General features: G+C 41.5%; 15 protein-coding genes and 1 long non-coding RNA gene across 18 annotated transcripts; 8 read left to right on the plus strand and 8 right to left on the minus strand.

Annotated features, from left to right (window-relative positions):
* Nucleotides 1–291: 291 nt before the first annotated feature.
* LOC112565875 lies at nt 292–6307 on the plus strand. Its single transcript, XM_025241731.1, has 7 exons — nt 292–446; nt 1143–1889; nt 2361–2566; nt 2727–3212; nt 3418–3773; nt 4575–4923; nt 5098–6307. The coding sequence occupies exons 1-7, from the start codon at nt 414–416 to the stop codon at nt 5159–5161; spliced, it is 2241 nt and encodes a 746-aa protein (XP_025097516.1). The 5' UTR covers nt 292–413; the 3' UTR covers nt 5162–6307.
* A 3951-nt stretch (nt 6308–10258) lies between these two features.
* On the plus strand, nt 10259–23568 carry LOC112566159. Its single transcript, XM_025242152.1, has 6 exons — nt 10259–10294; nt 13566–14309; nt 14652–14857; nt 15174–15653; nt 22156–22505; nt 22646–23568. The coding sequence occupies exons 1-6, from the start codon at nt 10259–10261 to the stop codon at nt 22975–22977; spliced, it is 2148 nt and encodes a 715-aa protein (XP_025097937.1). The 3' UTR covers nt 22978–23568.
* LOC112565881 lies at nt 16557–20179 on the plus strand. The gene is made up of 5 exons (XM_025241737.1): nt 16557–16869; nt 17990–18118; nt 18323–18373; nt 18667–18780; nt 19201–20179. Exons 1-5 carry the CDS (start codon nt 16590–16592, stop codon nt 19608–19610), a joined length of 984 nt encoding a protein of 327 aa, XP_025097522.1. The 5' UTR covers nt 16557–16589; the 3' UTR covers nt 19611–20179.
* A 14613-nt stretch (nt 23569–38181) lies between the features above and the next one.
* Nucleotides 38182–39455, plus strand: LOC112566160. The gene is made up of 3 exons (XM_025242153.1): nt 38182–38544; nt 38722–39185; nt 39431–39455. The coding sequence occupies exons 1-3, from the start codon at nt 38182–38184 to the stop codon at nt 39453–39455; spliced, it is 852 nt and encodes a 283-aa protein (XP_025097938.1).
* A 3430-nt stretch (nt 39456–42885) lies between these two features.
* Nucleotides 42886–43692, minus strand: LOC112566161. Its single transcript, XM_025242154.1, has one exon. It carries the CDS (start codon nt 43690–43692, stop codon nt 42886–42888), a length of 807 nt encoding a protein of 268 aa, XP_025097939.1.
* A 5789-nt stretch (nt 43693–49481) lies between these two features.
* LOC112565880 (probable G-protein coupled receptor B0563.6) lies at nt 49482–50783 on the minus strand. Its single transcript, XM_025241736.1, has one exon. The coding sequence runs from the start codon at nt 50762–50764 to the stop codon at nt 49676–49678; it is 1089 nt and encodes a 362-aa protein (XP_025097521.1). The 5' UTR covers nt 50765–50783; the 3' UTR covers nt 49482–49675.
* Nucleotides 50784–52345: 1562 nt separating this feature from the next.
* LOC112565878 (zinc metalloproteinase nas-33-like) lies at nt 52346–59145 on the minus strand. Its single transcript, XM_025241735.1, is given in 11 exon segments — nt 52346–52482; nt 52662–52856; nt 53350–53584; nt 54384–54507; nt 54690–54854; nt 54856–54873; nt 55266–55386; nt 55568–55688; nt 55919–56086; nt 56498–56572; nt 57976–59145. Coding segments are annotated over 10 exon segments (1311 nt in total). The 5' UTR covers nt 58079–59145; the 3' UTR covers nt 52346–52482; nt 52662–52675.
* A 2045-nt stretch (nt 59146–61190) lies between these two features.
* Nucleotides 61191–65286, minus strand: LOC112565882 (complement C1q tumor necrosis factor-related protein 3-like). Of its 2 annotated transcripts, XM_025241740.1 has the most exons (4): nt 64413–65286; nt 63711–63841; nt 62244–63328; nt 61191–62087 (listed from the first exon to the last, which is right to left on the minus strand). In XM_025241740.1, exons 3-4 carry the CDS (start codon nt 62530–62532, stop codon nt 61669–61671), a joined length of 708 nt encoding a protein of 235 aa, XP_025097525.1. In that variant the 5' UTR covers nt 62533–63328; nt 63711–63841; nt 64413–65286; the 3' UTR covers nt 61191–61668. The 2 variants fall into 2 exon arrangements, with proteins under 2 accessions (XP_025097525.1, XP_025097523.1); XM_025241738.1 differs by lacking the exon at nt 61191–62087 and having other exon boundaries at nt 62546–63328; nt 64413–65284.
* Nucleotides 65287–65373: 87 nt separating this feature from the next.
* Nucleotides 65374–68463, minus strand: LOC112565883. The gene is made up of 3 exons (XR_003099511.1): nt 68040–68463; nt 67037–67170; nt 65374–65932 (listed from the first exon to the last, which is right to left on the minus strand). It is a non-coding gene; the product is annotated as an uncharacterized LOC112565883 (long non-coding RNA).
* A 567-nt stretch (nt 68464–69030) lies between these two features.
* Nucleotides 69031–74061, minus strand: LOC112565876 (major antigen-like). 2 transcript variants are annotated; one of them, XM_025241732.1, is made up of 4 exons: nt 73830–74061; nt 72812–72940; nt 70519–72645; nt 69031–70279 (listed from the first exon to the last, which is right to left on the minus strand). In XM_025241732.1, the coding sequence occupies exons 3-4, from the start codon at nt 72179–72181 to the stop codon at nt 69873–69875; spliced, it is 2070 nt and encodes a 689-aa protein (XP_025097517.1). In that variant the 5' UTR covers nt 72182–72645; nt 72812–72940; nt 73830–74061; the 3' UTR covers nt 69031–69872. The 2 variants fall into 2 exon arrangements, with proteins under 2 accessions (XP_025097517.1, XP_025097518.1); XM_025241733.1 differs by having other exon boundaries at nt 73896–74059.
* A 711-nt stretch (nt 74062–74772) lies between these two features.
* LOC112565877 lies at nt 74773–78916 on the minus strand. Its single transcript, XM_025241734.1, has 3 exons — nt 78602–78916; nt 76158–78398; nt 74773–75719 (listed from the first exon to the last, which is right to left on the minus strand). Exons 2-3 carry the CDS (start codon nt 77092–77094, stop codon nt 75322–75324), a joined length of 1335 nt encoding a protein of 444 aa, XP_025097519.1. The 5' UTR covers nt 77095–78398; nt 78602–78916; the 3' UTR covers nt 74773–75321.
* Nucleotides 78917–80828: 1912 nt separating this feature from the next.
* Nucleotides 80829–88335, plus strand: LOC112566162. The gene is made up of 3 exons (XM_025242155.1): nt 80829–81095; nt 81255–81512; nt 87820–88335. The coding sequence occupies exons 1-3, from the start codon at nt 80829–80831 to the stop codon at nt 88333–88335; spliced, it is 1041 nt and encodes a 346-aa protein (XP_025097940.1).
* A 4396-nt stretch (nt 88336–92731) lies between these two features.
* LOC112566163 lies at nt 92732–99437 on the plus strand. The gene is made up of 2 exons (XM_025242156.1): nt 92732–92998; nt 98610–99437. Exons 1-2 carry the CDS (start codon nt 92732–92734, stop codon nt 99435–99437), a joined length of 1095 nt encoding a protein of 364 aa, XP_025097941.1.
* Nucleotides 99438–103690: 4253 nt separating this feature from the next.
* LOC112566164 lies at nt 103691–104779 on the plus strand. The gene has a single exon (XM_025242157.1). The coding sequence runs from the start codon at nt 103691–103693 to the stop codon at nt 104777–104779; it is 1089 nt and encodes a 362-aa protein (XP_025097942.1).
* Nucleotides 104780–109372: 4593 nt separating this feature from the next.
* On the plus strand, nt 109373–110137 carry LOC112566165. Its single transcript, XM_025242159.1, has one exon. The coding sequence runs from the start codon at nt 109373–109375 to the stop codon at nt 110135–110137; it is 765 nt and encodes a 254-aa protein (XP_025097944.1).
* A 29025-nt stretch (nt 110138–139162) lies between these two features.
* On the minus strand, nt 139163–140263 carry LOC112566166. Its single transcript, XM_025242160.1, has one exon. It carries the CDS (start codon nt 140261–140263, stop codon nt 139163–139165), a length of 1101 nt encoding a protein of 366 aa, XP_025097945.1.
* Between the last annotated feature and the right edge of the window lie 2547 nt (nt 140264–142810).

Raw genomic sequence — 142810 nt, forward strand, 5'->3', positions numbered from 1 at the left:
AGTACACCATCAAAACAGACTCGACAGACCTAATCACAAACAGGAAAAGAGCACAAACAAAATAGACAACACCGACGTCACAAGACAGCTACCCCCTCCCTACTCCCACGTCCCCAATCCTCACACCCTCCCAATGATCCCCCACCTCACCCACAGTGAGAAAAGGCGCAAGGCTAAGCCCGTTCCCTCCAAACAAGGCTCGTTGTGTATCGACAAGCGAGGGAAAAACAAGACAGGTCTGTGCGTCGTATCGACATGTCTGCACCCGTCACACCACACTGTAGTAAACATCGGCCGATACTTTGAAAGGACTGGTGTACCTGATGCGACATTTGATACAAGAAGACTGAGCACTGGCAGACATTGGTGGTCATGGAAAGAGAAATGTCACCAAAATAATTGCATCTTCCGCTATGTCTGGTCCTCCGCCTTCTGCTTCACAGCAGGTAAGAGCGAGGGCTACGATTGACGACGAATATGATCGTGTTAATAAGAGAAGGATACTTGTGTGTTTGTGTGTGTGTGATACAAAAAACAGACTCTAGGTTTAGTTGTAACAATGGAAACTTTATATAAGTCAGAAAATGATATGATGTGTCGATCTATCTCGCACATTTTCTTCGTGGGCCTAGAATGTTATCTGAATCAAAGTTTTTTTTTTAGGTGAAAAGGTTATTATCATGCAAAAGGTGTTAGCATGTTGTGCAATTCTTGCTCAGCTGAGTTTATAGAAACGCCACATACAACAGTTGCAGTAATCGAAGAATTAGATGGCAAATGTTATAATCCTAGAACAAAGCACTGAACACGTTGTAACAGTGAGATTAAAGACGAGAACTTTCTATGGAGAAAGCAGAGAGAACAGTGATTGTCTGCAGGAATAAATTTTTTTCTTCAGCCGTCCGTCTGGCGAATCTGTTGTGTACTTGTGGCGCCGTCAATAACAGTCTGCACTGTCTACAATACTAGTCACAAGGCACTAGTCACGGAGAAATAAACAAAATGTATATTAGTAACAATAACATCGAAGTTGTCTAAGAGTGAAAGAAGCTTTGTGAAGGCTAAGAAGCTAAAATTAGTTAAATGTTTGAGTGGCAATGAGTGTTTAGTGGAGCTTTATATGCTTTATGGTTTTTTCACAGAAAAAAATCTCAGATGAAGCTCAGACATTTTGGAAACAGTGGGTTGAGGCCGCGTTCCCTGATCTCGACTCTCGCGCCTTCTTCCTGCCTCCTGTCTACATCAACCGCGTGCCGATGAGTAGACAGCAGGTGGCTGGTCAAGATGTTTTCGTCCTTCAGCCAGCAACTGGACAATCTTGTCAGTCCAACCAACCGACAGTGACTTCCTCTGCTGCTCCTCAAGCAACGAAGACTTCGCCTACATGCGTCCAGGATAGCGATGTCAGAGATGATGCTGCCATGCAGAGGTTGTTCTTCTGTCTACAGACAATGTTTGAGGAGAACAAAGAGGTTTTGTTTGGATTGTGTCAGCTACAGTTTGGAAATTACCTGGGGGAACCTTGTTACGCTGCTGCGGCTGCCCAGTTACCCCGGTCTTGCAATGTTCCTCCAACTCTGCCACGGAACTGGAAACAGGGAGACTTTGACCTCCTCCTTATTCACCGGCAGTACGGGCTGATAGTTTGTGAAGTCAAGGCCTTTGGTGACAACATACACGAACTAAAGATGTCCCAGCACGATGTAGACAAAAACATTAGGAAGAAACTAAAAGAGGCAATCTCACAGCTGGACAAGGCGGAGGCCATGTTGTCTCACCTGGTGTCCGACGTCACGTCCGGTCTACGCATCACTAAGACGATTGTACTCCCTAACCTCACGAGTCATCAAGTGCAGCAAGCTATGTCTTGCGACACACAATTGACCCAGGTATTAATCCTCTATCCAGTATCACAAAACTGAGAACCTTTTAGCAGAAATAGTTTATTTCCAATTTCAAGCGGGACAGCAGATGATTTGGTATGTAACATGTTCTATAATTTAAAAAAATACTAAAGACGGATCGAATAGGCTTACTGTAAGTGTCAGACAGGCGAGCACTGTAAGGAGACATAGAGAGGGTGAGAGGGTGGGTGGGACTTGTTTGCAGAGGGTTACTTGCACTCAGTAAAGAAAACTTGTACTTAGCTCGTGCCTCCGTCAATTACACTATCAAAAGCAAATTACGATGCTGTTGTCTTCTATTTCTTAAATAGTTTAAACATTGTTTGATTTGATTTTGATTTTGATTTATTGCTTTAATGAAATGATTGTCCTATGTGCAGGTCACAACCAAGAGAATTGTTGAGCTGTTTTTTTCTTTAGATCAGATGTGTGTATGCATGTGTGTGTATGTGACAGGACCTGTGTCGGTGTCTGGGAACAACAGACCCCGCAGACATCCCTGGTCTGTATCTGTGCTGTGATCAGTTGTCTGACCCCAAGACACCGTGTGACGTCAGTAGTCACGTGCTGAAGGAACTCGGACACTGGTGGCAGCGACGTGTGGCTGGGGCTGGGCCTGACAGTCACATGACACCTGAATTGTACAGGACACTGACAGCCAGGTGAATACTAGAAGTATAGAGAGAAGATTGGTAAAAGTCTAGCACAAGCTAAGGTAGAACTGAGTATGTAGATATGTGTGTGTGTACAAACATCTGTTATACAAAACACTGAGGCATATCACACGCCTTACAGCATGTGTTATTAATATGTTCATTTTAGATTCTGTGGTCCGGCGACGACAGTAACTGTACCATGTACATCTCCCCCACGGTTGTCTGTCAAAACCCTGTGTCAGGCCGTGTGTTGTACAGGAGAGTGCTATACTTCTCTGATAACACTCTTCCCGGAGCAAGTTCACCTGCTGAACATGGCCCCTTCCAGAGTTTTTGTGGCCGGACCGCCAGGTACAGGTAAAAGCGTGGTGCTGCTGCTGATAGGTATACAATGGCTGTTGTGTGGCCACGACATCTACATCGTGAGTACCTGGAATGGAAGTTATGCAGCGTGCTACATGCTGTACCAGCTAATGCTACAGACTGTAAACACACGACAGACAAGTGTACCAATCGGTCGACCTCACTTCTTACAGTATGATCTTTATGGCGATGATGATACTGAAGTGGACAAGGCCCTGAACGACTTATGTAAGGCTGCGTCTGAAGGGTCATTGTACATCATCACTGATGAAGCCGGGTCTGCTTATAGGTAAGTTGTACTGCAATGATCTTGGTGATAGATAAGTAGATAGATGAAGGAGGCGCCGTCTCATCAGCGCTACACATGTTTAACAGGTAAAAGATTTGTGTACACATCCTCATTCGAATAAAAACAGATTTATTCTGAGGCAACAGTTGCTGCACAATCAGAAACACACATATCAATGGCTGTGTAACACTCATGTCTGTGATAGTGATAACTTCAAGACTTTATGCAAGAAGTTGAAGGAACAAGTTCCTCGCCTCCATCTTTGGTGTGCAAGTTTTTACAATGGACACTCGCCCGACGGCTGGCAGCTGGAAATTTTCACCAGACCCCTCCGCTCTCCGCCGACAGTCGTCAGGGAAGTCGAGAAGGACGTGGACATCAGTGAGAAAGGTCGTATCCACAAGTACAGTGAGCGTGGTGTGCCCCACCACACAGACGGCCCGCCAGTCAAGCAAGTGATTCATCGGTTTCTGGATCACTATTGCTCTATGTTATGTCAAAACTGTGTCATGTGTGGTCGCGAGGTGTCCAGCTTCCTACACAGTCTCCGCGGTGTTCCAGGTAGGTGTAGCTGTATTGTCTGTTGACAGTGGTTAAGCAGCTATAAGTGGCAAAAGGGAGGTGAGAAAAAATCTCGCGAAGACAGGATGTCAGGGAGGTGAGCCTGTAGTTTTGTCACCATGATCTGACTCCTGTTGTACACTTACACTACTCTTTACTTGCGCACACAACTGGACACCTGGGTATTCTTTCACACTAATAGAGGACAGATAGCCTGTTTGTAAAGACCTTTATAAATTAATTGCAACAGTCTAATTACTTTAACCTGACCTTTGGACTGATCATAGTGTGACCTGCCAAAACGTGCGTCCCAAGATAAAAGTACTAATAACTATGGTCAAAAACGTATTGAATTATGTAGAAACTTAAACCTTACAATTGTGAATGGATAAGTGGGACCCGACAAAGCATAGGAATGAACACAGTATGAAATAATCTGCGACGCTGGAATTTTTACAGGTAAGTATAGAGGACTCTTTATAGGGAAGTAGACTTAGACAAGATTGATCCACTAACCAAAGAGGTATGTAATATTATGCTGAATAGTGCCAGTAGCTGTGGTCTATTCACTTATGCCAGCAACACAAGGAAAGAACATGTATCTAGTCTCTAGACAAAAGCCTAAAACTGAACCATGGTTTAACTCCAACTAGTATAATCAAAGATAACTCCCAAGTTGAGGAAAAAGCCGCTGCAAATTATCAATGACAGTAGTCATAGTTTATATCCATGTGTCTTTCAGTGTGTACGCTGTACCTCAGACATCTAATTTAATGAAGGAACTAATTGGAATGTTAACAGAGAACGTGTTGACATCCACGTCTACCACCACCGTCAGTGGCGGCTCAGCACAAGGCTGCCTGCAGTGGAGAGACATGCTGGTGGTGTCTGAGTATTTTTCCCAAGACTCCCGTATGATAGCAGCGCTAAAAGAAGCGGGCATTCCAGTGCGGATAATAGAGAATGATGATGACATCGAGGATCTGGCCATGGCCAGAAGTGACGTGGTGTGGGCGATGAGTGGAGATCGAGCTCGTGGTTTGGAGAAAAAAGTCGTCGTCGTTGTGCAGCTCGATCCTAAGTATGGCCGACTACACTACATGTCCCGGTGTACATCACAGCTTGTGATTGTCTCCGATGACTTACAAAGGTCAGTCCCATCGCAACTAGCCTCCTGATACTAAGTTACTGTCTCACACCTGTATGCTGTCGTAATCTTTGTCTTCACTATTTTCTGTCTTCTGTTTCAGTGTATACCGATATATATCCTCATATTTATTCTGCTTTTACTTGCTTAACAAAATGTTATTTTTGTTCATTGCAGTTGGAGAGAAAAAGAAATTTCTGAGGTTTTGGCCTGTCTTCACGCTGCAAAGTTGGGCACTTAGTGGGGTTAGCAGTCCCTGCAAGGCCTTAGCGAGTTGTGCACACGGCACGCAGAAAGGTCTTGTAGTTTCGAGATATAGCGCGTATTTCTATTTTCTCGCTAGGCCGACCTACATAGTAGGGCTGTAGCCAATGGCAATGCTTGAACACAGTAGGCTCCCTTTTTACCTGTACATTGTAAACAATGGCCATGTGGTCGGAGGAGAGCTGTGTTCTCATGATTTCTCTTATGAGAGAATTATCCGTGTCTGTTTGACACTGCACTCCCCGATTGCATGAACAGATATCAGGCCAAGAATATCTTAAAGGAAATCACTCGTGCTATGGGCAATGACATAACAGGTAACAATTTAAAAGTGGAAGATGACATTCGCAAAAAGCGTCTACACTCTCGTGAATCTTCCGAAGATATTTCTTTTAAAAGACGCCCCTAAGCGACTCCTTCTCGTTACCCGCTCCCTCAGCCACATCTTTTTTTTCTTTCTTCTTCTCTCTCTCCTCTACATTATGCAATATCATTATCGAAGCCGCAGTTGCTTCCAAAAGTATCTCGTCGATGCCGTCTGCCATATTGTTGACTACCCATAATGCGCTGTGCGGATGACGTCAGCTCGCAAGATACTTGCAAGGCCTAGCTACGTGAGAATAGGACGATGGTGCTAAGCTGCCTTGTATGCAAGTTTTTTTGTACAAGAACATTGCAGATTGAGAATAGGCCTTAACATTGAATGACAGCTAAAATGTCAGCACGAGAACGGGAAAGCACTCCTGTGGACATCGAGGCGTCCATGATCACCATGCATGTCATTATGGAAACTCGACAACAAGCTGGTGATTGAATGCTGTCACTGAAAGACCGCGTACTGTTTCCCTTTTAAATCTCTTCAGTTATAATACCAAATGAAATGGAAAATCACATGTACCTGTGTTTAATAGAAGAATAGATTGGCTAATTGTCGGTCATCTACCCAACTGATACGAGTGAAAAGATTAATATTTTAGAAATAATCTCAAGCGTCTTGCGAAGAAAATTTATTAAAATTAAAACGCAAGCTCTTTAGAGAATGCTGTTACTGATAAAATAAGTAATTAAAATTGCATTGTGTTGTAATAGAGTATTACAGAATTTTTCACAGTCATTAAATTTCGTACCAAAATAAACGCGAAAACTTTATTTCATTTGAGACAAATGACCTCTAGTATTTGAAGCTGTCAGCATTTCTCCGGTCACTCTCACGTCCACTACTGTTGTAGGTCACCAAATCCAAATGTTCTGCCTTGATTTTCATGCCATAAGATATTTTTGTTTTTCTCAAAGCACTTAAATCAAATCAAAATCAAATCAAAACAGACTTTGTCTGTCCAGGAGACCCAGGACAGAAATTTGTCTTTGCTCACATACTCATACAGCAGGGGTGGGCAACTTTTCTGGTCGGCGGGCCGGATAAGATGAAATGAAGTCCTTGGCGGGCCAGATTATTGGATCAATACCTTAATCGCGTATTTATCTACCTATGCAAGGAATAAATCGTGTTTAATGTAAACTCGTAAACTTTAATTTTAAAGCATATAGAGACCGAAAACAGTATTTAATGATGTTAACGTAATGTACTTCAATAGCTGCTGAAGTCAGTGAGACAGCTGCGGTCGATCAAAGTTGTCAACAAGTTGCTTGAACTCAGGCTGCATGTCGGACATAGAAATCCTCAGTAACGACTGCACGTGAACATCAGATTGGAATGCAGATTTGTCTTGTTAATGTTCATGGTCGAAAATGTTTGCTCACAAATGTATGTAGACCCGAACAGAACAAGTAGTTTCATGTCATCTTTCTCAGGTTGGCAAACTTGGACTCATTCAGTGAGGCATACAATTTGTCAATGCTTTCAGACTGGAATTTCTCTTTCAGGGTAGAGTCACACTGCAGGTCAATCAATTCCAGCTGTAGAGCATCCGGCACCTTTTCAAAGTCAGTTGTAAACGGGGATGACAAGATATCAAACTCAGCAGCAAGTTTCTGGAAATCCGCAAAACGACGAGAAAATTCATTGTCTAGTGTAGATATTATATTGGTGTATTTCTTAGTTGACATCATCTGGGGTACCATAGTCTCGAGTGTTGGAAAGTGTGTTGTGATATTCTGACAAATTCACCATCACTGAACGATTTGCTGTGCTTGGCAATGTTGTATGAGACCACAAAGCTGGCATGAGTAGCAGCTTTCTTGGCTACTTTGGTTTTTACGAATGCATTCTGCTGCTTTACAAGTTTTCTGTCCAGTTCTGTTGCTCTTGTTTGCCGTTCGGCTGCTGATAAAGTACTGCCACAGCCTGCATGTGTCGTCGCATCATGGCGGCTAACGTTGTCCTCTTTCATCACGGCAACACTTTCACTGCACAACAAACATACTGCTTTCTTGCCGACTTCTAAATCTAATTCTAACTGAAAACAAAGAATCAAAAAACAAAGAAAACAAAGAACCAAAAAATAACTAACAGTCACTATTATTCGACGCAGTAATTAGTAATTAGTACATGTAGTGGGAGATTGCGGCAGAATGTGGCCGCGGGCCACATTATCATGTACGACCAGAAACAGTCTGCGGGCCAATCAAAATCCCGTCGCGGGCCGGATCCGGCCCGCGGGCCGTATGTTGCCCACCCCTGTCATACAGACATTTAACACACAGAGACATCTAACCTCTTTCTTCACCAGTTAACCCACGCACTTTATAGAGATTTTTATAACTTTATTTGTGCCATTAAATAAGATCTCATTGTGCATAGCAAATATTAAAGAGGTATAGACACCAACCAAGTTTCTCTCCACCGCCCTCATGCACCAAGTGCACAGCCGAAGTCGAACTCTGATCTGCGCAGTGAACGGTGTCCACTGCACAGCAAACTTCACTCTCAGATCATCTTTCTACCGGATGTCATGACTATCAGATGTCATGTCTTTACCAGATGTGGTCTCTAAAGACTACTGCTAATGACGAATAATAATCTTGCTAGAGACGAAGTAGAATCGCCCATGTTGCATAGTGTGCTCTCCCCAATATGCCTTACGTACCGGTGGGGTAAGTCTGACAACAGGAGTAAAAGTCAGTATAGGTTTTGTAACTATGACAGTAAGGGTATGTGCAGGGCTAGCTGGTCCGAGAGAACGTAAATACACATGAAAACGTGTTTTGCAACTCTTCCTACTGGTGTGTCAAGAACTCATGTGTCTCACAAACCCATTCATTCATGACAATCGCGCACTCTGTCAACAAAAAACACAATGCTGCTCAGGTGGTATGTAATGGCTGCTGGTCAAGGACCTTAACGAGGCAATAACTAACGAACCCTGCTAGCAGTAAACACACACACACAGTCTACAGGCAAGCGACACTTGACTCGTGCACCGAACTGTAGCATGGTGACAACGAGGTGGTGAGATAATCACAGCCCTCAATAAACAGAGACATAACTACACTCAGTCAAACTACATCTAGTCACTCTCGCAGGACAAATCCTTCTATTTACAAATACTCTCTATAACTGAAAACCTTTATCAACGTTTAATGATCAAAATCAAATGCTTCCATAATAAATATATGGCTCCTGTTATCACTGCAATAATTATAATAAGGTTCTGGTTATCACCTCTCCTTCCGGCGTACAGAAGACTACTCAGTCCTTGACTTTGTTATCACCGTACACTGCGAGGAGTTGTACAGACACTGACGTGCTTCCCTAGTGGAATCTGTAACGTGCACTTAATCGATAAATACATTTCTTTCGTCCATTACAGAAAATCACATTCATTCCTCATTTCAACATAATTATTATAGTTACCTATTTGGAACTCAAGACCAACATAATCATGAACTCAGCATGACTATAAAAAGGTTAAACATAAAAAGAATTTGCTTCATGCATCCTCGAAGTTATTAAAAGAGTTTACCTGTTTGTACATCTTCATAAACTTGCATAAAGATTACCTGAAAATAAACACTTGTGTGAAACCTTTTACCTCGACTAGGCATTACACAACTCCATTTGGAGACCGTGGCGTGACCTCTTGTCTGACAGTCAGAACTTTGAATCCTATTCTACAGTTCTCACGGTCTTTCTGGTAAACACTGCTCGCTCTTTCGGATAATTCCTTAATCCTTAACATTCGTACACACACTGCATATATTTCCTATAAAAATTTAGATACAAAGTTTTGAAGGGAGCACGCACACACACACACATACACTCTTTCTAAGGGGACAAAGACCTGTCGTAAGTTATAGACTGTTAAGTACACCAGTTATTCCCGAGATATTTATTTCCATTCTTACCCCATTACAGACATGAAAGTGTTCCTTATTTTTTTTTATTTTGTACCCGCTATTGTCTACAAAATAACTTTTTTCTCTCTCGACTCGCTTTGCTAGCTTTGGACATGTCCTGATGGCGTATCTCTGTGTTTCTGGGAGGACCTGACGAATGTGTACATGAACCATTCGGCTACTGCGTCAGAAGCACACCAGACAAGTGACCTGCCTGTCTCTTATACATACTTTTGTTACTGAAGTTTGGACAGTCAAGTTGCACTTTACTTTTCAGTGAAAAAAAAAAAAAAAAGGAAGAGAGGATGAAAAAGGAAACAGGAAATAGAATCTAAGGTCGTACCTAGTTTCAGATGGCAGCATCACGTGACCTCGAAAGATGCCTAGCACGTCTGCTACAGTATGACAAACATGTTTTCAACAGTATGACAAACCCTTAACCCCGAGTCAAGCCCTACATTATGATGTCAAAAGCAAGAGGAAATTGCGGCAAACCCCTGAGGTAAAAGAACCTGGATGTATTTGTGGATCAGATCGTAAATGTCCTACCAGACCGATTGAGAAAAGACTCACAAACTTTCTTTTGAGCTGCCCACTTTACTGAGGGTTCATTGCTGTTATAATAAGTTTATCAGATAAATAAACCTTACAATTTATGTTTGTATATGATAGAAAGTTACCGATATGTTGACAAAGTTGCTTGAAGGAAGTGAGTAGATCAAACGATCCGCACGAGGGTCAGCAGGCTCAGGACAAGACACTAGAGAAAATTTGTGTCATGGGAGCAGAACTTCAGAAATCGGGCCGGCCGGCGGTAAGTAACAAAATACCTGTTTACACCTGTTTGGCTGTGTGAGAGTCTGATGGCGTTTTTTGTTGCTGATGTATTGTTATGCTGGTGTTGTTATTAGTAAAAGCTGAGTGAGCTGCTTCCTAGTGTAAGTTGAATTGTATTGTTATTAAGATTCATTCTGCTGGAATGAGTTTTTCTTTATTCTTTCTATAAATCCTTTACTTGCTTATTGCTTTCTTTACTGGCTATATATCATTGAATGTGAAAGTGTTTGTTGACAGAGTGACGTAGTTATGCACACGACACTGCATCAAGTCAGTTGGGTTGGGCTTTAGTCTCGCTGTACTTACACATCAAAAGATCTCTCTGTTATTTCTCATGGTGCTGTCCTTGATTCACAGTATCTTAGCACTGTCATCGAAATTGAGTACTAGTTGTCCAGAAGCTCAGTCAGAACCTAGTATCTGGGCTGGTGATATAGCTCTAGTTGCATCATCATCATCATCATCATCACAACACTCCTTTTACTTTTATTGACAACGTCAAAGAACTTTCGATAATGACTAAATCTTTTTGTAGTAAATACTGCATATAATTATATTGCACAATACTGCATACTATCGCATACTGCATAAAACTGCACACACAGGCGCTAAAACAAAAGAAAGGACCACTTTGTGGGGCAACGTTGCAGCATAGAAAACAATAGAAACAAGTAATTGTGAGACAACAGGAAAATAAAACAGATAATAGTAAGAAGACAGAAAAAAAGGAGAGAAAAGAATAGCGAGACAGCAGAAACAATAGAACAAATAACAGCGAGACAACAGGAAAGAGGCCTCAAAGGTAGAAGCAGAAACAAGAAAACTACAATACAGCCCACACCATACCACAGAACACACGTACTTAAACTTGTCAGACAACATCAAATAGTGACTGTAAGAAAAAGTAAATGAAACAGTTTCACTTAAAAAAATCCAACAAATACTGATGGTTAACTCGTTGCTGTGCTAAGGAAGTAGAAAGTGTGTCCAAGCGAACAAATCGAGGTGGCTTTTGGTCCTGCTGCTTTCAAGTGAACAAATCTTTAAAGCTAACTGATATTTAAAGTGTACAAATCTTGACATGAGACATCCCCGTGTTGTCCTGCCCCACTCCAGGCTGTTTACCTTTTATACTCTCATTCAACATCAGTCTCACAAAGATGACAATAATGTCCGCTCGTTCAACCTCATTTTTCTACAGAAGACAATAGTTGATGCTCGATCAGACATTTAAACTCTCTTGCTTTTCACTTTGCAGAATCTAGCAAGGGTGCATGGGTAGTTTCAGAGATTTTTTGCTTAGTAGAGAAGTATACCAGACTTTTGTCTGCAGCTGTGGGCGACTTGTGTAGAAGAGATTTCCAGAGTTGTCGATGGTCATTACACACATTTCGTGCCCAGAAATATTCCTCTTGGGGAGAAGAAGGGTAGCTGCTTGAAATATGTTTATTTGATTATGATAGAATGTTGATTTAATTGTTTGAAAGAGGACACCCAGAGGCCGTAGGAGAGGGGCAGGCACAAGAAGAGGTGGCGCCACTGGAGACAACCAGACACAAGAATTTACAGTGGTAAGTACGAACTGTTTGTTTGAGTTGACGTCCATATAAAGCCTGCAGTTAAAACAGTTTCTAATATAAGTGAACAATCTCAAGAAGTTTTCATATCACATAAGGGTAACAACATCACCACCTTTCTATTAACTTGAAACTTGAAATCTCTTCTGTTTTTTTGTCATTAAGTTCTTTCAAATTTTCAAGACAATAAAGGGTTAAAAATCGACAAAGGCCATGATCCTAATGCTAACCCTGTAACAGGATAAACAATGCAGAATCAAGTGCAATATGGTAAAAAATGTAGCATCAAGTTAATAACTTTTCTATTCTACAAAATGGGGAAATCATAACCTTGTAGAGATATAATATTTTAAACAATATTAGCTTAGCAACCGCTCACAAAAGGTCTGCTGTCAATAAATATGTTATTCACAAAACCTTTTGATGTGCAAGATCGACATCAGATATCAATCTTTCATTGTACTAATGTCAGCCAAAAAAAGTCCTACAGGTGCCTTTAGTATTTCTTCATGACAAACATCTTCGCCTTGTCATCATCCCTCTCCGCTCTGCATGTATAATTGGAATGTATCCTCTGTAGAATTTGGATAACATGTTTGACAACTGCTCCGGTTTTTCATTATAAAGGAGATTAGTGCCACGTAGCTTTCTATGGAAATGGAATATTACATAGTTTCCAGAAGTCTGGAATGGGATCTGAGTCAAGCGGGAGTTGAAAAAAAATAGTGAAATATTCCGCCATCTTCACAACACAGTAATGAAAGACACACCTACAGGTCCCACCTGGCTTCTACTCCTTGCTAACCTTCACACGCTCCAACAATGTCTTCCCACAGTCTAGAGAAATTACAATGTCAGGTATTCTTCCTTAAAATGCATGTTTATTTGTTTATGGTAGAAAGTTCTTGGTGTGTTGAAATAATTTCTTGCAGGTCGAGAGTAGTTGCGTACAAGAGTCAGAAACAAAAGAGGATGACACGTGTTGCACGGGGGGAGGCCTGCAGAAACAAACCTCTTCTGTTGTGAGTACACTTTGCATGGAGACAACTGTTTGTGACATTGTATGTGACAATGATGATGTATTAAGTCGTGGTGAGGAGGAGTCTACCTCATAATTCTTTTTGTCTTTGTTTAATTTGGGATGCGACATACAACAGAACACCGCTCTATAAAATGTATTCCATTTTGTAATTATTTATGAAGTTTCTCGTTTATGGAATAATTTTTTTCATTTGGTATCTTTCATTAGATGTTGAAGATATATTTACATTGTTGGCATGTTCGTTATCTAATGTGTATTTATAAAAATTAATTTTGGCTTCTAATAAAATGGTGTCCAGGTCGATAATAGAGTTCAAATACATATCGTTGCCAAATAATAAAGCATAAAAAGAGTAAATAGATTTACAAGTTATTCCAGAAGGCAGGAGGAGCTAACATCTCCACAGCTCTATGTTTACATGTTCAGTTTTTGTCTTTGTGGTAATTATTTTCTTTTGCTTTCGATGTCTCAGATCGTGAAGAGAGTTTGATTAAGGATGCTAATAAAACTGGTTTTCTGTAGCCTAACAAATTTGAAAAAAAAATATCGTGGCAGATGTTTATTGTCGCACTCAAGATTATTGTGTGCGATTATGTTTTTAACAGTTTTACAAAATATATTTGTCAAAGGAAAGAGAACAGACATTCTGGCTGCAGTGGATTCAGTACGCCTTCCCCGATCTGGACTCTCACGCCTACTTCCTGCCTCCTGTCCACGTCAACCGCGTGCCGATGACCAGAGAGGTGATTGCTGGTCAGGAAGTTTTGGTCCTTCAGGCATCAGCCGGACAGACCGATCAGTCCAAACAGACGATGATGAAATCACAATGTGCTGTAAAGTCTTCCATTCGTCAGCCTACTCGGGTCCAGGACAGCGATGTGAGAGATGACGACGCCATGCAGCGGGTTTTGTTTTGTCTCAAGAAAATGTCGGAACTATACAGCGAAGTTTTTGTTGGACTCATCCAACTTCAGTTCGGAAAGTACCTGGGGGAACCTTGTTATGCTGCTGCAGCTGCCGCGACTACCCGCCTGCCCCTCCCGGCCAACCTTCCTCCTGCTCTGCCGCGAAACTGGAAAGATGGCGACTTTGATGTGCTTGTTATTCACCGTTGTTACGGTTTAGTCGTCTGCGAGATCAAATCCGTTGGAAGCAACCTAAAACAACTGAATTTGTCAAAACAAAATGAAGACAGCATCATTAGAAAGAAACTGAAAGAAGCAATCTCACAGTTGGACAAAGCGGAGGCCATGTTGTCTCACCTGGTGTCGGACATTGCTAACGGTCTGCGCATCACTAAGACGATCGCTGTTCCTAACCTCACGGTTAGTCAGGTACAACAGTCTATTTCCGGCGATCCACAACTGTCTCAGGTAACAAACCTCTTGCCTACGCCCCATGTAGAGATTCGGTGCTTATATTTTTATACATGAATAACCTGTTGACTTTTCTTCACTCCAAGTCACACAGAATGGAGCGCAGATTTTCAGGCTGAAACTTTCTTAAACACACCAAATGCCTTATAAAAGATGAGCTTATTTGTTTATCATTTTGAAATTCTTCCCGTCTCATTTACAATCGTAAATTAGCGAAAGACACTGTTACCTTTTTCATATATTTAGTGCTGTTTTAAGTCAGTCAGGCACTAGAACTGTGAGAATCTGGCTTGCCCGGTATGCTGGATTTATTAATTTAGAACCATTATTTTCTTACAGGACTTGTGTCGGTGTCTGGGAATAACCGATCCCGCCGCCATCGCTGGTTTGTGCCTTTGCTCTGATCAGTTGTTCGACCCCAAGACACCGTGGGACATCAGTGATGGCTTGGTGAGGGAACTCGAGAACTGGTGGCAGCGACGTGTGGCTGGGTTTGGCCCTGACAGTCACATGACCCGTGGCTTGTACAGGATACTGGTAGCTAGGTAAAGATTTAACTCAGTGGGGGTAAAATCTAGTTATTAAAATATAGGTTACGCTCACTGGGGATACAAACTATTAAAATAAAGGTTACTCTCCCTCGGGATGCAAACTATTAAAATGTAGGTTACCTTCAGTGGGGATACAATCAAACTGCAAACTAAAGGTCTATAGAGTGGTTGGGCTTAACAAAGGGAAACAGAAACTTAATGACAGTTTGCAAGTAGTTTATGATTAACTCTTTTAGTTGTTTTGTTGTTGTTTTTCACCTGCTTTTACGGAAACTTCTAAGCTTCATGTGAGTTGATTTTATTTTGATAGGTTCTGTGGTCCGGCGACAACAGTGACTGTACCATCCACATCTCCTGTACGTCTGAGTGTCAAAACCCTGGGTCAGGCTGTGTCCTGGACGGGAGAGTGCTACACTGCTCAAATAACACTGTTCCCGGAGCAAGTTCAACTGCTCAACATGGCGCCGTCCAGACTGTTTGTGGCTGGACCACCAGGTACAGGTAAAACCGTTGTGCTGCTGCTGAAGAGCACAGACTGGTTTCTGTGTGGCCACGCTGTCCATATCGTGAGTACCTGGCGGGGGAGTCGTGCAGCGAGCATCATGTTGTATCACCTGCTGCAGACTGTAAGCACACAAGGGGCAGCAGGTGTGGCACCCGGTGAGATTCACATACATCACTATGATTTTGACCAAGTTCTAGACTTGGAAGAGGCCGTGGACGACTTGTCAGAGATGGCGAGCGGAGGGCCACTGTACGTCATCGCTGATGAAGCGGGTCCTGAATACAGGTCAGTGTGCAGCGTGCGATGCAATTTATTTTATAATCAGGCCCTGTATGTATGTGCAACAAGTTAAATAACACATTCCCTATTGCTTTTGTTTCCATTTGATCTCATCGACTTCACGTCTGCTAGGGCGGACGGTATTGTGTGCAGTACGCTCGATCCCTATACGTCCTTCATTGCTCTCTGTGATCCATGTGTAAATATGACAGGAGGAACAGTAAAGTACATTTGCAAATTATCTGTGTCAATAACATATCATGATTTAATTTCCTATGGAAGACGTATATTTAAATGCAGATTTGTTGTGGTTGTAATCATTTTGTTTTTTAAGCATTTGTGTGATATGCAAACGAACATTGTAGAAATATAAAAGTTCATAAAACAGTACATGATTTAGTGACTAGATGCTTGTTCATCTGTATGCAATCATGTGAAAGTACATGTGCAAACCCTGGTGTGTTACACAAGATCCATTAAAAACAGTGCTGCATGCAACTGATGTTTCTATCAGAGAAATATTTTTTAAGGAGAATTAAAAATAAAATCTTTATCATTGTTCACTAATGATACATCAAACAACAATGTTAGGTCTGGTGGAAAACCTACAGTAAGGGCTTATGGTTTGAAATCACTAGCACATTTTGGAACAATTGACAAAATTGCAGGGCTTGGGTGCTGCTGATAATTCAGTTTAGGGCGAGGTATCGCAAGGACGAACGCCGATCTCAGACATTTTTAATTTATCTTTCAAAAACCCTTCTGGTTGCCGCTATAGCACTATAAAGTACTATAGCAGCCACGGACCTTACAGTAAATGAAGACCGTGGTGGATGCTGTCACACAAACGTATGATCTCTACCTGTCACCTGTGTCGTCTGCTTGCTGCACAACATGGCGGCCGCCCATGTGTATCACGTGACCTGTTGGTTCCTGCAAACAATGGGTTGGCGGGCAGACGGCTTTGCGATTAGTCTAGTGTGCGTACGAAACTTTAAAATGTCCCAAAGTAAACGTGTGCGCAAGGCTAACTTCAGCGAGTCTGAAGTTTTAATATTGCTGAACGAGATCTCCCACAAACACTGCATTTTATTTGGTAACGAAACTGTGAGTCAACAACGAAAAAATGAAATTTGGAATGGCATCACGCAAAAGGTGAATCTCTGTGGGGTAGCACAGAGAAAACCCAACGAATGCAGGGATAAATGGAGAGCCATGAGAGGTAAATATTTACAAATATAGCTGTTCAGTTGAAGTTTGTGTTTAATTCGTTATATCAGTCCACTGATAATCCCATGTGTATTATTATTATTTTTATTATTATTTGAGGTTAAAAGGGTGTTAAGTGTAACATATATTGTAGTATATGTTGAATAATGTTTGATGCATTCACTGGACATTCTGCATTGAACACTCGATTATAATGTCTTTGATAAATGACAAGCTTAATTAATCCCTGATGGCAATTGTAAGTAAGGAAAGTGTGCTATTATATAAATATTAAAGTAAGTGCTCCTTCTAAATATAGGTGACTATCCATCCCCATTTTCCAGGTACAGTACCCTTTTACGGACGTATGTAGTCTACGCTACTCTAGTTTCTCTCCCTGTCCCCCTTCCCCTGGCTTATGTCACCTGATTGCCTCAAAAAATTCTGCTTACCATATCATCACATCCCCGACCATTCATTTATAATTGAGCAGCTGAAATGTTGACGGTAAAAAAATATTTCAAATATATATATTGCTTCTACGTACACTTTGGCATAGCATAAAGTTTGCCTGAATTTAATAAAAGGTGTTCTTATGCCAGGAAACCTTCAGGTTTTGGCAAAATGCCAATTTCCTGACAACTTATATTGGTTAAAAAAAAAAAAAATCAAAATTTCCCAACTTCAAACCAATGATCTTAGCATGGACAAGTGTTTAAACTGTTCCTGTCTTGGACATACAGGCACACCATTTAGCATTTTTAAGTGATGCTTGTTTCTGTGGCCATTTGATTTTTAGGAGTTAAAGCTTGCTCTTTAAGAAGTTTTAAAGAAATATTCTGTATAATCTATGCAACTTCGCTCACTCGTTTCATTTTCATCCATGCACATAATTCATAATTGTCAGGAATTGTCATCACTTTCTGACACTTTTTTTTTAAAAAACATGTATTTGTCTTTTAGTTTGTTTTGTTATCTTTTGCATGTAGAACATTGAGCACACATCCACACAAGGAAATGCACTTTGCAAATTTATTTATTATTATATTATTATTAGCTATCTGTGCCAGATTATTCTTATTTTCTAATGAGAGCAAGTAAAATTGGCAGTTATCATTCTTAATCTCTAAAAGGTGCTGTCTCGAACAAGCTGCGAGCTAACAAGAAAACTGTTGGAGGACAACCTCCACCGCCTGCACCGTACGAAGACTTGATATTGAAGATTATTGGTAACAAAGCCAACGTGATAAATGAAATAAATGGTAAGCCTTTGAAAAGAATGTTTTGATGATCAGTAATTTTTTAATCAATGCGTTATAATTTGCTTTTCTCCTGTGTATTTATATTGTATTATTAATAATTATTTTGAAAGACATACAAAAGTTAATTTCATTTAATACTTTATTTACATAAAATGCATACAATGAATTGAAAAAGGTGACTTTTACCTTGCTCCTTTATTACAGTTAAAAGTGAAAATCCCACCTGTGGAAGTCAACTTGACTTTGACAGTCAAGGTAAGGGAAACAACTGTGTATCTTACTTTATTTTGTAAAGTATGTTTCTAAATTGAAATCCAGTTCATGGGAGAAAAATAGCATAAATTTTTACAAAAATTGGTTACGGTAACCATGCTTATCCTAGCGTGCTTTTGTTTCAATGGCATACATTTATTGAAAAAATGGGCCCCAAACAAAAAACAATATTGCTATCATTTATCATTACATGATAGCTTAATCAGTGTACTTAACTGGTTTAGTTCAAGAAAATTAGATTACATGTTGAAGAGATAAATTAATTCCTTCTCCAGTTGTCTTTGATGCTCAGCAAGGGTACTCACAGTGGTCTGGTGAATCAAATGGCTCAAGACTCTACCCTAATTCCTGCCATCAGTTGCCAGTAGCTACCCTGCCACGTCTACCAGGTATACTGCTAAAACTAATCACTAATCAGGCATGAATACAAATGTACTTCTTCGGTAACTATTAAAGAAGACACACATGTGAATGTTAATATGACATTATTAAATAAATACAAGATAAGTAAAAGTAGAGGATGCACTTCAAAACATTCTTGAATGGCAACAATAAATACCAATGAACTGAAGGTTTAAGATGAGAACAGCTGAGGCACAACATCTAGGTATGTGTATGTTTGGTCCTTTACGCTCTATAATAATTTTAGAAAAATGACTATAAATTTGCAAAATAAATATATGTTTTATAAATATATTTACAAACAAAGTCATTGTGTGTTTCATAAATTTCTGAATTAAGAAACTACATGGCCACAAACTTTACAAAGGAAATTAACATTGAAGCTTTCCTTGCTGTTCTTTGTGCAGACGATACTGCGGTTGTTTGCACAGAAGTTAACCATCATAATGGAAGTGTGGACACCTTACTGGATGCTGATTTATCCACATCTCAACAACCAGTATCTGGGCACTCACAGTGGGCATCACCATCATGTGAAGAAAAACTAAGCACGGGTGAAAAGAGGAAAAAATCTTGTCTTGAGAAATTGTCATGGAGTGAAAAAGAAAAATGGCTGGGTGACTTATCACTCATTCAAGTTTTGAAGAACCATCATGACTTAGTGGAGGAATGGCTTCTGAGTGAAATTAGTAAAAACAATGCACTTGAAGCTCTTTCCAAGAAAAAAGAAAGAAAAATTGATTTAGAAATCAGGAAACTGGAGTTGGAGCTGGGCATTTTAGGTGAGAGTTCTGTGTCTACACAACCAGAAAAATGATTTGTTTTGTTATCTGTCTGAAGAATTCTTATTCAAGATATTTTTTTACCTGTGTTGGTTCAGGTAAAAGCCTCTTCTACTGCAGAACTCTGATAGTTTGAGGTTTTTATTTGTTAAAAGACACTCGAAAAATGTTAGGTTCTCTTGGATGTAGGTCAATCAGAAATTTTTTTTAATATTTTAAGAAAAAGATAATATTCATGATTTCCTGATTCATGATTTCCTGAAAAAACAGCAGTGAAATTAGTTTTATTTGCAAGCAAAGATCTGTGTAAAAACTGCAGTCTGAACGTTATTGGGGATGAACACCACTCTACTTTTTTGTGACTTTTTAAAAGCAGACAGATGGGAATTAGTTTCCAATATCTATTGGAATAATCCAAACTAATACAAGTTTCATTATTCTGTATTAGTAAAAAAGGATGTTTTAATGAACCTCTTAAAATTTGTAAGAATGACAAAGGCCAGCTTCACCACATATTCTGTACCTATCTTTATTGCATTACTGTGAATATTACCATTTGCCCTAAATTCCCCTGAGAGGGTTATGAATAAACTTTTGGACTTTAGATAGCTTCTGTAGTGTGTGTTGGGTGAATTGTTAGTGAACACACAATAACACATGCTCTGGTTTCAAATTGTGTATCTGTGCAACCATAGCCACCTTATGGGCAATGTGCCATTTTTTAATCTTTAGAGAATATGCTTGGTTTCTACAAAATCACACATACCCGTCAAACTTTCAGAGGAAGTTATTAATTACTTGCTTGTGAGCCTCTTTACCAGCAGCAATTTATCTTTGCTCCTCCATTTCATTTTCTGATAAATCAGAGTTCGAGTCATTTCAGTTGTCTGGCACAGTTGTGTAACATCACACATGCTGTTATGACCTGACAAGCTTTCACTGGATAAAGTCGAAGTTGTCAGAGTCAGTGTCAGCATTGTTTTGTAAGCATTAGCTGCTCTTTGTCAGCTTCAGTTGTCATGGCTGTAGCATTGTCAGCATCAGTTGCTCTTTCAACAGTGGCATGTGCAGAACTTTGGCAATGATTATAATTACTCTTTTTTGTCTGTAATTTGATGTTACAAACTGTGAGCAGCATATTTAGATCCTTTTTTTCCTTTAAGTAACATTTGTAGATGCCACACTGAAAATGCATTTTTACTGTAGTGGTAAAATTTTATACAATATATTTTATTGTTTATTGCATTAAACATTCTAATTATTATTTAAAATTGCTAAAGCACTTAAGTGCCTAGCTTTCCATAATGCATATTTTTTGTATCTTACTGTGTAATGCACAGTACATCAGTATAACCCACCTTATCATGGAAATCCTAGAAGGGCTTGAAAAAAATAACTTTGGTGAAAACTGGTCCAGAAACCATAAATATGTCGCCAATCCATGCTTCCACCTACCAGAACCATAACCTGTTACATTTAAAATAGTGTTTGGGGATGTAAATACAGTTCACACACACATGCAGTGGGAAGGATGGGGTTGTGGGAGAGGAAGGGGAAGATAAAATAGACATGAAGCAAAATGCATGATTCTTAATTAAACTTTGATGGCTCGACATCCCTTGTGGTGGAACAATTCGTTCTTTTGTTCAGTTGGAGTTTGAATCAAAATGCCGTCGATAAACCCAATTATGTTTGTAAATCTGGAGGCCTGGTGTATCGGCCTCTTTGCCTCTTTGGCACGACCTTACTCTGGCAATGAAATTTCATTATATGCTCGCCAGAGCCAAGTGACTCTCCACATTACGACTAACAGTCCATTAATATACACCAGTCACCTAACCCCACACGTGTTGAATTTGTAACCAAGGTGTTAATGCACCTTGCCGACTGGTGTCAGCGATCTCGCATCCCACTTCCTCGGCCAGCACCAGCATGTTTTCATGGTTAAAACAAAATTTTCTATATAATTTACAATCGTCATTGACTTCAAGTGGGGGACTTCCACGAAACATCCGTTCTGAACAATCGACGTTGTCGCCACTGGAAAACTATGAGCGCTGCCATTTTTATTCGCCAGTCACGACTTTTTCGGTCCTGAGAGCTCCGATAATTTTATCCGCGATTAGCGAGGACGGATAGCTTATCGGAGCTTCCATGCATACCGATGTTTCGCTGCTGTCTTCCCGGATTACGCGCTTAAATACCGTACGTACCCTGTCTCCATGCATACGAGGCCAGGACAGGTGTGAAACAGTTATATCTTACAGAAGTGTTGTGTTCACACCTTGAGATGAACAAACAAATCAAAAGTTAAGATTAACCGGACAAAATTGGTTTGAGGTGACGAATTTAATATAGGTGACTATTGATATTTGTGTCATGCATAGGCATAATTAATACACAAGCACAAACACCCATCATTGACAGTACATAGTGTAACATAATCACCACTGCATGTAACAAGTCTTTGACAGGGAAAATAGTTTAACGTGTTATCTTAATTTTCTGTAACACTCGTCAGCAACAGTACATAATATAACTTGTAATATCCACTGTCTGTAACACTCATGTCTGTGACAGAAAGTTCCCGGCTTTCTGTGCCAAGCTGCTGACACGAGTTCCTCTTCTCCATCTTTGGGCGGCAAGTTGTTACCATGGATTCGCGCCCGCCGGCTGGCAAGTGGAATATTTAACCAGACCTCTCCGCTCTCCGCCAGCTGTGATCAGGGAAATCGAGCAGGACTTGAATATCGCTAGCTTTGACGTCCACCCTTACAGTAAGCGTGGGGTACCCGACTACACAGACGGTCCGCCAGTCAGGCGACTGTCTCACAATGGTCAGGGTCACTCAGGTGATTGGCCAGGTGGATGTGTCACGTGCGGTCGTGAGGTGGCCAGCCTGCTACACAAACTACATGTTGGTGTTCCGGGTAGGTGTTCATATTTTATAGTGTAGCTAATGTTGCAAGTTGAATATTTTCCTGTGTGACAGATAAGACTCAATTATTTATATTTATCTGTGTGTTATTTCATTCTGACTAAACAAGAAATTGATCGTGAATGTTCACAGAGACTGCATCCGCAGGCCCACCCGGTCTGCAGTGGAGAGACGTTCTGGTGTTGTATTGGGGTGACAACAGTAACAACTCGGGTATGGTGAAGGGTCTGAGAGACGCGGGTATTCCAGTGCGGGTGATGGAAGAGGATGAAATTGAGGACGTGGCCACTGCGCGCACCAACGTGGTGTGGGTGACGGATGGAGACGGTGTTCGTGGTCTGGAGAGAAAAGTTGTCGTCTGCCTCAAGCCTCGTGTTATCGATGACCGACTGTACGCCATCTCCCGGTGTACGTCACAGCTCATAATTGTCTCTCCTGAGGACGAGCAAGGTGCTTGTGAATGAAACTCTCTCTCTCACCTGTTGTAGTGTCTGTCTCTCTTCCATTCCAATGCCTTACCACATAATGCCATTTAAGTGAGGTAACATTTCTTGTCTTGCAGCACCAGGTGACAGACATCACACAACTTGTCAACATTATTCTCTGTACAATCTAGTAACTTTGTTATTTTCTGTAAGCAATAGTATTCTTTGTACACAATGTTATCAACATACCATTCTGTGTAAACAAACAACATTTTGTTCTCTGTACTAAGCAAAGAATGTTATTCTCTGCTCATACTAATATTATTAACATTTTCTTTGCCCCCGTGATATCGTTAATATATTATTCTTTGTAGATTTATCAACATTTTCTGTACACAGCTAAAATTTTAGACGCATTCTTTGTGCACAGGCAATCTTATCAAAGCATTACTTTTTATAGACAACTAAAACTGTATTTTCAACATATTCTCTGAATAATTATATCAATGTGGTTCACTAGTACACCCCACATTCATTAGAAATAGGCAGCAATATTGTACACTCTGTATTAAATGCTGTTCTGGTGTATGAATACTGTTTCAGAAAATACGAAATGATTAAAAAATGTTGCTGAGAAGAAAGGTATGGCATTATTTCTTGAACCTGGTGTAAGTGTTGATGCCGGTTTATATTATTTTCTCCACTGTAGCATCACTCGTGTGGATATCATTCCAACAACGCAGGCCATTTACCTTTCTTTTGCATTTTACTAATGAGCCTGCTGGTCCTTGGCATACAACAAACAAAAATAGCATTCAAGAATCAACCTATACGGTGAACAGAGGCAGGATGGTGCAGTGATTATAGTAACTGGCTGGTTGGCGTATATGATAACCTCCAACATCATTTGAAAAAAATATCGGCGCTAACATATTCATCGTCAAATAAACTTTATTTTGACATGATGCTGTTGGTTAACCACATCTGTCATAACACGCGCCATTATAACAAGACACATACATATATCTGCACTTGCATTCTCGCATTCACAGGCTCACATATACACACAGTACAGGTGCACGCACACACACATATACACGTACAATCGATCCCTAGGCATAGGAACCCACCCACATTTTTTTGATAACTGTTCTTGCATTTCCTGAGTATATTTTTCAAACCATTGAAAAATAATTAAATTGACATTCCTGTATAGTTTTTATTTTTTAATATTTAAAATGCAAACATTGTTTAATTAGGCAAAAAAGGAACGCCTGGTAAGTATGTTAAACAAGAAAGAGCAGCTAGATGAAAAGATACAAATATTTTATCGACAAACTGGGAGAAGCAAATCTCAAATTTTTTAAAGAAAACATTTGTGGCGAGGAAGAAACTTAAAAAAAAAAAGATTAGATTGGTATATATTCTCTGAAACGCAGGCTTGTTTACATTTTCGAGAGAATTTGTACAGTCTACTGGCATCTCATTAGGTTCTTGAAAAATGATTTGTTAAACATTTCTTTCCGGGGCTGGTGTTGTAGTCTAGAGACCAAGTATGACATTAACAAGAACCTTCAAAAAGAATAAAACCCGTTGTCTTAAAGAATTATTGAATAGTAAAGCTTGCCTGCTTGAAATAACTCTCGCATACAGAAGTAAAAAGACTGCAAAATATTAAAAAAAAATGGAAAAAAGTGTTCCAAAATATGAAAGAAACGTTGTTAGTTTTCACTTTAAATATAAATTGTAGTTCAGGTAAGCTTATAAAAGGGATCAAGAAGAAACAAGTTTCGATCTACGTACATAGAAGATAAGTTTCATTTTCTTATACAAGTCACTGGTCCTCGACTGAGAGAATGAATATCACAAGGCACAGTACAGGTGAAGGTGCGTCTACACTCTCCGTATCCTGGGAAAGTTCAGGTGATCTACTCACAGAAGAGACTTATGAAACCATAAAGGATGTTTTCAATGGGTATATCTCATTATTTATTTGTATACTCGGCATTCCCGCCAACGTGGTCACGTGCCTGGTGTTCTGGCGTCAGGGTCTGCGAGACAGAATGAACCTCTGTCTCTTCTGTCTGGCTGCTGTGGACCTGCTGTACCTGACAGGTGTGGTTTGTGTGGGCTGCATCAGCGCCTTTCTTCATATCAGTCACAGTAGTTACGCAGAAGAATTTTTTGTGAAGACTGTCATGGGTGGTGTTGGGATGGTGTATGGTCTGCGCGCGACTTCCGGTTGTTATAATATGATCATCGCGGTAGAGAGGTGCGTGTGTGTGGTGTTTCCGCTCAAAGCCGCTTCACTCTTACACACTCGTACTATGGGCGTGTTGCTGGCTGTGTGCTTTATCTTGATACAGCTTGGCTACACTGTCATCCCCCTACAGTTATCAGTGGTTAGTCTTGAAGTAGAAGGAAATGTACAATGGCGGTACGTGCCCACGCAGCTGTTTCTCGACAACAAGGATCTGTTTCAAACAGTAGAGATGTCAGTCCTGACAGTGTCACTGCCAATGACCACGTTCCTAGTGGTGTCTGTCACAGCTGTCATCACCGTCATCAAACTGACAGCGGCGTTAAAGTGGCGAGAGAAGACGAGTTCGACGTGCAAAGATAAAGTAGGTCACCAGACGGCGCTGACCAAGATGATTCTTCTCGTGTCTCTCATCTACATCTGTACCATGATCCCTAGCGTGTCGCTGACTATCCCACGGTTAGTTGTGCCAGAGTTTTCCCCACATGGTCGTTATTATTACCTGTTTATTGGGACCCAGAGTGTCGCTAACATCTGTCCTCTCGCTCCCAGTGCCTCTAACGCCTTGGTGTACTACAAGCGGTCGTCACGCTTCAGGTCCTTGCTTCTCGCTATGTGTCGCTGTAAGCAACCGTCCGTACATCACGCGTCTGTGGGCAGAGCTCATCCTGTACTTGTCTCTTGTGTGTCCTGAATAGTCGGGCTGCTGAAAATCAGGTGCACAGCTCTAGAACAGGTAAAAGAACAATTATTTTATTAATTTTATTTGCTTATACGTTCCTGGAAATTTCATCTAAGCAAACTTCGTGTAAGTACATAAGTACATTAAAAATCTACACATCTTCCTTTTACATTTACGATCAAAGACCTACCCCCAAAACAAAAATCATGCTTAATTGTACATTTCTTTAGTGTAAGTTATTGAGATAAATGCAGCTACTCTGTGTTGCTGAAGGATCTCAAGATTTGTGTTTCTCATTTCGATGTCATGTTTGAGGCTTCAGTGACATGAAAGGAGTCTTTTGAGCTTGTCACCAGTCGGGCAGGTCTTCTAGGGTGACGGCACTTGCACGAAACATGGATATAGCATGGATCTTTACGGGTGACGGTACTCTGAAAATCATGTACATTGCCAGTAGGCGAACAATCATCATAGTGTACCTGCTCGCGGATGTGGATTGGTATCTGTGGCCACTCTGTAATGTGTGTGTCATGTCCATTCAATCTGGGCAGTGTGTGCATGTGATAGAATGGAAGTGAGGAATAGAGAGCATGCGACAAAGAGAGATAGTATTATGTACGATCATATGTATATGGAGGTAATTTAAGGTAATCTATAACTCAAAGTACGGTTAGTAACGTCTGCAAGTATTGTCAGTCAGTCAGTCATACCCTGATCACCACCTGTGGATGAGGGGATGACATGGACAGACGCGACAGCTCACAGGGCCGCCACTCTTGTCTATTGTGTGTGACAGTCAGCAGGTCCTGTACAGGTCGACCAGTCCAGTCTTTGACCTTCGTAAGTCAGTTCTTCCTTTGACCACCGTGGCATAGTCTATCCTCCACACTAAACCTTCACACTAAACATGTAATAATAATGATGATGATGATGATGATGATGATGATGATGGTGGCCACTTATTCGATCACACTCATACTGACACTTGTGAAAATCAGGAGACATGAGATGGTCTTCTTTGGTCATGTGATCCGGCACGAAATCCTGTCAAAAACTATATTTCAAGGCATCTTGGAGGATAGACTATGCCACGGTGGTCAAAGGAAGAACTGACTTACGAAGGTCAAAGACTGGACTGGTCGACCTGTACAGGACCTGCTGACTGTCACACACAATAGACAAGAGTGGCGGCCCTGTGAGCTGTCGCGTCTGTCCATGTCATCCCCTCATCCACAGGTGGTGATCAGGGTATGACTGACTGACTGACAATACTTGCAGACGTTACTAACCGTACTTTGAGTTATAGATTACCTTAAATTACCTCCATATACATATGATCGTACATAATACTATCTCTCTTTGTCGCATGCTCTCTATTCCTCACTTCCATTCTATCACATGCACACACTGCCCAGATTGAATGGACATGACACACACATTACAGAGTGGCCACAGATACCAATCCACATCCGCGAGCAGGTACACTATGATGATTGTTCGCCTACTGGCAATGTACATGATTTTCAGAGACTGCAAACGAACACACTATTAGTGGTCCTGACACGAGCTACGACAGAATTCACGAAACTATTTTCAACTGCGAAGTTCTCGCCCCGATCTGACCCCAGAGGGCATGAGATAGAACAGGCCATTGGCCGGGTGGGATGCATCAGACAATCGTTCGCTCCCTGCACAGACCGCGCTGGGCATAAATTGTGCCCACAGGGGGTAGGTCATATCAGTACATTGGGTAGCTGCACATACCACCCGGACAAGTAGTTCTTTCTGTTTTTTGGGTGGGACTGACGTACCTGGTGGTAACGGAACAATGTCAGTATACAGATGCTTACTGCCAGATAAAGCTGAATCAAAATGTCCGGTCTTATGCCAAATTTCTTCAGCTGACGGGGAAGGTAAAGGCCTTACTGGGCCTTCTCGAGAGCTCACCTGGGATCATTGGCGATGTTAAAACCCACAAACCTAATGTGAATGGCTTTGATGTGAACAGTGAAAGGCTCATCATTATCTGTTCCTGTGAAATGAACTGTCATCTCTTTGGTTTTAGAAACATCGAGCTTCGGACCATTGTCACAAGTCACTACGTGATCCTCTTCTTGACTATACGCAGTCATCGTTGTTTGCCACGCGACCTGCCATCGTAGTGTCATCAGCAAACTGTAAAAACGGTATTAAATAAAATTTAATTTGATTTGATTAATTCGTTGGTTGAGACACAGTCGCTGGTGAAAAAGTAGAACAGGAATGTAGAGAGGACACAACCTTGATGTGTTCCTGTGCTGATCACCTGGATGTTGGAGAGAGGAGGGACCTATAGCTTGAGTCTTTCATGAGACGAAACTTACATCGAATAACAGGGATCTAGGGTAGGTCGTTAAAGGGGAAGGTATTTACATTGAATGATAGTAAACAGTTTTTCACACTCTAGTTGTTTTGTTCTTGCACTTCCGGTATAGACATCCAAAGGTGACGGCAATAAAATCTGCTTTGATACTAGACCAAAATGGAGTAATATTTTATTTTATTACAAGAGACTAGTACTTTTTTTTTTTTAAAGAGAAGACAAAGCTGTGAAATGTACAGGTAGAATATGTTACACGGGTTCAAGATCACTGATCTGCCACAAAATGATTATTTGAGGTTTTCTTCTACAGCAAATGTCTTATGTATGTTCTACATAAAACATTCTTTAGTAAATGTCTAATCATGCTCTCCATAAAACACTCTTTTGACAGCTACTGTCGACTTTACTAAGTGTTGATATGTTAAAATTCTTATACTTGTTTTGAGATCTGTTAATTATTTATAATAAAGTAAATTACAGTAAACATTTTGGAATATTTTGAAGTTCCGAAAATCATTAGTTGAATATGCAAGTGTTCATGATAATTATTTTTTCTGGTATAAGAGGACCTTGAGGCAACTGTCAGTCCCTGGCTACCTGCCTGCCTGGCTATAGTGCTCATAATATTGTCTGCAACAACAGAAATTCTTCGACATTTAAACCACACAAAACAAAGTAATGCATTTTATATTAGCACTGATTGTACATCTAAGTTCCGCTATAATTAATGTCTGCTTTATTAGAATTTCTCTGACTGCTAAGCGACACTGTATTTATTTGTCTTCTGTATCAGAGTAAAACTTTTGTTATACCTTATTCTTGTAATGATGATGTGAGGCACCTTGCCATACCTGACTGCTCTTATCAGTAACACCCGTGACGTCAGCTTTTGTTTTGTTTAAAATTTGAGTAAATTCGACAGAGTTACGGTCCTTAGCTTGTTGTTAGCGTACAGGGTTAGCGCCCTTGACTGTGTGTGTGTGAGAGAGAGAGCATCTTCGTTCGAGCCTGTTTTGATTGTATTTTGTTCCTACCCAAATAAACTACTTAATTTGTTTCATTTACGGTTGATATACCTGTTAACTGGATACTCAGTATGTTGTATGCTATACGTGGGGAAGTGAAAATCGTTTACTCCTCCCCTGTCGATCCTGCGCTCCCATGTTCTCCTTTCTGTATAGAAACACACGTGAACCATCATCACTTCCGACCCTGAAGGAGGCAAGAACCATGCAGAATGATGTTCACTGAATGATGGAGTGGCGCGAAGATGTACCCATGAACATTTTTGACTCACTGCCATCGACTTTTTATTTTAAAAGAAATGAAGAGAAATTGTTGTCAGATGTATATAATAGACTTTTTTTTGCTGGGAACAATGATGTGTGAGCACATGCACAAATAAATATGTCCACAGCGAAAAGATGTTCTTCTTTTGACGAACTTCCTTAAGGAACCTTCCGTAACCCGATTTTTTTCATAGGTCCCTTGAAGTTTCGACTTATAGAAGCCCGACTTGTTTTCACTCACATACATTTATATCCTTTTCAATAATATTTTTATATTTATTTAAGGGATTTCCCCATATCCAACACTGGCTGTGTCGTACTCCTACGTAAACAAAAGCGAGGAACAGTTTGTTTTTACTTACAGCCATGTATTTTCGTTTAGGCAAAAAAATATTAAAACCTGCATTCATTAAACTGGTAAACAATTCTGTAATAGAATCAGAAAGGAGTGCTCGAATGATTGACCAAAAACAAAAAAAAAAAAAAAAAAAAAATTACTACATTCTCGTCTCCCGAAATGCGAAATAAATCTACAAAACCATCAGCAGTCAGTGATGTAGAAGACAGCCATGTTGCCCATTAGGGCTGGGAAGGTTGTGAACTGACACGAATAACGGGATATTCCGACTGTTTGCAGCCTGACATCCGCTCCCATGAACAAACTAATGAAGACGATGACTTTTAAATATTAAATGATTGAAGAATATGGCATTGTGGAATGATAGTGTGTGTGTGTGTGTTTTCCCAGCAACAAACTGAAAGAGAACATTGAGGTTTGCAGGTAGATGTACAGGTACATTATACAGGTAAGCTCGGTTTAAGCACGACTGCAGTCAGAATTGAGATGGCGAAGCTTTTAGAAAGCGATCCTCGAAGTAAAACTTTTCCGTAATCACATTATGTGTCAAAACAAGCTCCATTATGACAAGACACATACATATATCTGCCCTTGCATTCTTACATTCACAGGCTCACAAGTACACACAGCATAGTTGCACACACACACACGTCCAAAAAAAAAAAAACCACCTCCAGATATTCATTTAATTATACAAATGAAGGAGCCTACCTTCATTTTTTATTACATTTTTTCCCGTATATTTTTCAAACTATAGAAAAATAATTGATTCCTGTTGATTCACATTCCTGTATGAATATCAAGTTTTTAAAATTTAGAATTCAAACTTTGTTTAATTAGGCAAATAAAGGAACGCCTGGTAAGTATGTTAAACAAAAAAGAGCATCTAGATGAAAAGATAAAAATATTTCAACGATAAATTGGGATAAGCATATATCACCCTTTCAGAAAATAGGCGTGGTGCGGACAAAGAAATAATGTAAAAAACCCGAAAGAATAACCCGAGATGGCTATATCATCTTTGAAATACAGACTTGCTTACAATTTTCAGATACTGTGTCCAGCCTGCTGTCACCTCATTAGGTTCTAGAAAAATAATTTGTTAAACATTTCTTTCCACGGGCTGGTGTTGTAGTCATGAGACCAAGTTGACATTAGATAGAACTACCAATAAGAAAAAAAGATGTCTTAAAAAATTATTGCCTGCTTGAAATAATTGTCGGATACAGACATGTGGAAAAGACAATGATATATAAAATATAAAAAAATATGCCAAAATCTTATAAAAAGATTACTCTTGAAGACAGAAGCCACTCAGTCGAGAGAAGATAGTATTTATTTCCTAACAAAACGAGGTCTCAGCATCAATGGCCCTGACTGGCTATAACATGTGTAGACTCCAGGCTTGTTCACACAGACAGGAGGCCATGACATGTCCAGACTCCAGGCTTGTTCACACAGACCTGTGGTTGTCCAGAGGATGTGAGCATCACAGTTCACGTTGAACGGTTGAGAGAAAGACATTCATACACAACTATCTGTTATTCAAATGGTGCCCAAGTGACAAACGTTTGAGAAAAATGGTCACCTAGCTTACTGCGTGGACTTTGCGACATTTAAAAAGTGCCAGTTAAAAATCGTTGTGTAATCGATTAACTTTTTAATTGATTCGTTTTCATCAAGCAAGGGGATAACACTACAATCTCTAAAACAAACTGTGCCACAATGAACACAGTATGTAAAGATACTAAAAGGTAGTAAATCTTAATATAAAGTAAGTCCAAGAGAGTTAAATCTTCCTTCCGAGAATTATAAGTTACAGGCCCTCGAGTGACGTGCACCGATGAATTTCTCAAGGAACACGATCTCTAGTAACGACTCTGCCTTTTCCTTACCCTGGGAGGGATCAGGTGATTTAATCAGCGAAGACACTTATAACACCCTTAATCATGTTTTCAACGGTTCCATTTCCTTACTTATTTGCTTGGTCGGCATTCCCGCCAACTTGGTCACGTGCCTGGTGTTCTGGCGTCAGGGTCTGCGAGACAGAATGAACCTCTGTCTCTTCTGTCTGGCTGCCGTGGACCTGCTGTACCTGGGGGCTGTGGTTCCAATCTCTTGTGTCAGTGCCTTTCTTCGTGTCAGTCACAGCAATATGGCAGAGGAGTACTTTTTGAAGACTCTAATGTATGGTTCGGGCTTGGTGTATGGTCTGCGTGCGACTTCCGGTTGTTATAATATGATCATCGCGGTAGAGAGGTGCGTGTGTGTGGTGTTTCCGCTCAAAGCCGCTTCACTCTTACACACTCGTACTATGGGCGTGTTGCTGGCTGTGTGCTTTATCTTGATACAGCTTGGCTACACTGTCATCCCCCTACAGTTATCAGTGGTTAGTCTTGAGGTAGAAGGAAAGGTACAATGGCGGTACGTGCTCACACAACTGTTTCTCGACAACAAGGATCTGTTTCAAGCTGTAGAGATGTCAGTCCTGACAGTGTCACTGCCAATAACAACATTCCTCGTAGTGTTCATCACAGCTGTCATCACCGTCATCAAACTGACAGCAGCGCTGAAGTGGCGAGAGAAGACGAGTTGCACGTGCAAGGATAAAGTAGGTCACCAGACGGCGCTGACCAAGATGCTTCTGCTCGTGTCCTTCATCTACATCTGTACCATGATCCCTAGCGTGTCGCTGACCATTACTCGACTGGTGGTCCCAGAGTTTTCCGCGTCTGGTCGTTATTATTACCTGTTCATGGGGTCCCACATCGTCGCCAACGCCGTCCCTCAGGTTCAAAGTGCCTTAAACTTTTTTGTCTACTATAGCCGGTCGTCACGGTTCAAGTCGGTTAGTCTCGCTATGGTTGGTTGTCAGACACAGTTAATGCACTGTTAGTACACTTAGTCTATACTGTCCTTGTTTGTAGGAGTATCTGAGTCTCGCTACATGTCTCTGTTAGACACAGTGAACACACTCCTTGTCTATACGAGTCTGTTAGTCTATGTGTGCTGAGTAGTTGAGCTCCTCGACTACAGTAGAGAAGAAATTAATAAATCCATGCGAGGGCAGATAACTATAACCAAGTCCTCTGACCTCAGAGTTATTTGGTTGTAAGCGCATGTTCTCATTTGCTTCTTTTGAAATATAAAGTGTCGGAAATGGTATCCATTTATTATACTTACAAGCGGAAATGGCCATTATTTTAATTGTTTCTTAATTCAGATTTATTCTCTCTCTCACACACACAGAGCTTAATCATGAACAACACTGAATTAGGGTGAGAATGGAGTACACCAGTTACAAAAGGAAAAAGTCGTTCACCCAAATGAAATTGGGAACAGGTTGAATGGCAGCGATATCCGTAGTTTGGGTGTGGAATAAGAGGAGGATGGCTCACCAGATTTCTGTGATATATTTTATGATGATATAAGTGGATCTGTTTGGTGATGGTGTGAAACCAAATATTCTCAGGTTGACTTTGTCGCTTTGACATGAACCATGATATTCTGGTTCCAAGATAGAATGTCTTTTTATCTTGTTTTAAAAACGCTCTGAAACAGATTTGTCTGTAATTGTTAACGGGAAAACTATGTCAACGCTTTGTCACTACTGATCTTTGCTAATGGATGTGACGAGTATATACTCTTGGTCTACAAGCTGATGAAGTCTAACTCACGCTCTACATAAACCTTTATTCAGTACTTTGCTATTGTTAACAGTACATAATTGTGTACTTGATACTTACATTACATATTGCTTGAGCTAATTACAAGATTTAATTATTTATTTCATTCCGAAGCTGGTTCGGCTATACAGTCGTAGCGGAGACCTGATGGAGCTCAGCAACGGTGAACTCACGCCAGCCGACCCAGTCTTATCCCCGCATTAGAAGGTCCCCCAGTGAACAGCCTGTTCACTCCTTCAAGTTACTCACCCAACCCTTCTTCTGTTTGCCGCGGCATCGACCGCCTTCAACGCGAACCTTGAAGGACCGTCTTCAGCAAGGTGTCATGGCGGACCACGTGGCCGACCCGCCAGCTTCTGCTGCTTGACGGAGGCTGTTACAAAGTAAATGTTACGAATTAAATGTATCCATTTTGTGGGGTGTGCCGCCCGATGTCCGGTGGCACTATAACAGGTATTTGACCCCCGCGCTGCTTTGATCCTATCCATCTAAAGAAGAGGTGAGAAACATTTTTTCATCCAAAGGCCATTTTTATACTTATAGCATTATTCGCGGCCTTAGGAAATTACCTACCTGACAATGAGACTGTTATATTTGATCAAGATGAAGTTTCGTTACCGTGTGTAACACTTTTGCTGCGTCTTCTTTCCCAGTCTACATTTCTCAACAGCAGACATCAAACCGGGAGTGGTCCTGCCTCAGTTTTGGGTTAAAGTCACTTGCCTGCATCATTCTCCAAAACCGTCCAAACAGGCGGCGCGCAGCCGACAAGCAATATATATATACGTGTCTGTCTCGTCATGTATGTTCTGTCTCTCATTTAATGGGCATTCCTTGCTTGTCTTTCAAAATGTACGTTGTTGTTGTTGTTACTGTTGCTGTTATTGTTGTTATTATTATTATTCATTTATGTTGCTACAAAGAAATCTTATAAGTTTGTTGAAATTCGGTTGCCTTTGCGGGCCGGATGTTCCCCACCCCTGGTCTAGAGTCTAGACCAGGGGTGGGCAATTAATTTTCCCAAGGGGCCGGATGAGAAACTGGGATGGTTCTAGAGGGCCGGACTAATATAGTTAACCTGCAAGTTTTACCCAATACTGTATATATAGTATATTTACTGGTGGGCGGCCAGCGGGCGGGCCGGTCAGAGACAGGAGGCGGGCCGGATCCGGCCCGCGGGCCGGCGTTTGCCCAGGTCTGGTCTAGACTGTTCTAGTCGGTTAGCGTGCGTGTGTGACTGACAAGAGCGTTGTTAAGTAGAATGTTTGGTGCGCATGCGTGACAGGAAGATACTAGGTGTTTGTAGATGTTTTGTACATTGTAGTTTCTACTTGCAACAATCATGCGACGTATTTGGTCTTCTTTGGTCATGTGACCCGGCACAACATCTTATCGAAGACTGTCCGTCAAGATGCCGCGGTGGTCAAAGGAAGAACTGACTTACGAAGGTCAAAGACTGACTGGTCGTCCTGCACAGGACCTACTGTCACCCACAATAGGCAAGAGTAGCTGCCCTGTCAGCTGCCCCGTCTACCCATGTCATTCCCCCCAAACACAGGTGGTGGTCAAAGGACGACTGAAAGTGACCAGTAGATCAGTAAAATGTAGTATATATATAGAGAGAGAGACAGTAATGGAGTGACCGCAGAGAGAATGCGCAGGCATTGTCAGGCGTGTGTCACCTGTAGTCAGCGGATGTTGCGCGAGGTAAGTTTGAACGTGTGTCGTTGATCGTGTTCCGACTTGTGTCGCCGATTGCCAGCGTGTCAACTGTCTACGAGTTACACAGGCCATTGTATAAAACTGAAAATAAAATCTTGTGGAAACTCTCTTCGACTGCAAGGTCTCAGTTTTCTTGGAGAGGATGCACTGGATGTCACTGTAGGTAAGGACCCACGAGCCATTGACGATATCATAAACCAGCCTGGTTCAAGGCCAGAACAACATGGTCAAAGTCAGGTAGGGTGATTATAGGTGGGCAGCGGTCAGCAAAGTGGAATCTTATTGTCCATTTTTACAACTTAACACAGTACGTTCATTGGTGAAGGCGATCGAGGCCCAAGGGTGGAGGTAAGACATAGCTGTTTAGGTTCTAGCGTGGTAGGCAGCAGTCTCTTTAGTATAATATCGATAGTGTCAGGGCCGGGTAGATTTGTTTCTGGAGGTCACGTGGTTAGAGGGGTACAGTGTTCCCTCGCTACTTCGCGGTTCATCTATCGCGGATTCACTACTTCGCGGTTTTTTTGAGTGAAGTATCGATCGCTACTTCCGCGCTGGGAATGATCGTTCTACAAAATACCATAGATATTTCAACAGGAAAAAGACGACAAATTTAGCTATATTTGTATTTCTATTAAAATATCATGGTAATTTTGTGAATAGTCAGATGAAAGAAATAATTGTGTATGAGAAATCCATTGCTATGCGTAAGCGAGGAGCCATGATTGGTATCTCCCATCTCGCAGCCAGTTCGCATCAGTTTTTTTGGGTTTTTTGGTTTAATTTTTTACACTTAAGTGTTATTGTACTGTATTAATACCATGATTAATATATTACTTTACACTAACACGATATTGTTTTTCATGTATATATTATTATTGCATGTATGTCCATAATTCGCGGAAATTCGTTTATCGTGGCTGGTCTTGGAACCTATCCCCCGCGATAAACGAGGGAACACTGTATATAGCTTAAGTTAAATGTGTAGTCGAGGCCTTCTAAAATATTAGGATCTGCCCCAGGCCCAGACCTTATCCCTTACCGAATGCTCCAATGCTTGTGTTGTATTTGCGGTTTCTGTAGCAGACGTCTTCACTCTTACACACTCGTACTATGGGCGTGTTGCTGGCTGTGTGCTTTATCTTAGTACAGCTAGAATATCTTGTTGTTCCTCTACAGTTATTAGTCGTTCACGTTGAAACAGCAGGAACAGTGGAATGGTGGTATGAGCCCACACAGCTGTTTGTCGACAATAAACAAAAAACTAAATGCGGAGAAGAAAACAAATAATCTACATTTACCAGTAACTATATCTACAAAGTTACCTAATAATATACAGCTAACATTTTACCAATTATCTACATCTAAAGCCTCACCTGACAGTAAAACCTCCTTCCACATCTAGCACTTCCTGTAGTGCAAGATAAATGTCGAGAAAGAAGAACCTTCCCTACAAAATCAAACACTCATCATCGACCTAAAACACTGAAGCTGCCGACTGTGAGTTGGGAAGTCTTCATAGACAGACATACATGGCGGCCGACCTGTACTTTCTGGGTTCTAGCCCTCGCTCGGCTGACCAAATAGACAATAATAATGATAACTTAGATATATCTATATAGATATTAAGCTTTACAGGTATACCCGCTAAAAATTTACATTTGCCACGTGGACATTCGCATTCTTTCCAAAACACCACAAGATCGCTGTAGCTTGCTGCTTCCCTTCCCAGTGGCACAAATAATTATTGAATAAACAAAATAATCAATCTTAGAACACTTTGTACACAAACGATGTAGTAAATTACAGAAACAATTATGTTTTTAAAAGGCACGTGTGAAGCAATCAAATTGTCCGCACAAGTACCTCAGCCTCAGCTTCCCTTGAGCACGGCCTCCCGCCCTCCACACACAACATGTCCTCATGGCGACTGGCCAGAGTCCCAGCCAAGATGCAGCCAGCCAACAGCATCCTGTCAACTTGGACAAGGGGTCAGCATGGCCCGAACCGCACGAGAAGTCCAAACATTTGTGAACCAGCGATTTCCACGTAAATACAGAGAGGAAACTGCACATCCGTTACCCTCCCCCTCCCGTACCTGCTCTGACATTGACACAAAGAAACTTTTGAATTAAAGCACTTCAGTAATCAGCGACTCTAGATACACAGTTACAAACTCTCTATACACACACAAACACAAACAATCTCCTCCCTCTTAGCTGAATGTTCTCTTAAAAATATCGTGCAGCCTACTTACATTGATTTTCCTGCAATAATCCTTTTCACGTTTACTCATATAATTAATCCAACTCCAGAGAAACAAGACACGCCCTGATAATATTTCAGGCAAACATTCTATGTTTCTAAAATACAAAATCTAGTGTAAGAGTACATTAGGTACACGAATACAAACACATTTGAAATAAAAAAATCTGTTCAACTGCAATAAGTAATAAAGGGAGCGTACATTAATTTGCTTACTATCTTCGCTCGGTAAATAACCACCAGCATCCGGGCATGTTTATAAGACTGTATTTGGAGAGAATGTGTCCAGCGTTTTGTCTTCTCACACGAAGAAACAGATGATATTAAGAAGGCCTTCAATCAATGGTTGTCATGGGCGTGAGACGAAGTAAGACAATAACATTTACTCAGCGGGTATCTGTAGGTCCCACCGGCTGTAAACAGTTGTTAGAGACATCATACTTAACTGCGACCAAGACAAATCATAAGCACTTTGTAATATTGGATATGTTTTCATGAAATCTAAAATTAAAAGTTATAAAATTTAAAAAATCGAACTTTCAACGTACTAGCTTATTAAAAAAGACAAATGTTAGAAAGGGACAAAGAATAGAAAATAAAAAGGCCCAGGACTCAAGTCGCAATGAATGTCACAGAAAAAGCAGGAATTTGTAAAGATGAGTCGACGATTTTCATGTCGCTGGAGGTCCTGGGCGATTTAATAACGGAGAACACTTATCATACGCTGAAGGATGTTTTCAACGGGTATATCTCATTACTTATTTGTATAGTGGGCATTCCCGCCAACTTGGTCACGTGCCTGGTGTTCTGGCGTCAGGGTCTGCGAGACCGCATGAACCTCTGTCTCTTCTGTCTGGCTGCTGTGGACCTGCTGTACATGACCAGTGTGGTGCCTGTGTCCTGCATCAGCGCCTTTCTTCATATCAGTCACAGCAGTTATGCAGATGAATACTTTGTGAAGACTGTCATGGGTGGCGTTGGTGTGGTACATGGTTTGCGTGCGACTTCCGGTTGTTATAATATGATCATCGCGGTTGAGAGGTGCGTGTGTGTAGTGTTTCCGCTCAAAGCCGCTTCACTCTTACACACTCGTACTATGGGCGTGTTGCTGGCTGTGTGCTTTATCTTAGTACAGCTAGGATATCTTGTTGTTCCTCTACAGTTATTAGTCGTTCGCGTTGAAACAGGAGGAGCTGTGCAATGGCGGTATGAGCCCACGCAACTGTATCTCGACAACAAAGAATTTTTCGAAGCTGTAGAGATGTCAGTCCTGACAGTGTCACTGCCAATGACCACGTTCCTTGTGGTGTCTGTCTCGTCTGTCATCACTGTCATCAAGCTGACAGCAGCACTCAAGTGGCGAGAGAAGACGAGTTCGACAAGCGGCGAGAAAGCGGGTCACCAGACGGCGCTGACCAAGATGCTTCTGCTCGTGTCCTTCATCTACATCTGTACCATGATTCCCAGCGTGTCCCTGAACATCACCAGGCTTCTTGTTCTGGAATTTTCCCCACATGGTCGTTACTACTACCTGTTTATTGCCACCCAGATCATCGCTAACATCTTTCCTGTAGCTCACAGTGCCTCCAACTTCTTTGTGTATTACAAGCGGTCGTCTCGGTTCAGGTCCGTGTTTCTCTCTGTGTGTAATTGTAACTTAATATAAATTTGCTGAGAGCCATTGATCTGTATTCCATTTGAACATAGACAAACTTCTGTTTATTGAATTCTACACTTACAGTCCGTAATGTTTGTGTCTATTACTGAGATAAAATGTCTGCTCTTCATTAGCAGTACTTGATTGTGTCTGTTTCTGCTGCTAAAATCGCTAACTCATCGTATGTTTGCACTATATTAAATTGTGTTTACAGGGCTGGATGCCTTGGCGTGATGTAGCATTAGTTTGCTCGCCATGAAACGCCAATAGCCAGCCCCTCCTTCCCTCCAATTTGGGCACTTACCCTGGGACCACTCATCTGTAGAGAAAGACTGGTCAAGAACACTTTAGCTGCCGTCCTCGTCACTTTAATAAGTACATTCAACTGGTTATAACATTTTGAACACGTGTGTTTCCAGGAAAGTTTATTCAAAACGGCACGAGTTTCACATGTTATAAGATTCCTAAGCTCTGTAGCAACTCTCGTGCTATTAACTACCCGCGAGTCTGGAGAATAACATTATTTACGGAGAATAACAATTATAGAGAACAAGACACATGTATTTATAGAGCCCCCTATCTTATTAACAAAGGCGGACTCTACGCGCATGAAGTCGCACGAAAGACACTTGTGAATAGTCATCACATGCATCTCACACACACACGCACACACGATGGAGAAAACCGGAGTACCCGCAGGAAGCTACCAACAGTTATCCCTGTAAATGTCGCATTAACAGAGAGTTATGTCATAGCCGATATACGAATCAACAAACTAGTTTTTGACTGTCGTAGTGACAGACACCGCGCCCCCAACTGCCCTCAACTGGCCCTAACAGCCTACAACAGCCCAGTACAATGAGGGGAAGAAATTGGTGTTATACGCCGTGTTAGCAGCTAAGGTTATATCACGGCAAGCAAACAGATGCCACGTGCAGAGAAAGAACAGCGTGCCCGAGACGTGAAATGAACTCACGGCAGCCAACCTTCACTGTATCGGTGACAGGTGCTAACAGCGCTAACCGTTGCGCCACCGGGCCGCTGCCCCCAGTACAATGAATCGCCTGAGAAATATAAACTTTCTTAAAATGACATATTGACACAGAGTTACTTCGCTTATTGCTCCTTGCCTGCTTGTCTTTCCCTGCAGAATCACGATAATCACCGGTCTTGTTACTTTGTTCTTTTTTTGTATTTGTCTTTTGTTTGTCGCTGTTGATTTTTCCTTTTGTCGTTCGCATGTTGTCCATGTCTCCTTCTTGCATCAAGCGCTAAGAGCATGCTGTTGAGTACGCGCTATATAAATCTTTTCCTTGATTATTATTAGTTGCCGAAAGTGTGACCAAATTTGACAATTGTGTGTGAAGGTGACAGGAAACCAACTGTTTTGAGGTTCAGGACAAAAACTCTGGTCATCATGACTTATTGAAAATGTTAATGTTTGGTGTCAGGCCCCATGCATCGGCCCAACTTTTGTTGCAGCCTTAAGGAATGAGGTCTGAAATTTATTCGATTGCATTGGTGAAGTTGACTTACATTCAGAATCTTGAATTAACTTGGGGACCATGTGTTAATAACTTATGCGAGGATGGTAGGTGAGAATGTCATCATCGTCCTTAGGTCCTGAGTCTCTAAGGTTTTTAACTTAATATTGGCATTTCTAACTTTTCACGACTAATACTTTCAGCGGTCATTTAAAGTCTTTCAGATAAGTTTTTAAATTCCATTGGCAACTCATTTAAGGCTTCTTATATGTAAAGCATACGCTTAATGTAAGATTCGTTAATTAATAGAGCAAGCGTTGAGGTTACTTCCCATAGTCATCCTCATCTCTGTTTATTATTTGACACACCCAGGTATTCCAGTCAAAGCTAATAATATTCTATTATTTCTACACTAAAGAACACACTAAGAACTTAAACACAAGTCAGCTGGACACTTAACAGTGTGACCATGAATACTTCTACAGAGAAATGTCACATTAAAGATGTGCTCATGTTGTGAGTATTCTCTTTGTACTTGTCTATATTATGAGATTGTCCATGTTATGAGAGTGTCCGAGTTGTGAGTGTCCACTTTGTACTTGTCCATCATGTTGTGAGATTGTCCATGTTGTGAGACTGTCCATGCTGTAAGTGTCCGTGTTATTGTTGCTGAGGCTATACGGCTGTTTCCATCCCAGCCGGAAACAACGTCGGGTTTCATCGGCGTAAACTTATTTATCTGTGAGTTACTCTCGGATAATCCGGAAACAATAGAAGAAATCAGACAAATTAATGTAAAATTTAAATATTCCGTACAGCATACTTTAGTGAGATTCGGTCTCCAGTATACATGTCAACATTAATTGCAAGTAAATATTGACTGTAATGCATATAAATACTACCTGTACTACCGAGAGATTAGTAGCCTACAAGGCTTATAACTGGTACCTGCAGTACCCACAGAGTAGTCGCCTGTAATGCGTACAAATGCTGCCTGTAGTGCGTAGAGACAAGTAGCCAGTAATGTGCTAGAAATAGGCACTAAAGAACATTATAAACTAAGTTCTGGGTGGAGTTAAGTTCTGACAGATAGTCTATGTAAAAGACAATAGCAAACATTATCGTCAGCTAAGTTCAGGGTGGAGGAAGGTTCTGGAGGATCGTTTGAACTCTGTAATCTTCTCGTCGGCTTTTGCCTCTGCCTGTCTGAGCTTTCTCGTCGGACAAAAGAAATTCAAGTTGGCAAATTTGGTGTGTTTTTATTTATGGTGGGAGTCATACTGATGTCAGATGTCAACTATCGTTTGGCTATTAGCTATTGGCAGATATTTAAGAATTAACTTAACGATCAAAACAAATTGAGGTTGTCGTTAACTGGTCTTCAGTTCTTACACTGGGTTAGGGTTAGACTTACACTGACCGAACTAACCCCTAGGAGGACTGATCCTTAGAATGCCTATTAGTTTGAATAAACCAAATAAGGACCGTTTTAACTTTAGAGTTCCTGTACTTTCAACTGCCTAAACCTTACTTGTCTACACAGTAAACTGAACGACCCATAGACTGTCTAAACCAAGGATGACAGATGGAAGATGACATAACATAAAAAACGCCCGGGGTCAGTATGTGAATCATTAGCTTACAATAAACATAGGGTCAGGCTACAGAAAACACTCTGCTGTTGATAAGGCCAAGCTACAGGAATACTCTGCTGTTGAGGAAGTCCAGCTATAGAAATATCTTGCCATGGAAAAGTTTATCCACAGATAAACTGTTGAGTATCCAAGGTACTCAAATGGTACAACTATAGCCATTCTATTCGCTAGGCTATACTGCTAGTCAAACCATAGAAACACAGAAGATGGTTATATACACTCTATACACTAGCCTATATTGCTAGAGACAAACAAAGACACATTTTATTCAGTTAATAAAGTTATATTACCATGACAATAACGCCAAAAATAAGAAGGACGGCCCGATGTGGAAACTCTAGAAAATAAGAGAATTAAAACTTTGCTTATTTTGTCGTTAGTTGGTTGATTTGACACATTACTTCTTTTAGTCCATAAAGAAATCCCTCTCCCTATACACAGGTAAGAATTCTTTTAAACGTGTGCTATGGAAACTTATTTCTACATCATAAAAATGCTTTAGACTGATTCAAATAAGAGACTCTGCTATCTTAGTTTTTCTGTTTTTTGATGGCACATTGCAGGCAACTGGTGTGGAGGATGACGGACCTGAAGCGAGACGACCTGTTGTAGTAAACGAAGAAGTTGGAAGCGCTGTGAACCAGAGGACACACGTTGGCGACGATGTGGGACCCCATGAACAGGTAATAATAACGACCAGACGCCGAAAAGTCCTGGACAACGAGTCGAGTAATGGTCAGCGACACGCTAGGGATCATGGTACAGATGTAGATGAAGGACACGAGCAGAAGCATCTTGGTCAGCGCCGTCTGGTGACCCGCTTTCTCGCCGCTTGTCGAACTCGTCTTCTCTCGCCACTTGACTGCTGCTGTCAGCTTAATGACGGTGATGACAACCGTGACAGACACCACAAGGAACGTGGTGATTGGCAGTGACACTGTCAGGACTGACATCTCTATTGTTTGAAACAGATCCTTGTTGTCGAGAAACATCTGTGTGGGCACGTACCGCCACTGTACCGTGTCCCCTACATTAGCACTGACCACGCGTAGCTGAAGAGGGATGACAGTGTAGCCAAACTGCATTAGGAAAAAGCACACAGCCAGCAACACGCCCATAGTGCGAGTGCGCAACATCGACGCTGCCTTGAGCGGAAATACGACACACGCGCACCTCTCGACCGCGATGATCATATTATAACAACCTGAGGTCAGGCGGAAACCATACACCACACCTATTCCATTGATGAGCATCTTTAAGAAATATTCCTCCGCGATGCTGTTGTGAGCAGCCTGAAGGAGGGCGCCGACGGCAATTACAGGAACTACTCCGGTCATGTAGAGAAAGTCGACGACCGCCAGACAGAAGAGACAGAGGTTCATGCGGTCTCGCAGACCCTGGCGCCAGAACACCAAGCACGTGACCAAGTTGGCGGGAATGCCCACCGAGCAAATAAATAATGAAATGTACCCGCTGAAAACCTCGTTGAGGGTGTGATACGTGTCTTCTGATATTATATCGCCGGAGTTCTGCCAGGATAAGGAGTCTGTGGACTCGTCCTGAGAAATAATCTTGGATGTAACATCCATAACTATAATTATTGAGTTTCAGGAATTAAAGCATTGACTTACAACTGCCAAGCTGCCTAACATTCACATTAAGCCCTACTGTACTCTGTGTCTACAAATTGCATTCACATCAGGCTTTAAAATTCTTTCTTTGCTTAAAATAACAGTAATTAAACATTCTGTAAAGTACTTTTTCTCATTGTGAATTTATCTTGACCACAGGTTTCTTGTTGCTCAGAATAAAATGTTGTCACCTGTTATTCAAATCCCGCGTCTGGTTTCTTCATAAGAAAATCTCTTGAAACGGAAAGTATACCCGTTTTAATTTTCAAAATTGCTTCATCACTAGATCATTGAAAGTTGTGTCTCCTTGCCTCTCTTTCTGTGGAAAAAGACTTCTGGTGAAAGAAGCCTCGATGCTGAAGATTGTATACCAAAGGCACTGATCTTTTAAACATCGCCCTGTGGGGAAATAAGTACTTGGCACCTTCACTTGTGGACTGAGTGCATTGATGAGAGCTCATGATGTTTTCCTGCTTCTACATTCCATGGTTAAAGAAGATAATTAACTGAGCGCCGTCTACCTGATTTCTTTATAACACGTGTGCAAATAGAGTGCAGAAAGTGCAATGTAATTTTTGTAAAAAGGTGAAAATATTGAATTTATCACAAAATTACGCACACTTCGTTGATTAGACTAGAGCTATTTGTTCGTGCGTGTGTGTGCGTGTGTGTGTTTATGTCGGTACACGTACGATCGGCAGAATTTTTATTTTCATTTTGTAAATTGTTCTGTAAATACAAGACATAGGCGTGGCGTTCATAACAGTCATCCAGAACAATTGAGATTTTTTAAAATGTTATATCTGTATAGCAGAATATTCTCTTTCTTTCTTCTCACACACTCACACATCGCTGGGCTGTTGCTGGTGGCGGAGGATTTTTGGTATGCATTGAATTAGTTACACAGTCACACAGTCAAATATTACAGCATTGTATGTCATTAGAGTGTTTCGTTAAATCAGTGTCAAAATAAAAAAATTATTTGCAACTCATTAATATTTTTCAACTTCGGCATAGGAGTTAGTTGAGAACAATGTAATATAATTGACAACCTAATGACATCGAGTGAGCTTTGTCTATGCGTGTTGTTGCTTGTGTCAGGCTGATATCATCCGCAAAGTCGAGTTCCTCCCTCAAGCTGCCTGGTGAAGGTCCACTGAACGCCCGTGTTGCTGTTAGAGGTAATACTTACATGATAACAGGAAGTATTTTCAATGAAGATTTTATAATTATTTCCTTGCGTAATGGTGATTGGTATTGTATGACTCACGTAAGCGTTATATCATTAACATAATTTTTATACACTAAATAAATAAAGATTCGTCTATATCTCGCACAGTTTATGTACAGAAGGAAGACAAGCTACTTCACTACAGTCGATTTATACGAAGACGCTGAAAGCTACCCACTCCATCCACCCAGTATCTCCCTAGAAGAACAATCGTTGACATTATTTTATAAACAACATTTACAAACAACAACTGATTCTCTCTCACGTATGCAGGTAGCAGTTGGGAAGGGTGGGAGTGGAAACTGAACTTTTTATATTGAAAATTGCATTGAGTCGTGCGACTGTATTGTAAGGTCATAATTAATGATTCAGTCATTCGTCCCTTGACGGGTACCTGTATTGGGTGGTGGGGAGGAGGGCACATGGATGGACGAGGCAGCTGACAGGGCCCGCCAATATTGGGCGATAGTCATTAACTCCTTACAGAATTTATTATTGCAATTAGTAACATGACCGTATTTTAAGATCATAATTGCTGATTGAAATGAGTCAGACGAGGAGTTTATAACTGATGAGTGGAATGAGTCAGTCGACCATATTTTAACTCCATAATTGACGATTGATGATAAGAAAAACAGATGTAACTATCGTAACTGACTTTTTATTACCAAGCACAGAGTACGTGGAAGAGTCTCTGTATATAAATTAAACTTGTAAGCGCTGTTTGCGGTCGGCCAATCAACGACTTACTGATGTTTGTTAATAATTCTTCTGTAGCCCCATGGTCTGAATAACTCGACTGAAGGTTTTCTTTCTTTCCTTTTGCTCACTAACAGTAATTATGCACTGCGCTTTTCCGTCCTTTGTTTTCCACACCTTCATTTTATAGTAGTATTGGAGCCATTGAATTATTAGCCTTTCCTCTTGATCCCTTGCTTGTCCACGTCCTCCGCTTCCTAGATTCTACAATTTCGATGTTTTATTCTTAGCTTCAAAGTATTTTTGGTTCACTATAATTTTTAATATCTATAAAAAACATAGACTTTTTGTAAAGGTCAGATGTTTAAAGGCTTCTTCTTAGGAAACATCAGCCAGTAGGGAAAGTGGTCAAAGGGAGACAAATCCAATTTTTTTCAAATGCTAACTTTCAATCGCCTGCAGTTCCTTCCCTTGGGTGACACCAGAAATCGCAATCATAATTCATTCACAACATATTTAATTAAGCATATTTAAATCACCTTCTAAAAATCCACGACAGAAAAATAACCGTTTTGGAGGCACACGAAGAAGACTATGAATACTTGCTTACATTGTTTATTCACATCTGTGTACGAAACAATAGCACGGCTCCTCCGTTAGAAGACAGCGGAAACTCGTACCTCGATATGTTGTTATATTGATATGTGACACATGTATTGATTTATATGTGACATGAACACCTTCTCGTAAGGCGGTGGTAGGTTAGGGTGGATGTGAGTGGAGGAGGACCTGGTGTTTTACTCCGAGGCAGGAAATAAGGCGATAAATCAGCCCTTTACTTTTGTAAAGCTTTGTAATGACTGGAATTACAAAGCGATAACGGAATGATACGGGTGTACACCAAAGGTATCACCTCCATAAGTGCTGTTCAACATCTTTCATACACCCCTGGACCATTAGAGCTGGGTGTCGATCGGTAAAATTTTAGCCTTTCATCTTGATCCCTTGCTTGTCCACGTGCTACGCTTCCTATCTTCTAGAATTTCGATGTTTTATTCTTAGCTTCAAAGTATTTTTTTGTTCACGATAATTTTTAATATCTATAAAAAACATAGACTTTTTGTAATAGGTCAGATGTTTAAAGGCTTCTTCTTAGGAAACTCACCATCAGCCAGTCGGGGAAGTGGTCAAAGGGAGACAAGCCCAATTTTTCAAATGCTAACTTTCAATCGCCTGCAGTTCCTTCCCTTGGGTGACACCAGAAATCGCAATCATAATTCATTCGCAACATATTTAATTAAGCATATTTAAATCACCTTCTAAAAATCCACGACAGAAAAATAACCGTTTTGGAGGCACACGAAGAAGACTATGAATACTTGCTTACATTGTTTATTCACATCTATGTACGAAACAAAAGCAAGGCTCCTCCTTGAGAAGACAGCGGAAACTCGTACCTCGATATGCTGTTATATTGATATGTGACACATGTATTGATTTATATGTGACATGAACCCCTTCTTGTAAGGCGACGGGTGGCTGGGTGGATGTGGGTGGAGGAGGACCTGATGTTTTACGCCGTGGCAGCAAATAAGCCGATATATCATAGCAGCCCTTTACTTTTGTAAAGCTTGGTAGGCTCGAATTACAGAGCGATAACGGAATGGTACGGGTGTACACCAAGGATAACACATGGGGGCATTAGATGGGGGGCATGGACGGACATCGTAGCGCGCATCATCAGTCGGGAGATTGTGTTGTATTCTGCTGCGTTTACTTCCTCTTCTGCTGTGCGATAGGCCTGTATATAATGTATAAAATGTATATAATGTTACTTGAAGTGCAAATCGTTTGGTCTATTGACTGGACTTCCCTCCGCCTCCTTCACTCTCTTTGACAGCGACCGTGAGCTGTAGTGAATAAACTGATGATCACCTTTTATCGGTTTCATATGATAACAATTCTTCACATTCTCAAGATTACTCAGCATCTTACTATTCTCCTAATGTCACTAACATTATTCTCTGGAGTCGTTACCGTTACATCTACAGTCATCGCCATTTACTTCCGGCACGCAGCGAGTCCTCGCGTTGTTCTTCCTCCGACATCTTCATATTTCCGCATCTTGTCACGTGTATGAGTCCGTCTTTGGCTGAGATATTATTTATAAATTCCCACTTATTATTGGTATGATGACTGCAGATGTAAGGATGCATAGAGTGGGGGGGGGGGAGTTGGTGTTTTACGCCGTGTCAGCAGCTAAGGCTATATCACGGCAAGCAGCCAGCCCTGTAAACAGATGCCACGTGCAGAGAAAGATCAGGGCAGCCAACCTTCACTGTATTGGTGACAGGCGCTAACAGCGCTAACCGTTGCGCCACCGGACCGCTCTCAAGGATGCATAGAACATTCAGACAATATCATATAGTTTAGAGAAAGTGTTAATATATTATAAACAAAACACACAGGTGTACCTGTCCACTTATTCAAACAAGCGCTAATGTGTGTGCGTCTTTAAAGAAACGACGGGTATTGCGGGGTAGTAAATTCTATTTTCATTATAATTAATGGTAATACTCTTTTTCCCTACAATTAATCATTATGATTAATAGCAAATATACTCTTGACATCATCGCTTTTCTTGAAGAGTGATTAGAAAATAAAGATCTATATACGGTATATCTATATACATATATGCTATATACGGTAGACAGGTGTTGTTATTTGTCTTTGATTTGGCTTAATCAGTTTCATAGTGTCTGGGTTAAGGAAATATGTGTTTTTGTTGTGAGGGTGCAGACACGGACTTTAATGGGTAGGTCTGCTGTTTGTTAGAGAGATGTGAACCTACATAACTGACATCATTTTTCAAGCCATTCACTCAAGGGGCTAATAGAAACAATAAAGCTGAAACATTGTTAATATTGTTTGTGCAAATTTCTAGAGTAGTAACTTTATCTCGTTTATTCATTCATTCGTAACTTGGTACCAATAGTTATGGGGTAGCTCGTGTATGACTATATCAGCAGGGTAGGAAAGACGCCTTAAAGAATAAATGGCAAGTCCTGTCCAAAATTAACTTCATCTCCTATTTTATTGCCTTGTTTTGAATTAATTCAGTTTATTGTATTTCTGCTACTTCTTCCGATGGTTAGATGTAAAAAAGCATAACTTTTGTTTATTCTGTTAACCTCGTGAATAAACATTTGTCACTTGTCTACTGATGAATCCTGTCCACTGTTAACTCCTGGTTCACCAATCTCTCCTTTCCACTAAAAACTCCTGCCACACAATGCGAGAAGAAATCCGTGGAAAAGATAACACCAGTCTTAAGAAAAATCGTGATAAAATAGGAAAGCATTTCTGACCAAACTGAACTGGAAAATGAACAGGTATACGAACAGGTCTATGAAGGGAACGTTTGATGAATATTAAATGCAATCGTTCATTAATAGCTGACGGTAAAGACCCCCTCCCCCTAAAATAAAGGATGCTGTTGTGATATCTTTTTTGCCATTATTATAGAAAGATATAGTCACATTCTGGTTACTATGAAATGATGTCAATAGCATTAATGCTTTTTCAACTTTTTTTAAAGCAGGAGAGGTCAAAGTTGTACAATTGGCAGAGAGGGAACAATTGCGACAATCCACTTGTGAAAATAATACGCAAGATGCTGTCGTTTGTTTCGAACCTGTTGACCACAACGTGGATCAATTGACTTCCCGAAAGATCCACTAGCTGTGGAACACGACGAGGTTAGAATACACTGGTACTTCTATCCGCCGACACTGTTCTTCTAGAACCTCGACGGAGAAGATCAGAGAAAACAGACTTGAATCGCGAGGACCGGTTGTAATAGACAAAAAAGTTTGCTGCGCTGTGGGTCAAGGGGAAGATGTTGGCGACAATGTGCGAACCCATGAACAGGTAATAATAACGACCAGACGCGGAAAACTCCTTTATAACCAGTCGGGTGATGGTGAGTGACACGCTAGGAACCATGCTGCAGATGTAGATGAAGGACACGACCAGAAGCATCTTGGTCAGCGCCGTCTGGTGACCTACTTTCTCCTTGCACGTGGAACTCGTCTTCTCTCGCCACTTCAGCGCTGCTGTCAGTTTGATGACGGTGATGACAGCTGTGATGACCACTACAAGAAACGTGATAATTGGCAATGACACGGTCAAAACTGTCACCTCTACTGTTTGAAACAGCTCTTTGTTGTCAAGAAACACCTGTGTGGGTTCATACCGCCATTGTATTGTTCCATCTACGTCAACGCTAACTGCACGTAACTGTAGGGGGATGACAGTGTAGCCAAGCTGTATCAAGATAAAGCACACAGCCAGCAACACGCCCATAGTATGAGTGTGTAAGAGCGAAGCGGCTTTGAGCGGAAACACCACACACACGCACCTCTCTACCGCGATGATCATATTATAACAACCGGAAGTCGCACGCATACCAAAGATGAAGCCGGCGCCGCTGATAAGAGTTTTTAAGAAATATTCTTCCGCATAGGGACTGTCAGCAGCTAGAAGCAAGGCCCCTACACAAAAGACTGGAAGCACGCCCAGCAGGTACAGGAGGTCAACGACCGCCAGACAGAAGAGACAGAGGTTCATGCGGTCTCGCAGACCCTGACGCCAGAACACCAGGCACGTGACCAGGTTGGCGGGAATGCCCACCGAGCAAATTATTGTTGAGATGTACCCACTGAACGCTTCATTGAGCGAGTGGTAAACGTCCTGAGAGAGGATGTCACCGAGACTGTTGTCAAAGGTCAAAAGTTGCGTGCTGCCGGTTATCATGTCTTTTGCGCTGACGTTCATCGTGTCAGTCATTTCTGAGAATGGACACTACAGACAACGAGCTCTGATCACGTGTTTATGTGGATGAAATAAGGTAGTAAGTTCTGTGATAACTTCATCCTAAAAGACAACTTACAGAACCATACTGGCTTCATGTCCGCCGCATGTTTGCCGAACGTGTGCACTGTGCGAGTGTGTCTTGCTTTTCTTTGAGTGTTCAGTCCTCAGGCCTCAGAAAACACACTCTTGATCGCATCATCGCATCCACAAGTTCCACAGCCTCTGTTGTGCATTCCCGATGATGCAGAAATTAGAAAAGCTATGCTCATTATAAAGTCTCTCTCTGTTCAGTACTTAAATACTACTTCAAACACGACACCTGGGCTGAGTGGATCTTGGGGCAGATAAGTAGTTCCGGATATTAATCAAAGGACGTCCTTTAAGCACGCACCCGCTTACTTGTGGGTATTTAAACAAGCCATGGTGAGGAACCATCCACTCTTGGTTTGATATAATTGAGGGAATGCAAATACAGGGAGAGAAACGCGATGAGTCTTTTCTATTCGAAATTTTCCTTAATGTTATCGCCTTGAAAAGACTGGAATTATCAGCTAATTTTAGACAATTTTATTTTCAATAGTTCCAAGTAGAGCATTTATCTTAAAAAGCCTTGTTTACTTTCCCCTCGTTTTATAAAGGTAAACATAGTAAATAATTTCGAGTTATATTCTCCTTTGAAATGTCTGTAGGTAAGTTAGCAAATCTGTTTGGTGACGAGATGTAAAAAGACAGGTAGTACACAGCAAGACACGGGCGGGGCTGTAGCGCGTGCTTGCGTGCGTGCGTGCGTGCGTGCTTGTGAGAGTGTGCGTGTGGGTGGGTAAATATGTGAGTGCGTGTCTTGTAATCAGTCGCCTGCAGAAGACAGAGATTTTCCTGGCGTGGCCTGAGTCAGTATTAGTGTGATGTTCCTGGGTGCATGTCAGTATAAGTTGACACCTCACTCCTATACCCTCCCCACCTCACCTGCCCTACAAAGAGAGTAAGTCTCTTAACAACAGAGTTCTCGGCAGGTTGGTAAGAAACTGTGTGAGTCGTGATATTCTCAAGACACTGGCTAGGACTGTTCAGAATAAATACACTGTCTCCATACTTCTCACTGTTGATGCTCTAACGTTTCACTCTTTTGTTCTCGTGAGAACCAGAAGAAAAGACATGCACCATCTTCGTTTTTCTCTCTGTCTTTTTCGCATCAGAATTTATTCATATTTCTCCCTTTTTTGTTTTGCTTTGTACTTTTTTTCTTCGCGATGTTTGATCTTGATGTCGATGTCGTGGATTACTCCTGGTAGTTACCTCCCTTCCTCGAGTCCCTGAGGAGGTCGGCGCCAGACGGCGAACAGATGGTGTTCTGCGAGTCTCTGATCGTTTTGTTGATGTTGGTGGTGTAGTGGTTGTTGTAGAACAGACGGACACGTCACACACCTGCCACTCCTGCTCTGTCTTGGTCGTGTAACACCACGGTCTGCTGCGTCGGTTCTTGCTGGGGTTTCGGCAGTAGTTGTGGTTGCCCAGTCCGTCGGAATCTTCCTTGACTGCGCCGCTCTCGTCCTCACCGCTGGAGGCTTTGGTGAGGTTGTGTGCACGTGGGTAGTGCTCAGTCCACTTCTGGCACGTGTAGCCATCTACCGTGTGGTCCAGATCACCCCTGTAGTCCCGACCGTCACTGTGGCCGAGGGTGAGACACGGACCTGTGTCAAGAAAACCGTTTACATCAGGTTTGACTTGCACGTGCAAAGCAGACCAAAGCGACTGAGCTAAATGTTATGTAAACAAGGCTAGAAAGCCATACATTTGTTTTCATCATGACATAAACTGAAACACAGAGTTTAAAACACTATAGCTACAACTATATGATCGCCGTACTTACGTCTAGCTCGCCGTTCACATATAAACGGGTAGGTGAACTCGGGTAGCTGATGTTGGGAGCCTGCCCAAGCTCCTCTCCACTCTGTTCTCTTTGTCGTGCGGTTGAAGTGGATGACCATTGAGGTAATGTGAGTCCGGGTGACCTTTGGCCCAGTTGCTGTAGGTCATCTGCCTGGCGTCAGACTCCTTCTGGTACCTGTAGGTCACATATAATCATCAGGGCGTTTTACGGAGGGAACAAAGTCTAAAAAAGTCTGAGTAGGTCCTCACTAAGCCCAACCTTTGACTATCTTCTGACTGGGAAAGGTCATTAGTCTAGACGCAACGAGCAAGTAAGTCGATTGTAAGTACAAGACACGCCCCTCTCCTGTTACTACCTGTAATCACTCGTGAATGAGGTACTCGTATGCTGGGAGGCTTGGGGAAAGCAAGTATTTCAATCACAGGCCCGACTGCAACCTGAAACAGCTACCTTGTATTTCAAGGATCATGGATGTCTGTACTAACCATGGACTTCTTCCTGCACTGTTCACGTTAACCCTTAGTCTTCAGCTGTATGAGTATCTCCAATAAATACAGTGGAGTATAAATACAATATGGAGTACCCCCACTAAATACTGTATACATCGACTCCTGTCATACTGTAATGGCAGATAAACATGGTTCAACAATATTCCTGGGATTCTCACCACACCATCCTGTTGGTGGTGTTCTCAACCCTGCCGCCTGTTCGCCACGTGGCGACAGCAGGGAATCGAGCGCCAATGCGTTTGGCCAAGAACTCGTCTTCTCGCTTGGTCTCGATGAACACGAGATGAGAGTTGAGGTCCTCGCAGTATTTGGCTGCTGCGGCAAACTGCTTCTTGAGCTGAGGGATGAACTTGTAGCAACTGGAATCGTGTTTCACCCAGGACTTGGGGCACACTGGAGTCAGACAAACAGCCGCGAGCAGCAGCGAGCAAGACTTCAATACAAATATGGGTGAGAAGTAAAATGCACAACTTGTATTAAGGACAAAGGATACAGGACATAAAAAAACCAGATACCTTATTTTGCTAAAATAAGCGGGCTGTTTCTAGTGATTACTGATCCCATTTCAACCAACAGAATGTGGAACAAAAAGCCTGTGAATTGTTGGTACGTTTAGCGACACCTATATCAGAACTTACTTGCAAAGGGTATCTAAAGTAGAGAGTTTACAATGTCGAGGTTTTGGTGCTAGCCACTGGCATGTAGGGAAGCTGCCACGACTGCTGGCGTCTCAAAAGCCTTAGCGTATACAGTGGCTTGTTGGGTGCCTGTGTACCTGTGTACCTAGATACCTATATACCTTTGTACCTGTGTAATGGATACCTATATCCTTTGTACTTGGATACCTGAATACCTGTGTTATGGATACCTATGCAGCACAGCACACATTCCGAGTGCAGCCGACTCCTAAGTAGTTAGGGTTAATCTAACCCAGCTCCTAAGTGGGTCACTTCCTTCCTAAAGGGTTTGTTAGCAACAGTTAGCAAGAGAGAAGAGAGAGCGCCACCTGGTCCGGAGATGTCAGTTTGTTACGTCACTCTGCGACAACCAGAAGGTCACGTGACTACTTTTTCATTTGCTTTATTGGCATTGGTCTTATTCCATCGTGTGGAAGACCGTTGTTGTTAGGAAATATACTGTGTAACCTACTGTGTGTGAGGTGAGCGACTGTCAACACAAACATTTCTCTTACCTGTCTTGTTGGTGTCCATCTGCAAGTTACAGTCGTACATGTCGCGCAGCTGAGCCACGTCGATGTTACTGAGTGTGCTGCGAGACTTGAGACTTATCCCCAGCTTTTTACCGACCCCAGTCACCTGCACATTGCAGACAAACTGCACTGTCGCTTTTTGCAAAGTGATTACACCTGTGTACACAATATCTTATCAATTTACTTACACACCCTGACCACACTGTCGGGACTACTGCGCGACGACAACAAAGACGACGACGACGACGAATGATGACGACGACGACAATGATGATGATGACAACTCACCTCTATAGTGGGTTGACCGTTGCGAGTGAAGGCGTGCGTGGAGTAGTGCATGATTGATCTGTAGTCATACGGATATCCACGGGACGTGGCCAATGCTGGACCAATTTTCTGGAAATCGGGCAGGAATTTCTCCGAGACATTTTCCTCCAGCACGCGCACATACTTCGTCACGGTCACTCCGTGCCTGTCAAAAAGGTCAGAAGGTCATTGAGTCAGCGCCATCAGTACAAAAGATCTAGAATATTTGGATAAAACATTGTAATATCCGTGTCACCAATCGAACGTATTTGATTAAAACATTTAGGTTTTGTTTAGGTTAGATAACACATAGATGAACACATAGATGAACATATAGATGAACACATAGATGAACGTGCATACAGAATAAGCATTGAGTAAAAAAAAAGGGAAACTAGATAAATATAAATATGTGTACACTTGAAAAACAAGACCGAAATGTCAAGGGGACTGGTGACTGTATAGACACACTGAGTGAGTGAGTCAGTGAGACAACTTTTTGTTGGTGTGAACTCAGGTTGCAGCACGCTGGAAGTGGACTGGGGGGAGTGAGCCTACCTGCTCGTGCCAGACTCCCAGACTGTGTGTTATCTCGTGCACCGCCGTGCCCACGTTGTCACAGCCTGTCCCCAAGCTCAGCAACTGACCTCCGCCAACTCGCCCTATACCTGACCAGCAGCTAGGACACACAGAACCATGAACAGCCGCCATAACAGAGACCACGATCCCTCATTCTTGTTAGTAACAACATCTACATTAGGATCAACACTGTTTTCTTCCGTAATACAAATAATGGCAGGGATGGTGATAAAGACAGTCTTACGCAGGGTGATTGAGAAGCTTGATGATAAAAGCCTCACCCAGGGTCACTGATGAACTTGATGAAGTCTGCGTCGTGTTGCTCCTTCTGTCGGAACCGAATGCACGTGACTTTGTGGATGTGCGAGAAGGCCTGCAGCACCGCACTCCGTGCCATGGGCGCTGCCACACAACATGAGGGACTGGTGTCAGTAGTCTAAGGATCGCTTCTAGGGCTACAGTAAAATTTGTTGCCAAAAGAAGCATAGGTATATTTGGGCGAGTGGGTACCCCTGTGTATGTGGCCACTAATGCCAGGACAAATTAACTAAGACGAAACCAGAAAATATAGCTGCCTTAAAATGTCAGTGACAATGAGGCTCACTCAAAGTGTCAGTGACAATGTGGCTCACTCAAAGTGTCAGTGAAGATGTAAGGCACGACACCGTTTTTCCAGAGTCTTTTGCGCATGCGTACTGTTGCTCTCTTGTGTCGCCGCTTCTTGCTGTAGAGACTGGGATAGATGAAGCGGGCGACGTTGCTGTCGACGATGATGTCTCCCTGGTAGAAGACCGTACCACCTGCTTGTAAGAAAGACGAGAAAGCAAAGCGAGAGTGGTGTGTCACCAGAGTGGCTAAGTAAGCCATCATCTGCGAGCAGTTCTTGAATATCAGTGCTGCAGTGTCTATATCTACAGTCTACACAGAGTCCATAATAACAACAGAGTCTACAGACTGCGTTCTCTATATGCGTTGTCTATATTCTTGATGTCTACTGATGCTGTACCACTCCTGATCTTCCACTCATGTAGAGCGTTCAGGAATAGAAAATAATAACGACTTTCCACTTTTAAATGATTTGTAATTTTACTGTCATAGCATTTTAATCAATAGTCGTTCTTGTTCTATTTCAGGTTATCTTTATCACCAGCTCCAGGACTGTTACTGCCACCTGTAGGTCTATTGATGACATTTCTAACGTCTTTGCTCACCTGTTCCTTCTGGACGAGGAGCCGGTGCCTCACTAGATTCTCCTGACGAGCCGCACAGTGATGGCGGACACAGGTCTGACAACACACGATGAGACAGCAGTGGAGGACACGAGTTTGATTAAATAAGTCATAAGTGTGATGTGTGATGACAAAGACAAGTCTGGCAAGAAACATTAGGGTACAACGATAGGATACAGATACACATACTGTAGTGACAAGAGAGGGCAAAGATTATGGGCCTCACCCATGCTGCGGTCCTGCACTGCCAGCTTCCCCCGTAAGTAGTAATGAGAAATTATATTTCTTAGCTAAATTGATGAATTATCTTTAACCAGAGCGACAAATGGTAGGGAATAGTTTGTTTTTCGTACTCTTGTTTCATTGGGTCATGACTGCGGCAAATCCTGACATTCCTTTGAGTTCTGGTCGAAGGACAGATTTGGTGATAAGGCTACAGGCTATCAGTCCGGGCTGTCTCCTCAGGTCGCCCTGTGTTACCAGGGTGAGTTCTGTACACCGCCAGTCCACTGGTCCCGAGCTCACATTGACTTCTAGCCGACAGAATTTCATATCAAGCGCCGCCATTTGTCTCCAGGCAGATACCCAGCTACCTGAATACCCAGATACCCAGCTACCCGCTGCAGGGGAAGTGATGTTAAAATCACACAGTCTGTGGACAAAGGGACCAGACATGCACTTCGCTGCTGTGGTCACGTGACCTAACTGTGAATTAGGCATCTGGTCCAACTTTCTTGTTTTCGGAGTGTGAGGTCGGAGCGGTCACAGGGAGTGACTACATCCTTCAGCCACCGCCATCAGCACGTGCGACACCCCCTCCTACCTGTCTGTTGAGGTCTGCAGCGCTCAGTGAAACTACTAATTGCGAGCAACGACGACAACAGGAGTCTGCTGTCGCTTAGCACCCCGGGTGAGGTGAGCAGGAAATCAATGTCGCTAGTGGGCAACGCCGATACAGACAAAGGTGACAGTTTACACAAATTACACAACAAACATGTTCACAACTGGGGGAAACATCATGATTGTCCCCTACAGGTGTTCCACTGGAGGTAAGGGACAAACATGACAACTGCTTTTTAGATTCTGCTCCCTGCAGAAAACACCTTCATCATTACTGACGACAAGGGGAGATAAAAAAGGCGGGTGATAACAGTAAGAGAAAACTGTAATTGAAAGGCTTGGGGAGGCAGTAGGATGGAGGTATGAGAGAAAGGATCGTTAAAAAGAGAGGGAAGTTAGAATGAAAGACACTTGCACTTTCTGTCTCATAACATTGCAATTAAACAGCACGTCACGTGCTCTCATGTATGGAACGTCAGTCTGACGGTTTGTACATGTGACGTACGAATGGTACGTCATTGTGCCAAATGATTCATGGGAGTTAATGCTGATGGAATGTCACTATGACTGTCGAGTGCGGTTGTAATAATGAAATGTAAACAGAAATATATCGTACTTACTGAAATTTATTTTCCAAACGTCCCAGGTGTGCGACGTTGTCTTGTGAACATGAGTGATAATGTCAGCTGTGGGAGCGCCATCTACTGGTGTGGCCATACACATTTGGCAGTCGTCGATAGACGAGACAGACTCATGGCTATTACTAAGGAAAAGAGAGGGCAAAGGTTATGGACCATCGCCATGCTGGGTCTCACACTGCCAGCTTCCCAAAGTCAACTGTCGACTAGATGCGGTCTGTTCAGTTTCAAGAAGTGCTGACTGAATGTCGGCTGTCCACTTGCTGCAGTCTGTTCAGAAGCAGGAGGCGGTGACTGGATGTTCACTGTCAGCTTACTTCAGTCTGTTCAAAGTTGTGACCTGGCTACGTGGTGACCCTGGCTACGTGGTGACCCTGGCTAGGTTGCACTGTGGCAAAACTGCCAAGCCTTGGGGCACAGAAGGGAAACTGAATAACACGTAAGTCAGTATTCAATGAGTCTCTTGTGCATCATTTGTCTTTTTATTTTTGACTTTTTATCCTCAAAAGGAAACCAAATTTCGCTCACTCGTACATCCGAGTGCCTGTTGTCCTACAATTATAAGCTTTACAAACTCCAGCAGAAACAGACATCTGCTTCGTGGTAATCACCGTTGTCATTGTTAGCCGAGGTGGGTGAGATCGACATACAGACTACTACAGACCTGAAGCCCAGCCAGCCAGTCAGCCAGCCAGAGGGAAGGAGTGGTATCACGTGCAGATGGCGTCGCGGACAGAACAACAATGACGCCCGAGTCTGTCTCGCCCCGAAAGTACGTTGACTTTTTAGTGTCAGAGGTCAGATTTCCAGCCGGAGGTCCGCACTTTGCAGTCTTCTCACAAACCTGTGTGTGACTACCTCGTCGGAGAGAGTTGGGGAGAGGGGTCGGAGGGAAAAAAGTCAGGGTGAGTCAGCCGAGTGCTGCGGCTTGGCGCTGCCGTACTGACAGTGCTGCGTCTCGCTGCAAGCCTTCTGAAGCTTTTAAAGGCCTGCGGTCAAACACACAGCACACTGACTGACAGGTGCAGCACCAGTAAATCGAAGACAGCAGACGACTGCACCCCTGAAATACCTGCCCCAGTTGTGGATAGACGACAGTCAACAGTCTTCGCAATCAGTGCTACTGGATCATCTGTCCAGCACTCTGTTGTATGTGGCACACCCCGGGTAGGCAGGCCGGGTACGTTATGACTTTCCAGCAGAGCGAAGATAATTTGAGTTCAGGCGACCGAACGCACAAAAGAGGTCACTCGAAAAAAAAAAAATGGGTGGCAAGGCCAATAAAAAGGTAGAACACAAAATGAAAGGGAAGTAATTTTGAACAGAACTTATTATCTCCCTTCTCACAAATGACTAGCCGCCTACCATTCTACCCATCCCATATATTCTAAAAATGTAGTTAAAAATAGATGTTGTGATGCACTAGTCCCGGTAACTTCACATTAGACTGGTCCCTGATGACGCAGTAATGGTCAGTACGATGCACTAACTGCTCTGGTGTTCAGATGTTGGATGATAGTGTACACTGTACACTGTACACCATTGGCCACTGAACAGCACACGGTAGTCAACAAAGGTTTTATTGACTCAGGGAGCAACTGAGGCACGAGACTGGGTAGGTGGGATAAAGGTAAGGGGAAGGGGTGTCATCAGTGTCGGATATAAAGACCGCCTTGAGAGAGTCAGTGACAGTCTGGGCACGAAACTCAAACAGCTGGGTATTATTCCGCCATTATTTTGAACCCCGTGAACCTCTTATCTTAGGGCCCTAGTGTGCGTGCATGTTCTCTTTCTCACACACACACACACAGACACATGAACACACATAAACACACGTATACACACAGACAATTTTGCTCCTTCCACCGCCGTGCTCTATAGTCAAGGGACAAAATCCACCAATGAAAAAGTTTGTTCTGTATGATTGTCTCCCTTCTTAGCAGCCCTGACACAATTTAAAAAATTAAAAAAACTTTCGGGCGGACTGTTTCGTGATTACTGGTGACTCCAGGCAGGCCTGACGAGAGGGGGGGACAGGGGGGTCTGGTGTACCCGGGCCCGCGGCTGTCAAGGGGGCCCGGCCTTGGTCAGTGGATTTTTTTCTTCTTCTTCTCCTTTTCTTTTTCTTTTAAAGAAAGGTCTAAGGACAGAACACCCAAGCATTACACATGCAGAAGTTGAGTTTGAGTGTAGATATTGAAATTCGAATTGTAAACATACATTATATACTGGGAAAATAATTTACGATTACAAGTACAAGGGGCCCGGAGAGGTCTGTCCCGGGGCCCGGGCTGGCTCTCGGCGGCCCTGACTCCAGGTGGCACTAGGATGCTGTTTGATGAACAAGCAGGAATCTGGCCTGACAGTTACCTCTTTGTGATTTGTTTGTCATCTGGTCTTCGGTATTCTGTGTCGATTTTTCGCTAAATGGTCGGGAGGCTTGTGGTTAGCTCTTTCTTCCTCATGTGTGGGTGTTCTTGTGTACAGTCAATCCAGTCTCACTCATCAGTCACTGACTGTTTTTAACTCATTGGCAGGATACACATTAGCCACTGTCTCCCCTAAGTCCCAATTAACTATGTTCCCCATCACTGTCTCCATGATGAGTCACATCTCACTGTTTTATTCTTAGTCATATCAGTCACCGTCTTCCACATCAGTTCCTGTTTCGTTTTTATTATTGTCTGCTGGTTAAAGATAAGTAATTTGCCTTATTTTACTTTTGCATTCACACTGTATAATTTGTGCAGCAACACTATCTCAAGTGATCCATACATTCACTCCTTCGCTCAGTGTAGTTCCTGGTAGTGTCAAGGCGCGCACCACTACTGACAGGGCGTGACACTGCCCCGTGTACAGCTAGTACCATAATTCAGGTGCCAAAATTTGTTATCAGATTAACCAGTCCTTGTGTCTTTTTTTTTCCTCAGAGGGATTTATGCTATGTCAATATTTGGTCCCCAGAAAAGTGGTCTCTAAACCCTCACTCACTTTTTTTAATGAATTATTTGCATTTAATAATTGCAACTTACAAAATAAAATTGTTTTCATACACTTTAGACTTTTAATTTGATTTATGTCTTTCGTTCTGATAATGGCCTTCCAAATAAAATTTTAATCACTCTGTACTGTAGTGCTGTGCATGCTTGCTGTACACACAAGAGCCAAATCGTGAAGTTTTTGAACAAAGACTTTCAACGATTTATGTTAAGCTTTTATTATGTACATGAAAAACCCACAGCATACAGTATGCTTGACTCATAAAGGTATTTCAGACCGAAGTGAACAACTGAATCCTGAATCACATGACCACATCGTTCGACCAGTTCAGCCTTATGACCAGGACTTCTAGAACCACGAACTATACATATACACTAATATGTATATATACTGTATATACAAATACAGTTTAAGCCAGAAGAGGCAGAAGAAACATACATAATAAAGTAAGCAATATGTCATACTCAGGCGTTGCATTTTACAAGCAGACATGTACTTCCTGTCCTCCTGCAGCTCAGCTCCACCTAGACAGTTGTCTCTTATTTCTTGATTAATATCGCTAGTAGAGATTGCTAGCAGTTGCCGCCTCATCAAAAGATTTGACATTTATTTGACATCAGTATCAGCACCATTCCTAGTTGACACCAGACCTGGCCTGACTGTTGTACAATAAGCTCATGGTGTTTCCATCTCAGGCTGTATCAGCATGCCACTGAATGACACTCCCCCTAGCAGTCTGATGTCCCCCACACTCCAAGCCCTCGTCCACACCTTCTGGCCTGCACGCAGCTTCTGCACCACGTGACACGTGCAGCTTGCGCCCTCCCCCGTCTCGCTCTCGTAGGGCACTGACTTCGTGACCTGAGTTCCGTCCACAACGATGTAGACTTCAGCGTCGCCGCTTGTTGACGGCCTGAGGACAGTGGCGATGAACAGGTAGATACCAGAGATGGGAGCCTTGAAGACGCCGGCTTTGATGTTGTAGCCGTTGCCCACGTTGGACTTGACATCATTAAAGACGAGCGGACCCCGAGTGTTTACCGATGAAAGAGAGGTCAGGTTAGCTTGAAAACCAACCAATTTGCTTGATTTCTCTGAAATAACAAAAAAAAAAAAAAAAAATAAAATAAAATATGGCTGTTTATTCAAGTCAAATAATTTAGACGTAAGAGTCTTTGAACGCGCGCGTGCATATGTATGTGTGTGCATGCATCTGTCGTAAGTGACACAAAACAAATTTGTTCACATACCTTTTAATCCTGTGAAAGATTTATCCAAGTTTGTAAAATGCTGATGCAGTTGTGAGTTGCTTTCCAGAAGAGTGGCGACGCTGCCTTTAACCACTTCAAGACTAGTGTGTAGGTCACTGACGTCTTGCTGCACCCAAGAGTTATCTCCACCGAGATCCCCCAAATTACGTCGAATGCCACTCACGTCTTCCTGCAGCCTGCAGCTTTCGTCCGCCATCTTGTTGTAATCTTGACGTAAAGCATCGACAAGCCCTCGCAACCGCTCGTTCTCTTCCTCCAATGACGTCATTCGCTGATGGAGCTGTCAGCGCGTCAGACGGTGACTGTGTCAGGGACGGAGCCGTGGACTGGTTCACACCTTACCTCTGTAGCCTCGCTTTGGCTCGGGTCAGCTGCACCAGGCTCATACTTGTCGTACACCGTGCCGACATAGCTCTGAAGACTACTCAGATCAAGAGCCTCCTCGTTGAAGGTGTGCACGAACTGCACGGATGGCCTGTCTCTGAGCTGCTGATAAAACTGAAGCTCGCTGTCACCCAGGAGACTCTGCTGCACGTTTGCTGACGTCACGGGCGCAGCTGCGGGGGAATCCTTCATCAGAAGCAGCTGCGACAACTGGATGTGTTTTCTGCGAGCCACGCTCATCTCCTCCCGGATTTTCCGTCCTCGTTTCTGGCCATGTCGGCCAGCGACCGCCGGCTTTGTTCCTCTGCCTGCTTCAGCAACGCCCTCACGCCGTCGACGCGTCTGCTGATGTCGTTGTCTGCCGCTTTGCGTTGTCGTCGCACGTCTCCCTCGTCGTCTCCCATGCGAGCCAGGGCCGCCTCCAGCAGCATCATTGCTCAGACACCTCTCCTCGTACGGCAGGTTGTGGTCGTCCTGCGAGGTCAGCTGACGCCTGGAGGTCAAAGGTTGCACGCAGTGGGTGTGGCCAGGCATGAGTTTTTCGTGACATCGCTGACATCGAAGACACAGGTTATTTTTACACTCGGTGCACACGTACCGAGCCTCCTGACCCTCGTCACAGAAGCCACACAGCAAGGATCCTGCCCGGGACCTTCCTCGTGATCCAGGTAAAAGTTGGTCTAAAACATTTTTAAAAGACAAAGAAAAAAAGGAAATTAAAGCAAGACACTCTTCAAACGTTCCTCGAGCGAAAGTCCAGTTAGCCTCGGTTACTGAGGTTATGCGAGATATTGTAATTATCGGTATAAGTCACATCACAGTCGCCTGTCACATCACAATAATCAGCAACACCTCACATCAAAAACGTGTTTGTCAGCATCATTATCAATCACATCATCAGCCAAACAAAGGAAAAGTATTTGCTTTAGGGAGTTGGGGGATGCACATAGACACATGAAAAAGGTTTTAGACTGACACACACACCTGTCACATCACAAACACACAACACACACACGTGTAGGTGCAGAAGCGAGGTGACTTCACCTGTATTTTTTTATTTACCTGAAACTGGTTTACGCCGCCAGGAGGCACCACAATGTCTTGTCGGCATGTTGGACAAGGAAAAGTCAAGGTCCTTTCTGTTCGCTCACTTCCTGGTCATCGTCCTCAGCTCTCTGTGATCCGGAAATCGTCTGTGGAGAGATGAAACTCGCTGCTTGTAAAACAAGGCCGGATCTTTGGACAGTCAGCTGCTTGGGGCTGAGTCGTTAGCAGGTGAATGGATTATTTGAGTCACGTGGCTATCAGGTGACTAGGTGTCTGTGACTGGGGACAGCAGCGTTCGGTTGTCTGCTTATCGCTAAATCAGTTTTTAAAAGACAGAATGGACCACTTTACGTATGTCCTGCAAGTGAATGCGTTTGTATTATTTTCAACAAAACTTTGAAAATAAACACCCGAAAGCAAAACCGTCTCCTTAAAAAGTTCCCTAGAATGATTAGCTTTGCATCCCCAAGCATCAGGGAGGAGGTTTGTTTACTGCAATCCGATGACCTAATGGAAAGAAGTGAGCAGTCCTAGGAAGCAACTTTCGTTTTCGTTTTGGCCAATAAGCTTGTAGACAGTCGATAAAGAAACAAAGAAAGAGTATGACAACTGAATTAAAAGTCACTGACGATTGTACTCGACAAGGTGTTTTTATCTCAGGCATGATATGACACACAGGACACTAGCAGCACGATGTGACATACCCCGGGTACTCACCAGCGTTGCCCGTGTCTCCAGGTCACGTAAGCACGACAGGCAGAAGGTGTGGTAGCAGGGCAGCAGCTTGGGGTTGCGGCCCCTGTACGACTCCAGACACACGCCACACACATGTGGGTCATCGGTTGCGCCCCCAGTCGCCATGGTTCTCTCCTCTCTCGACGATATTAGTCACAGCAGGTTATCGCCGACGCCAGACGCTGACCCAGGTAAGTGCAAGATGGCGGCTTCCGGAACAACTTCAAGCCATTGGTTAATAATGCATGAGGTCACATGATATCACATGATACCTCAACTTTCGATTTGGATTTACTCTGGAAGTCGGCGGTCTTTACTAAGAAGAACGTGCAGACGCACGCACACACCCGTGTGCACGTCATACACGCATACTCTCTCCTACACGTACGTGCAAGTACACATACACACTGATAAACGCATGCTTCTTTTCCACACACACGGATACATGCACCGGGGGCTGTGAGGTATGCAGGATTTTCCGCCCCCTGTGACGTATAGAGGACCTCAGCATGTCCCAGGGACACAACATGAGGCTCCAGTGCCCTCCCCACACTCCCCCTCCATCATCCTTCACAAACAGGATCCGCGTGACTAGAAGGATAAGTCATTTATCCTGACTCATTCATCAACTTTATCATAATCTGACGATAAAGATACCCGCCGCCAGTAGTCAACAACAACTTCTGATGACGTGTCTTCATCTTTAGGTTACATGTTAAGCCCCTTCACACTCAGAGTGGATGTGTCGGTGATACATCAACACCTTTGTGAGGTGGCTTACACACAGCTTGTTTACCAGAAATTTCAGGCAGCAGGGTGAAAATTGGAATCATTAACAAAGATGCACAGTTACAGTTCTTCAATGTAGGCAAGTGAAGTGCGTCAAAAGTTCGTGACCTGACAGAACAGGATGAATGTAGACCAGGTGTAGACAAACGTGTAGGTCTGTGGCCAGACAAAAAGAAACTGTGAGATCAGAAGAGCCAGCTCTGTGGGATCAGAGTGACCTGTTGGTGGAGAGGTCTTGGTTACTTTTAAAGTGTTGCCACTGTTGTGGAAACCACTGTGCGAGTTCATCTTCAAACTTTTATAGCAACAGACATGCTAGTGATCACGTGACGGTAACATTTAGTCACAAACAGTTGTAGCTGTCCCTACCACCACCAACATGGCAGCTTTTGTTGTTTGTTGTTAGTTTAAAGACATGTTTGGTTATCTTATGCTTGTGAAGACGGAGATTATTGCCGCTCACGTTCATCCCGTTGGTTGACACGTGCATTTCTTGACACGCATGGTTGATACTGTGTCAAGGACGTTCCGGACTACTACAGGTCCGAGTCCTCACTCTCATGATACTGATAGTATCGAAGACACCAGTGATACACGTTCTTGCCACAGTCAGGGAAGGAGAACCTAGCCTTGTAAGCCTGCATGCAACCTTCACAGCTCAGTTGTCTGGACGTGGGAAGGTGTCGGTCATCGTGACCAATGAAGTGATCTGTCTGTGCGACACAAACACAAAAAGGCTGTCAGCACACATACACAACTATAATATATACACACCATAAATGTATATTAACATATGAAACAAACACGCACACACATCAGCACACAGGATGAGCATCCGAACCTGTCAGACAGCAGCGCTTTCTGAAAACAGACTCACACACACATGCACGTACTTTAACAAGAATGTGAAAGTTATATCTTTTTTTTGCATTTTTTGTTTTTCCTTCATCTTCCCATCGTCTTTTTTTTCTTCAGAGTTGTGACTTCCACCCCCCCCCCACCCATCTGTCTGCCTTCCGTACTTTCCTGTTATCTGATTCCCTCTCGCAAATGTAGTTTATTCAGTTCATGCTCTTTTTGCGATCGATCTCACGAGTGTAACGCCCTTGGGACGTCCAATAACGATCAGTCATCTGACACGGTGCAGCAGACAACAGCGGAGTACAGACATCAGCAACACTCGTCCTTCAGGTTCAGTCGGTGCACGAGCTTGCATTACAGGACTGCTGGCACGATTTCAGTTAACTACTAAAACGAGGCAGGTGTGTGCTAAGCTTCCGGTTTAGTAACAGTCGTTGTATAGGCTCGCCGAGACTAACAGCGGAGACCTTTGCAAGAGGCTAAGCGTTGGTCTCGGCTCACAGTCAGCAGTCCACTATACACGTCCGTGATCGGTGCGAGCTACAGTCGCCTTCATGTGCCATGTTTCATATTTCCTCTTATGTGTCAGGTGTGACACATGTCACATGAATTTCTGAGCAGGGAGGGGGTTTCACTCTTGATAGAAAACAATTTATAATTAATATTTCATGAGGTTGTTTGCAGCTACTGTTTGATGAGATGTGTTTGTAGTGAACATGTGATGAGATTTTGTAGACAACACTAAGGTTTAACCGTGGTCCTCTCGCCAAAGAGTTCATTCTGATTTGATTGTTGTACAGTATCTGCTCATTGGGGAGTATTCAGTTTGAAATCAGAAAATCATGTCGACTTTCTGCTTTAATCAGGACATCAAAGTTAACTTGCACCTCTCAAAAACGATCCTCACTGTAGAAAGAACATCAAAGACGATTCTCATGTGCAGTTTGGAGACTCACCTGTAGTTTGGAGACCCCCCGAAGGGCACACTGATGACTCGATGACACGCCGGGCAGGGAAATGTCAAGGTGTATTTGTTTCCTCCTGTATCATCCACATCATCGGCTCTGGTTTTCACTTTCAGTGAAAGTTGCTGTAAGAATGTGTATTACCTGAGTATGTTACAAACACACCGCCTGTATATTATTGTGAAACTCATCATTTACTTATTTTGTCAAAGGTGTAGAAATTGTTATGAGCATTTATTTACTCTAATTAAGCTTCTCCAAGGCTATACTCCTATGTTATTGATTCAACTGGTAGTGATTAGCCTGATATGTATGTCAATATGTCACTGAGTGTATGTGCACGTGCGTGCGTGTGAGAGTTGCTGTCGGTGCCTAGTTTGCTTGTATTGGTAGGTAAGAAGACATTCTATTGACTTTTTGCCAACGCTGTTGTTTTTCTTTGACTTGTTTGTCACCAACATCACGAGCACCATGAAGGCAGCTGCAGTGCGTGTGATGGAGTTTCGCGGGGATTGTTACCGACAATCGATGTGACGTACAACAGTAAACAATGACAAGCACTTCTGCTCTCTGGGCCTCTGACCGCCTTTCTATAGTCGTCAGTGCTTACGGTTAGGTCGCTAAATACACAGGGGCAAACACAGTAAAAGTGTAAGCTTCACACACACAAACACATAGAATTTATAGGAAATATGAAAACAACACATAATTACTGGAACATAATTGACCTCTTGGCCAAGAAAACTGTTTGTTGGCTGTATCTGAATCTTACCTGTATGTAGATCATACATCTTCTGCTTATAGAGATATGGATACTTTACATAAACACTAGCATTGCATTCTCACCTGTATGCCAGTGTCACCTGTCACACTAACTCCACCACACACTCCACAGCATTACACTCTCTCCATCGTCACCTACATCACCTGTGTGTCAGTCTACCTGTGTAGCACTCTCACCTGTGTAGCACTCTCACCTGTGTGTCAGTCTCACCTGCATGGCGGCACGCTGAAGATCTCTGAGACACGGCAGGCAAAAGGTGTGAGAGCAAGGCAAGCCGCTTGGGTTCTCTCCCCGTGAATGACCGCCAAACACATGCTACAGTTGTCTGCCCTTTGACCCGAGCTGCCGGATGCCATGAAGACAAGAGATTGCCAACGAAGGAGAGAAGAACGACGCTGAGGACAGAAGTGACAAGTTATCAGCAAGATCCTGCGGTGACTGATCGATCACGTGATGAGGGTTATCTGCCCGTCACAAGGTAAGAAGTGCGTGACACGAGGTGCACACACGGCGGCGCTGACACAGCGACACACACACACACGCGCAGAGGATGGAGGAACCTGAAGTATCTTCAGATGCCACCGAGGGTTAAACTTTCCCCTCTCAGATGTACTAGTACACGGAGTAACTCAGTCATCATAGCAACAAATACCAGGGTGCTTCAGTACAAAGATCTTCGAATATTAGGCACTGAAATAAATTCCAAATTGAAAACTGACAAGGTTGAGTGAAGACCTGTCCACAGCCAAAAGTAGTGTGAAGCAGTAATGGCGCATCTGTAGATCATCAGAACTTGTCAAGATGATCCTGTAGGGGAGACGATACGGCAAACTAAGATGAAATAGAGACAGAACATCTAGGAGTGGGCTGGCTTGTCATCTAGTGTTATGGTAATAATAAGGCGACGATGATGATGATGATGATGGATGCTGCTGCTGCTGCTGTTGATTTTCTACTCACTGGCTACCTTTTTGCGCACCTTTAGTAGGAAACATTTAATGACTAGTCAATTAGTTCTTGACTATAGTGGGACTGGTTACATAAGCCCATATGTGTATCAAAGATTGTAACACAATGTAACGGGTACGTGAGGCCATAGATTTTTACAACACACACACTCATCCACATATTAGCCTGTGAAATAATACAAAGAAGAAACACACTTTTAAATACACACATTTTTAAATTTTTATTTCTTTACACTATGTATCTTAAAAAAATGCTAAACAGAGTTTGAAAATGCAGTTATAATCAAAATATTGCACCACATTGCCCTTTGTAGCCGCGTGCTACTCATGCTGATCCCACTGAGACCAAGACTATGGACACAGGTCTGTCTCACCAAGTCCATCAACTTGCAACAGATTACCTTCGTCCCTCTTACCACCTCTAAGTCCAAACTTACATCTTTCAGAACGACGACTTCACTTGTCCTGTGAGCGTGCACGTGTGTCTGTAGTTTACTTTGTGTGTGAGTGAGTGTGTGATGAAGAAGTGAGCGAGTCTGTTGTAAATAAGGGTACATGGTTATTGAAGTTAGTCTATGTATGGCTTATGTAGAGAGCTATTAGCAAATCTTTGGAAAAGAGCTATGTAAATAATCATTATTATTGTTACTTCTACTGCTATTTCTTCTACTGATCTTCGGTTAGAAGAGTTCCTGTATTGTGAGAGGATATGTATATATTATAGTTTGGGTAGCTGCATTATTTTAATGTAGTTATTTTATTTGTCGACTGTTCTTCTCGTTAAGTTTGAGAACATTTTATGGCTGCCTTTTAGATGATGGAATTACAGTGATTTGGTTTTTTTTTGTGTTATGTTTCAATTAGTAACACATTAGTTAATTTTTGAACAGATTTTCTGAGGATTTGTACATGTTAAGTGCACACACACAGAGGGTGGTAACTGTATTGTACAGCAGGATGTGACGATGACATCATTTTAAATGCATGTACTGCATACATCAAATACTATGTGTCGGTGTAACCCAATCTGACCAACACCCGATCATGTGACAGCCCCACAGCCATGGCCTGACTGTCACAGCTCCACCTGCAGCAGGGCCCCAGTGAAGGTGGTCCGGTACTTCAGAAGACCAGTGTCGCTCCACACCCGCAGCCACACCTTCTGTCCAGCATCCAGCTGCAGCGCGGCGTGTGACGTGCAGCTGACGCCCTCCTCCAACTGACCCACGTGCGACCGCGACAACGTCAGCAGCGCCCCGTCCACCTCCATGGACAGCACGGCATCGCCGGTGCCGACGTCACGGCAAATGGAGGCGATGAACAGGTAGGTGCCGGCGATGGGGGCTGTGAAGACACCTGTCGCAGGATCATACGCCTGTCCTGCGTTGGACTTCACCTCGTCGAGGGGCAGGATACCCCGGTACCTCCCTACCCTGTCAGACCCTAGCCTGGCGTGGAATGCCACCAGGGTGTTGCACCTGGCTGTGGACACAGGAAGATGTTTATATGGCATCACCACACCTTTACAACAAATACTTACAAACATGGTATGATATACTACAATATTACTCCGGTGTTGTTATTTGCTGTCACAGCAGCATGACACTACTATTGTTATTGACTGTGACAGAAGCACGCACACACATACAAGTAAACATGCTGAAACATACATGTAAACACTCTCACAAGCACCAGTACACACATCATGAACTTTCTCTTACCGAGCTTCCCGACAAAATGGTGGACGTCGTCCTGAAGCTTGGAGCTGTCGCCCATGACAAGCAAAATGTCTTTCTGCAATTTTTCTTTGTCTTTTCTTAATGACAAAACATCCGCATGAAGCTGAGCAGTGTCTCCTTTCATCGCTACGATGTTTTCTTGACACTTGTCATTATCTCCCTTTAGTCTTGTAATGTCGTTCTGCAGGTCGATGGTTTCGTTTTGAATAATTGCCACGTGCTCGTGAGTTTCACGGTGCTCTCCCTTCAGGATCAAAACATCCTGCTGGAGTAGATAGCTCTCCTCTCTGATGGTGAGAACATCTTGCTCAAGCTTGCTGTTATCCCCTTCTAGTGTTGTGATGTCTCGCTGAAAGTTGTTGCATTGGTCTTGTAGTGTCTGGACATTGTGCTCGGCCTCGGACAGACTTCCCTGAACCCCAGCAATCGTTTGTGCAAGGCTGCTGCTCTCTTTATTTAGCATGGTGACAGCTTGCTCAAGCTCAGTTTTCTTTTCGAGTATTACCACCACATCTTGTTGAAGTTTGTCCTTCTCTCCCTTTAACACCGTAACATATTGCTGAAGTTTATCATTGTCTCCCTTTGCATCAAGCAAGTCTTGTCGAAACTTGCTATTTTCTCCTTTTGTGACTGCACCATCATGTTGAAGCTTGATGATGTCTGCCCTCAGGGCTGCGAGATCTCGTTGGAGTAGAGAGTTCTCGTCTTTCAAGGCGACAAACTGGTGGTGAAAAGCGTTGTATTCTCTGTGCAGGGCTACGATGTCCTGAAGTGGCTTGCAGTAGTCGTCTCGAACTGTCTGAATATCCATCTGCAGCTTGGAGTTGTCTCCCTTTACCTTGGTGAAGTCCCCGTATAAGCTGTCCACAAGCTGTTGGAGTCTCAGGTTGTGGTCGTGCAGTGAGGCCAGTCTGTGCTTGACATGCGCCATGTCGGCAAGGACTTGAGTAGTGTCCGGCGCCATGACAGAGCTGAGACGCTCCGCCTCGTGATCGTCGCTAGTGATGAGGGAGGAGCTTGACCCATCTTCTACTCCTCCAGTCACCTGTGACGTGTCGTGTGATATACCCAGGTAGCTGTGCAGGGCTCCCTGAAGGCTGCTGAGGGCATCGTCCATGTGGTGTGACAGTACCTGTTGCTGTCCGTGAGCTCGTTTCTGGTAACGCTCGATCTCGTCCTCGTTCAGCAGCCTTCTGCTCACGTCCTTGGGCCGAATGTTCATCTGACCACGTCTCCCTTGTCCCCCTGTTGTATGCTGAGTGTCACGTGTCCATGTCGCCAGCTGCCAGAGCTGACTGTGCCTGGTACGGGCAGAGGTCATTTCCTCGTCCAGTTCCACATCTTTCGCGCGGGCCACGTCCCCCAGCGCCCTCTGGCTCTTCTTCTCCACCTGCGTCACCAAAGCCCTCGCGGCGTCAGCTCGCCTGCTGATGACGTCAGCCACCTCCTGTCTCTCTCTCACTAGGCGTCGCTTGTCGTCCGCCATCTGTAGCAGCGCGGCCTCCACAACATTGACCTGCCCCATGACCCTCTCTTCCAGGTCACGGTCTACAGGTTGAGGGTCAGACTGTGACGTCTTAACCAGAACTTGAGTCTGGTGGTCGGAGTGGAACTTGCCGTGAAAACGTTGACACTGGGAGCACATGCTCTTTGCGCAATCTTCACACCTGTGTGTGGCCTCCTCATCATCATCACATACATCACAGATAAGAGGTCCTGAGCCTTGGTTCTCATCTTCACGATCATTGCTACAGACGTTAACTGTTAAAGTCTGTGATCCTTCGTCCAGGTCTTGTTGATCATTGTCGCTGACGTCAGTGAAAAGAGATTGTGAGATTTTATTTTCATCTTCTTGATTGTTGACACGGACATCAAGGGAAGGAGGCTGGGATGTTTCATTATTATCTTTCTCGTTACTGACACAGACATCAAGGGTAGGAGACTCGGAGGTTTCATTCTTTTCTTCCTGATTATTGACACGGACATAAAGGGTAGGAGACTCGGAGATTTCATTTTTATATTCCTCATCGATGAAATAACATCGACGCTTTCTGTGACATGACGTGCGGACTTAGTTTTACTTAGTTCCTGATCCCCATACACTGAGTTCTGTAACAAACAAATGTTTTGTAGTCGGTACAAGTCATGTATTCTAGTATTGTAAATGTAGATCGTACTGTAAACATATCTTTGTTTGGTAAGGGAAGGTGGTAAGTAGGAATAGTAAAAAAAAAGTCCCATCTGCTGAACACGACAGACCATGTCTTTGACCTACCTGAGAAAGAGTTTCGTCACCAGAGGGTGTTTTGATGTTCCTGCTGCAAAGTGGACAGATGAAGGTCTCAATGGCTTTGTGTTGATAAATATCTCCATTTTCAGCCCCCTTCTTCTCTTCTGCCACGTTCTAATGATGTAGAAAAAACGAGAGTAAATTTGTCGATCACAGAAAAAATAAAGTTCAAATTAGGAGTTTGTACTAGTGTGACGTCACGACTGGTTTATTCTACTGGATGCGATGGCTGCTTCACTACAGATGAAAGCTTTTAATAGTCCACAGCTCAACATTCTTCTTGTTGAGTTACATCAGCTACAAAAGTTTTGTAGTTGAGTATCTGATGAGTTTTGACCCGCTATACCGGTCAGAAATGATCCTCATGAGAAGATATGAGATACGTTACTGCATTAGTCATCTCTAGATCACCATTCGACTGTCTGATGACAGAAATATGTTACTCTACTGTGTTCTCTGATAACAATTATTGAAAGCTGTCATATCAATGCCTTCCTTTTCCGCCAGGGTTAATCTTGCAGCATTTTTTCATCTCTTATCTAATGTCGTGCACAAAGGTTACCGGTGTGTAGGTGGTGTCACTGCTGCATATCTACACGATAGCAGACGATCATGGTCTGTCGTTACTGTACCCTGACAAAATGAAATGTTTTTTTTCAACAGAAAGATGGTGTTTTGTGTCAAGGGAGGAATGAGTTTGCCCTCCCATTGACAGTAGGGGTTAGGGGTGATAGGTGTAGGAGAGATCTGACTCCCTGACACCAAGAATTTTTGCTTTTCCTCGTGTTTTCCATTACTGATATATACTTACAGACGTACCATACTTTATCTACCATGTAAGTACTGCACTACTACCTGAATCTCTACGTTCCTACAAATGCGCTAATTCCTGAAGTCAGCTCAGTGTCCACTCTCGATGGCTGGCTAGCCTCGCATGCACTACTTTGTTCCGGCCTACAGACTGTATTCACACCGGAGCCTAGGAACAACGGCTCACACTTACCCCAGAGGCACTATCCTGTACATCCTGCAGACAAGACTCACATAAGGTGTGGGAACACGTCAATACCTGGCAGTCACCTGCCGTCAACGGCTGCAGACAGACGCTGCACACGGCTGGCACCACGGAGACAGTTGGGCTGCTGGCGGCCATCTTTCAATTTCTACCTGCGAAATGACGACAAGGGGCCGCTAGGTGGCGCGCAGTCTGTCTCACAGCAGCTTTATCTGCCGGGTCATGTGCTGCATCCTGTCGCCTTACCTATCGGGACTGAACGGGAAACCGTCTTGTCTTTATCATTCAAATTTAATCACACACAACTAGAGATAGAGATTGAGAAAGGGAGAGTGAGAGTAATTACCTGGAAACATTAGTACATTTATTTTACATCGTACACCACGATGTAAAGGTTACTACACGTATTGTATGTTGTACAGCACGATGTAAATATGAATACTTGTATTGCATGTTGCAAGCAATGGTGTGATTACAACAATTATTGTATATTGTACACCATAGCTTTTTACAAGTTTATTGCTCACCTTTCTCGCCTCTTGCGTATGATAATATTATTTTGTTTAAAATACTCGTTAAAGGTCAAATAAGAGTTTAGTTTTCATATTTTCTGTCTGTAAGTCTTGTTATACGACCTTCTATGCTGTGATTTCCCTCTTGTTGACATTGTTTACTCAGAATCACAGTCTGTCGCACACCTGGGGCAATGCTCCGGACATGCGCACTGATGTAATGTGTTTATTAACAAATGAACTAAACCTTCTCTAAAGCTGGCTTACACAAATAATTATAACTGACTGCATTTCACTTCTACTGTTGGAGGTGTGAAGAATGTGGCTTATGTCTGGCATGTATCCCAGATTTACAGTTTCCACACTTGCCAACAATCATCACACATAGACAACAACAAATCTCTCCTTGTGAGCAACGGTTATGATATCTGAATATGTTACAAATTTAATTTAGTCGAGGTTGTTGTAGAAAGAGATTCAGTCCAGACCTTAGGCTATGGTAATCTGTACACAGTAGCAAGCCGGTCTAATACAGGTGAGGTTTTACAACACCTATAGAAACTGGATTACAACATGAAGTCCAGCCTTTAGGACATCTGACAACTGTAGAAAGCTGTTTGTTGACATTGGATGTTCTGTTTGAGGGTGGATGATGTGAGGCCACCTGTTTGTGTGTCTGTAGATAAGTTAGCGAGGCTTTGAGACGATTACGATGGCAGACATTGTTTTGTAGCATCGACATGAAGGCACATGGACCACAATGTGCTGAGAGTTGAGACTCATTACGATGTTTCTGGGTAATGTTACAGTAATATGGGTAAAATATTTAAACAATTAAAAAATAAATGAAATTAAGTTCATGAAGGACAAGCAAGCATCTTCCAAATTAAGACAAAGCCATTCTAAGTCGTGCAGTTCAAAAATAGGCCATTAACTAAAAAAAATCTTCTGTAAGATCCCCCTAGCAATTATATTTGCACTAGCATGCCACTAAACAGCAGGAGCCATGTTTGTGAAACGGAAACAGTTCGAGCCTTCAGTGACACGCACTGACCCGAGGTCAACCTCACCGCCACGTGTGACGTGCAGCTCACGCCCTTCCCCACGTGACTCAGGCGAGACTTGAACCACGCGACCGTCGTGTTGTCCACAGAGAGGCGAGTGGAGGCGCCCCCTGTCCCTGTGCCCTTCAGCTCCGTGGCCAGGAAGAGGTAGATGCCGGTGACAGGTGCAGTGAAGACACCTGTCCGCGTGTTGTAGGCCTGCCCCACGTTGCACCGCACCTGGTGTCGGACGAGCAGCTTCTCCCTCACAAGTCTCTCCGCCCGCACTCGGGCATGGAACACGATCACGTGCCTCGACTTGCCTGGAGACAATTAAAAACAAGTGTACACAAATACATCGTATGCATGCACGTACGACCATGTACAACACACACACACACACTTAGGCAGAGTATATAGAGCTAGCTACATTACTAGCCGACACTCCTGTCTGAGGGTACCTAACCCACATGGTGTTGGAGAAGGTAACACATCTCGAGGATGAGGTGATGGGCACCGCCCTCGGTAATAGCTATAGTCCCTAAAGAAGAGAGGTCATTGACTGTTTCCTACTTTCTTATCGACACACAAAAGGTAAGAAGTCTACCTTCATTTTGTTTAACTGAAAAAGGACGTCAACATCTTTTATTCACTCTCGTTCATGATTAAAATTTCGTACCAGTTATGGGTTTCTCAATTTTTTTTCACTCATGACATTCATTGCTCTTTTGACAAATAAAATAATATTTGAATTAACTTACTTTTAAGTGTAGTAAACATCTGGCTCAGAGCACCAATCTCTTTCGGAATGTTTAAGTTGCCTCCCTTTATTAACTCGCCGTTAGTATTCAGCTGACTGCTTTCCATCACCGATCCTTCGTTCTCTCCGCTGATTTCATCAGGTAGTTCGCCAGTCTCTCCATCTGTGTTGACTTCTTCCTCTTGTAGTTCAACGTGACCTTCTGTCATAGTTTCGGCGTCTTGACATAACTGTGAGCCACTCTGGACCTTGGAGTTAAGTCCCCTGATGGTGTCCAACATATTCAGCATATTTCGTACTTGCTCCTGGAGCCTGACTGTTTCCTGTTCGATCTTCACCGCACCGCGAGAGAAGGCGTCGAGATGTTGATTCAGTGAGTTGTTATCACCTTGATACCTCACCAGGTCGTAGCCACAACCCAGTCCGTCTACCCGCCTAGTTTGGGGTTCACTCTCCATGGACACGTCAGTGGTGGGTGTAGGGGAGCCCATAGCTCCCTCCCCTCCAGGAAGGCCGTCCGTTACCATCCCCTTGTTCTCGTCCGCCTCATGTGGCGAGGAGGAGGTGCCGTACACCTGGCCCAGGTAGCATTCCAACACCTGCAGATTGATAGAAGTGTCGTCACTCTGATGTAACAGAAACCGGGGTTGTCTGGGCTGATGAAGTAGACTGTCTTCACTAAAGAGTGACGTGTGCATGTCTGTCGTCTGCTTGCCTCCGACTTTGAGAGACATTTGCTGGAGCTGCTGACGACGGTCCCGTGCTGCTGTCATCTCCTCTTCAATCTCGCCCTCCCTCTTCTCAGCGACCGCGGCCAGCGCCCTCTGGCACCTCTCCTCCGCCTGCGTCACCAGCGTCCTCACGACGTCAGCGCGGCTTCTGATGACGTCAGCTACCACCTGCCTCTCCCGCTGCAGACAACTCCTCTCCTCTTCCATCACCGTCAGCGCCGCCGTCAGATCATTCACTTGTCTCCGTGTTTTCTGTTCTACATCAGGATCAAGGTCTTCGGTCGAGGGCAAACTGGTGCTGGAGGTCAGAGGTTGAAGTTGCTTGGCGTGATTGTGGCGACACTGGAGACACAGGCCTTTTCCACTCTCGACACACAGGCACTCCGCCTCTCTCACGTCGTCGCACGTGTCAGAGGTTGAAAGTTGCGAAGACTGGGTACCCCGATCTTTATCATCAGCATGAAATTCATACTGAAAAAAAAATATTATCGAACATCATCTATCATTTCTATTTTTATTGCGACTAAGACTGTCGAACCCTAGACCAGGTAAATCAGCTGCGTTCACTGCCTCTAATGTATTAGGCTCTAGAAATCTTAGCTTCCCCGACACTCGTGATGATATACCCGTCATAAAGCACCTATAATGGCGGTTATTACTGCGTGTGATGAGTGTATGTGTCATATCATGTGACATTTGATGCTTAGGTTCTATTGGGAACAACACCCTTGAAATTTCTCGTTTTAACGTCAAACAACGTAACGTCCATTGGTATGATATTTCAAGTAGATCAAGTAGATCACTTTGTGAGGTCTCTGTTATAAACTCAAGTTCAGCAGTATCACGCGGTACAGTTAGAGTATCTTGTCAGAGGTTCCAGAGTGTTTATCGAGATCAAAGAAAGTCTGGCGCGCGACGAGAGCAGGTGGCGCTGTTAGTGACGGAGTCAGAGTGGTGAGGTCACCTGGTACAAGTGAGTGTTTAGTTGAGGTGGGGGAGGAGGGGTGGGTGGTCGAGGATGGAGGATGAGAGGTCGTGAGGACGGCCTGCAAGGAAAAGGTAAGCACGATTTCATCAAATGTCATACGACATGATGGTCAGGGCCTTTTAACCCTTTGCAAGTCAACGTCTTCTCAAATTCCAAGGGTCTTTTTGTATTGCAAAAGAAAAGAAAAGGAAAAAATTCTCATGCGTCTTCCTTATGTATTAAAAAAAATAGACATCCTCTCATAAAATAAAACATCTGATAGTACACAAACAGTACAGAGTCTTCTAGGAGCAGTAAATGTTTCCTAGTGCTAATAGCAGTGGCCAACAAAAACAATATACAAATAGCAGTGACACTACGAACAGTAGGGAGACAAGAAGGTGACAGCCATGTCGACCTTCGTCAGACTCTTGCCCTCGGCAGACAACTCAACCTGAGTGCGGCACAGCAAACAGGGAAAGGTCAATGCTGACTGATTGTCGCATTCGTCGTCAGCACTCTTCATGCTGCTGTCTAGGTGGCTCTGAAGAGGCAAGAAAAAGAAACCAAAATAAAATAACGGTGCTAGCGTGAATTAGACAAACACGACACAAAATAAATGTGTATTAATCCTTCATCTAAAAATATTCAATAAATAAGAAAATGTAGCTTCTACCCTTACACAGTCATGTGACACATAGAGTTAATATTCTAGGTACGCCACCAATGATATTATCATCTTCCTACCTGCTTTGAAGACTGCAGATGAGCTTTCTCCAGACAAGGAGGACAAATCGCGTGGTTACACGTTGTCAGTCGAGAGTGAGGTCCCTTACATGGTCCCAAACAAATGCCGCAGATTTCACGGTCCGCTACAACAGCTGTAGTCGTAGTCGATATTTCTATTTCTGGTGACGATTCTGATGGTGTCATGGACCCTGTCGTCTGAACTGTTGAGGATGATTCTGCTGATGGTGCAAAGGATCCCATCTCTGATGTTGACTCTGTTTGATGCTGTCACAGACGATGACAGGAGAGATGTCAGCTTTTTATTTCTTTGCTGTAGAGTGAAGCCAGTAAGCGTTTTCTTGTGATTGGTTAAGACGATCACGTGACTGTCACTAAACATCAAACATAGAATCTAGTGGCAGGTTTCTTTCTTAAAGATCATCTTACTTACTAAGTGAGGTTATGTATCATAACAGATATAGGTGTTACCTGTCCCACGCTCACTTGTCGACCACTGATCTGACAGTCAGCAGGTAACATTAACGCACAACACAGGAAACTGAGCTCCAGGCCATCAAAGCTCACTCACCTTACCTGGGAGACGTCAGTGACGTCCTGAGTACCTGCACAGTGACGTGCTTAGTAACGTGAGACACCTGAGGCTGCATCAGCAGCGTTTGACAAGTGATCTTCGACCTGAGCAAGACAGAAACATTTACAGATCTTGCTGCATCGAGTATGATATAAAGGAAATGAAAAACTTTGTAAGAACTTTGAGTTGGTGATAACGGATGTAGCGGTATGTGTGTACCTGACGTGTGGATAATAAAAATAGCTTTCACGAGTGTTGTGACATGATCACAATGTCTACACCTAAAGGTGTCTGGAAACACAACTCAGACACATCTTTCAAAATCACATCAACTCACGAACGAGCTGCTCCATCAGTCAGTTTCCACTCGGTCGTGAAGGGCGCACCTACAGACTTGTAAAGATACTTTTGCATTCATTCTCAAAGAAACATTAAAAATACACAAAACTCTTAATAGCATGTGAAAATATTTATAAGCAATTATTTGTTAAATTTCCAACTATTAGCTTGAGCATTCCTTCGCAGAGTTTCTGCATGGTGTGTCTTAGAAGTTATTCTCTTTGTTTGCAAATTAATACATTTGGAAAAGATTAAGTATGAAGAAACATTTAAATTCCTCTTTCATGCGTAGCTAACAACTTAATAACATTTGTTTAATATAAAAATTTTTTTATATGTGCGTTATTTCGATTGCCTTCTGTAGATGACATACCAATTATATAACTCAAATGTTTTCATCAATTTGAATAATACAATAAGAAGTAAATCGTAAAATATTTCTATGTTCAAGAAAAAAAACCAAACAACACACACAGAAAGAAAATTCTATACACAGACCTAGCTTAGGAAACACGAATATCTGTGGCAGCTAAACACACACAGAGAGTCCGAAATTAATGTTGATAATTTGTTTGGCACGACAAATAATTTTGTCTTTATATTTACCAGAAATAATTAACATGCAATTTGTTGAAATATTTTACTATAAGAAAATAAATAAATATTATGCTAAAGTTGACATTAACAAAACTATTTTCTTAACATTGTAAAAATGTTTTTTTTTTGAAAAAAGATTGACAGTAATTTACAATTCCTTGCCTATAAACTCTCCAGAACTTCTCTTTATGCGAGCTCTTTGTCTTTTAGGAAACTTTCCTTCGCTTAGTTTTCAGGTAAAAGCACAAACAGCACATCTTTCTGTCATGAAGCAGGAGTTTATGAGAGATGACCAGTTAAGTGATACCACAAATTATTTGAGATGGACTGTCTGAGTGACCACATCACAGTTTTTAGCTTATGCTCTAGAAATGAATAAAAGGTAAGAAAGCGGTTGGAAAACTCAGTTTAGAAAACCTGGCATTTTAACGGCTTTGTATTTCCTACAATCTACTCGTGAAAGAAATTTCTCTGACAACTACATCAATAAAAGTAAAAGAAACTTATGCTGACAGAAACTAGTTTATTTTCCTAAAAAATGCAACAGGAGAATAAACGAACTCCAGGAGAAATGTCATCGCGATGACTGTTTTCATTGTTTTCTCTTCAGACATTGAGGTCACAGCTGTGGTTTCCGTGATGAACGTGACAAAACAGTTTGCGTCTGCTCAGGCCGACACTACAGTTCTACCATCCAGAGAGAGGCCAAGCGATTTGATGTCTAAGACGACGTACGAGATCATCAACGATGTTGTCAGCGGGTGTCTAGCACTTGCAATATCTGTAGTGGGCATTCCCGCCAACCTGGTCACGTGCCTGGTGTTCTGGCGTCAGGGTCTGCGAGACCGGATGAACCTCTGTCTCTTCTGTCTGGCTGCCGTGGACCTGCTGTACCTGATGCCCGTCCTGAGTGTCGGACCATTTCTTCACCTCGCCAATAATCCTCACGCCCAGGAATACACTTTAAAGATTCTTAATGTGGGTGTGAGTGTCATCTACAGTCTGCGTGCGACTTCCGGTTGTTATAATATGATCATCGCCGTAGAGAGGTGCGTGTGTGTGGTGTTTCCGCTCAAAGCCGCTTCACTCTTACACACTCGTACTATGGGCGTGTTGCTGGCTGTGTGCTTTATCTTGATACAGCTTGGCTATGTTGTTGTCCCTCTCGAGTATAATGTCGTTAACATTGAAGTAGGCGGAATGGTGGAATGGCGGCTTGTGCCGACACAATTGTTTCTTGAAAACCAGGAGTTGTTTCGGACTATAGAAATGTCAGTCCTGACAGCATCACTGCCACTCATTACCTTTTTCGTAGTGTTCATCACAGCAGTCATCACCGTCATCAAGCTGACAGCAGCGGCCAAGTGGCGAAGAAAGACGAGTTCCACGTGCCGCAAGAAAGTAGGTCACGAGACGGCGCTGACCAAGATGATTCTGGTCGTCTCCTTCATCTACATCTGCAGCATGGTTCCTATTGTGATAGTGACATTTACCCGACTACTTGTTGACGATTTTTCACCAAATGGTCGTTATTATTATTTATTTATGGGTTCTACTTTCATAGCATTCGTCTGCCCACGATTTCACAGCGCCTCCAACTTCTTTGTCTTCTACAGCAGGTCGTCACGGTTCAGATCGGTGCTTGTCTCTAAGACTTGCTGCAAGAAAAAGAAACTAGTATTCTAAGATACCGAAAATTGATAGCTAACTAGAAATCTGGAAACAAACATTTTTCCCTTCTTTGGAACAACACTGTAGTTTGCAATTTAAAATCTAGTAGGAAACGGTATATCTTGAGATAAACAGTTTTGAGTAAAGGTTGATATGACTGATCTCATGGAAGCAATGGTCCTTTTGAAAAAAAAAACAAACTGTGATGATAATGGGTAGGATATTTTAACTCAGACCTCAGCCTCCTTTATCCAAACTTCCGTGGTGGAAGCAGAGGACAAAATATATATAGCTCTCTTGATTGATAGTATTTATTACTTAAACCGATGAGTAAAAATGAATATAAAATGTGTTATCCTTTTACACTCTAAATTTTTTGTAATCTACATCAGCTATAAGAAGCTAGAAGATGGCGGGTGCGGTTACATCAGTTGCATGAGGTTTGATGACAATGTCTGCAAGTTTGAACCAAAGAGTAGCAGATGCACGCGATTGGCAATTCAAAACTAATTGTTACATTGGCTCCTGTAAAAGAAAACCATATCAAAAGCTTTATGACTGTGAATCTGTATATATTTAATACACATCGTGGCTCTAGGCTTGCCAGTGGCGTGTACCACACCTCTGTAAATAATCATACATTGGTGTATAGGTATTACACTCATTACTGTTTAGAGAGGAAGAGAGAGGCTGTTCCACAGAAAACTCCATGACTATTCCAGGCTTAAGTTAAGCAGAACAATTATAGGAATGGTGATATCTAACTTTGATTCCTTTATTTTTTGTGCAAAATAGTGAAGAGAAGGGAGGAGACTGTTTACCCGTTAATAAGCAAATAATAATAATAAATAATAGTAATAATAATACCCGTTAATAAGCAAAGATTTGTGTGTGTGCCTTAGTGAAAGGACATAGAGCAGCGAAAAGATGAGGCTAGGGTCGCTTTTACTAAAACTGTAATTAAACAGTTTGACCAGCCCTCCTGAAGGCTCCACTAGTGGAGTGTGGGGTGTCACGTGTCGCTTGCTCCTTGGAAGGTTTGTCGTCACTGGTGCTGACGTAAGATATGGCTATTACGTAAGAAGAACGGGTAATCCAGAGAGAGAGAGACAGGGACGAGATATTGAAGGCTTGTGATCGGGTCGGCAGAGAAAGAAAAGTTTCTGTACTGAGAAAAGCTGTTGTGGTCGGGATTTGCTGCGGTGCACATGGGACGGGTACGAGCAACGGATCAGTTTTCTCCTGCTTTTTCTGTGTGTGACAGAAACAACGCGTCACGAGCCGAATTGGGTGAGTAAATAGAGCTGTTCCTGTCGCCTTGTCGCAGGCCGTTAGCTGGCTGATCAGTTTATTTTATCTTTTGAGGTCGCGCTCTGTGACCGCCAATACATTTCAGTTTCATATTGTAACTTCGTGTGTGCGTGTTTTATGTCCACTGAGAAGTGATTGGGTTCGTTGCTCGCCTTGGGAGAGTGGAAGTTTGTGTGTGTGTGTGTGTGCGAGTGTGTCTGAGAGAGAGAAAAGTCCCGCGACGCCCGATCGCGTCACGCGACATGGGGCGTGGGGATGGAGTCAAGGGTTGACAGAATATAGACTGTGTACATCTTGTGTGTATCGAGGAGTTTTCGAGAAAAAAGATTTAAGCGTTTGATTCGCGACAGATGGTAAGTTTATTTGGAAATACTTTAGTTCAGGGATGCCCAACCTACGGCCCGCGGGCCATATCCGGCCCGCGACGCGGTGCCATCCTGCCCGCGAGAATTCTGCCCACAGTGCAGGAAATCGGCAAGCTAATAATAAAAAAAGACCTAAAAAACGAAAAAAAGGGAAGAAGAAGTATTTATTCCTACGAAGGGGCGTCTCTCAATCTTTTTTTAGATGGACGAATATTTCGATTCAGTTCTCCGACTTGGTGTCTCTACTATGCAGCCGGACATTCAGAAGTTGGTTTTGGGTAAACAACTTCAAATATCCCACTAATTACTACATAATTAATGGTAAGTACAACTTGCTTCTAATAAAAATGGTATCTGCTCTATTTTTTCCTTTTTTTGTATTTTTGCGGTGAAGTGGCCCGTGACACGCATGTCGGAAATGTGTATGGCCGCAGGCCGAAAAAGGTTGGGCATCACTGCTTTAGTTGTTGGCACAGATGTGGAGAAGCCATAGCACGTTACTGTCAGTAGCGACATGTCATGAACAAGTATGTTACTCTCAAAGAACATTTTCGCCAGTACTCGTGGCTGCATTCCAGAAGTCAGGGAGATGACTGTTACCGGAGCTTTTGTACATTCGTCATTGCCGTGACTTGAGAAACGTCTGCCACTGGAAAAGATTATCGTCCTTTGCTTCATTTTAATTTTAACATAAAATTATGAGTAGATATGAATAATGAAAAATTATGAATATTATCGAAAGTATTAATATAAGTGTTTATGTGTTTAAGAAGTTATGTATCCACTTAAGCCTTTGTTCGCGGTCAAATCTGTGATATCTAACTGTCCCCATTGCAACACATCAATGCCACTTACCTCGCCGGTGATTTCACTGGTCTGACATTGTTGTTTGTATGAACATTAAAGGTTAACGATGTTAGTTAAAGGCAACAGATGTTTACTGTTTAGAGATTGTGGCATGAAGAGGTCGATCACTCGGCATGTTGCTGTATACAGTATGAGTATGTGGGTGTGTACGGTATGTGAGTGGTGCGTGGTTAGTAGTAGGTGTAGTATGTGGGGACGTGCTCTTATCAACGCAATGTCGTCACTGATGACATCATCACATGTTGCCTGTATATATGTGAGTGCAGTTTAGTGAGTATGTGTGTGATGGTAGTAGGTGAGTATGGTGTGTGAGTGGTGCGTGGTTTGTGTGTATGGTAGTAGGTGAGTATGGTGCCTATGTGAGATGTAGATATGTAGGTGTGGGGACGTATTGCTCTTTATCAACGCATTGTTCTTGGTAACTGTGTGTATACGTCATTGTGCAATGTCGTCACTGATGACATCATCACATGACGGAGTAGAGACTGAACTATAGAGGATAACGCTGAACTACTTCATGCTGACCTCTTGAACTGTGTAGATATAGCAGCAGGTTCTGGACGTCCTTATCCTTTCCCTCCATAAGTCTATCGTGTGTCCTGTGTCATGTTCGCTAACTGTTTATTCACTTCTGCTTGATTGTTCTGATTCTGGTTTTGTGCGGACTTCAATGAGCGATAAATGATTGTAATACATCCAGAGCACGTGGCATCTCTAGCTGTGTTCACTTGTCTTTGAACATGCAAGAAAGGAAAGGAGAAAAAAACTGATGGATAAGGAGTAGGAAATAGCTCAAGCCAATTAGATGCACATCTTTGGTATGAAAAGCAAATAATTTTCTCTAATTTTCTCTCTGTAGCTATAGCATGACTAGTACTAGGTGACCAGCTATATTGTACAGTGTACAATGGACAGCCGGTATCTGCAGCTGTACACAGGGAGCAGTAGCAGACTGAAAAAGCTCTCTACTTATTGCCACAGTATAGGGCAGTGAGTTGTACAGCAGGGTGTGTGGGAGGAACAATGCTTTGTATCTATCTCAGTTAGACCTTCGTAAATTTATAGCAACCATTCACCACATTTTAATTTTCTGTAACATAGCAGCACACAGTACTTACAGTGAAGACAAATGGCGGTCACAGCACGACTGATACAGCCTCTCTCTTGCCATCTTTCTCTCTATCCGAGACACAGCCTGTCTCTTGTTCAATGCAAGTGTCAACGAGGGAAGAAAAATATTGGAAATAAATAAAGATTTTTTTAGACGATAACAAACATCTCTGTACATGTGTTTGAGTGCCTGGATGAATGATGCAAGTTTTTGTCGCATTGTACGCAAAGGACAGGATGACGAAGATATTTTTTATTTTTTACACATGTTTACCGATTTCACAATGTTTCATAGACTTATTTAGTCGATTTTTTTAGTATAACAGAGCAAAACTCACACTCATGGAAACACACCAAAGCGTATATGAAGATTTATTCAGTTGAACACTGCACACACATCGATACAGCATCTGAGTACTTCTCTTGGATAATTAGATGATATGCAAATAGAAACCTAGCAACCATTACTAGATTTCTCGCTACCCTAAAGCTCCATACCCTATTTCCATCTTCAGACAAACAGTCGGTGCAAATATAAATGTCAATTAAAATTGACGATGAAGGTGATAAATGTTATGTCCACAACACTAATGACGTTTCACAAAACTTCGTCAAACTAGGACATCGGGAAAAATAGATCATTGCATTTACTCAGAACGAGGGAAACATTCTCCTGTTCAATCAACAAAAATCGACAAGCAGGGCTAAGTATAAAGACCCCAGAGGTCAGTTTTCTAGACACAACGGCGACAAACCAAACCAACCAATCAGCTGCGATGACCGTTAGCACGTTGTACAGGCACGTGACTTAGTCTGGTGTATCACAGGTGGACAAGATGACTGAACAGCTAGTGAGACGTCTAACAACCTGACAAGAACATTATGAACATATTGTGCTTCTGCTTGTCTGCAGTGATCAGGTGTGACATGCATCCACTCAGTGTCGGGATGTCTGATACACATTAACTGACAGCTGCAATTAATTACAATCCGTGTTATAAAAACACTTACTAAATCAACAGTTTTAAAATAATAACAAACGTGTGATGTATATCACGAAGAAGCATTCTTTCAGCGCCTGAACAGAAGTACGAAATATGGACAGAATACGACTATGCGGACAAGTAATAAAAGACAAACAGAAAACACAAGGAGGAATAAGGAAGCAAACAGTAAAGATGGAGAGTGTCATAATCTGCAGAAAAAGTCGAGCAGGTGGACTAGTTATCTGACTATAGTGACAACTATTGACAAGGATGTTGATTGGTGTAAGGAGTAATGTTCATCCAAGAGGTGCGTTGTCAGTGCACGTTTAAAGGATTCAACAGTGGGTAGGTGGAGGAGGTGCAAAGGGAGAGAGATCCATTGTTTTGCTGCACAATAACTAAGAATCCTGTGGCCGAATGTTGATGTTCTGGCGACAGGAAAAGAGGCCATACGGTCATCAGACGAGTTATTTGACTGGGATTTACAGGAAATAATCAGGGCAGGAGACAGCAAAGAAATTAAAACACTGCACGGACAGTTTGTACTGGATGCCAGAACGGATGGGAAGCCAGTGTAGAGAACGAAGGAGAGGGTGGCGTGGTCCCGTTTCCTAGCTCTAAGCAGCAGACGTGCAGCCGACTTCTGTACTTTCTGGAGTATGTGAAGAAGGTATGCAGGGCAGCTAACAAGCAAGGAGTTGCAGTAATCAAGTCTGGATAAAACAAACACACAGACAAGAGTGTTGGTAGCACGTGTAGACAGAATGTGACGGATGGCACTGATCTGGCGTAGTTAATACAGCTGTCACTAGTATATCATAACAGGCAGACAGACAGGCAGCTGTCACTTGTTTCACCAGATTTTAAATTAGTATCTGTAAATGATGAACTTTGTAACCAACTTTTTGGCTGTCGAGAACACCTCAGCGGCTTTCTTGCCGAGAGAGGAATCAGTCGACCTGTTCTCTGAAGAAACTTTACACATTTTGAGAGACGTTTTCAACGGCTACATCGCTAGTATCATCTGCGTGGTTGGCATTCCCGCCAACTTGGTCACGTGCCTGGTGTTCTGGCGTCAGGGTCTGCGAGACCGCATGAACCTCTGTCTCTTCTGTCTGGCTGCTGTGGACCTGCTGTACCTGCTGTGCTCCGTCCCCCTGACTTGTCTAAGCGCATTTCTCTTCATAGCTGGCAATACTTTGGCAGAGGAGTACAGCCTGAAGACTCTTATCTACGGATTATGGTTAGTCTACAGTCTGCGTGCGACTTCCGGTTGTTATAATATGATCATCGCGGTAGAGAGGTGCGTGTGTGTGGTGTTTCCGCTCAAAGCCGCTTCACTCTTACACACTCGTACTATGGGCGTGTTGCCTGGCTGTGTGCTTTATCTTGATACAGTTAGGCTACACTGTCATCCCCCTCATGTATCACGTGGCCAGCTACGACGTTGATGGAAGGAAGCGATGGCACTACGTGCCAACACAGATGTTTCTCGATAACAAAGATCTGTTTGAAACGGTGGAGTTGACGGTCCTGACAGTGTCACTGCCAATCACCACGTTCCTCGTGGTGTCTGTCACAGCTGTCATCACAGTCATTAAGCTGACAGCAGCGCTCAAGTGGCGAGAGAAGACGAGTTCAACGACAAGAGAGAAGGTGGGTCGCCAGACGGCGCTGACTAAGATGATTCTTCTCGTCTCTGTCATCTACATCTGCAGCATGCTTCCCAGCGTGTCGCTCTCCATCACCCGGCTGCTTGTTGACGGCTTTTCACCTGATGGCGGTTACTACAACCTGTTCATGGGAACCCACATCGTCGCCAACGTTTGCCCTATGGCCCACAGCGCCTCCAACTTCTTCGTTTATTACAGCCGGTCGTCGCGGTTCAAATCTTCCCTCGCTGACATGTTTTAACACATACACAACTCTAGTTATGTAAAGGAGAGGACATGCTAAAGATACAAACAGGCAGACATAACAAAGGGAGATAACAAGTAAAACTCGTCAGCTTTCAAGTTCAACAGAGTTAATTCCCAAGAATTTCTGTGTTGAACTGTAGTTTCCCTTTACCTGTGTCTTTACATCTGTCTATTCACCAATCATCAGAAAAAAAGCATAATGAGAAAAGAAAGTAATCAAATAACATGAAACGAAATTTGTTTCTTGTATATAAGAACACTGCAAGTTAGTTGGTTGTTAAAAGTAAAACCTGAGTCTGATTTTAATTGTTTTTTTAAATATTATATATATAGATAAAAGAAAGATCGTTCATCCCAATGTTAGCACTCATTGCCCAAAATACAACACAGTTAAGTGAGGCAACAGTTTCCAGTCCAAACATTTGGGATTCGATTAATTTTTTGTTTTGTTTTTGAGAGATTTTGTCCATGTGCGGGTCTTATATATATATTTTTTTCTTTTAGCTTGACATACGCTCATTAGATAACGTTAGGGTTTGGATGAGGTGTGAAGTAGAATTTAGTGGTTTTTCCATTGAATAAGTGATTAAAAATGAGAATGGAAAGAGTGGGCGTATGATGAGTATTCTGTGTGTGTGAGAGGGGGGCGGCAGCACGTGTGTGAGTTTTGTCTCTGATGTAACAGCATCAGTGAGTGTCAATGTTGATATGTAGATAGTAGAAGTGTCACGACACGTGGTGCGAACAACACTCAGCCAGACATGTGCGCGATCTTTCAACACACAGCAAAACGATTGTCTGAGGCTGCCCACATCATATTCATTTCGTTGTTGGCTCAGGACTTTACAGACTACAAGACAAATACTTATTTGTAAACAACTCGCCTTAACACCACGTTCTAAAGGCGACGAAAATGTAAAGGACATAGGAAATGTTTGCATCCGGGGCACTCCTCACGATCAGTCTCAGCATAGTCAAAGGATGAAGATTATACACTCTTCGCACTCTCTTCTACTGTTTAGCAAACAGGTTCCAGCTCTAACGTTCCGTTGAATTATCTATCTGATAACTGCTCTAGCAATCATTGTGTACATTACTCACAGTTCATCGTCTCATTATCTTAGGGCTGTCTCCCTCCACATCGCCAGCCAACTAAAATGCTAATAACACAAATACACTTCACATACAATCGGTTGATCCTTCCCCGAGGGTTGTGGGTAATACGTCTCGGCGTGCTTTGAATACGCATGATGCTATATTTAGGCTGTAAATACTGTAAACTAAGTGTGTTAATTTGAATCTTAAACAATGTTGATGTTTACTGACCTTACTTGAGATATGTGAGTGTATCTAGCTGACAGTTTCCTTCAGGTTTTTTTTTCAGGCCATTCCACGCTTACATTATTGTATTATTATAACATGTTGAGGTGTTTGGTGATGCTAATGATTGTTGTGATATTGATGGTTCTTGAAGATAGACAAGGTCTATCACAGAGCAACAGAAAGCAGATTTGTCAACTCATTGCAGCGACGAATGTCTTAGTGACCCAGTCACTCATCTGAAGCACAAATGCTGTTAATCAACTGATACTTGTTACTTTGTTATATTCTCCCAGGGTACACAACCACACAAAGGTTTGTCTAGACATGTACCAGACACCTAATGTGATCCACAGCCTTTGACTTTTAAAGCAGCTGATGTTAAATGTTGACCACAACAGCATGGGGTCGACTTTACACACGTCACTGAATCAAGATTATTCGCAAATTTAGTATTTTGAAGGTGTGTGGATAACCGAGCATAAATATAACTTCTTTAAGTTCATAAGTGTACGTAAATGAACATATATGTATGTACGTGCGCGTGGACGTGTGTGTGTGTGTGTGTGTGTTTGTTTGGCACAGTTGTGTATATATGAAGATACATAGATGAAACAAGCAACGAACAGAATTAATTGTAAGAAATTGTTATTATTTGCAAATATTCAAAAAAATGATTAAAGCTGAAAATCGAAAACTCACTTTTGGGTAGAGTTTACATAAGATGGCAAGTAGGTAACCTCAGTGTTTGCTTGTTCCACAAATTGCGTTCTACCCAATTAAATTATTTATTTCTGAATTGCTACTGAACATTTAATATTGTTTTAAACATTAAAATACAAAAAAAGGAAAAAACCTTAAGGAAAAAATAATATGATTTGCTAAAATGAAAACTTAAAAAGTAGGATAAACACGCAAATGTGTGTCTGTAGCTGATTGCTCCATGCGTGTCTGCGTACACGTGTGTGTTTGTGTGTGAACGTTTGAGTGCCTGTGAGTGTGCGTGCGTGTAGATGGATGTGAATGTGTAAAAATCATGTATGATTTTGTAGGTGTGTTGAGACCTACTCTTGCTGCTGTAGATATTAGTCATGTTGACATTAATTTTTAATCTGAAATTTATTTTAGCGGAAATGTTTTGGAAAGAAGATTGTGGAGCTGTTTGAAAGATCGATTGATGTCACAGACGATGACAGGAGAGATGTCAGCTTTTTATTTCGTCGCTGTAAAATAAAGCCAGTAAGCGTTCTCTTGTGATTGGTTAAGACAATCACGTGACTGTCACTGAACATCAAACATAGAATCTAGTGGCAGGTTTATTTCCTAAAGAAGATCATCTTACTTCAGGCTAAGTGAGGTTATGTATCATAACAGATATAGGTGTTACCTGTCCCAAGCTCACTTGTCGACCACTGATCTTACAGTCAGCAGGTAACATTAACGCACAACACAGGAAACTGAGCTCCAGGCCATCAAAGCTCACTCACCTTACCTGGGAGACGTCAGTGACGTCCTGAGTACCTGCACAGTGACGTGCTTAGTAACGTGTGACACCTGAGGCTGCATCAGCAGTGTTTGACAAGTGATCTTCGACCTGAGCAAGACAGAAACAATTACAGATCTTGCTGCATCGAGTATGAAAAAAATTAAATGAAATCTTTGTAAGAACTTTGAGTAGCGGTACGTGTGTACCTGACGTGAGGATAATAAATGTAGCTTTGTCTCACCTTTGTTGTGACATGATTACCAACAGGTGTCTGGAAACACAACTCAGACATCTCTCAAAATCACATCAACTCACGAACGAGCTGCTCCGTCAGTCAGTGTCCACTCGGTCGTGAAGGGCGGACCTACAAACTAGTAAAGATATTTTTGCATTCATTCTCAAAGAAAGATTAAAATTACACAAAATTGTTGATAGCATGTGAAATTATTTATGAGCAATTATTTATTAAATTCCCAACTATTAGCTTGAGCATTCCTTGGCAGAGTTTCTGCATGATGTGTCTTAGAAGTTATTCTCTTTGTTTGCAAATTAACACATTTGGAAAAGATTAAGTATGAAGAAACATTTAAATTCCTCTTTCATGCGCAGCTGACAACTTAATAGCATTTGTTTAATATAAGAAATCTTTTATATGTGCGTTATTTCGATTGTCTTCTGTAGAGGACATACCAATTTTATAATATTCAACAATAAAATAAGAAGTAAATCATAAAATATTTCTATACACAGACGCACACAGACCTAGCTTAGGAAAGACGAATATCTGTGGCAGCAAAGAGTCCGAAGTTAATGTTGATAATTTGTCTGGCAAGACAAATAATTTTGTCTTTATATTTATCACAAATATATAACTTGCAATTTGTTGTAATATTTTATTTTAAGAAATTAAATAAATATTATGCTAAAGTTGACATTAAATAAACTATTTTCCTACCATTGTAAAAATGTTTTTTTTTGGGAAAAAGATTGACAGTAATTTACAATTCCTTGTCTATAAACTCTCCAGCACTGCTCTTTATGCGAGTTCTTTGTCTCTTAGGAAACTTTCCTTCACTTAGTTTTCAGGTGAAAGCACAAAGAGCACATCTTTCTGTCATGAAACAGGAGTTTATGAGATATGACCAGTTAACTGATACCACAAATTATTTGAGATGGACTGTCTGAGTGACCACATCACAGTTTTTAGCTTATGTTCTAGAAATGAATAAAAGGTAAGAAAGCGGTTGGAAAACTCAGTTTAGAAAACCTGGCATTTTAACGGCTTTGTATTTCCTACATTCTACTTTTCAAACAAATTTTTCTGACAACATATTTTAAAGCCTTACATCAATGAAAGTAAAAGAAATTGATGCTGAGAGAAACTAGTTTATTTTCCTAAAAAAAAATCCATTAGAGAAGAAACAAACTCCACGAGAAATGTCATCGCGATGACTATGTTTTCATTGTTTTCTCTTCAGACATCGAGGTCACAGCTGTGGTTTCCGTGATGAACGTGACAAACCAGTTTGCGTTTGCTCAGGCCGACACTACAGTTCTACCATCCAGAGAGAGGCCAAGCGATTTGATGTCTAAGGCGACGTACGAGATCATCAACGATGTTGTCAGCGGGTGTCTGGCACTTGCAATATCTGTAGTGGGCATTCCCGCCAACCTGGTCACGTGCCTGGTGTTCTGGCGTCAGGGTCTGCGAGACCGGATGAACCTCTGTCTCTTCTGTCTGGCTGCTGTGGACTTGCTGTACCTGATGCCCGTCCTGAGTGTCGGACCATTTCTTCACCTCGCCAGTAGTCCTCACGCCCAGGAATACACTCTCAAGATTCTTAGTGTGGGTGTGAGTGTCATCTACAGTCTGCGTGCGACTTCCGGTTGTTATAATATGATCATCGCGGTAGAGAGGTGCGTGTGTGTGGTGTTTCCGCTCAAAGCCGCTTCACTCCTACACACTCGTACTATGGGCGTGTTGCTGGCTGTGTGCTTTGTCTTGATACAGCTTGGCTATGTTGTTGTCCCTCTCGAGTATAATGTCGTTAACATTGAAGTAGGCGGAATGGTGGAATGGCGGCTGGTGCCGACACAATTGTTTCTTGAAAACCAGGAGTTGTTTCGGACTATAGAAATGTCAGTCCTGACAGCATCACTGCCACTCATTACTTTTTTCGTAGTGTTCATCACAGCAGTCATCACTGTCATCAAGCTGACAGCAGCGGCTAAGTGGCGAAGAAAGACGAGTTCCACGTGCCACAAGAAAGGAGTTCACGAAACGGCGCTGACCAAGATGATTCTGGTCGTCTCCTTCATCTACATCTGCAGCATGGTTCCTATTGTGGCAGTGACATTTACCCGACTACTTGTTTACGATTTTTCACCAAATGGTCGTTATTATTATTTATTTATGGGTTCTACTGTCATAGCATACGTCTGCCCACGATTTCACAGCGCCTCCAACTTCTTTGTCTTCTACAGCAGGTCGTCACGGTTCAGATCGGTGCTTGTCTCTAAGACTTGCTGCAAGGAAAAAAACTAGTATTCTAAGATACCGAAAATTAATACATAACTAGAAATTTGGAAACAAATATTTTGCTCCTCTTTTTTTGGAACAACACTAGTAGTTTGCAATTTAAAATCTAGTAGGAAACGGTATATCTTGAGATAAACAGTTTTGATTTAAGGTTGATATGACTGATCTCATGGAAGCAATGGTCCTTTTGAAAAAAATAACGGTAATGATAATGTGGAGGGTATTTTAACTCACGCATCAGCCTCCCTTACCCAAACTTTCGTGAGGAGAGGAGAAAATGTTTAACTCTCTTGATTGAGAGTATTTATTATTTAAATCTATGAGTAAAAATGTATATAAAATATGTTATCGTTTTACACTTGAAGTTTATTGTAATCTAGGTCAACGAGGGTTGTAGAATAAGCCAAGTCTTTGATATCTAGGCTCCGCCCTGCACAGGGGCACAAGTAAGTTATCGAACTGATGTAAAATACGTTATGACAACAATAGTGGAGATAATATGCAAGCGATTGGCAATTAAAAACTAATTGTTACATTGGCTGCTGCAAAAGCAAACCATCTCAAAAGCTTTATGACTGTGAATCTGTATATATTTAATACACATCGTGTCTCTTTGCTTGCTAATGGTGTATACCACACCTCTGTAGATAATCATACATTGGTGTATAGGTATTACACTCATTACAGTTTAGAGAGGAAGAGAGAGGCTGTTCCACAAAAAAAAACTGCTTGACTATTTCAGGCTTAAGTTAAACAGAACAATTATAGGAATGGGGATATTTAACTTTGATTCCTATATTTTTTTGTGCCAAATAGTGAAGATAAGTAAGGAGACAGTTTACCTTTCAGTATTTTATATGCGAAGATTTGTTGTGTGTGCTTTAGTGAAAGGACTCGTAGAACAGCGAAAAGATGAGGCTAGGGTCGCTTGTTTACCTTGATGGATCCGGGGGCGCCCGGCAGGTTAATTAAACACTCGCTGACCACCACTGCAGTGAGCGGCTCAGTGTTCAGATCTTGTTTCTGATCCGGTTTCCTTCCTCCTCTATAGTGTGAAATCGCACCACGGTGGAAGCACTTTCCTGCTAAAGAAACCAGCCAACCTCTCTTGATGGTTTTAGCACTCTGATTAGCTGCTTCTTGAAATAAAAGTCTTTCTCCGAGATCTGATATGTAACATGTACACATTGCTCCTTAAGACCAACGAAAGTTAACTACTTATCACGTACTTCCGACATAAATTAGTTTGAGGAGTTTTTGAAGCCGTAAACTTACGATAAAGAGAAAATATTATCGAAACTATTAACATACGTGTTTATGTGCACGCGTGTGTTTAAGAAGTGATGTATCCACTTCAACCTTTGTTTGCGGTCAAATCTGTGATATCTAACGGTCCCCATCGCAGCCACATCATTGCCACTTACCTCGCCGGTGATTTCACTGGTCTGACATTGTTGTTTGTATGAACATTAAAGTTAACGATGTTAGTTAAAGGCAACAGATGTTTACTGTTTAGAGATTGTGGCATGAAGAGGTCGATCACTCGGCATGTTGCTGTATACAGTATGTTCACTGAAATAACAGGAATGCAGTTTAGGTGAGTATGTGGGTGTGTACGGTATGTGAGTGGCATGTGGGTGAGTATGGTGTGTGAGTGGTGTGTGGTGGTAGGTCAGAAAAATATTGTAAATAAATAGACTTTTCAGACGATAACAAACATCTCTGTACATGTGTTTGAGTGCCTGGATGAATGATGCCAGTGTTTGTCGTATTGTACGCAAGGGACAGGTTGATATTTTTTACTTTTTATACGTGTTTACCGATTTCACAATGTTTCACAGACTTATTTATTCGATTTCTTTAGCATAACAGAGCAAAACTCGCACATAAACGTATGTGAAGATTTATTCAGCTGAACATTCCACACACATCAATACAACATCTGAGTACTTCTCCTGGATAATTAGATGATATTCAAATAGAAACACAAAGCAACCATTACTAGATTTCTCGCTACCCTAATACTCCATACCCTATTTCCATCTTCAGACAAACAGTCGGTGCAAATATAAATGTCCATTAAAATTGACGATGAAGGTGATAAATGTTATGTCCACAGCACTAATCACGTTTCACAAAACCTCTTCAAACTAGGACATCGGGAAAAATAGATCATTGCATTTACTCAGAACGAAGGAAACAATGCTACTGTTTTACTGTTCAATTAATTAACAAAAAATCGACAGCCAGACTGACTCCAGATGTGGAGGGTGACAACATGATGATATATTTAGGTTGTAAATACTGTAAACTAAAGTGTGTTAATTTGAGGCGTAAACAATGCATTTTGATGTTTCCTGACCTTACTTGAGAGATGCGAGTGTATCTAGCTGACAGTTTCCATCAGGTCAACAGTCACATTGTGAAATGTTTCAGACCAGTCCACGCTTACATTATTGTATTATTATAACCTGTTGAGGTGTTTGCTGATGCTAATGATTGTTGTGATATTGATGGTGCTTGAAGGTAGACAAGGTCTATCACAGAGCAACAGAAAGCAGATTTGTAAATTCTTGCAGCGACGAATGTCTTAGTGACCCAATCACTCACCTAAAGCACAAATGCTGTTAGTCCACTGGTACTTATTACTTTGTTATATTCTCCCAGGGTACACAGCTACACCAAGCATTGCCTAGACACCCAATGTCTTTCAAATTGTCATAGAAATAATGAAAATAAATAACTACCCGATTAGTCAGTCGATGCCTTGCAATGCAGCAATCGGAGTCCAGAGAAGGGCAGATACAGATTGTGTGACCGAGATTTGCATGACCTTAATAGGTCACCAGGGTCGTTATATGAACAACATGTTACAGTTACCGCATGTCGGCACCGTTGCAAACGGGTTCCCAAGTGCACTAGATATACACTAAATATCTTTCACTCACACACACACACGTCAGGGTCATATTACGACCCTGACGACCACGACCATGCAATCCCACCCCTAAACGTACATGTCCTAATGATTGACATGTCAGTTCAGCCTCCTACGTGGTGGCGATGACAATGTACTCCTCTTTCTAGTCACAGACGAGACGAGCATCAATGTGAAACAAACAACGGGTGTTGTAGAGAGGGACACCCAGCTCTCAACTACCCGTGTAGTCACTCAACATGTGTGGAGTACAGCGTAGTTGCGATCCCCAGCCTTTGAATTATAAAGCAGTTGATGTCAAATGTTGACCACAGCAGCGTGGGTGACGACTTTACACACAAGTCACCGAATCAAGATTATTCGTAAATTTAGAATTTGAGGGTGTGTGGATAACTGAACATAAATATAACTTCTTTAAGTTCACAATTGTGCGTAAATGAACATATATACACATATGTGTGTGTGTGCGTGTGGACGTGTGTGTGTGTGTGTGTTTGACACAGTTGTGTCTATATGAAGATACATAGATGATACAAGCAGCGAACAGAATTAATTGTAAGCAATCGTTATTATTTGCAAACATGCAAAAGAATGATTAAAGCTAAAATCGAAAATTCACTTTTCAGTAGAGTTTACATAAGATGGCAAGTAGGTAACCTCAGTGTTTGCTTGTTCCACAAATTGCGTTCTACCCAATTAAATTATTTATTTCTGAATTGCTACTGAACATTTAATATTGTTTTAAACATTAAAATACAAAAAAGGGAAAAACCCCAAGGAAAAAATAATATGATTTGCTAAACGAAAACTTAAAAAGTAGGATAAACACGCAAATGTGTGTCTGTAGTTGATTGCTCCATGCGTGTCTGCGTGCATGTGTGTGTTTGTGTGTGAGCATTTGAGTGCCTGCGAGTGTGCGTGCATGTAGATGTATGTGAATGTGTGAAAATCATGTATGATTTTGTAGGTGTGTTACGACCTACTCTTGCTGCTGTAGATATTAGTCATGTTGACATTTTAATCTGAAATTTATGTTAGCGAAAATGTTTTGGAAAGAAGATTGTGGAGCTGTTCGAAAGATCGATTGCTGGCAATTTACTTCAGCAATTTTGATGAGAAATGTCAATATGAGGGAAAATATTAAACGCTACAGAAATAATCTTGCTAGTGACTGCTTATTGTCTCCACTTTCTGTCATTCTCTGAGTGCTGATGACATCAGACATCGTCCACCTGGTTGTCCCACTTGTGTCCTCACGCTGTTGTCCGCCTGGTGTTCCAGGGGATAATACTGGTCACGTGAATCTCCTGCTTTGCTCACGTGACTGGCAAACTAGACTGTCTTCTCCATCGCTGTTCTCTTGATTATCTCCCTGCCTGCCTTACTCTCCTCCCAGTGCGTTGAGCAGATAAGCCTACTCATTACTCTCACTCTGACACGCTGGTCCTGCAGCAGGGAATACTCTCCCCTTGCTGCTCCGTCAGTCTGCTTCTCTCAGCGGTTGTCAGCCGCTACTTGAATACAGTGTATAGAAAAATACATGGTCCTGCTGGAGTACACGGATTATCTTTCTGTAGTGCGTGCTTACAGACATTCTTACTCCTTGTTACCATGTGTTAGTCAATGATTATTGTGCGAGTAGAGCAGCGGGCATCTTGGCCACACAATGGAGCACTTTATGTGAGACTTTAAGTTTTACACGTCTTCAAAATGGAAGCAACGACTCAGTCCTCCTTGAATGTATCAGGAACGAGACTGGATAAAGCGGGTGACTTTGGAAATTATTCTACTTTAAGGTTGGTAATTACAATATTTACTAGCTACGTCACCTTAGGTATCAGTCTTGTAGGTATTCCAACCAATGTGCTAAACTGTCTGATATTTCGGAAATACGGTCTGGGAGAACGAGTTAATCTCTGTTTGTTCTCATTGGCCCTCACGGATGGAGTATTTTTCTTTTGCATTTTCGTTATTCCTTTTATTCAGTTTTTCATCGACTTGTGGGACAAGTCCTTAGGAGAGGAGCTAACCTTCAAGTCACTCGTATATGGACTCGGGTTTGTGTACGGGCTGCGAGCGACCTCGGACATCATCAGCATGATCCTCGCCGTGGACCGCTGCCTGTGCGTCCTTCTGCCTCTCCGAGTCACTCACCTCATTCGCACGCGCACCATGGCGGCCATGATGGCAGCATCTTTCATCTTCTTACAGTTGAGCTACGTTGTCTTGCCCCTGAGGTTTAATGTTGCTAAGAATTATGTCAATGCAACCGGCAAAATTGAGTGGACGTTAGTACAGACGAACATTGGACTAAAATATGGAAACATTTTTGACATAATTTATGGAGGTTTCTTGAGTATATCTCTCCCCATTGTGAACTTCACCACAGTAGCAGCAGCGACGGCCTTGACCGTAGGAAAGCTGAGAGTAGCGACAAGATGGCGAGCGAAAACGAGTTCCGCAAACAGTGAGACCCAAGACCGTCAGGCAGGTGCCACCAAGATGTTGGTGTTGGTCTCGTGTCTCTACATCGTAACCATGACACCCTTCGTCGCTACCATTTTCACACGAATCATCGTCCGAGACTTCTCGCCCTACGGCCGTTACTACATGCAGTACATGGCGATATCTGCGATCTCAGACTCCTTCTCTTTACTAAACAACGCCGTCAACTTCTTCGTGTACCTCGCACAATCCTCCCGCTTCCGCCGTGACCTTCTCGTCATTTTGCGGCCATGTCAGAAGGAAACCTCGTCTGATCAACGCTCAGCAAAACTATTTACTGAAGTTCAGTCAACGAAAACGTCCCTTTGACCTGTTATGATGACACTGATTGCGACGCTGAAGCAAATGTTTTGATTGTCGGCATGACCTGCATCCTTTTGATGGCCCATTGTCACAAGACGAGGTCACTCAGCCGTTACTAAAATCGCGCGTCACGAGGGGCACGTACACTGAAGTAGGCAGTGACGTCAGTATAAAGCTTTTTTCTCTTTTGTGAATGATTACTGGAAATGATTGTTTGTGAATGACTGCTTGTCAATGATTACTGTAAATGATTGTGAATGACTGCTTGTCAATTAATGATTGTGTGAACTAAGTAAAGTGCATCCAAGGTCTTGACGCCGCTGTCTGAAACCTCCACCGGAAGATCCATCGTCAGTGGGCGGAGCTCATCACCATGCGTTTGATCCTCGCCTAGCGACCTTTCTTCACACTTCACTCAACTGTTCAGGGTGGGATGCTTAAAACTATGTCTTAGATACCCGTGTCTGTCTGTTAGTAAAACGTGCTTGTGTAAAATCTTCAGTTAAAGGATGCCCAGGCGCAGCCCTCATCTCCTGCTCTTCATGATGACGATCATTATCTGTGGAAAGGAAGGACGCTTAGGTCGGGACCTGACTCCTCTTTCTGTAATACTTTAGGGATTGTATATAAAGGAAGTGAAAGAATAATCTCTCATAATTGCTTTCATAAGAATGTTTTTTAATTTACTGAACTTTTCGATCCGAGATGTTGGTTTGTTTGAGACATAGGATGCTTGTTTATCCTTTTTAATTCACCCCATGAGGGTCGGAATGTTTTGGGGGCGTTATTGTATCCATCTTGTTACTGGACTTTCCATTTTATGCGTTTGGACTATTTTTCAAATATTTCTTCATACTTTCCTATGTAAAGTCCTCCGTCCAGGAAGCTAAACAAGTAAACAAGTCAATCGTTTTAGCGTTAAAATAAAGCGAACATGTCCCGAGTAGGTATAGTTTGGTAATATTGTCCGCGGTTTATTAGAAAGCAGTAAAATATTTATGCTCACTTATATATTGTACATTTTTAGAATTTTTTCTATATTAGCGTGGATTTCGTTTTTGAGAACAAATAACGTTTTATAAAAATGGTTTTTGTATATTAGTGCGGGTAAGGTTTTTCTCAGGTTGTAACGCGAGACTTTGTGAGGTAGACATAAGTCTATGAGAAGGAGATATAATAAATATATATACACATAGGAATCTGTTACTATAAGTAGGTCTGTGGTAGGTATGCATTGAAGTATGTTGGAAATATTTCTGTTTTGTAGACATTCGTGTTTATTTTAGTAGGTTTACATTCAGGACTTACGCGAATTGGAAACATGGGAACTTATAAAATTGAGATTTCGGTTTATCATCACCACTGATTGTTTGCTTATGTGTTACTGATTTCGATAAAACATATTTTGTACACACAGAGTCGCACTGAATGCAAAGGGACACAACTCCAGACATGTAATGCAGTAAGAAACGTGTGGAGCGGCTAAAGTCGAGATATTACAACCTGATGGGCACAACGAACAATTTTATTCGGTATTGATAACAGTCATCGCTTAGTAGCCCCAATAACTATTACTCAGGAACTGGACGATAATTATGCTTAATGAAGAAAATTTCGATAAAGAGGATGATAATGCTGTGGAGCTGGTTCTCTATTGAAGCGACTGATGCTCAATCACGTGACGATGTTTGTCAGTGTTTCTCGTGCTCAGGGCTGTACTGTGAGCTGCTACTACGCAACCACTTCACCTAATGAATATTTATCTTCATTATATTCTTTGTAATATATTCCTGTCTCATGAAGTATAATGCATTTATTTACTGTACTTAGTACTGATGTAATCAACTGTATTATGTACATCTACTTTAATTATTGATAGATTGAAAATTTCGTTGTTGATTTATTTAATTGAAATTTATCCAGATGTCTTTCAGTGTGCGATTTGATTTCTGTTCCCATAGCAACACGCGCTCATTCATAGTTGTGTTGCACGTGTTTGGTGTCGGCACGCGCTTGTGAGGCTGACATACCTCGGACGATCTTGTAATCAGGGAGGGTTTCTCTTTTCATTTCACACCTTTGTGACAGGTGGCGCTTTGTTTGTTTGCGAGCTGCTAGTAGACTGTCACTTTATTTATTAAAGAATGATTGACAATATTGCCATGATTTGACTCTTTACTATCATAATATAATAATCATATAGTGTTTTGTAGAACTTCACAGTCACATAAAAATCATATGACTCAACCTTCACATCATACTGTAAACAAAAGTGGCAGAAAATGGTCTGTCACATAAAATCAAATGACTTGTCATGTTTGATGGCGCAGGTGGAGTGAAGTGTGACTGACAACTGCAGGTTTGGTGAGAATAGCTCGCTGGCAGCCTGGAAGGACTTTGGAAAGTAAATAATTGTTATGTGATGGTGATTGGTCTCTTTTAAGACCCAAGCTCTCCCAAACAACTCCAGTAGAGAATAGTTTGTGTCAAAAATTTCAATTTTTTTTTTTCAGTGTATACATTGCGTTCCTAGGCTCATGCGACCTTTAACTAACAAGCCTTGAGGTCAACTTGACACTAACTTATAAAGTAGAAATCAATCAAAAGAAAAATGGTAAAAATAAAGTATCGAACCATTTAAGGACGGTCTTCTTAACTAATGGAGGAGATGATCGGCCAATGGTCATTGGAGTCCGAACTGAGAGGTGCGTCGGTTCGTTAAGTGCGGTGCAATTTTATTTAATTAATTGGCAAACTTTAGGGAAAGATGCCAGTTGCCACAAACAAGACTGAACACATTCCTACTGAGATACACACCTACAAACATCACCCTTCACAGAGACACTGTATTTTACCCAGTTAAACCCATTAACGGCCAGGACTTGACTATAGAGTCCCTGGCGACTTAACCTTTGACCCACAAAAGCTTACCTGTCGGCTTTTGTATGTCATCTTGTTCTCGCGTGCATTTTAACACAAGTTTTCAGTTTTTTTCTTGTTCATAAAACAAAGAAAGCAAAGAAAGCAAAGTTAAATGATTTGCCAGAGGGATGTGTATTAAGGTGTATTAGCACAGTTCAATGACAATTCTGTAAATACGTGCAAGAGGCTGCGGTTTCCAAGAAAAAAAAAACGACTAGTGCTGTTTTCAGAAAGACGTATACGGCAAAAGAGTTCAGTTAAAAATTACACTTTGAAAATGTTAAAAAATACTGATTACATTCAGAACACTGTGACACTTTTGACATCCGACAAAGATTATTTCGTGATGGAGGCCGCTTACCTGTCATAATGAAGACAAAGATATGTTATGACCATCATGGGCCGGCACGTGTGTTGTTACTAACAAGTGAATGATAACAACTAGACTGAAATAAGAATTTTTTAGGCAAGCAACTTGCTGTTAAGTCTTTGCAAATGGTCGTCAGTAGATGAGGGTGTTGAAGCAGTGTGTTGGATGTTCAGGTCTACCTCAAGAGTTAATCTAAACAAACCAACGTGCTTAACCTTTAAACATCCACCACTCTTTTAGAAATAATTGTCTGCGGCAATATCAGATTAATTTCAGGGTGCACGTGTTTTTACTGGGTCTAATATAAATAAATCATTAATCAATGAGTTATTGCGTGTCTTGTATGCATTCAAGGATGGTTCAATTTCAGTTAATCAGCGGTTGTCGTACGATTGCGTGTGTGTGTGTTGTAGAAGATGTTTGTATTTCGATTAAAGTACTCAGCTATTGTAGATTGAAAGTACTTGCTTTTTCGAAATTTATCAATTGAAAATGGGAAAAGAGCTCTGTAAACTTCCCCTTGATTTAAAACTACAAAAGGTATAAAATATAAATGTACCTTTGAACTATAAAATATTTATTTTTGTGCGGTAAGAAAGTTTGTAGAACAAAGATTCCATGGCTATATTAAATTATTTTAGAAAGATTTTGACAGCTATTAATTTATGAACTAACTTAATAATATTTCAGCAGACTATTCAGTGTTTTCTTTACTAGATAATAACATCAAGGTGGTAATTATCTATGTACAATAAAACCCCTTGTCTTCAGGAAAGTAGGCACTAGGAGTCGAATCCCTTCTCTTCTCATCTACAAGTCTTGTAAGAAACAGAGAGATATTAAGATGGCAAACTGATGTGCTTAAGTTCGTCTTTTTAAGCTTAAAAAAGGTAAATAAAGACAAACGTGTGCGATGTCTTTTTATTCAAGACAAAGTTAGTTGTAAAATAGGTTTTTTTTCTTAATAATGGAAGGAACTTCCCAGTCCTTCATCTTGAACATCTCGATGAAGGTTTGGGACACCACGGGTGACATGAGTGACGATACCTTTTACCTAATAGATGGTATAATTAACTTATATGCCTCTATTATTGTTTACTTCATAGGGATCCCTACTAATGCTTTCAACTGTTTAGTTTTTTGGCATCAAGGATTACGAGATCGTGTAAACCTGTGTTTATTTGCTCTGGCCTCGGTGGACCTTCTGACTTTGTCTCTCAATTTCGTTATTTCATTTGTTCAGCCGTTCATCGGTCTTGTGTCCAGACCATTAAGAGAAGAGTTCGGGATGAAAGCACAGTCGTACACCGCGGGTGTCGTATACGGCCTGCATGCCACGTCTGATGTTATCAGCACGATCATCGCCGTGGACCGTTGCCTGTGTGTGGTCTGTCCTCTCCGCGTCGCTCACCTCATTCGCACGCGCACCATGGTGGCCGTGATGGCGACATCTTTCGTCTTCTTGCAGCTGAGCTACGCCATGCTGCCCATTAAGTTCACCGTGGCTAGTGTTTATGTCAATTCAACCGGCACGTATAGATGGAAAATGGTTCAGACTGACATCGAACTGAAATATGGAAACATTCTGGACCCGTTCACCGTCACCTTTTTAAGCATCGCCCTTCCCATCACGACATTCATCATTGTGTCAGCATCGACGACAGTTACAGTCTTAAAGCTGATGTCAGCCACACGATGGCGAGAGAAGACGAGTTCTGTAAAGAGAGGGACCCTGGGCCATCAGGCAGGTGCCACCAAGATGCTGGTGCTGGTGTCGTGTCTCTACATCGTCACCATGGCGCCCTACGTCGCTTCATTTTTCGCTCGACTCGCTGTGAAGGACTTCTCACCCTTCGGCCGTTATTGCAAGTTGTTTGTGGCGGTGCTGTTAATTACTGACCTTTTCTTTCTCATCAACAATGCCGGCAACTTTTTTGTTTACATCGCGCAGTCGTCTCGTTTTCGGCGTGACCTCCGCGTTGTTTTGTGCAACAATAGAAAGAACCAGTCTCGTGCGGGCTTAGCAAGATCTGTGACAAAAGTGTTGTCGATGTAAACAACCTAGTGGAATAGTGCTACAATTAGTTTGCTTATAAGTCGTCCTAATTTTCTCATAGCTACTAGTGTGGCATGTATCACCATGCTCGAAGTATTTTTTTTATTATTTTCTTTATTATTTACTATATGTTTCCTTTATAGCAGTTGGAGGCAGGGGTAGTAGAGATATCTTTTTTTTTTGTTACCGAATACTAATGGCGGAAATATAAAATAATAACGAGGATGAACTCAGAGGATGAACTGTATTTTTTTATCGCATTGATGTCATACAGATCTCTATCCGAACTATGTATTAACTTTAATATTTACAGTTCGTGATAATTTGCTTTTAGTCTTTATTGGATTAGTCGCTGCACAGTATTTTACTTTGAGAATGTAAACAACTCTATGGTCTATACCCTGCATTCTATAACTGAGAACACGTGACTGCTGGTGGCTATGTCAGTCACACATAACATAGGGAGAGGGTTACTGACCTGACCTCCGACCCTTCCTGACCCGACCTGCTGTTTACAGTAGATTTTATTACAAGTACGACTATGCAGAGACTGTTTCTATATGTTACAGTGCAACCACAAATACTGCTGAGATTTCTTTTGTTAATGTTTATGATGATAAGAAGAACAGGAAAAGATAACACTTATCTTAGTTAATTATTGGATATTATGATTATCTACTATGCTAACAAACCCTTTGTTGCCATAGTTACGGGTACGTACGTAAGACAAAGTCCTCGAAATGAGCAGCTAATGTGTGTAGCTGCTTGTAATACATAACAACACAGAATTAGGAGTAAAGTTACATAACCACTGGTCCTGAAGGTTGTTGTAGAGACTGTAGAGTACAAACATAGAATGTTTCCTGTGTAAAACATCTTTAGCTTGCTGGCGTTCAAGAGGATGTGGGTGAACTCATAGAGAAGGTTGTGCAGGTGTTGTGTAGTCTTCCATCGAAAATAACGCGGGATGATATCACCTTTAGAAATGTAGATGAGCAAATTGAAATCAGCGGAGTGAAGCAGTTAATCTAAGTCGTTGAAAATATGTAGTTGATAAAACAGGTTTAGCACTCCTTGTTTCCTGTCCAACATCTCACGTCTCACACTCCATTTCCCGTCAATGTTTTCTACACAGATTATCGCTCTCCCACTTCTCATCAACGTCATCTACACATGTTCTCACTTTCTTACTCGCTCCTCCTCTAAGCCCTAAAGACAGACCGTATTTTTCTATTTGTGTAACTTCTTATTTCTCCTCTTCTATTGGTGGAAGGATCAGTAAAGTGGATGACCAATATGAAGTTAAGCGCAGTGGAGTTTAATTAGTGCCTTAATTGTACTAAAATATCAGCACAATAAGGTAACTGTACGGCTTTATACGGAAACGTAGAAGAAATGCTCTTTTGATCATAATGTGGAGTATAGAATCCACTTTGGTCAACCTAAGTAAGAGACAATTGAGAATTTAGTAACTAAAATGGCGTATATTTAAAATATGACAAAGTGTTTCTTTTGTAAGGGATAAATGACATTTTAATAGACAGACCTTAACATTCAAATACACTAACCAGTTTAAGGAACCTGCGAAGGTTATTGTCTACTGGGGTACTGCCTGTGTACTCACTGCAGGGTGCATGTGTGGTACATACCCACCGATGTATGATCCTTAGCTGCAATTCTTCTGTTTGCACGACACCCATTGTAACAGATGACTCCGATGACAGAGCCAGTGTAACGGACTGACACTGGCAACAGACCCCAGTGAACGTTTTCTGTAAAGGTTTAAAAGTATTTCTTCTCGTCGAATAAGAGAAAATACCGCGGAAAGAGGAAAAAAAAAGAGAAATAACAACGATTGCCTGTGATGACTAGTAGGTATTAACGGTGATGGTGTGCTGAGAACACTTTATAGACAGAGCGGTAATAAGCAGCCTGATGAGGGACAAGCTACACGCCAAATATTCTGCATTTGTTGTAAGTAAATCTGCACTTGTCATAAGTGCATAAACACTTCTCAGGGCATATATAAGTTTGCAAGTACATTTTGTATTTTGTAAGTACATGTATGGATTCAAAACCGCGTTTTTATTTTTTTCTGTAAACCTGTAACTGGGATGTCTCCGTCGCTTGCCCCCATGATCCCTAATAAATAAAAATGGAACAAATAAATGTTGTGAAACAAAATAATCCTTTATAATCAAACCTTGTTACTAGAGAGCAGCAGCAAAATGCAGCTCCAAGAGATGGACAGCTTGAAATATTTGGAAGTCATTCTCTACAAATATGGCAGCTACACAGGACATCAACATCAGGATCGCGAATGACGACAATGATTACCGGGATGAAGGATCCATCGCAGCAACATCATCAAGATTGCTACCAATTACAAGACTAGTAGTTCTTGTCCTACTTTATAGATGTCGATTCGGACAGAACAATCCATGCATTCGATTTGAAGTTGATTTGAAGGACTTGCAAATAAACCGAAACCTTAAGAAAATCTGAATATGTTATCGCCCGAGCACTAAGCTAGGTGTGGTGCTTTAGCTGGCTGACAATGCTGGGAGATAACTCACCTTAAGGTATGAAACTTGAAGGGAGGTAATCAGTTTATTGTTCTACTTTACAACGTTTTAAAATACAGTTGTTTTTGTGTTTGTGTCATTTCCGCTGTTCATCTCTTTATCCCTTATTTTCTTTTTATTTGATGGAGAATACATTTAATTGTCGGTCCTAACCCTGACTGTGACAGTATGTTCAGTTGCAAACCGTTTCACTTCAGCTTTCTAACCGCCAACACCAAGTACTCGGCTGAGAAACACGTTTTATTGCTCGGTTTATTGCTTGCGATCTCCACCCTGCCACGGGGCCAGGGAAGCAAGTAGGGAAGACTGACCGCTGGTACACCACCGTGTACTCCTACCTTCCCTCGCACGGGCGAAACCATTTGAAAACACGCCCACTTCGACATCGGCCTTTAACAACCATGATAGACATCTTGGGGAACTTTTACACACGTGTTTCTATTTAAACATGATTAATATTCTCGATTCTTCAAAAAGAAAGAAATTAAAGCGATTTTTGTAGTTTGTAAGAATTAGCTTTTAAAAAACCATTTAGCGCTATAATATATAACTATTATATGTATACTATAAAACAGAAATAAATAATCCAAGATGTACAACTAAAAATTTAATTTCCTTTTGAAACAGGCAGTTGGCTTAATCTCGTCAGTCTTCTCTGTGGCACACGACTGATAGACCAACGGGCGGCAATTAAAAGTTGTTTTTAAATTTCGGAAATATTCCAGAGAATGTATTCTATAGACACGGATTCCTGTGCTTTTCTTTATAGACAGCGCGAACGCGTTCTCACACACATACAGGCGCTTAAAGGCACATATACACGTGTATGTGAGTGTGTTTCTTAAAAATATTATTTCTCGTATAAAAGTAAAATAGGAATGATTTGGTTCTGATTCGTGTCCTTATAGTCTTATGTTTTGTGCATACAAATGAATGTAGCAACTATTTGATGTGATGAAAAGTTAAAAAAATATTTACGCGTAACTAACATTTTGAATTAAAGTAAATAAGCTGTTTGGGTGTAGTACTGTTTGATGTGATAACAAGTCATCAATTCCATTTTTGATTACACAACACATCTATTTCTATGTTGATTCTAGTTGGCATAATAATCTGAAAAGGTGAAAAAATATGGAGAAAAGATGTGTTTGCAAACATTGCAGGAAGATGCGTGCGTGTGTGACAATCACAACAATGACAAACACAGATCACGGGGTTGTCTGTGCACACATTGCATGACAGACCAAAGCACACAACTCTTAATTTGGCAACATCCATAAATTTTATGTGTAATCTACGATAATTAAAGTTTCGAAGGCTGCACAAGTTTGATGGAAAATATTTACTGTGGCAACTCTACAAAAACATGATACACACTGAGATGAGTGTTTGAAGATGCGATTTTCTCCGCCTATTATTTCACTGAAGGACAAACTTACTGTATGGTATACAAAATCAATTCAAATTTCCTTTGAAAACCATCGACAGCTCAAGTACCTGCACTATAAATGTTCCTCAGTTTACTATGTGAACTTGCCCTTTACTGCAGTATAACAGTTGCTATGGTAACCAATGCATGGGCTTTATTTTAAAGCACGGGAAGACGGTGAGATTTAAACATGCGAGACATACTCTAACATCAACGACTAATTTTAAAACTCATTTAAAAAAAAATATGGATACAACAGTTATATCTAACGTATTAAATACTTCCATTTTTAAACTGGACAACACTGAAGACATGGTCAGTTATTCTTTTTATATTTTGGTGAACACAATTATGAACAAATACATGGGTGTGGTCATCAGTCTTGTAGGGCTTGTGACAAATGTAGTCAGCTGTGTGGTCTTCTGGCGACAAGGTCTGCGAGACCGTGTAAACCTTTGTTTATTTTCATTGGCACTAGTCGACCTTTTGGTCTTTTTGCAGACATTGTTTACTCCGTGTGTAAACTTTTTGATTGATTTGTGGGACCCGCTGGCTGGGGATGAATTCGTGTATACGTCTATGGCGTACACCCTGGGTGTGGTGTACGGGCTGCGAGCGACCTCTGACATCATCAGCATGATCATCGCTGTGGACCGCTGTCTGTGTGTTCTTCTGCCTCTCCGAGTCACTCACCTCATTCGCACGCGCACCATGGCGGCCATGATGGCAGCATCTTTCTTCTTCTTACAGCTGTGCTACATTGTGTTGCCTCTAAGGTTTACTGTCGCTAGGGTTTATATCAATTCTACGGGAATCTTTGACTGGAAAATAATGCCGACGGAAATTGGAGTAAAATACGCAAACATCTTAGACTCGGTTTCCAGCGCTTTCTTAAGCATCTCGCTACCCGTCATCACTTTTGTCATCGTGTCGTTAGCCACGGCCATGACAGTGATGAAACTAATGTCAGCCACACGATGGCGAGAGCAGACAAGCTCCGCAACCAGCGGGTCCCGAGACCGTCAGGCAGGTGCCACCAAGATGTTGGTGTTGGTCTCCTGTCTCTACATCATCACCATGGCGCCCTCTGTTGCCTGCATCGTCACTCGATTCATCATCCGGGACTTCTCACCGTACGGACGGTACTACTACGGGTATATGTCAGTGACGATGATTACAGAAAAGATGTCTTGGATCAACAACGCCGTCAACTTCTTTGTGTACTTAGCCCAGTCATCTCGTTTTCGACAAAACCTCATCAAAGGTGTGTTTTGTGGTCAGAAAACAAAGTCACCTGTGTACCCGACACGATCGTTGACTACTGCGCTGTCATCCAAACAATGATATGTGAGTGCATGTTGTAGGAAAAGGCGAATGGGCCTCGAGAGAGAATTCATCACCTTCCGAGGAATCAACCCAATATGTGTGAATTATGAACAGCGGACATTAGATTATGAACTCTGGACATTCGATTATTACTGTGAACTTGGTGTGAGGCGAGCGACATCCTTAGAGAGGTTTCAAAATTACGTTCGGACCTAGATGTACACGATTATTGTATATATGTACTGTTTTATTGCATCTTCCCTCAAATTACATTCTTTTATTCCATATATACATATCTTGATTTTGTTGACTGGTTTGGTGAATGGACATGTGTGAGTGTTGTAGCGAAGTGCTTGACTGTTAATGAATTTCTTGTCCAGGTCTAAGCCTATACGGTGGTTGGATGTCCGGCGTTTCACCTTCACTTCAATTTCAAAATTATTAAGACAACTATTTAACTACTTTATACTAATTCGTTCTGGTCTTGTTAATACTGGGTTTGTTTCGTCTCGGCATTAGGATATTGTCGATTTGGTGATGGATGGAGCCACCCGATGATCACAATACAGCTAGTCTAAATTATTTGTGAGGATGGAGGCGACTGCCGAGGTGAGTCTTTGACTTTGGACAAATTCTAGGAGGGTTAGGTCTCTGTTGCTTGTTTCTACAAATGTAAAGTATAGAATGTGTTCTAGTGATGTAGCATGTAGACATTCCACGTGGTTTTATTTATTTAATGATGATCTGGCGATGGTTGTGCCAGTTTTGCCTTCTCCTTAAATTGAATTGTCACCATTGACTTTTGCCTCAGACGATGCGGCATGATATTCTGTTCACTCATCAGTCAAGACCCTGTCTCCCTGGTACGATTGGTGGCGAACATTTCCTCTCTACATCATTACACATACACCCTGATACTCGCCTGGGACTCGAGCACGTGGGCCCCTCAGAAGGGTTTTCGAGAAGCTGCGTTTGTCATGCCTCACTCATACCTCACTGAGGCAGGTCAATGCCGCCGTCATAACCTTACCTCGTATTCAAAAAGACCAGCAACACAGAGCGAGGGCTGTAGCTTTCTTCACTATACCATGTTTCAGGCTGTAGAGATGGATTTGGACACAATAGTCAGATGCTGATCTCACCGTTCTTTCACTTCATTGTATTCTGGAGAACAGTCAAGGTCGTTACATCTCTATTAAGCCGCCATTATTCGGACTGGTGAATCGGGTTTGGAATAGGAATGTGGAGACAATTATCAGTTATTAAAAGTAACGACTTTTTGCAATAACGGTGAACCGTCTTCCTTTTAGGAAATCACTCGTAAACCGAAAGTCAGGTAGAAGCCTCGTGTTCTCGGTACCTCAGCCTTTAACACTGTCATGCTATAGGATACAGTTGCCTTGTTTATTCCTCTGATATCTCTCTTGTACCTCGTGAGCAGCACCACGTGTCAAGGTCCTATACCTGTTACTTTTTGTACATGTGATCCGAAACTCAGGAGGAAACCTTCGAGCTTTTTATTGTCATTAACTACTTCACATGTAATTACCTGGCTGCTTACCCGGCACGTGCTTCTCAATAGTCATCATCATTTGATGACAAACACGCAGCTATACATTCCACATAAACATAGGACAGTCATTAAAACAGAAACTGATTGGCATTAAATCCTAGCAAATGTAGGGTGAAGTAAGTTGTCTACTTGTTAGTCTATTAGGAAAGGTGGAAGGATAGGCGGTCCTGGGGAAGAGTTTTGGTATCTTCAGCCCTACCCTTCCACCAGCAAAATGTCGGAGTGAAAAGAGACTAGAAAATATGCGGGATGTATATCATCATTAGGACAGAGAAAACCCTAACCCAGGTCATACACAATCTGTGTATATACATACGTCTGTTTATTTTGTAGGTTTGTTCATTCCAACATGCTGTTGCTGACATAGTAAGGATGCCTGTTGAGTCAGTGGCAGGTCACTGGGTTCACCAAGGTTCTTTTCTCCACAAGAATCAAGGATCACACGTTAGCCGCTCGGACTCTGAGTTCAAATCAGTCGCAACGACAGCGCCATCTACATAAATATGGCTGACGATGACTTTGCTAGACAGCAGATGAATTGCAGCTAATATAGTTATTTTCTACGTCACCCACTTTCACTAAAATATAGCTATAAAGATTTTTGAAATGTATATGCGTGTATATATTTTGGAATGACTGCATGTATAATGTAGATGTATGTGCTTGTGAGTGTGTGTGTATGTAGGGATGTGTGTGCGTGAGTGCGTAAGTTCGTGAGTGCTTGAGCTATCTGTGTGTTTCAAACTTATCTCTCCATCGCTTGGTAAGTGTACATAATGATTATCTATGTGCTTAGAGGTTTATTTGTCTTTTTAATATTCATAGACTAAAAATACACACCTGACAAATTATGATATACACACAGAAAATATTCACAAAAATAAACAACTTCGGCACTGAGTTTTCAGGCTCGATCGGTAAACAACGAAAGTTCCTTTGCTTCCGACAGTCAACAAACATCTACTCAACATTTATCTCTGTATGTGCGAGGGATGATGGGTATGTTCCCGCGAGGTACTTCACAGACAACGGAAAGGAATATTTAGTTTGGTTCAAATCAGATGCACAGTAAGATTATGGACAATTTCGTGAGGGAGCTTAGAAAGTTTCAGTAAATATCAAATGATAATATTTGCTTTACTAATTTCTTATAAAACCATGACTCAAAAATAGATGAATGTGGGTAGAAAAAAACAATTTACCCCTCGGGAAGAGAACCAGCCAGTCTGGTTGAGTAAAGAACAAACAAAGCTGTTGGGCGAGACTGTTGATAAAAAGGAAGACTGATGTCAATATAAATTCTGTCACTCATCCACTCGCAGAAACGGGGAAGACAGCCATTCCTGACCTTGATGTTCCAATATTTCATTTGTGAAAGTTAATTCATGAGGCCTTGGTCTTGTGTTAATTTGATGAACTTTCAACTAAGACTAATGGGAGTTGGACAGATGTTAACAAGTAACAAGTTCCTCGAATTTCTCTTTAGTATTAGTAGTCTCTCACTTGCCACCCTCGCCACATGATGGACGCGATTATTAAGTTAAACTCTCGAATGACTCAGTTGTAACAGGCTATAACCAAGAAGACATAAGTTTTTCTTTGTTTAATTTAATAAACACACTAATTAACGAGTGTTTTGGGATTATTATTAGCATTGTGGGTATTTCAACAAACATAATCAACTGTGTAGTGTTCTGGAGACAAGGACTGAAAGACCGTGTGAAACTGTGTTTATTTTCACTGGCCCTGGTGGATTTGTCTGTCTTTATTGCCATTCTTCTCCTTCCCGCTGTGAAAGATGTTAATTGGCTTATGGGATCATCATTAGCGAATGAATTCGTGATGAAGGCTGTGGCGTACACACATGGTGTGGTATCTGGGCTCAGAGCGATGTCTGACATCATCAGCATGATCATCGCCGTGGACCGCTGTCTGTGTGTCCTTCTGCCTCTCCGAGTCACTCACCTCATTCGCACGCGCACCATGGCGGCCATGATGGCAGCATCTTTCGTCTTCTTACAGTTGAGCTACGTTGTGCTGCCTCTACGGTTTACAGTCGCCTGCTCCTATTCCAATTCTACCAGTATCTCTGAATGGAAAATAGTTCCGACTGAAATCGGAATTAAATATGCAGCAATTTGGGACATAGTTTCCAACACATTGTTAAGTGTTTCCTTTCCGCTCATAAACTTTCTGATTGTATCATTAGCGACGGCCATTACAGTGGGTAAAGCTGAGATCAGCCTCAAGATGGCGAGAGAAGACGAGTTCTGTAAATACCGGATCTAGATCGTCAGGCCGGTGCCACCAAGATGCTGGTGTTGGTCTCGTGTCTCTACATCGTCACCATGGCACCCTCTGTCGCTCCATCATCACCCGATTAGTTGTCCGGGAGTTCTCCCCTTACGGCCGTTACTACTACACGTACATGGCTGTGGCCTTTATTGTCGAAAAGGTCTCGTGGATCAACAACGCCCTCAACTTCTTTGTGTACTTTGCACAGTCATCTAGTTTCCGCCGAGACTGCAGCAAGGTTTTATTGTGTGGTGAGAGAGGGAGCTCGAATGTTCCACATTGTACACGATCTTTGACCATCGGGGCTAACTCTACCAACGAGCAAGTCAAAGCATCTTGAGACATCAACTGCCACACTGCCAAACCGTCCTGACGATGACAGTTGGCTGTTGTGTCAAGACATCTGTCAGTCTAGCATTGTGTCAGCTCACGGGATTTCCTTTGTCAGTCGATACGATATCATGCAACATCCATTTAGAGACTCTGCACACAATGCGATATTTTTTCAGTTTTAATATAAAAGGCACAAAACAATAGTTGACAATCAAATGACCATGAAGATGAACAAGACTCTTAAAAGATCATAAAACAAACTGATTATATGATGCAAGCCTTTGTTTTCATACTTTGTTTTTTTCCGCACTTTCAGATCGTTCAGCATTAGAAAGGTTCCATCCCCTCAGTCCAGCTTTCTATGTGATCTTTCTACAGGTCAACAACACAAGCATGGTGGAATTTTCACCTTATAGTTAAAGGAAGTGGCACTATTATTTATACAAATTTTTAATTTTTTACTTTAGAGTGGAGAATATTATTTGAATACTAAATCAAACGTGTAAACAGAAAAGTAAGAGACACACTGTGTGATAAATTCAATTGTAGAATTAAAATCACCCTGTCTCTACAGCTTTTCTGTTTACTGTCAGGTTTATTGCACGAATGTTTGCCTAAACATTAAAGCTGTTTTGTAAAAAGCAGATTTAGACTTTTTAGATAATAATGCTTTGCCATTATAAACAGTGCCAATGAGTTCTAAGACTATTTTTAAGGATCCTTTTCTCTTCTGATCTTTAATCATCTCGAAATTTTACTAAACTCGTTAAAACTGTTTTGAAAGTGTTAACTACTGCTTGAGAGAAATTGGAGGTGTTGACAAGCGAAGAAGACATACTGATAACACAAAGCGACGACACATTTTCTTGGTAGTTTGTATGTCAATTAACCGATGTTGCAAGGACTATTGAAGAGATCACAAATACTATGTGTGAAAGGCCCACCGTATTGTTGTTAGAGTCGTTAGAAATGTTCATCAATCAAAATGTATTAACTAATTAATTTGCAAAATACATTTTACCCCCACAATGTACCCGCGTTTGTGGTCATGGTATTTTTGAAAAAAACAAATGTCTAACGTCTAGAAAGTGGTCGAGTCGAGTTGTCTAAGCACAGTGGTAGTAGTCAGTGGCCTGTCGAGTAACGTGCTGATTTGTTTACATCCTAATATATTCGTATCCCAGCGTAAACACTTAGCTCGTCATATTGGTAACGGCTTTATTTGTTCTGGTATTGTTGCATTGGACTAATAAACAATCCGATTGGTAATACTGCTCTAGCTCAGGATAATAAAATGTTCTTTGGCTAATTATTCAAGGGAACAGCTATTTTTTACACTAGGATGTGCTGACCGCTTTGAAACCAGGATCGGAAGCGGCGGATCCAAACATTCGAAAGTGTTTCAGGAGACTCACGAGGAGTTCCTACAAGAAACGGAAGACGAGCGAATCAGAGGTGCAGTCCTGGTCACGACCGTCAGACAGCGGAATGAGATGTGACTCGGCAAGACGCGAGACTTGACACTTTGACAAAGACGGTGATGCAAGGAGAAAGAAAGATTGGGTTACAGATGTGAAGGAGTTGATAAATAGTCCACTGAGGGCCCTTCACACATGACAATGGATAGCTTAAATATGGAAAATAATGTTGATCACTTCAAGCTTTTTTGCTGAACAGCAGTAAGTAATTAAACCGAATAAAACCATTTTCAAAGGTGGTTAATAATCAAGATAAATTGATAGAACAAGATTTTTCTTGTTCCATTTCAACTCTAAACCCTCTTACTTATCATAACTGCATCTGGTGGATTGATGCAAACATACGGGTGTTAAGACAGTGCCGGGTATTGTTTATACAGGTACCCATATAAGTCGTTTCTAAAACGAGTTTTGTGACTGTTTAAAACAACTGTCTATGGTGTGGTTTTCTCTACTTGTGATGACCTTTCTTGGCTTATTTTAAAGTGACTAAGTGGACAAGGATACCAGGTCATGTCTGCTATCATAATTTAGAATTAAATTAAAATTTAAATTAAAAACAAGCACACAGTATCTCCATTGGCTTGTATATGTCTTAAGTGTTTTGTTTTTTTCTTATAAGCCAGGGTAGTCAGCTCAGGGAAGTTGGCATTACGTTTGACTTGTTTATTGCAACTCAATGTCTTTCACTGTAAACAAAAATCAATAATAATAATAACCATCATCATCATCTTATTATATTACTGCCTAATTACATCACCATAAAGAGGAGGCGGCAATTCTGACTCGTGGATGTGACATGTCATTCACAAGAAATCAATGTACAGCCACGACCTTACAATGACTGAATCAACAGTCTTGACGAAGTGAACAGAGCTGTGTGAACCCACGTGACAGGGGTACCCGTGAGTACCCGGCGATAAGCTGTTTCGTCTGAAAGCTCACGCTGTGGACTTATTTCATGAATCCAAATTTTTCTTGCTAAGTGGAGACGATTCTATAACTTAATTAACACTGGTGTAATTGCTATGATTATAATTGGGTTGGTACCGAGATGTATTCAAAGAACCTTTAGGCGACAGTGCTTCAGACTTTGTTCTTTCTGTGTTTTCTGTGTTTGGACTTGTGGAACGGGAGTATATGGAATCAAAAGATTATACATATCTGTTCTACTAAAGTAAACAGTCTGTAGTGTGTGGAGAGTGAGTTTGCATGTGAAGGATGAAAGGATTGATGCTTCGCGATTTACGAGAGTCATAAAAACACAAAATGAACATATTAAATTTAATGTAATTTAACTTAATTTGATTTAAATAAACGGTCGCGTAACGCGATCGGACGTCGCGGGACTTGCTTTCACAGACACGCGGACACTCACACAAACAGACTGCCACACACGCGACGCAAGCAATGAATTAAAGCCAATCGGCCCTCAGTGAACAAATAAACACGCACACGTAGGTATAGTTCAAAACATAAGTTTATTGGCGTTCAAAAGGTGGAACCCAACATTTCAAAACGAAAAGGAAAATACATAAAGAAAGAAAAAAAGGAGCTAATAAATCCGATAATAAAAGCAAAACAAACAAAAGAAAACCCCTCTGCCGGTGGAAATGGTATAAAACACACATACAAGTAAATACTCCCCCAAAACAATTAAACTAATGGGTGGGCTTAACTAAACAGCAGAAGACACCCCTGCCCCAGGCTTCTGTCCGGCGAAAGCGTTGTCCGTCCTCGCGACGACTTGCTATTCAGCGATTGGCCGACAGTTCGTTGACCTGCCCCTTGGTCCCCTATCTGTTTACTCAAAACTTGTATCTTACCTTGTGGATGGCTGCCACTGAGCGCTAACAAGCGGATGCTTCACATTCCCGGACTACTGTCAGTTGATCGAGCGAGGTGTTGGTTGTCGTTGTGAAATGTTTGGATGGCCATCGTCAGATGTGGGCTGTGTACTAAGACAGGAAGGTACGACACCAGACTCTCTCAGGTACTACAGTAATGATGTTTATTTTGTCTAACAAACGGAAGCCTCATCAATACGTGTATTTTACAACATAAAATTATGGCTGTTATATTTTCCTTGAATAAATACTTTATTGAAACGTGTTCCATGGATGTAAACACAAAATTACATTTAATTGGTTCTCAACACGTTTTATCCACGAGTTATAATGTTATTTTTTATTCATAAAATCTTTGGAAAATACTCAAAGGCTTGCAGGCACGGTAACATATGATTAAAGAAACAAACATTTCTATGCATCAAAGGTTTCGTGCATGCGTTTCTTGTAGTAAAAATTAGTGTTTCGTGTAATTTTCTGAAAGATGTGAGAAAAGGGACAAATAATGACAGAAAATTTTCCTTGGCAATTTGATATAATTATTGACAAATGTCTAAAAAAGAACTTCCTTACTAATTATGTACAGAAGCAAAAGCCAATTTCTCAAAGCTGTCAAAACTGGCTTGTATATATATTCAGTGTTTTATTAATAACTACCGTAACTAAATATGAACCTGTTTTTCCTCTGAGTAGACTTCAGCACGATCTTCATTCCGTTCAGATGATCACAAAGAAACAGTTTACTACATGTGAACTTTCTTCCCTCTGACTGTAGGCCAAGGACACAACTTTCCCTTTTAGAAATGGCTACATCCAATAAGTCTTACTTTTCAAACAGCTCAGGTACAGTATGGCAGAACACTGGAGATATTGTAAGTTTTTCTTTATATATGTTGATAACAACAGTCAGCAACAATTTCATTGGAGTCGTCATAAGTCTTGTAGGGATCCCAACCAATGCTGTCAACTGTCTCATATTTTGGCGCCAAGGTGTGAAAGATCGCACAAACCTCTGTTTATTTTCACTGGCTCTAGTAGACTTGTTGGTCTTTATTCACACTCTCATTCCGACCTCTGTCAAATTTTTCATTGATATCTGGAATAAATCCCTCGGAGCTGAATTTGTGTTTAAAGCGCTGGCGTACACCCTGGGTGTGTTGTACGGGTTGAGAGCGACCTCTGACATCATCAGCATGATTATCGCTGTGGACCGCTGTCTGTGCGTCCTTCTGCCTCTCCGAGTCACTCACCTCATTCGCACGCGCACCATGGCGGCCATGATGGCAGCATCTTTCGTCTTCTTACAGCTGTGCTACGTGGTGCTACCCTTGAAGTTCACAGTTGCTATGGTTTATGTCAATGCCACGAGCACATTTGATTGGAGAACGGTCCAAACTGAACTAGGACTGAAATATGGAAATATTTTAGACGCAGTTTCGAACACCTTGTTAAGTATCACTCTTCCCATCATGACATTCATCGTTGTGTCAGTAGCGACGGCCATGACAGTTATAAAGCTGCGGGTAGCAGTACAATGGCGAGAGAAAACGAGTTCAGCAAACAGCGGGACCCGAGACCGGCAGACAGGTGTCACCAAGATTCTTGTGCTCGTCTCCTGTCTCTACATCGTCACCATGACACCCTACGTCGCCTCAGTTATTGTTCGACTCGTCATTGAAGACTTCTCGCCTTACGGCCGTTACTACTACTCCTACACCTCCGTGACGTCACTTGCGGAAAAGGTCTCGTGGATCAACAACGCTCTCAACTTCTTTGTATACTTCGCGCAGTCGTCTCGTTTTCGCCGCGAACTTTGCGAGATTTTTTGTTGTGGTCACAAAGAACACGTGACTCGTGCTAACGTCACACAGTCCTTGACTCAGTTAGTGTCACTGTAACCGTCACACTGACTGCTGTGGTCTCTGGTTTACCTGCTGGTAGAAACGTTTACTAATCGTAAAGCGCAGAAAAAGTAAAGATATTTTTTTTTGTTTGCTAAACCGAGGCAGTTGAGTCAACCGACAGTCGGTAGTTTCACGATGACATTAGACACGGCGCCACGAATGTAACATTTGTTACCTGAACATTTTCGCGACAAACCAAGGCGACCTTATGGTAAGTGACAGTATTTTTACGATATGGCTAATGTGTAGATATCTACACAAATAACAAAGTCCCGATATATATTTAAAATAATTTATAATTTGTATGTATAGTTTATACAAGACGTGTATTGTATATATCGATGTAACCCAGATGTATGAGATTATTTTCAGGATGATTGCTCATTGTACACTGTAGAAAGAAATAAAATAGCTTTTAGACGAAAAGTGGAATCGAGAATAAACATCTAAAGTTAGCTTACTACCCAAAGCGATTTCTCAGACAGAGGTAATCTCAGGCAGGACTTGAAAACCTTGCAAAGAAAGAAACAGAGGATCTCATTTACTTTGTTTTCTAAAATTTGATGCTGAAAACAAATTCTCTTTTTATCACATGAGAAAAGTCTGCATTTTTGTTTAACATAAGACTAGCCTCCATAGATTTTTTGGGAAAATTCTTGAGGTCGTTATCTTTATTTTTAAAAAATATTTTCTACGGCGTACGGTGTCTTTGAACAATATACTAATATACGAATGGCTTGGGTATACTTCAATGCCGTTGTCTACAACAAACTTTACTGTTTGCATGTCTTGCCGATGGCGTTTGCCTTCTCTTGTTTGGCCAGATATCTACTGATTGGAGTTTTAATGAGTAAATAACTGTCATTTTTGCATTTGGCTACAGTAAACACTGCTAAACTTCTTCTAGTAGGTGGTCAGGGATGTTCTCATGCGAGGTACATTCACTCACACACTCACTGAGACATTTGCATGTATATTTATTCAAAGCACACAGACGATCTCGGGATAAAAATAAAACAGATTCTAGAAAAGTGCACTTGCTGTCCTACACCACAACCAAAAACAACCTCATTCTCACACGCACAGCTAAATATCACAGCTGATGAAGAGGATAATGATGATGACAATGAAGAAAATGGTGACAATAATGACAACGACAATACCAGAACAGCAACTTTTACAGTGATTGTGATCTACATCCAATGTTGGGTAATGTTTACATCAATACTTTGTGATTATTATTTTCTTTAATCTAGTCTTGCATTGCCATTGTATTTGTCACTATCTTTCTTATTTATTCAATGATAAGTGTAGTGGCACTTAATCAATACAACGATCTTCAAAATGATTTTATTGAAAATATTTAATTATTTCAGGAAAAATATTTAAAGCATACGGGTAAATTTTCCCCCACAAATTACAAATTGTATCAGCAAACAGAGAAATTTTAAAAATGTGTCATTAGTAAAAACTTAATGCCAGCATTTAAAATAATATTCACATGTAACTGAAGGGAGGTGCGCATTGTACCAGGCTAAGTACTTGACCACCACACTGTAAACATGGTGAAAGACAAACATCCTGCTGAAACTTAGGGTGTGTAAGGTGGTCACACATCAACAATAAGTATGATGTGCAATTTCTGCTACTCTCCTTCATTTTTGACAAACCATGGATCTCATAGTTTGCCGAATGTCCTCTTTGCTTTTGACACTTCATGGGAAGAAAATGTTTCATTTAAAGGCTAAACCGTTGCTAGACCATTACCTCCCTTTTATTTCAAATATTTCACACAGATTAACGAGGAGAGACTTTTAAAGTGTAGTAACTTTGTAGTGTAGCTAAAGAAATACCTCCTTACAATCGGGCGATGTTGAATCATTATAATTGATATGTATTATGTGATTTACTTTCTTTGTAAAAATTTATTCACTTTAGGATGAAGTTCACTAGCAAAGTAAAAACTGCAACAAAAGAATTTAAAAAAAAAGAAAAATGCACGAAAGCCGATATTAAACGCAAAACGGAAATGTCTAAAATAAGAATTCTATTATTTTTAATGACACATACTTAATTTGTAAAAAGGGTTAAAATATGACGACTTACGACTATTTTGTTTAAAAGTAGGGTGATTGCTTGTAGAAATAAAGTTTCATAAAATACATTATAAATAATAGCAAACAATAAATATATTTCATCCGTGATATGTTTCATTTGTTGTTAGCTGGCCGACTGATCATCTTTGCGAGATTAATAAAATATAAACTACATGCATAGAAGTGTAAAAAATCGAAAACATTTATTAAGTATACATGTCCAAGAGGCTGTAATATCAGCTGACCACATTGCCTTTTTTACACGTGTTTGTCGCGTCCTACCACTGCCTCCATGCGGGTCAAAGGTCACAGTAAATCGCGCGGAGAAACGATGTCACTTTGTTGGCCACTGTCTCGTTTGTACTCGATTATTTGAGAATTGCTATGCCTTTATTCAAACTCTTCTTAGACAGAATGCAAAGTCTTGTCTCAGGAAATAAACTTGTTGCAAAACTATTTATATCTTTAACGAAATTACAATAATCACTAGGTCAATGGAGTAAGCACGAGGACAAGACACACGCGCTAAAGATAATGCATTTCACAATCTTCGGCTTGGACTGTCCAGCATATCATCTGTTGTTATCATGTTGAGACTTTTCTGCGGTCATTGTGAGAAAAACATCTTGCAGAAGTACAAGAGGAAAAGAAAGAAGGAGGGAACATGTTTCGAATCAATCCATAAAATAAGGCTACACGAAGCCTTGGAAACATGTGTCACACGCAACACACCACATCCAGGTAAGTTCTGATCAGAAGAAAATGATGCTCACGCTGTTGCTGCTGCTGCTGATGAATATGATGATGATAAAGCAGTGAAGGTGAAAGGCGGAGGAGAAACAAAATAGGACAGTACGAAAACAAATATACGGGTAGAGCAACACAAGACAGTACCTGAGGGTAAACCAGCAAACTATTGGAGTCTGACTGTACTGTAACTCTTCGGTAACGTTCAGAACAGTGAATCCAACACTCAAACAAACGGTATCAGACCAAGTTCTTGCGTTGAAGATAGATAGACAGATAGATATATAGGCCTTGGTCTGTTAAAACCTTACGTGAATTCAAAGACTTCTTTATATTTATCTCTAAATCCGATGACAAGATTAAGTTGTTTAGTTCTGGACAACATTTGTTTATTTTTTTTTCCGTCTATACCTTGAATATTGCTGGACCGTTTGTCTCGCAGTTTTTCCAAGTCAAAAATAATTCGCGGGAAAGTTGAGCAGCGCTTCGCCATTTGCTAAAGACTTGTTAAGATAAGCTTGTCGCGGGGTGTCTGTGGCCGGATACTGGTGTACTGTCCTTTTGATACGGGCGTGTGTGTGTGTGTGTGGGTGTGTGTGTGCTCACTTCTGCCATTGCAGATGTTATTGTTGATGTTTTGATTTTCTCTCTGACTGCTTGCATGCTGGAAGACACATCTCCTTTGCTGGACAATAAAGTTATCTTATCTTATCTTAACCTTTTGGGACCTTACTGATGCTAAGTTTGCAACATCTTGGTAGGAGCTAGTTGCTCTGGTCATGGACCAAACCATCCGGGGAGTGCTGTGCCCTCTTTGTAGCGATGAATGGTCATGACGAGGGTTAGTCCGTGGCTTTGTGCATATTCTAAGGGTCTTCAGCCCTGTCGTTAATATTTCCTAGTTTTTGCCTTACGTTTTTGGCGATCTGAGTACAACGAAAATATCCTTCCTTTGAGACCCGTCCTAACTGGTTTTACAACTCTACCTTAAGAAAGATAACGCTGACGATGTGAGACAGAAATTAGAATGATCAGCCTGCGGGAAATAGGCACACATCTGATAATTGCTACTACCACTGCCAGACTGAGTAAGAAGCCCACATCATGCTAATGATTGGTTTCCTAACCCCAATGTAGTCTTTACTAGTTGCTGACTACCCAGAGCCTCGCCATCTCGTCTTCTCTATCAGGTCACACAGTATCACACCTGCTCAGGTCAGCTATCTCACTTTGTCGAAATCAGTAAAATATGAAAGTTTTCGGCGTACCAATGAAACCTTATCTAGCAGTACATTTGTTATGTCTGTGGAGGATGCGGGATCGGTTTTTTCATGGTCTAGGAATGGGTCCTGTCTTTGTGCTTGGACACATGGTGTCGCCCATTTTTTTCTTCAACCAAGACAACGACCGATACCATTCAACTGTTAGGCCGTCTTGGTTATCCCCCTAGCTCTTATCTGTCCAGAGATTGCTCAGACGGTAGTAAGACATTTAAAGTATTTGTCCAAGTGAAGATGACAGTGTTAATTGGTAATTGTCTGCTGTCGTTGGTCGGCCTTTCGTCATCGCAGATACAGCCATACACGATATCGTTGACTGAACGACAAAGAAGGAACTTTATTTATCCCAGAATCAGTTATAATTTGAGAAATGTGTTCAGTTATAAACACACACACACACACACACACACACACACACACACACACACACACACACACACACACACACACACACACACACACACACACACACACACAAGCGCTCGCACATGCAAAATAAATTTAATTTCTTGTTCAGTAGCTAAACTGATGAAAGTACAACAATCTCAAATGTATAATGTGTCTACTTACAGGGATGGTATCCTGTTTGCCTAAATTCAGTAAAACATCTTCACATGCCTGACATGTTTAGCTTTACCAATTCTTTTTAAATTTACTGCAATATTTGGTCTTAAATAAGAAATTTTTTTTTTTGCAGATAGGAAAAATCACACCAGACAGAATAACATTTTTTCTGCAACAAAAGTAAACTATCCTACACAATGGAAAACACTTGTTTCCTGACACAATCAGATGTACAGTAAACGTACGGTAAAATATCTCAAGAGAAAAATCACACACAAAACAAACTTGTAAAAGCAGAGCTTAATCGACATCTCTTTAACGTGATATTTCTTATTGTGTATTCTTTTCCGAGTGAGGAAACAACACCCATGCTTACTTTGTAATTAACTCACATTCTTCTTTTCTTGATGTAGTTATTTTCTTTCGATCTGAATCTTGTAAATTTTTATATTAATTGGGTTTGAGAATTTTTCTTTCTTGCTATAACACCTATTTCTGGGTTTATTAATTAAAGGCTTTATTTTTTCAAGTAATATTGTCATGAGGTGAGGGCTATTAACAAGAGCAAATAATTCATTCCTGAGGCAATCTGGTATAAAAATGACACGAGGACTGCTAAAACATTTCTCGATGAGCAGGTTATAGTTGGACTGAGACTGTTCAAGATAATTGTGATAAAAGCTACAAACATACTCCAGACGCCATGAACTCGACTCTCAGCCTCACGTCCTCAGGTTGGTCTGTCTCCCAGGATTCACTGTGGCAGCCACCAGCGCCTCTCATCAGTAAGAACACTCGACAGATAATTGAAGTGGTTTGTTTTGCTGGTGTCATGTCTGTGGTGTGTCTCATCGGCATCCCAGCCAACATCATCAACTGCCTGGTGTTCTGGCGCCAGGGCCTCCAGGACCGCATCAACCTCTGTCTCTTCTCTCTGTCTCTCGTGGACTGTGTGTACCTGACGAGCATCTTCACTGTCCACTCTGTAAGCTCTCTCATATGGGTTTTCAACAGAAATCTGAGCGAAGAATATTCATCCAAGGCGTTTGCGTATGGGGGAGGAGTTCTATACGGTCTGAGGTCGACATCCGGGTGTATCAATATGGTGATAGCGATTGAGAGGTGCGTGTGTGTCCGGTTTCCTCTTCATGCTGCATCTGCCATGAGGACTCGCACGATGGGGGTTGTCATGGTGATGAGTGTTTTACTCTTCCAGGTGTGCTATCTTATAATACCCTTTTCCTACCATCCTGTTAAAATAGAAATAGCTGGTAAAGACACATGGCTATTTGTTCCCACAATGCTGTTTGTAGACAACATGTCTATTATGTACACCTTCATCTACACTGTCCTAGGAGCTGGCGTGTCAGGTGTCACAATAGTAACGATATGTGTGACGACAGGTGTGACGATCATGACACTAAAGGCCGCTCTGGCGTGGAGAGGGAAGACAAGCTCATTGTCGAGTGAACAGGACAGTCAACAGAGGGCGCTGACCATCATGCTTGTTATGACGTCGTGTGTCTACGTCATCACCATGGCGCCGTTTGCTGTTCGTCAGTGCAGCTTTTGGTTGGTCACGGGCTGTTTAACCTCCGGAGTCTGCAGCGACCTGTTCACGGCTGTCACCGCCGTCGTCTACGCCATCTCATTAATCAGCAGTTGCGTTCATATCTTCATCTATTATCGTCGCTCCACGAAATTTCGGTCAGTGCTGCTCAGTCTCTTTTGTTACAATCGGACGACACCGTCTGCACCTACAGTGTATTCCGATATGTCCACACATACTGTCACGTCTATAAACGAAACATTTTAGCTGTCTGCTCGTTGTTGTCTACAGGTGAGTATTTTACCTGTCTACTCGATAATTCCGACAGATACCTGTGGATCAACACGGCGGTGAACTCGAGTCGGATGCGCCAGATTTTATCTCTTACTCTGCTCATCAAAGTAAATTAGAAAACAGTTGGCAGATATGTCTCTGATTTGTCTACATATTTAGGGATATATTTTATAAAATTTTCTACTCAGGCAGATCACTTGAGGTATACTTTCATACATCGCGAAATGATCATCAATGCAATGTGTTCTATAACGGGTGCACCTCGTATTTACGGAGCAGCGCGAAATATTCGGCTAATGCTTGGAATCATGGGAGTGACTATGACATCCAATGACATGTCATAGCACTGTCTGAGCCACCATTTGAAGACGTCACTCAGAAATGTCAGACAGGAACAAGCAACATTTTCAGCTTTCTGGACCTACGTAGTATCACAAGTATGTAACATAATAATTTTTATAATGTGAATGAATTTAATTTTGCTGAATCTTATGGATTTGATTTATATTAATTTTGGAAATCTGCAGATGTCAAAATGACCTAGTCTCACACACACACCACATGCCCATACACACCAGGCCTCGTACAGAGAAACCTTATGAGCCAATAGCTTTGAAAGATCTTGCCGGAAGTTGGCATACAGGGACACTCCGAGAGACAAACTATGCCAACTGGATGTTACCATTGGTATACTCTGGTATGGTGTAAAAAGTTCGTAAGTCGCGAAAGCGAAAGAACAGATGATAGTAAAGACATTGGAAGTCAATATTAGATGTTGCTTTATTGTTCTCTTTTCTACCACAGTCCCCTCTCAACCGTCATTATCTACCTCGTATTGGCACAAGCAGGCTAATTCAACAGTCCTTGGAACGGGCTACATTTACAACGAAAAAGAAATAATGAAAAAAAAACCTCGTAAGAAGAACAAAAGAAGAAAAGAAAAATTGAAATAGTTTTCGTGTAAAGGTATGAAGATTAAAAAGGTATGTAGAGGAAATGATCGCCAAAGACTGAAATCACTGTCACTGAAATCAAAGTCACTGAAATCGTCAGCAACTATTGCCGCAGTCCTTCTTTAATTCTTAAAACAATAATTACTTATGGTGGCGAAGCTCGACAATAGCGAAAAAAAAAAAATACTACAGCAAGAGAAGGAATGGAATCTTCCATACTTATCATTCAGCAATAAATTAACATTATAAGCAAATTTTTAACTACTACAACTAAATGCCCACCACAAAAAACGCGAAAAACCAACTCTTAAGAGTAGTATTTTAGGAACGCAGATAAAAACTTTGTTCAGAAATGAGAAGATGAAACTGCAAGGAACCGTGTTGAAACTATTCCGTGTTACACTAAGATTTGAAAACATGACAAAGAGAGAGAGAATGAGAGAGAATGAGAGAGAGAGAGATCTTCACGATGGATATCTAAAAGGTAAAAGGCCGCAATTAGTGACAGTTTTTTTTTGGCCAATCAAACACTAAATGGCCATAAGCTATAAAGGCGATCAGGACAAAGTGATGAAGCCGCAGTCATCGTGGAAGACCTCACCACAAATAACTACATCCCTTACCGACACCACTAACACACAGAAAAGCAGACCAGACATGCTGGACTAAAACGAACTAAATCTTTGTGGACAGTCTCTAAGAGTCAGTTCTCTACTTCAGCAGCATTAAAACATCTCTGACGAGCTCACAACTTTTTGAATAGATGACCATTTTATATTTAAATCAATGTCTGTAGAGATCAGAGGTGAAACTTGTTCACTTCTTTTATAACTCTAAGAATAAAGAAAAAACAATTTAAGACCAGACATGTCACCTTCAATTTGACGAAAAATTTTAATTTTAGCCATTTTGAGATTATGGCATATTATGAATGTTCAACATGTCTTCTATCTACTCTCCAGGTGGTTTTTCATAAAACAATCTTGAATTATTTCTATTTTGCCATTAAATACGGTGCCTTATTTATATTTGCTTTTGCCGAGCGCATAATTATCGAGAATAGAGTCAATGGCAACGACAATGTTTGGGACATAGCAGCACACTGACAGAGCTTTCAGTCGCCTTTCAAACAAAGGCTAGGTCAGGGCCGATAGAAGGTTCCCACGCTATGATTTGGGCTCTTTTCTAGACCAGACAAAGGTCTGAAATTCCCTACAATGGACGCATGCGTAAACAAACTTTGAATGTACCTAATGAGAATTCACTAAGGCCGACGGTGATGGGGTCATAGGTCACACGAACACGCTTCGAAAGTCTTCAGTTGTTCCACAATCCAACGATGCAAGACTTTCGGGTATAAACAAAAGTCGACAGTAACTTAAAGCTAGTTCGAGAATACTTTATTTCTGTCACATTATACATACTAAATGTTCATTGTGCCAGTCAGACACTCATTATTGTCAAAATACCACGTGCGAAAGAAAAAACTCACGACGGAATTCTTAGACCACAACGTAGCAGCTAAAATTTAAAAAAAAATGACTTGAACAATCCAACTAATTCTGCTGTCAAAATAACCATCCATCATGTGGTAAGCAGCTCAAACAATGAGAAGCTTTGATTTCAATGCAAATCTCGGTAATAATCAGGACTAAATGTAAATTTGAGTTAACTGACGATGCTTGTTTTTATGTACTTTGTCAGGAATGTAAGGAAACAGCTTTACATTATTTGCATAAACTTTTGCACGGGTTATTTGTATTTTTAAAATTTAGTTACAATATTATGGTGCTTGTAACCTTGTTAACTCTACCGGCTTTAGCATATATTAGCTTGTGAAATAGCAGCTTGTGAAATCTCTGTACAGCTGTAGCAAGTAAATTTTTGTCTAGCATGGATATTTTCATCAGAAGCAGCCGACATTGTGCACAAAATGTCTGCAGATTAGAATCTGTCTGTATAAAATACTATTTGATGGTGATTTCATTGCATGTAATTTAAACCCTTGACCTGGTTGTCAGCAACAACAAGAAAAAAAATACTGTATTATGCACACACACACATCGCTGGCCACAGTACTAGACACAAGCTGACTAAGGAAGAAATTTGGGTTGAGTTGGGTTGTCTTACTCAAACCAAATGTAACAAACAGAATGTGTGCGGACTGGCAATTATGTATAATATTACTTACAAATAAAATGAAGAATGCTAGTCAAGCTTGTAGCCATTCAGTGTCAAGAGAGCACATCATTGTCAGTCCCCTCAAAGGCCAGACAGCTGCTGCTTTTCTCAGAAATCTTTGACAGAAAATAATGAACCACCTAGCCACAAAAAGCATGCATCTTTAATCTATGTGACTGCAGAGGTATTTCATGAAATATTCCCAGCATACAGAAGAACATAATATGAGCATCAAGTCATTATTTACTGCATTCCAAAAGAAGGAAGCCCTTGCAGCATATAAAAAAACAGGGAAATCAAATTTCATTACTGGATGTCACATGATAAACCAAAGCATGTAATTATGGCCAGGTGGCAACGGGAACTGCCAGACAAGTTTCCTATGCGACATGAAATTTGCTGGAATCCGGAAGCATTTTAGTATTGTTCTCTCTATATCAATGGCAGGTAAATTTAAACTACAGTGGTAAATTAATGGAAAAATTGGCAACATCCTGCTCCCCTTATAGCTAACAATCTGTAAGACCTTTACCCAAACTGTCCTGCTTTCTTGTTAACTTTTCTTTAACCTTTTATGAACTTAAGTGAAGCTGAATAGAAAAGGTGTATGTAAATCCATTTACTACTTTTTTGTTTACAACGTACATTACTTGACTAAAAAACTTCACATGCCAGAAGTTTCAGCAAGCATTTCTTAACTTTCTACAGTTTTGAGGACTTATAAAAAAATTAAACAGCCTCAATTTTAATCCTAAAATAAAATAAAGAAAGCAAAGTGTAAAGTAGATAAATTTTATGGATTATAAATGTGTAAAATAAATGCTTTTGAGACTCCAAATTCTCTTCCAACAGGTTGCTATATAGATTTCTAAGTTTGATAAAAGATAGCATCAGCGCTTGTTTTGTATACAAGCCATTATACCTCAGACATTGTCAAGTGGTTTCAAAAAAGTCTTAGGAGTTTACAACGAACTTATGGTTACCTTGTCGCCTTCTAATGAGGAAGAGGTGACTAATCATCCGCTATTGCTTTGTTGTTTTGTTGCTGTATTATACACAATCTACAATTTGTCAGTACAAATAAATGCAATTCTTTGAAACCTTCCGCTTTTGTTCTGTAAAACGAAGTTTATTTGGTGTGCAAGATCTTGTTAGCAGAACACTATACTTATATATGCATATCCTGAGTATATTTTTAATTGTAAAGATGCAATTTAGAATGATACATCCCTTTAGTACTGTAGAAATTTGTTTACTAAGCTATTGCTGTGAACAGAACTAGCAGGAGTCATAAACCGTGCTGTTTCTATGAACACAGAAGCTGGGACGTCCTCTGTGTCTTTATCTCATTCTTACTCTCCCAGCTATCTGAGATATATACATATTCTTCCTCTAATATTAAGATCTTGTCTCTGTATGCACACAGAGTTTGGTGTTCTAGTAAAATGTATTTCAAATGTACTTGAAAGAAAAAGTACTAAACTTTCAATAAATGTTTATTGCAGTAAGTAAACTGTGTTGGCTAAAAGGCAATGACGACAAAAGAGGAAAACTAATGGAGAACACTGGCTTTTTAGTACTTTGAAATAATCACATGTTACAAAAGTTACAAAAATAGCGAGTGTTTTTTTTCTAATTCTTATAGTTTATTGAAAGATATTACTCTAAAGCCCAAAACATTAACAAGCGGGTTCTGTTTAAAAGCAGGTTGAGAACAACTATTTGTACAAACAAGAAACGTTGATTTTACATGCCAAGAAGAACTTTGTAAGGATTTCCCAGGACCACATGTCTTTATCTGTAAAATAATGCCATAGTCATGACTGTGCAGACACACACCGAATGCACATCGTCTATTGTTATTTTTTTCATATTTAGAGCGATGATCGCAGTTGTATACAATTGTACTCCTGTATATCATTGACTTCCTCCTGGTTACTGTCCTCCTGTACCAAAGGGATCTCTGTTTGCGATTAAAGTTTTTATACTCTATAAAGGTCACACATTCAATTTATCAAGTTCATGCAATGTATACTTTATGGCCGCTGGTTAATATCCCGCAAGTCCTGAAAATTTAAGAAAAATGTGTTTGTGATTCACAAAAAAGAAAGAAAGAATTTGCGATTGGACTGTAGTCACTCAAAACACGCAGGTGTTTTAAGGTGTCGTGTATGCACTGTTTACTCGAAAGCGTCATGATCGTTCTTTACTTCCCCAATTTGTCTTCTTTCCCACTCTACTGAGAAATCGTTAGAAATATTCTCTGATCTTTTTTTATTTCAAAGATGCATTATGTGCATTTCATTGAATTGTGGGCTCTGTTAATTGTATAGTGAAGTGGTTACCTTTTCATTAATTCTCTCTCTTTTACACAAGCACACACAAATCCATGCCTACCTGTCTCCAAATATTACCTATATATGTTTGGTGTGAGAGGAGAAGAACCGAGCAGAGTGGAGGTAAAGGAACAGCGTGAAAATGTAAAGTGGCGATCAATCTGTGGACATTATGGTAAAATTTAACAAGAAATAAGGCCTGGCGTAAACACAGACCCTGTGTCAAGCACTAGTCTTAAATTAATAGTAACATTAAAAAAAATAATATTCCTTCACCAGATTTTTTTACTGCAGCTAATTGTGCGTGAAATAACCAGGGCCCTTCCCATAAAACTAACACAAATACACTATCGAGCAAACAAGTCAAGGTTGAGTATTTAAAGAGAATTCTTTTATTTCCTGCCTTGAGCAAATCGTGGGAAATAATTTTTATTCTAAAATAGTGTTGTAAGGACCAGACAATAAAAGTACAGGATGAGTCATAATTCTACAGAGCCCAAATACAGGGTAATTCTTATTGTTTGTTTTTTTACATGATAAACAGAGTTGGACAACACAATGTTTGTTGACTGTTAAGACGATGTCAACATCTGCAGCCTTGTCGCCAGTCCCTGATGTAGACAGCCTTGTGTCTACACAAACATACCAACTAATACACTTGATATGTAGCAGCTTCATAACCACGTTTGTCTGTCTCCTGGGAGCTCCTGCAAACTTGTTTAACTGCATTGTGTTCTACAGTCAGGGACTCCACGATCGCATGAACATTTGTCTCTTCTCTCTGGGCCTCGTGGACCTCAGCTTTCTACTCAGCGTATCTGCTGTGTCGTCTGTCAGCTTTTTCATCGGATTTTTCAACAAGGCTCTCGGTGAAGAATATCTGATGAAGACGATGACTGCAGGACTTGGGGTCATATACGGTTTCAGGTCAGCAGCCGGCTGCATCACCATGGTGATTGCTGTAGAGCGATGTGTGTGTGTCCTGCTGCCCCTTCGCGCCACCCTGTTGATGAGCACCCACCAGATGAGGGCGCTGCTTGCCTCGTGTGTTGTCCTCTTGCAGATTATCTACATAGCCATACCGCTGAAAGTCACAGTAGTTAGTGTTGCGAGAAATAATAGCGGGGAGACCACGTGGTACGTTGTTCCGACAACACTAGGTGTGACGTACAAAGGTCTGCTAGACGCAGTGTCCAACACACTTCTGAGCGTCACGTTGCCGCTAGTGACGTTTGTAGTCGTGTCTGCAGCAACAGCAGTCACCGTAGTCCGTCTGAGGTCGGCAATGAAGTGGCGAGAGACGTCCAGCTCCGTAGACAGCAACTTCAGCCGCCACCAGGTGGCACTGACCAAGATGCTTGTGCTTGTCTCGTTAGTGTTCATCGTCAGCATGGCTCCTTTCGTCGCCGTCATTATCGCTCGTCTCCTTGTGGACGATTTCTCTCCTTATGGCCGCTATTACAATCTGTACATGTCGTGCAACACCATCGTCAACCAGCTGCCGCAGGTGAACAGCGCTCACAGCTTCCTTGTGTACAGCACGCGCTCCTCGCGCTTTCGACGCCATCTCCGCACTGCCCTCGGCGGCCCTTGAAGGTCAGGGTTAGACATCAAGCGATGTAACTAACATCATAAGTCATGATGATAACCTCATCCAAGGTAGGAGAGATCATGTAAACAAGTTTGTATGGTTGTTAAATATTTAGAATCCAGTCATTTCAGTACTGTACAATGCTTTCAATTTTGCGAACAATAATGTTGTTCAGGGTGAGCCGGAAAACGCTTAAGTGTTCTCTACAAGTAACACAGGAATAAACGGGTGACACCTTGTTAAAAAAAGAGTATGACAATCAAACACACTGTATATGTAATAATAAATCATACAGAATAAGAAATAACACTAGAAAATACCGATGAATTCAAATATGGCTATATACCTGTAACCTAACGGTACTTCCAAGTTATTAGTCTGAGATGTTAACCTCCTACCAGCTCAGCTGCTTGCATCGGTCTGCTAACGGTAAAGTCTATTTTGTATTAGGTGTCAGACGACAAAGCTTCGGTAGTCTCTTCGTTGGTTTCCTGGCCCTAGTGTAAGAAATGTTCCTTCGTTTGCACTGTGACCTCAAAGCCTTCAAGGCTGGTCAGGTTTCTCGCCTTTCGTGGGAATTCTAATACCTGCCTGAATTGCTTGCCATACATGGGAATACTTCTGGTGGATTCAAGTCTCCGGTTTTACAACTTTTTGATTTGTTTATCAAATAAAAATTTCTTTTCCCACACTCTTTCGTGATTTGTATTTGGAAGCTGTTATTGCATGTCTTTTCTTGCAACCACCTGTCCATTTCCAAAAAAAAATTGTAAATGGCATTCAGTGGCCGTAGTAATCGTTCTCCTTCTCATCCTTCTCATCATCAATGCCGTCTTTTAACATGAATACCACCTAACGACCAGTTATGCCGACATGGCCAAAATGGAGCAATCTGCTTCTCGGCATCCTGACGAGACTTCTAGTGAATTAAAGGAGTGGCGATGTGATTCTACAAAGTTGTTGGTACAGCATGCAACGTAGGCACTCTGGTATTCAGTATTTACCGTCTAAATTATTTCTCTGTAAACGGAATGAGAACGAGGCTGAATCTTTGCATGAGTACACAACCTCTGCGCCAACATCTGATCATCCAATGTTTCTACTGTTGTTGGGATCCTGATGTGCGTTTTACTAGTACAATTTCCATTTGAGGAAAGGTAAATTCCCAGGTACTTGACGGTTTTTAACTCCTTGAGTTGAAGCCCGTTATAATTTAGATATTTGCTGTACTGTCTACATTGTGGAAATATTACATATGTTTATGGGAAGGTTTATAGATTCGTTAAAATTTTCTCCAAAGCATCTTTACTTCAGTGTTGATGCTGCTGAGGACAAGAAAGTCATCTTGCAGCATAACATTCTGCCATGAAACTGACTTGGTGGTTACTGCAATAACTGTATTATATCATTTAACTTATCATTCTCGTGTAACAACGCTTGACCTTTTATAATGCAACCTAAAAGTTTTCAAATAATAGGCAGCTTTGTTTGTTATAACAGATATATATTTACCATTGATAATTTGTGTATGGTGTTTATTACTCGATTAAGCTGTGATTATAGACTATCAGACTGAGAATGTTTATTAGTGTACTAAGCTGTATTTATACTGGCATTGCGCTTGGCTCGTCGAATAATACGCAGGATTCCACACTTAGCAATATCTCTATTATGGGATAGCCGAGTGGTTAGATCTTTGGCATCCAAACTCAAAGGTCTTGCGGTTCAATGCTTGTACGGCGCAGCGAGCTAAGTCGACCCAAGTGACTAAGAAGAAAAGAGTTGGGAAAGGTAAAAACGGACACTAAAAAATTGAGTTCTGGAACAGCAAGCTCCTCAATGGCGGAATGAAAGGTAGGTGACGACCTTCACCTTTACTCATCTGTCACTTGGAGTACTTGAAGACAGGAACCAAGGATGTAGCGAAGTTTATTTGTTACCTCGCGTGCATGGGAAAACAAAAACTGTGTATTTAGTCAGACTGGTTAATAAAGAATATGAAGAAGCAGGTTTAACTGTGATTTATTTTGTCGAATAATGTTGAACACAAACTGACAGAGTTTCCAACGCTTGATATATGTCGAGTATTGGGAAATGTGGAACACTTGAGTAATTTTAATCATCCTACATTACATAAACTGGTTTATGGTTGACATCAAAGTGTACATAACAATACATTTGTATTACTTGTTGACCTGTTGATATCAAGGTGAAACCTGTCTTATATGCATACCCTCTGTGTGTGTGTGTTAAACAATCCATTAAAATAAAACAGATTTGTGGTTTATAAATATTTTTGCAAGAATATCGCTTTTCCCTTACTTTTAAAATGTGAAAGTTAGTTGCTGTAAAATAACAATGTTTCTCAGTCTGCATGTCATCTGCCAGGTCTGCCAGCTTCAACAATTTGCAGCCGATGAAAGACAGGAAAGTTTTTCCAGTTAAAGATGAAATTGATTTTTGTCTGTTTTCTTAAATTTTCTTCCTGCAAACAAACACTAACTTACCAGTCCTACGTTTACTCTGCTGTTCGATAACTATTTTGAAAGCTGAATTTACTAAGATCATTCTGGAACAGGCTGTGTTTTTCTCGGTGGTGAGCGGGAGTTAATTAGTACAAACAGTTGTCTGCGGAACTTGGATCATTGTGCGAGGCACCGACATCAATACTGTGGCTGATACATGGAGCATGTGTGTTAGTGTGTTAGTGTGTGTGTCTTTTAGTAAGTGTAGATTTGTGTTAGTAAGTGTGATTTTCATTGAGGGTGCATTTGTGTTAGTGTGTGTGTTAGTATGTGTGTCCTTTATTAAGCGTGTTCAGTGTGCATGTGTGTTAACGTGTGTGTTAGTGTGTATTCTTTATGAAGTGTGCATTTGTGTTAGTATGTGTTTTTCCCTTTAGAGTGCATGTGTGTTAGGATATGTGCACCTCAGCAAGTGGGGATTGCAAAGTCTGCGTTTGTGATCCTATGTATATATGTATAAATTTGGTGTTTGTGTTTTTGTACGTCTGTTTGCATAAGTGTAAGTTTGGGTTTCCTAACAATAGAATGATGAAAATGTAGCTTAAGAGATTTAAATTATGTGAAAGCTCGTAGACAGAAGCTGTTGTGATTATACTAACATATACTACATCTAGGGGCGGTTTTCATATTTCAAAGGTTGCGCATATAGATATCAAAGCCGTGAAAAATTGTGAGCGAAAGAGCACAGAAAAATAAAGACCGAAAACGTAGAAAGGCAACATGTCATGTGGAGGAAGGTAAGGAATGGACATGTCACATTGTATTCTCGTATACAGATGTACTTGTCACCAGCTTTAATAACCAGCATCCCAGATACAGGTGCACATAGACAAGCTGTCGGAAATTCTTACTGAGACATTTTTAAACTCTAAGCGACATGAAGTTATTATTCACATGTACTGGAAACAGTTTTGAATATTTCTACATGTCTCTCGAAATGTAAACAATATTATACGTATTATTAAATATTTAATGGCATTGTATAACTCGTCATTGTCAATATTTCCTTACCATTTCTCTTGACCCAATAACACTACGCTTGGTATAAAAAAATAGCATAACATTTACATTGTGTAATTTAGAAAAAAAAGCAAAAGTAGAAAACTAATACCTCAACTATAAATCATTAAATTTCTTTTCTTCATTGATATTTTATTCAAACTATGACCTTTGTATCTCTGCCACACTTTGCAGTTTAATGAATGAAGTAACACTGATTCCATTTAGGTTCTAGTCTGTTCTAGCTCGAGAAACTCCTCAATTGTGAGAGGAGAGAAAAGGCAGAACTGACGTGTTATTAACGACTGGCCTTTTGTTGAATGTTCAACCGTTAAACTGTTCTGCCTGCTTCGTGATGACGTGGACTTGGATGCGCCATACAGTAATCAGTTGTGTAGGGTTCTACAGAAGTGTAAACCTTTGTATTGGAGTCTATAGAAATAGGGCTTAATACACGTGTAATTCTTTGTAGAGGGCTGTATACAAGTGTCATAGTGTATATTTGTACAGCCGGGTATTTACAAATGCTCGCAAGTTTCTATTCTTTACACTTCTTCTCAACCAACGAAGTGTGTAGTCAGGTAATAAAGTTAATTATATTCGTCCAGTCGACTCGCTGGCGGAAGAACTTTCTATTAGTTTCATCAAGGTATACTTACAGATAACCTTGCGGTTTTACAAGTGCCGACTTACTGGAAAACAGTTTTTCAGAACCACGAGAAATGCAGAGTCCGAATAATCACAACTGTCGCCCTGACCGGTGTTGACGGCTGGCAATGTTTAAAAATGGTGCACTAGTGTGACGTAGTACACTGCTATCAGTGATCATTGATCACAGGTGCCAATCGTAGCGGACAGTTAATTAACGGATGGGTTTAGGAGGCTGAAATTTACGGGTTATATTTCTATCCTTTATGTACTGATATATGAAAATAACGAAAACTGTTCAGGATGGTCTTGAAATAATTGATTCTCACGTTGTGAAACACGTCAGCTAAAATGTCCGATACAAAAACGATTGTTTATTTACCGTTGCATCTAAAACAATGATACAATGCAAGTCGGGCGCTATTTGTGTTGTCGAGGTGACTAGCCGCACGCCAGAGCAGACTTTCAGTCACGTGATTTGGGGTCGTCAACACACTGGCATCCTGGTGTTAAAGATATTTCAAAGAAGCTTCGACCCTCAGCACAATGATGTTTAGCGAAATGGATAATGCTATGGTGACGAAGACAAAGAGTGGGTTGTACAGGCAGCAGAACATGTGCAGATGCTCGTGCACAAAGCCAGCCAGTGATTGGCTCTCACCTGCTGCATCAAAGGACTAGACGGATGTCTTTCACGAAATTTGTGTTTTTCGTAAGATTGCAAGCAACACATCCAGGTAGCACTGGACCACTAACAGTGTCGCAGGAAACACTCGCCACACGTGAGTCTGTAAAACTTTCCTTCAACAGTACGCACATATGAATTCGTTCTAAGCTGTAGTTTAGAGGCGACTCTCAGTAAAAGATTTATAACACAAAGTTGGAATCGGACCTGCTTACATTTCTAACCTGACACAACATTGCGGCGTCCTCAGTCAAAGGCTTTTGAGCCCGCAGTATTGATTTGTTCTTAATTTTTCATTAATTAGTCAACTCATGGCAGGCAGCTAACAGGTGTTTATAAAACCTAAATGATTTTTTCTGCAATTTACTTTAACAGGTTTGCATTTATCAACACAATTTCCGGTTTCTCGCTTACAGAATAAATACATAGTTCAGATCTTTAAGTCACATATGGGATGATTTGGAACATTTGAAAGCATTGGATATTGCTTTTGCACTGATCATAATAACTTTGCCAGAATTATTTAATCAGAAGTCTGCTTAGCTCATTCGATTGAGCTCCATATGTATTTTTACATATAAATAACAAGTTTCTTACACAAAATCACAAAATGTTGATCAATCATGGTAAATTCCATATTGTTTACCTAAAGATGTTCTTTCAATAATTAATACACCAATATGTAAATTGGCATTTGATGGCCTAGGAGTACAAAGCAGAAGTGGTTTGAAAATGTTCTAAGTCCAACGAAGGAAACACACAAGGCAGTCAGATATTAGAGGTGTTAGAGGTAGATTCTTTTATAATCACAATATATGCCCGATTCCTCGTTTTGGAAAATAATGTTCGTTTACCAATTTATTATCTACATTCTTGAATGGAAGGTTAGTCGAGATGTGTTGGAAGTGACATGATCTATGTTAAAGGAACATGCTATGTTAGCAGGCTGTTAAATTGAGTTACACCATTACCCGTGTTGAAAATGATTAAGCAGATGAAGAAATATTAAAAAACCACGTCCACTTTCGATATGTAGTTTGAAAAAACACAAATTAGGGGAGACAAAGAGTATGGTACGACCTGCAGGCAAAAAGGTACCTCATGTGTCATGAAGATTAACAGTCGTATCTTTAACTTCGAGGTTAGAAAAACATCAACAGCAAGATCAAATTTGACTGTAGACCTTTGTTTCCGAACATGAGTTGTTTATGTTTGTATTTTGTTGTTGGCCATTTCTGTCAATGAGCTTACATAACACCTGGCGAAATCGAGTTGAGCGTCGGTAGTAAATAAAGAAGTAGATGGCGCTGTTGATAGGCAGAATCCCGTACACCACAGCAGTTAGAGCAGAAAACAGCTCGATGCAGTGTCGGGGGCCATAACAGTCCGACAAAAATAAAATGGACAGCTGACGCATGACAAAGGGCGCACACGTGATGACGTAGACACAAGAAACGATGATGAGCATGGAGGTGAGCGCCATCTGCTGGTTATTATTGCTGCTGTCAGTTGGGACAGAGCTCGACTTCTCTCGCCAAGCTATGGCGGCCTTTAGCTTTATCACCGTAACACCTGTCGCCACTGATACGCTAATGAACATGGTGACAGGTAACGCTGTTCCCAGGAATGTAAAAAAAAAGGAGTTGATGATTTCTTCGTTTGACCTATAAAATTCTGTATTGACAAACACCCACCTGACACTTTCTCCTATCGTAACACTACCAGCTTCATACGAAAATAGATACAACAGGTGCGAGCCCTGAATCAACAAGAAGCAGGTGAAAATAATGAGACACATGGTGCGGCTTGTCATGAGGGTAGCGGCATGGAGGGGGAAGACGACACAAGCGCACCTGTCGAGCGCGATCACCACGCCGAGACAGCCAGACAGGTTCAGAGAGCCATAGAGGGCCCAGCCAAGGACCGTGAATACTTTGATGTAAATTTCGTCACCCTTGGTTTGGTCGTACAGACGAGTGAACGTGGGAACTGAGAATATGGCGAAGGCACAGAGCAGGTAGCAGCAGTCCACGCAGGACAACGAGAAGAGACACACGTTCATGCGGTCCCTCAGGCCCTGGTGCCAGAAGACCAGGATGTTGAGCAGGTTGGCCGGGATGCCGATGAGACAGAGCAGTGTCGTCAGGCCTCCGTAAAAGATCGTCTCGATGATCTCCCTGTTCTCTCTGCTGATGTAATCGTCCACCAAATTGTCAAAGCTGACAAGAGACTCAGTATGTGCTGAGGTACTTACACTTCTATTCATGATTGTCTCAATGGAAGATACCCAATGCAATCTTCATTACGATTATTTTTTTAGAGGCAACCTGATGTGCCTTCTTAGATTCATCATTTTAAGAATGAAACAAAAGTGAGCTTTTATGTTTTTCTAGGCAATAGGGATGCTCCAAATAGTCCCCTTATGCACGTTTTTCGAAATAGTTTTCCAAGAAATTACCACAATTAATAATTGCAATATTTTCCTTTTCCTGAGAGATTAAACGATTGCTATTTAATGGTATGATGCGATAAGAACGCTTTAAAAAAAGTAAATGAGGAAAAATAGAAAAAAACCAAACGGAAATAAACAAGAAATGCAAATAGAAAATTGGAATAGTAAATTATTTTGTCAAATTACTTAAAACAATAAGCATCAAATGACATATTGTGCTGCGTTAGATTGGTCCTGTAATTTTGTCTTTAGAATCAATGACAGTTATATTTGGGGTATTTATTCTGGGATGAAAACTTGAATAGATATTTTTAATAAAACTTGAGCACCGTTTTGTTTAAGTCCTCTGTGTGTGTGTGTGTGTGTGTGTGTGTGTGTGTGTGTGTGTGTGTGTGTGTGCGTGTGTGTGTGTGTGCGCGTGTGCGACAAAATAACTTATCGTGTTGTATTATATGTTATGAGTAGTTGCTATACTGAATTGCTTAAAAAATTTGTCAACATTACGACATACAATGCGACTGTTTGATGTGGTCTCTATTGTACATCTCAGCGTCTTTAATTTTATCACGATAGTAACAGTCTACGGATGTAGTGAGTGGTCGGGAAACGCCCACAGTGTTTGTGGAGTTTGTACAAACATCAAAAGACCTCACATCCATCCTTGTGTTGTTGTACTGTCAAAACAAGTACGAATCGAAGCTGCTGCTTGCAAAATAATTATTCTTACCTGATACAAGGTTCTCTCGAGAACCCAATAGCGGATCATTTTATTTCTTGGGCAGTTTGTTACTAAAACATCCAGAAACATACAGGTGGTTATAGATATTATAGGTTGCCAAGGTTTTATGTCGAAGTCTGACAGCGCATGGTCAGGTGAGTATGTGTGTGGTTATCATAGATGCATAATTGCTGATGAACGTGTGCGTGGTCTCCTTTACGATTGACGAGCACCGGACGTTTCTTGATGATGGTTCGTTCACACTGTCCAACTGCCGACAGTGCACATACGAAATGACTGTTTCGTTGGAGTTCGAAAAACCTCGGCATCTTTAAAAGTCCACCACACATTTGGTAACCATGGTGTACATAATGTCTGCTATCCGTATCGTTTGAGGCAAATCATTCCTTCGGGACCAAGACCGTTCGCGTATCACATAGCTGTAAAGAATCCACTTTCCATCACTACTTTTCAGTATCTTCAATAGAGGATTTGTTTCCTCGTGTTTAATAATAGTAACAACAACAACAACAACAACAACAACAACAACAACAACAACAACAACAACAACAACAACAACAACAACAACAACAACAACAACCTTTCTCCACCTCTAAGGTAAACTTAAAGTGCTTTAGACAAGGAATACCACACATACATGTTAAATGCTTACAGTATACAGTTGTTAAGTCTGGAATGGAGGAAGTATGAGTAACTGTCCCGTGGTCGTAGTGGAGTAAACTAGCGCAGATTTTGTTCTTTTGGTGTTATCTAGAAGCATCTGAGTAACATGCTTGTCTATAAAGGGTGCTTGTCCATTGGCCACCTCTAGCTCACGATGCCCACAGTGTATTGTTAGATATAGGAAATATAAACCTAACCTGTAAATTTCAGCCTCCAAAACTTATCCGTTAATTGATTATTGGCTAGCAGAGTACACGAATTGAACCCGTAATCAACGAGCGCCGCGAACAGTGTACTACGTCACGCCAACAGTGTGTTAAACCACGCTATCTGGTACTTCACGCTAGTGCACCGTTCAGAAAGTTGCCAGCGGTCAACACCGAACACACAGAGAGAGAATGAGCGACAGTTCGGGTTATTCGGACGTTGAAAGTCTGCATTTCTCGTGCTAAAGTAACAGTTTTATAACCACGAGACGTCCGAACTCATCATTAATAATATCAGACTGATAAAAAATACTTTCATGTAGCTTTAGAAGAGCTGAGAGGTGACTGAATATTATTTTGTACGATTTTCAAATTAAAATAAAAATTTCATGATTAGGGTGGTCATAGTTTAGGTCACCAGGTTGTCACTTTAATAGGGAAAAGAGGAGGAGACAGCTACAGTGGCAACAATATAGACTTTCACTCTCTTTCTCTTGGTTGTTCGCTTTCTGACACATACACACAAACACACCTCGCGTGAGAGAGACCCGGTGGTGCAATGGTTACCACCTTGTCATAAATACAGTGAGGGAGGGATGGCTGTTCTAAGTTTACATTTACAAATTATCTCCCTTTGAAGACTTAGCAACACAGGAATCAGTCAGTTCACTGAATCCTACAGCGGCTTGATCCTTTCTTTACACACCTTTGTTTATTGCTTTTGTTTTGTAAACTTATTGCTTTCTTTGTGTT

The sequence above is a fragment of the Pomacea canaliculata genome, linkage group LG6, assembly GCF_003073045.1.
Source record: "Pomacea canaliculata isolate SZHN2017 linkage group LG6, ASM307304v1, whole genome shotgun sequence".
NCBI lineage: Eukaryota > Metazoa > Mollusca > Gastropoda > Architaenioglossa > Ampullariidae > Pomacea > Pomacea canaliculata.

Bases quoted from the DNA above. Each gene is read 5' to 3' on its own strand.
- LOC112565875 (XM_025241731.1), top strand. From the start codon at position 414: ATGTCTGGTCCTCCGCCTTCTGCTTCACAGCAG. The intron at 3,774-4,574 runs GTAGGTGTAGCT...GAATGTTAACAG, and splicing joins CAGTCTCCGCGGTGTTCCAG to AGAACGTGTTGACATCCACG. The intron at 4,924-5,097 runs GTCAGTCCCATC...TGTTCATTGCAG, and splicing joins GTCTCCGATGACTTACAAAG to TTGGAGAGAAAAAGAAATTT.
- LOC112566159 (XM_025242152.1), top strand. From the start codon at position 10,259: ATGGGAGCAGAACTTCAGAAATCGGGCCGGCCGGCG. The intron at 10,295-13,565 runs GTAAGTAACAAA...TATTTGTCAAAG, and splicing joins AGAAATCGGGCCGGCCGGCG to GAAAGAGAACAGACATTCTG. The intron at 14,858-15,173 runs GTAAAGATTTAA...TTATTTTGATAG, and splicing joins TACAGGATACTGGTAGCTAG to GTTCTGTGGTCCGGCGACAA.
- LOC112565881 (XM_025241737.1), top strand. From the start codon at position 16,590: ATGGGTTGGCGGGCAGACGGCTTTGCGATTAGTCTAGTGTGCGTACGA. The intron at 18,374-18,666 runs GTAAGGGAAACA...TTCCTTCTCCAG, and splicing joins ACTTGACTTTGACAGTCAAG to TTGTCTTTGATGCTCAGCAA. The intron at 18,781-19,200 runs GTATACTGCTAA...TTCTTTGTGCAG, and splicing joins TACCCTGCCACGTCTACCAG to ACGATACTGCGGTTGTTTGC.
- LOC112566160 (XM_025242153.1), top strand. From the start codon at position 38,182: ATGAATGTCACAGAAAAAGCAGGAATTTGTAAAGATGAGTCGACGATT. The intron at 38,545-38,721 runs GTACATGGTTTG...GTTCCTCTACAG, and splicing joins TCATGGGTGGCGTTGGTGTG to TTATTAGTCGTTCGCGTTGA. The intron at 39,186-39,430 runs GTCCGTGTTTCT...TTGTGTTTACAG, and splicing joins AAGCGGTCGTCTCGGTTCAG to GGCTGGATGCCTTGGCGTGA.
- LOC112566161 (XM_025242154.1), bottom strand. From the start codon at position 43,692: ATGACCGGAGTAGTTCCTGTAATTGCCGTCGGCGCCCTCCTTCAGGCT.
- LOC112565880 (XM_025241736.1), bottom strand. From the start codon at position 50,764: ATGACTGACACGATGAACGTCAGCGCAAAAGACATGATAACCGGCAGC.
- LOC112565882 (XM_025241738.1), bottom strand. From the start codon at position 63,759: ATGCCGACAAGACATTGTGGTGCCTCCTGGCGGCGTAAACCAGTTTCA. The intron at 63,329-63,710 runs GTAAATAAAAAA...AAAATGTTTTAG, and splicing joins GCGGCGTAAACCAGTTTCAG to ACCAACTTTTACCTGGATCA.
- LOC112565876 (XM_025241732.1), bottom strand. From the start codon at position 72,181: ATGTGCTCCCAGTGTCAACGTTTTCACGGCAAGTTCCACTCCGACCAC. The intron at 70,280-70,518 runs GTAAGAGAAAGT...CTGTGTCCACAG, and splicing joins CCATTTTGTCGGGAAGCTCG to CCAGGTGCAACACCCTGGTG.
- LOC112565877 (XM_025241734.1), bottom strand. From the start codon at position 77,094: ATGGAAGAGGAGAGGAGTTGTCTGCAGCGGGAGAGGCAGGTGGTAGCT. The intron at 75,720-76,157 runs GTAAGTTAATTC...AATTGTCTCCAG, and splicing joins GATGTTTACTACACTTAAAA to GCAAGTCGAGGCACGTGATC.
- LOC112566162 (XM_025242155.1), top strand. From the start codon at position 80,829: ATGTCTAAGACGACGTACGAGATCATCAACGATGTTGTCAGCGGGTGT. The intron at 81,096-81,254 runs GTGAGTGTCATC...ATCTTGATACAG, and splicing joins TAAAGATTCTTAATGTGGGT to CTTGGCTATGTTGTTGTCCC. The intron at 81,513-87,819 runs GTAGGTCACGAG...ATCTTGATACAG, and splicing joins GTTCCACGTGCCGCAAGAAA to TTAGGCTACACTGTCATCCC.
- LOC112566163 (XM_025242156.1), top strand. From the start codon at position 92,732: ATGTCTAAGGCGACGTACGAGATCATCAACGATGTTGTCAGCGGGTGT. The intron at 92,999-98,609 runs GTGAGTGTCATC...CCTTTTATTCAG, and splicing joins TCAAGATTCTTAGTGTGGGT to TTTTTCATCGACTTGTGGGA.
- LOC112566164 (XM_025242157.1), top strand. From the start codon at position 103,691: ATGGAAGGAACTTCCCAGTCCTTCATCTTGAACATCTCGATGAAGGTT.
- LOC112566165 (XM_025242159.1), top strand. From the start codon at position 109,373: ATGGCGTACACCCTGGGTGTGGTGTACGGGCTGCGAGCGACCTCTGAC.
- LOC112566166 (XM_025242160.1), bottom strand. From the start codon at position 140,263: ATGAATAGAAGTGTAAGTACCTCAGCACATACTGAGTCTCTTGTCAGC.